This window comes from Oryctolagus cuniculus, chromosome 9 (assembly GCF_051225735.1).
Source record: "Oryctolagus cuniculus isolate XC-2025 breed Fujian yellow rabbit chromosome 9, ASM5122573v1, whole genome shotgun sequence".
In the NCBI taxonomy this organism is placed as follows: Eukaryota; Metazoa; Chordata; class Mammalia; order Lagomorpha; family Leporidae; genus Oryctolagus; species Oryctolagus cuniculus.
The window spans coordinates 101831478-101972559 of NC_142875.1; the positions used below are offsets into that span (position 1 = coordinate 101831478).

General features: G+C 46.8%; 5 protein-coding genes, 1 non-coding gene and 1 pseudogene across 9 annotated transcripts; 5 read left to right on the top strand and 2 right to left on the bottom strand.

The window, feature by feature from the left end:
* Nucleotides 1-7070: 7070 nt before the first annotated feature.
* Nucleotides 7071-18561, top strand: AICDA (activation induced cytidine deaminase). Its single transcript, XM_051851025.3, has 5 exons — nt 7071-7165; nt 13462-13609; nt 16197-16467; nt 16719-16834; nt 17827-18561. Exons 2-5 carry the CDS (start codon nt 13469-13471, stop codon nt 17878-17880), a joined length of 582 nt encoding a protein of 193 aa, XP_051706985.1. The 5' UTR covers nt 7071-7165; nt 13462-13468; the 3' UTR covers nt 17881-18561.
* A 19954-nt stretch (nt 18562-38515) lies between these two features.
* Nucleotides 38516-49561, bottom strand: APOBEC1 (apolipoprotein B mRNA editing enzyme catalytic subunit 1; the record flags this gene model as incomplete). The annotated part of the gene is given in 5 exon segments (NM_001082341.1): nt 38516-38835; nt 40079-40197; nt 42859-43256; nt 44746-44773; nt 49502-49561. Coding segments are annotated over 5 exon segments (711 nt in total). The 3' UTR covers nt 38516-38685.
* Nucleotides 49562-60858: 11297 nt separating this feature from the next.
* On the bottom strand, nt 60859-69616 carry GDF3 (growth differentiation factor 3). The gene is made up of 2 exons (XM_002712765.6): nt 69238-69616; nt 60859-61750 (listed from the first exon to the last, which is right to left on the bottom strand). The coding sequence occupies exons 1-2, from the start codon at nt 69503-69505 to the stop codon at nt 60921-60923; spliced, it is 1098 nt and encodes a 365-aa protein (XP_002712811.2). The 5' UTR covers nt 69506-69616; the 3' UTR covers nt 60859-60920.
* A 4400-nt stretch (nt 69617-74016) lies between these two features.
* Nucleotides 74017-75068, top strand: LOC100358890 (small ribosomal subunit protein uS2 pseudogene; annotated as a pseudogene). Its single transcript, XR_016212959.1, has one exon. The product of XR_016212959.1 is annotated as a small ribosomal subunit protein uS2 pseudogene (transcript).
* Nucleotides 75069-92698: 17630 nt separating this feature from the next.
* DPPA3 (developmental pluripotency associated 3) lies at nt 92699-96201 on the top strand. Its single transcript, XM_051851027.3, has 4 exons — nt 92699-92954; nt 94694-94905; nt 95115-95153; nt 95663-96201. Exons 1-4 carry the CDS (start codon nt 92873-92875, stop codon nt 95774-95776), a joined length of 447 nt encoding a protein of 148 aa, XP_051706987.3. The 5' UTR covers nt 92699-92872; the 3' UTR covers nt 95777-96201.
* Nucleotides 96202-119513: 23312 nt separating this feature from the next.
* On the top strand, nt 119514-119620 carry LOC149124689 (U6 spliceosomal RNA). The gene has a single exon (XR_016213802.1). It is a non-coding gene; the product is annotated as a U6 spliceosomal RNA (small nuclear RNA).
* Nucleotides 119621-127732: 8112 nt separating this feature from the next.
* NANOGNB (NANOG neighbor homeobox) lies at nt 127733-138776 on the top strand. 3 transcript variants are annotated; one of them, XM_089304502.1, is made up of 5 exons: nt 127754-127967; nt 132310-132537; nt 135768-136099; nt 136207-136283; nt 137763-138776. In XM_089304502.1, exons 1-5 carry the CDS (start codon nt 127895-127897, stop codon nt 137953-137955), a joined length of 903 nt encoding a protein of 300 aa, XP_089160628.1. In that variant the 5' UTR covers nt 127754-127894; the 3' UTR covers nt 137956-138776. The 3 variants fall into 3 exon arrangements, with proteins under 3 accessions (XP_089160629.1, XP_089160628.1, XP_089160630.1); XM_089304503.1 differs by lacking the exon at nt 132310-132537 and having other exon boundaries at nt 127733-127967; XM_089304504.1 differs by lacking the exon at nt 136207-136283 and having other exon boundaries at nt 127762-127967; nt 137763-137894.
* The last annotated feature ends 2306 nt before the right edge of the window (nt 138777-141082 follow it).

Sequence of the window (141082 nt, forward strand, 5' to 3'; positions counted from 1 at the left end):
TAGCTCCAAATATTTGGATGTCAGGATGGAAGATTCTGTCTCTCTCTCTGTAACTCTGCCTTTCAAATAATAATAAATGTCTTTTTAAAAATCAACATACAAAATCAGCTGCATTTCTTTTCACCAAAAATCTACCTAAAAAAGGCAAGAAAATAACTCCATCTTTTTTTTTTTTTTTTTTTTTTTTTTTTTTTTTTTTTTTGACAGGCAGAGTGGACAGTGAGAGAGAGAGACGGAGAGAAAGGCCTTCTTTTGCCATTGGTTCACCCTCCAATGGCCACCACGGCTGGCGCACTGCGGCTGGCAGGCGCACTGTGCTGATCCGAAGGCAGGAGCCAGGTGCTTCTCCTGGTCTCCCATGGGGTGCAGGGCCCAAGTACTTGGACCATCCTCCACTGCACTCCCTGGCCACAGCAGAGAGCTGGCTTGGAAGAAGGGCAACCGGGACAGAATCCGGTGCCCTGACCGGGACTAGAACCCAGTGTGCCAGCGCCGCAAGGTGGAGGATTAGCCTATTGAGCCGTGGCACTGGCATTCCATCTTTTTTTAAACAATGAAATATTTAAGAATAAATTTAACCAAGGAGGTGAAATATCTACGCTATCCTTGAAATCTGTAAAACATTCATGAAAGAAATTGAAGACACAAACAAATGGAAAGGGATCCCATGTTCATGGATTAGAAGACTAAATATTGTGAAAATGCCTATAATAGACAAAAGGACATAAAGAGTAAACACAATCCCTATCAAAACTCATTTTTCACAGAAATAAAAAAAATCTAAAATTTATATGGAACTACAAAAACTCTGAATAGACAGATCAACCTTGACAAAGAACAAAGTTGGAGGCATTATATTCCCTGATTGCAACTTATATTACAAAGCTATAATAATCAAAACAGTATGGTAGTGACATAAAAACAGACACTTGGACCAGTGAAATAGAATAGAAAATCTGAAAATAAATCCAAGCATATAACTTCAACTAATTTTTTTTTGTTTGAAGTCAGCTAATTTCTGATGAAGGTTTCAAGAACACACATGGGAGAAAGGATAGTTCCTTCAATAAATGGTATTGGGGAAATAGGATATTCATATATAAAAGATGCCTATCTTATACCATACACAAAAATCAAATCAAAGTAAAGACTTAAACTTAAGACCTGGAATCCTAAAAAACCTGGAAAAACACATGAGGGGAAAATTCTTTGACATTTGCCTTGGTAATGATTTTTTATTTTATTTTTTATTTTTATTTATTTATTTATTTTTGGACAGGCAGAGTTAGACAGTGAGGGAGAGAGAGACAGAGAGAAAGGTCTTCCTTTTCCGTTGGTTCACCCCCCAAATGGCCACTATGGCCTGTGCGCTGCACTGATCCGAAGCCAGGAGCCAGGTGCTTCCTCCTGGTCTCCCATGCGGGTGCAGGGCCCAAGCACCTGGGCCATCCTCCACTGCCTTCCTGGGCCACAGCAGAGAGCTGGACTGGAAGAGGAGCAACCAGGACAGAATCCAGTGCCCCAACCAGGACTAGAACCAAGAGTGCCCATACCACAGGTGGAGGATTAGCCAAGTGAGCTGCGGCGCCGGCCGGTAATGATTTTTTAAACATGAAACCAGGCAATAAAAGCAAAAATAGGAGCTGGCACAGTGGCACAGTGAGTAAAGCCACTGCCTATGACTCTGGCATCTGATCCAGCTCCCAGCTAATGAGCCTTGGAAAGCAGCAGAAGTTGGCCCAAGTACTTGGGCCCCTGTCACCCAGTGGGAGACCTGGAAGAAGCTCCTGGCTCTGGGCTTCGGCCAGGCCCAGCCCCAGCTGTTGCAACCATTTGGGAGTGAACCAGCAGAAGGAAGACCTCTCTATCTGACTCTGCCATCTTGGGCCATCTTCCACTGCTTTCCCAAGTGCATTAGCAGGGAGCTGAACAGGAAGTGTAGCAGCTGGGACTTGAACTGGTGCCCATATGGGATCCTGACATTGTAGGTTGCACCTTAACCCACTACACCACAATGACATCTCCAGGAAGAAACTGTTAAAATTATTTTATTTGAAAGGCAGAAAGAGAGACAAACAGAGAGAGAAATCTCCTATCAGTTGAATTGAACCCACGCAGTCAGATATGCGACAGCTTCAGGTAGATGGCGTCAGATTGAGTTGAATTAAACACCCAGCTGATGTCCACTGGAGAACTGCTTGGTGTATGGGGAAAACCCCCCAACACACACACATCTGGTGTCAGAAGTGCTTTTTTGAGTGATGGGTGAATGTAAGAGGTCAAATGGTTTTTCTTATTACACATTTTTGGTTTCACATTTTTACATTTTGACTTTTCTCTATCTCAAAACCTCACGCCTATTAGGATGGCCATTGTTAGAAAGACAAGAGAAAGGTAGCATTGGCTGGGAGGTGGACAAAAGGGACCCCTTGGACACTGAGGATGGGAGTGTCAATTGGTACAGCCATTGTGTGGAACACTGTGGTGTTCCTCAAAAGAATTAAAAACACAGGCACTGGTGTTGTGCAGTGGATAAAACCATTGCTTGCAACACCATCATCCCATATGGTTGCTGGTTTGAGTCCCTGCTGCTCCAGTTTCAATTCAGCTCCCTGCTAACGGCCTGGGAAGGCAACAGAAGATGGCCTGAGTGCTTGGGCCCCTGAACCCACATAGGAGATCTGGAAGAAACTCCTGGATCCTGGCTTTGGCCTGGCCCAGCCCTGGCTGTTGCAGCCATGTGGAGAGTGAACCAGTGGATGGAAGACCTCTATATCGCTCCCTCTCTCAGTATCTATGCCTTTCACATAAATAGAATAAATCTTTTTTAAAAATTAAAAAAAAAAAATTAAAAATACAACTACCTTGTGACCCTGCTATCCCTCCTCTGGGGGACACACAAAGAGAAGTACCTGAAAGAGAATCTGTACCCCCATGTTCATTGTAGCATCATTTACCACAGCCAAGACAGCACAATCTAAGTGCCTGTCAGTGGATGAAAGGGTAAAGAAATTGTGGGCCGGCGCCGCGGCTCACTAGGCTAATCCTCCGCCTTGCGGCGCCGGCACACCGGGTTCTAGTCCCGGTCGGGGTGCCGGATTCTGTCCTGGTTGTCCCTCTTCCAGGCCAGCTCTCTGCTCTCTGCTGTGGCCAGGGAGTGCAGTGGAGGATGGCCCAAGTCCTTGGGCCCTGCACCCGCATGGGAGACCAGGAGAAGCACCTGGCTCCTGCCATCGGATCAGCACAGTGCGCCGGCCGCAGCGCGCCAGCCGCGGTGGCCATTGGAGGGTGAACCAACGGCAAAAGGAAGGCTTTTCTCTCTGTCTCTCTCTCACTGTCCACTCTGCCTGTCAAAAAAAAAAAAAAAAAAAAAAAAGAAATTATGAGGAGCTGGCACTGTGGCATAGTGGGTAAAGCCACCGCTTGCAGTGCTGGTATCCCATATGGGTGCCAGTTCAAGTCCCAGCTGCTCCACTTCCGATCCAGCTCTCTGCTATGACCTGGAAAGGCAGTAGAGGATGGCCCAAGACCTTGGGCCCCTGCACCCTCGTGGCAGACCCGGAAGAAGCTCCTGGCTCCTGGCTTTGGATTGGCGCAGCTCCGGCCACTGTGGCCATTTGGGGAGTGAACCAATGGATGGAAGACTTCTCTCTCTCTGTCTCTGCCTCTCTGTAACTCTGCTTTTCAAAGAGATAATCTTTAAAAAAAGGAAATTAAAATAAAAGAAATTGTGAAATATGCATATATTTGTGTGTGTAAACATGTGTGTATATGTGAATATTACTCAACTTTCAGAAAAGGAGGGGCCCAGGGACCTTGGAGAACAGGCTGAGAGATCCAGAGTGGGGACGAAGACAATGGCTGAAGCCCAAGAGCAGGGATTGGGGGAAGTTGCCTTGGCTGCAAAGGAGATGGAATCAGAAGCTTAAACAGTTTGTGAAGATTAAAAATAGCCTTGCTTTGTTCATCTACTGAAGTGGCCCGAGGGAGAGTCACTCTCTTGCTCTTCCATTCCTGGTTTTAGTTCCCGTCCACCATGTGGGCAGGTCAGATGGCATCTCAGAGCTCTCAGGATCTGCATACACGTGCCTAATGAAATGGTTACTACAGCTAAGCTAATTAACATATCCACCTCCTCAGACAATGACCTTTTGTGCCTGTGTGTGAGAATGCCTGAAATCTATTCTGATAACAAGTTTCCAGGATACCATACAGTATTGTATTGCATTAGACAGCCACCTTGCTACACAACAGTTGTCTGTAAAGGGGCAGGTGTTTGGAGCACCAGTTAAGATGCCACTTGAGATACACACATCCTGTATCACAGTGCCTGGGTTCAAGTTCTGGCTTGTCTTCCAATTTCAACTTCCTTCTAAGGTGCACCCTCAGAGGCAGCAATGATGGCTCAAGTAGTTGGGTTCCTGCCACTCACATGGGAGACCTGGATTGAGTTCCAGGTTCCTGGCTTCTGCCTAGCCCAGCTCCAGCTGTGTTAAGCATTTGGGGAGTAAATCAGTGGATGGCAGCTCCCTCTCTGTCTCTTGTTTTTTCAAGTAAAATAAAATAAACGAATGCAAAACATGAGAACCTAAGCCATAATGATGTACAGGCAGGGAAATAGCATTCCAGGTGGAGGCACCTGCAAGCAGAACAAGAAAAGGAAATGAGGATGTCGGCTTAGACGAAGGAGATGGGAAGGCATGGAGAGTTTAGACGGAGGATTGACATGATCAAAAACACTTCAAATACTTGGAGTGCTGTGTGGGGAAGTGAAGACTGTAGTCGAAAGATGGACCCGGGAGCTGGCGCTGTGGTGCAGCGGGTTAACACCCTGGCCTGAAGTGCCGGCATCCAATATGGGCGCCAGTTCTAGTCCTGGTTGCTCCACTTCCAATCCAGCTCTCTGCTATGGCCTGGGAAGGCAGTAGAAGATGGCCCAGGTCCTTGGGCCCCTGTACCCACGTGAGGGACCCGGAAGAAGCTTCTGGCTCCTGGCTTCGGATTGGCGCAGTTCCAGCCGTTGCGGCCATCTGGGAAGTGAACCAGCAGATGGAAGACCTCTCTCTCTACCTCTCTCTGTAACTCTGTCTTTCAAATAAATAAGTAAATCTTGAAAGAAAGAAAGAAAGAAAGAAAGAAAGAAAGAAAGAAAGAAAGAAAGAAAGAAAGAAAGGAAGGAAGGAAGGAAAGGAAGGAAGGAAAGGAAGGAAGGAAAGGAAGGAAAGGAAGGAAAGGAAGGAAAGGAAGGAAAGGAAGGAAAGGAAGGAAAGGAAGGAAAGGAAGGAAAGGAAGGAAAGGAAGGAAAGGAAGGAAAGGAAGGAAAGGAAGGAAAGGAAGGAAAGGAAGGAAAGGAAGGAAAGGAAGGAAAGGAAGGAAAGGAAGGAAAGAAAGACCCAGGAAGGGCAGCTGGGAGGCAAAGTGCATAATCCAAGGTTGCTTGGACCTGGCAGTGGTGAGAAATGGTCTGTTGCTGGTTATAGTCTCAATAGAGTTAACAAGGGTTGGGCATGGAGTTTCAAAGAGAGACCATATGGGTGCTGGTTCCAGTCCCAGCTGTTCCACTTCCAATCCAGCTCCTTGCTAATGTGCCTGTGAAAGCAGCAGAAGATGGCCCAAGTGCTTGGGCCCCTGTACCTACGTGGGAGACACGGAAGAGGCTCCTGGCTCCTGGCTTTGGATCAGCCAGCCCTGACAGTTGCAACCATTTGAGGGAGTGAACCAGCAGATAGAAAACCTTTCTCTCTGTCTCTCCCTCTCTCTTATGTAATTCTACCTCTCAATCAAATAAATAAATACTTTAAAAAGAGAGAGAACATTCCAGGGTGAATCCCAGGTTTTTGGCATGAGCAACTAGGAAGATGACATTGCCACTCACTAAGACGAGAAGGATGGCACAAGGAGCTGGAAACATTTTTGGAGGGAGATCAGGGACTTGGCGGTAAACATATCTCAGATGCTCCGACATCCACACAGAGATGCCGAGAAGGAAGCTGGCTTGTCTAGAGTTCAAGGGAGAGGTCCAAGCTAGACCTATTGACTTCTAACTGCTACGCCACAAGGCCAGTCTTGGGGTGTGAGTATCTTAACCACTGTTTAAGCACTAAGCCAAATGTCTGCTCCCTCCAACTCCCTCAAAGACTTTATAGAAAAGACAGCTCCCGCAAATGTTACTCTTTGGTGTAAGCATATAGCAATTCTTGCAATGCAATTAGAAAGGAAAAAAGGGCTGGCGCTGTGGCGCAATGGGTAAAGCCCCTGCCTGCAGTGCCAGCATTCCATATGAGTCCCCGCTGCTCCACTTCCGATCCAGCTCTTCTCTATGGCCTGGGAAAGCAGTGGAAAATGGCCCAAGTATTTGGGCCCCTGCACCCACATGGGAGACCTGGAAGAAGCTCCTGGCTCCTGGCTTCGGATAGGCTCAGCTCTGGCCATTTGCAGCCATCTGGGGAGTGAACCAGCAGACAGAAGACCTCTCTCTCTCTCTCTCTCTCTCTCCCTCTATAACTCTGCCTTTCAAATAAGTAATAAATAAATCTTTTTTAAAAAAGGAAAAAAATCAGTAGTTTGGGATGCAAATTTTATGTGTCCTAAATCCTATATAACAGATTACTTGCTTGGCTACAAAGAAAGGCCTGTTCGTGTTGGTTTGTATTGAGGTCCAGAGATACTGTATAACTAAAGGAGACAACAGGGATGCTTTTAGCTCTCAGAACACAAGACTTAAATGCCATTTAAATGGATATCACTGTTACTGTTATGCCATAAAGATCAAACATGTATTATCTGTTTTCATGATTACAACTTAAGAAAAGTCTATTGCTACCGTCTCCTACTTTTTGTTACCTGTGATTCAGGGACTGGATTTTCAGAGATGCAGCTCTGAATGAACCTAAGCATGAAGCAGAAGTGCTACCAATCACCTAACCTGTGTGATCTGCTTGGACAGCCCCACCCACCTTCACGCACCCAAATGAGGAGGAAGGCTGTTGGGGTACCTGGTGGTGGTGATGCTGTCGGGGGAGGAGCCCTGAGGGAAGCTCAGATTTGAATGTCAGGGGCCCTGCACTGTCAGACAGAGGCAGCAAAGCAGCCTGGCTTGAGGCAACATTTCCTTGGCCTAAGACTTTCACAGCCCAGAAGCAACCCTGGATCCCGAAATAAACAGGTAAAGAGGCAAAGTCCTCCTGGCTGACTGCACTGTCTTTTCTCTCTGCAAATCTGAGCCAGGGACTGGTGGCTGTCCCTTTCTCTCCTACCACTTTCTGACTCACCGAATCTGCTGGGTCAGCAGGCAGATAATTTTTTTTTCTGAATCCGTGTCTGTCATTAAGTCCTGTTCAGAGTTTCCATTCTCTCAGCCTCATTCTGTCTGCTCCATACTTCTCTCGATATGTGTGATTATGCATAACATCCTGACGCGTTGTGAGATTTCTGCTGCAGTTAGAACTAGTTTATGGTGACAGCGCTAACATAACTCATCTTTAAGGACTCAAATCAAGAAAAGCTCATAGCAATCATGCATTAAAATCAGTAGTGGGAATTTTCATAATGATTTTCTAAATATTCAACAATAAAACCATTTGAAGACCAAACTTTCCTAGGAGAGGTTGCTGAAATAATTTAACCATGTAAGGAAATGTGTACTTTTCTAAAATGCCAACATTTCTAAATTAGTGGCTTGAAAGCCATTATGATGTTGTTTATTATAAAGAGGAAATTTCATTCCAGCAAGTTATTTAATGCTACAGCTCCATGTTGGGCAGTTACTGGCATTTTTTTCTATGTAACTGATCTTTCCACTTCTTCAGATGTGGCGTAATCGCTTCTTAAATGGGGATTTTGTATGATTTTCACGAAGTTTTCCAATGCAGTGTCTGACAGCATATTACTATAGAACTTACTCTATTGTTCCTGGTATGATTACCATCAATCCATGAAGAGCATTCCTAATCCAGGTGCCTTATCTCAATTTAGTCCTTTTACAAAGAATTTGCAGCACAGAGTTAAGATTTTAAGGGTAGATTAAATATTCTTAAGAAAACTTTTCTGGAAGACGATGTCTCGTGTCCCTCAGTTTACAGAGAGATCTTGAAAACTGATCCCAGGTCATTTTTCATAGTGTAGTTTTCCATGAAACTTCTGAAGACCTCCTCCTATAGATGGACTTCAAAATGCTTTGCACCAAAATAAACACAACTGTTAAGTTCATTTCCACGCACTTTTTGAAGTCCCCTGGCATAAAACCTGGGGAAGGGCCTGGTGGACACAGTTGTACGTAACAAAATGCAAAGCAAAGTCAGCGGTGGAAATTCAGAGAAAGACAAGTGGGCAAGGATGGGACTCAAGAGGAGGAAAGGGTGGTGCAGAGTTGAGGAAGACGGAGTCAGCAGGGCTCCTGAGAGGGCGAGGAGATGACCTTGTCTGGCTTATTTTTAACCCGGTGCCTATGGTCGGTGTAGCTGGGGACGCGGCTCATGTTCTGCCTCAGGAGGCACAGCTGTCCAGAGCAGCTGTCAACCTGCAGGCCAGAAATCGGCCCCAGCAAAACCTTTCCAGCTCACAGGGGACGACAGGAGAACAGGGCGCTGGAGACCGGTCCTGCCTACAGCTGGGAGCGCAGTGACGGAGCAGGAAAGTCCATTCCCGGGGCCGGAGCGGGATCCTGCAGCTGGTTGCACTCAAGTGGCACCTTGAGGCAGAAACAGGGCAGATCCACTGCGCCTTCACCTGGGAGTGGGCCTGAGAGTCACGTGACGCCCTTCCTCTCTGCACTTCCTGCCTCCTGACGGCCTCTGTGATACTCACCCCCTCACCCATCCCCCTGTCCCCGCCCCCCGCATCCACAGTGCCAGCTCCACAGACCAGGGCCATAGGCTAAATGTGTTTAAAACTGGGCCCCAAAGAGAGAGCTTTTTCCCTTTCTCTTCTGTATTAAAATTAAGCATCTATTATGTTGGGCTTATATGAGGTGCTTTAAAAATCTCACGGGAAATGGAATTTAAAGATAAGTTTATTCCATGCAAGATATTTTGATATCCATGAACAATTTTTTCATAGACTTGTCACATGCATGGATTTTAATTTTTTTGCACCAAAATAGATGTATCTTTTAATGTTATTTTCCATGAACTTTTTCAAGTTTCTTCTTATATGCTAAGAGTTATTTTATGCTAATTATATAATAGTGGTGGTGTTATAGTGAATATCACAATAAATTATTAGCATTTAAAAGTAAAATCAATTCTTATTGGAACTTTGTTAGTATTCCCTTTTGATACCTGTCAATTATCCATTTTAATTTAAAAATAATATGGTTGACTAATTTTTCTATTGTTTGATGTACATAAAATGACAGATCTAAATCCCAGCCTCAAGGTGCTTCCCAGTAAGTGTCATGTGTGCAAAGGGAGACGTTCAAGTTGAAAAAGCTATGATGGACTCTTGTCCTAAATTAGCTACTTGATAAGGTTGACATTTTGTTACCTAACTTTTATTTATTTTAGATTTTTTAGAAATATTTGTATATTTGAAAGGTATAATGCAAGAAAATGAGAGAATCTCTCATCTGCTGGTTTACCCTCCAAATGGCTGCGACAGCCAGGTCTGGGCCAGATTAATCCCAGCAACAAGGAGCTCCCTTACTCCCTCACGGGTGGCAGTGGCCTAAGCACTTAAGCCATCCTCTGCTGCCTTCCCAGGTGCATTAGCAGGGAGCTGGATTGGAAGTGGAGCAGTCAGGACCAGAACCAGCACTCTGATATGCCAGCATTGCAAGTGGTGGCTTAATTCAATGCACTGCAATGCTGGCCTCAGCAGTTAACTTTTAAGATTTATTTTATTTATTTTTTGAAAGTGTTTCAGAGATGAGAGAGAGACACAGAGAGATCTTCCATTTGCTGGTTCACTCCTCAGATGGCCACGATGGCCAGTTCTGGGCAAGGCCAAAGTCAGGAGCCAGGAACTTCATCTGGGTCTCCCATAAGGGTGGTGGGGACCTAAATACTTGGGCCATTTTCTGCTGCTTTTTCCAGGCCATTAGCAGGGAGCTGGATGGGAAGTGGAGCAGCCAGGACAAGAACCACAAACATACGGGATATCGGTGTTTCAGACAGCAGCTTTACCTGCTCTGCCACAATGCTGGCTCCCACCATAGTTAGCTTTTAAAGTCGGGGACGAGGCCGGCACTGTGGCATAGCGGGTAAAGCCACTGCCATATAGGCATGAGTTCAAGTCTCAGCTACTCCACTTCTGATCCAGTTCTTTGCTGTGGCCTGGAAAGCAATGGAAGATGGCCCAAGTCCTTGGGCCCCTGCACCCATGTAGGACACCTAGAAGAATCTCCTAGCCCCTGGCTTCAGATTATTGCAGCTCCAGCCATGGCGACCATCTGGGGAGTGAACCAGTGGATGGAAGACCCCTCTCTCTCTCTGCCTCTCCTTTTCTCTCTGAGTAACTCTGCCTTTCAAATAAATAAATAAATAAATCTTTTAAAATAAATAATGTCAGGGACAATCACTTTAATAAAATATCAATTCTTCAATTATAAGAGGTCTTCAAAAAGTTCATGGAAATGTCTAATGTGAAAAAATTGTGCATAGATTTAAATTTTTTTGCATCAAAATAAACATCTTTTAATTCCACAGTACCTTTAATTCACAGTATCCCCAAAGTGGAAACTATCCAAATGCCCATCACCAGGTGAAAGAGTAAGCAAAATGCTCACGTCTGCGCCACAGGACGCATTCTGCAGGAGAAGGGAATGAGCTGCGGATACCTGGGTGAATCCCGGTCATTACGCTAAGTGAAAGAAGTCAGACATGGAGGAGGACATGCTGCGTGCTTTATATAGCATTCCAGAACAGGAGAAGGAATTAATAGTGACAGAGAGCAAATCAGGGATTGCCTTGGCTGCTAAGAGGGATAAAGAATCCATGATGGGATGGGGGCAGTGCCCTGGAAATGGTCTGTGTCCTGTTTGCAGGAGCAGTGTGGGGTGTCTCCATCTGCCAGTATTCATACAATCGTATGTTTTAAATAGATGAAGTTTACTGTATGTAAATTAAACCTCAGTGTCTAAAAAAAACAAAAAGGTGAAAAAGGTTTCAATTCTCTTGCCAGAAAACGGTATTCAAATTCCTGACGAAGCCTTTACTTTACAAATCCTCTGCACTTCTCCCCCACACCAGTAGGTGGCAGCACTGTCTCCAGGAATTTGATAAATACATTTCTGGAACAGACTAGGGAGAAAACCCAGACACCACTCCAGCTTTAATACCAACCACACTGTACAGCTTGTGCTATTATGTTCACAGCTGTAACAGCAACTCGGGTTACCCAAGAATATTCCCACACATTCGATTCAATTTAGTGCTTAAGATACATAAGACACCACTAAGACCTTGAAAACAAAAAGAAACAGCAGACATTCCCTGCTTGTAAACCATGTGCCACAATACTTATCTTACTGAGCTCAACAAGTAGCAGAGTCCAGAGTCACACATGAAATGAGCATAATCCCAACCATGGAAATACATATCTACAGAAAAAAAATAGAGAAGACACAAAACGAATCTTTTTTTTAAGAGAGAGAAAGAGCAATTCTTTCATCTGTTGGTTCACTCCTAGGCCGGGTTGAAGCCATGAACTCCATCCAGGTCTCCCATGTGGGTGCAGGGGCCCAAGCACTTGGGACATCTTCCACTGCCCTCCCAGGAACATTAGGAAAGGCTAGATCAAAAGCAGAGTAGCCAGGACTTGAACTGCCTTCTAACATGGGATTCAAGTGACCTAACAGGTGACTGAGCTGTGCCAAATGCCTGTTCCCTTAAAAAAATTCTTTAATACTTTAAAATTGAAACTTTGTATTTTTCTGTAGTATTCAAATTTGACGATGATGATGCATTGCTCTTATACATTAAAAGTATATTTATGGGGGCTGGCACTGTGGCATAGCAAGTCCTGGCTGCTCCACTTCTGATCCAGCTCTCTGCTATGGCCTGGGAGGGCAATAGAAGATGGTCCAAGTCCTTGGGCCCCTGCACCCACTTGGGAGACCCAGACGAAGCTCCAGGCTATTGGCTCCTGATTTCGGATGAGCCCAGCTCCGGCCATTGTGACCATTTGGGGAATGAACCAGTGGATGAAAGATCTCTCTCTCTTTCTCTCTCTCTCTGCCTTTCTGTAACTCTGCCTTTCAAATAAATAAATAAATCTTAAAAAAAAAAATAGAAAGAAGGAAAGGAAAACCTAAAGACGCCAGGAAACTTGTTTGTACGCCTAGGTTTGATGCAGATGGCCACTGGGTAGAAATGTGAGTGGACAGACAGGTGTGGTGTGTGGAGTGGACTGAGGAGGACACCCAGCAGGGCCTCTTGTGTGACATCCCATCTGGAACGAGGGCCTTCCAGGAAGAGGGGACAGAGTGACCTTTCTAGGTTTTATGGCTTTTCTGGGAAAGAGAAGCTCCAGTTTCTGTGACACACCTTGGGGAAGAGGAATTCTAGTTTTACGACTCACTTGAGGGGAGAAAGTGGGACAGGTGGCCGCAGGAGGGCAGGAGAAGATTCTGCGGCCTTCCAGGCTCCCTTTGTTGAAAGCACTCAGTCCGCCAAAGTACTACACTGCACCCCAACAGAATCAACAGTTTAGATGATTCATGCAAGCTGAGAGAGAAGAAAGAATCAAGGGTGATTGCTGGCCTCTCGGCTGCTTCCCCAGCTATGAAGCTAGGCCAAGAGGCAGCTTAGGGCAGTGGGCAGTTCAGGGACACTGTTCTGACCAGGTAGGGTTTGAGGTACCTACAGGACACTTAGGTAGACACAAGAGGGAGCTTCTAAAAAGACAATCATGGGATGGAGGAACAAGGGTTTTTTGTATTTTTAAGATTTATTTTAGTTATTTGAAAAAAGTGTGACAGACAGACAGACAGAGAATCTTCCATCTGCAGCTTCACTCCCCAAATGGCTGCAATGGCCAGGGCTGGGCCAGGCCAAAGTCAGGAGCTTCATCTAGGTCTCCACACAGGGGGCAGGGGTCCAAGCACTTGGCCATCTTCCACTGCTTTCCCAGGCACATTAGCAGGGAGCTGGATTGCCAGTGGAGCAGCTGGGACTCGAACCAGTGTCCCTATGGGATGTGGGTTTCACAGGCTGTGGCTTAACCTGGTACGACACAATGTTCGCCCCTTGAAACAAGTTTGTAATTCCAAGTCACCAGCATTTAGAAGACGGCCATGGGTTCCTCCTGGGTCTCCCCCAGTGTTGGCCTCAAACATGAGCAAGAGGAAGAGCCTGTGGTGGGTTCCAAGCTCAGGAGGTCTCAGGCATCCAGCAAGGAAGCAAGGGTGTAGTCTGTGGTGTAATTAAAGTCACAGTCAGCTTAGAACAGCAACAGAGCTGAAGGGAAGCCCAGCGTGATGGGAGGATGGCCTGCCTGCATCTGTTCCCCCCTTCTCCCCCACAGCCTTTTGATGAAGCAGAAGAAGTTTCTTTATCACTTCAAGAATGTCCGCTGGGCTAAGGGCCGGCACGAGACCTACCTGTGCTACGTGGTCAAGCGGCGGGACAGTGCCACCTCCTTCTCACTGGACTTCGGCTACCTGCGCAACACGGTAGCTATGAACGTGTGCTTCCCCGGTGGTTAAAAGCTAACCTGTGGTCGCTTTAGGCCACTGGCTGCAGGTCTGACTTCCAGCCTCCTTTGCACGTGTGTCTCTACCAGCTTCCTCAACTCCTCTTTCTTTTCCTTTCCATTTCACATGTCCACGCACCCATGGTAGGCATAACCCAAAGAATAGTGTCCTCCCCAGCACGCTGGGCACCCTGGTGGCACGCAAAGCATTCATAGCCAAAACAAAAGCCCACACACTTTCCTCCCCTCCCCTCGGCATCTGAATGGCCTTTGAGACTAAGGTAAGAGCACGTGGGAGACCTGGAAGAAGCTCCTGGCTCCTGACTTCAGATTGGCATTTATGGAGTGAACTAGAGGATGGAAGATTTTCTCTCCATCTCTCCCTCTCTCTGTCTGTTAACTCTGCCTCTTAAATAAATAAATAACTGCTTTTTTAAAAAAAAAAAAAAAGAGTATTTCTATTTGGGGGGATGCAATCAACTTGTTCAAGCAACATTTTATTTTTCCTTTTTAAAATGGCACTTTTGTGTTCATTTTAAAGGTAGAGAGACAGAGACAGAGATCGTCCGTCCTCTGGTCCACTCCCCCAAACAGCTGAGGCTGGGCCAGGTTGAGGCCAGGAGCCTGGAATTTCATCTGGGTTTCCCGTGTGGGTGGCAAGGACCCAAGTACTTCGGCCATCACTTGCTGTCTCCAGGGTGCACGTTAGCAGGAAGCTGGATTGGAGGCAGAGCAGGGACTCAGCCTCAGACACTCAGATTGGGGTGTGGGCATCCCCAGCAGCACTCTCTCGTAACCGCTCATCCACAGCACTCACCCACCAAGCAAAATTTTAAAAGTGAGAATCAAATTTTGTCTTTAGGATTTTTGAAAATTAAGGGAGAAGCCGGTGCTGCGGCTCACTAGGCTAATCCTCTACCTAGCGGCGCCGGCACACCGGGTTCTAGTCCTGGTCGGGGCGCCGGATTCTGCCCCGGTTGCCCCTCTTCCAGGCCAGCTCTCTGCTATGGCCAGGGAGTGCAGTGGAGGATGGCCCAAGTGCTTGGGCCCTGCACCCGCATGGGAGACGAAGAGAAGTACCTGGCTCCTGGCTTCGGATCAGCGCGGTGCGCCGGCCACAGCGCGCCAGCCGTGGCGGCCATTGAAGGGTTAACCAGTGGCAAAGGAAGACCTTTCTCTCTGTCTCTCTCTCTCACTGTCCACTCTGTCTGTCAAAAAAAAAAAAAAAATTAAGGGAGAAGAATTTGGGAAAGACGAACTCTGACTTAACTCTGTTTTCCAAATGATATCTAGTCCCTCCTAGATCCCTGTGAATACATTCAACACAGAGAGCCCTAGAAAGCTCAGAAAAGCTGACTGATTCACTGTCTCAATCTTTTAGCCTGAGAGAATCACATTTCTAAGATACTCCATCAAAATCCAGATTGGCGGGCTTAAGCCTCTCTCTGTGGATATCTCCCCCATCACTGCAGGCTATGACCATTAGTGTTGGTGGAACCCCACCCCGTGGGAGAAATTCCAGAAAGCTCATGGGAAATGCAATTAAAAGTTCATTTTGCTACAAAACCCACTTGAAATCCACGTAAGCAAGGGATCTTCAAGACATTCATGAAAAGATACAACATGAAAAAAACTCTGCATGGATTTCAAAAGTTTCGCAGACTTTCTGCAGTGCCCTGGTATTTTCCTTTGCAATCATCGTTACTTTACACTCTCATCTCTTTCCTGTTTGGTGACACGCTGCCTTCTATTTATGGAAGAGTTTGGTTTTAGCAACACTTTCACTTACCTCTCAGTCAGTGCTCACCACAGCAGCACCTTCACTCGGGAGGAAGTAGAAGAAACCAGAGTGAGGTCACTTGGCTAAGCCCTGTGAGTAATGAAGCTGGGAAATGGAGCCGGGGTCTTCCCACCCCAGGACCAGGGACTGGGGCAGGACCGGCGAACCTGTCGGTTATAATTCACTACTGCAGCTAAGATCACGATCACAGAAACTATAACATGAAAAAGCTGCTTTGCACTTGCTTTTCGCCCTAGCAGTGTCTAGAATTTTCTTACAACACCACGTACCTGTGTTCCAGTCCCAGCTCCAGTCTCAGTTCTACCTTCCTTCTAGGACGCACCCTGGGAGACGTTAGGTGGTGGCTCAAGCCTTTGGGTTCCGGCACCCCCATGGGAGACCTAGATTGAGTTCCAGGCTCCTCCTGGCTTCCTCCTGGCCCAAGCATGCATTTGGGGAGTAAACCAGAGTTTGGGAGCCCTCTCTCGTCTCTCTCTCTGCCTTTCAATTAAATAAAACGAAACACAAAATTGTAAAGGGATCCTCACAAACACAAACGAATTCTCTACAGAGGTACTGCAGTGCTGTTTGCTCCAGACTCTTCCACCCCTCTCTCCGTCCCCGCACAGGCACACAGAGAGGCGCTAGAAAGGGTTCTCGCCCAGCACTTCCTAGCGCACTATTTTGAGCGAGGATCCTTAACGGCAAGCATTCCGAAAGACCACTGCGGGAGAGAAAGCCCATTGAGCTACCCGCAGGACAGCTCAGACCTCTGCTCTCTCCCCAGAACGGCTGCCACGTGGAATTGCTCTTCCTCCGCTACATCTCCGACTGGGACCTGGACCCCGGCCGCTGCTACCGCGTCACCTGGTTCACCTCCTGGAGCCCGTGCTACGACTGTGCCCGGCACGTGGCTGACTTCCTGAGAGGCAACCCCAACCTCACTCTGAGGATCTTCACCGCGCGCCTCTACTTCTGCGAGGACCGCAAGGCCGAGCCCGAGGGGCTGCGGCGGCTGCACCAAGCGGGCGTCCAGCTCGGCATCATGACCTTCAAAGGTGGCCAGGGTGCTGGGCGTGGCTGGCGTCGCCGATGGGAGGGGGGGCCCGCCGGGGTGAGGGCGGAGTGGGGTTGTGGTCACCTTTGGGGTCAAATTATTGACTGAAACCGAGGGTAAGAAATTGGTAGCTTGAAGACGAGGCCCTGGGGAAATGAGAAGGCAGGGCTAGAATTTTTCTGGTTTCCCCACTTTGGGGCCTGAGCTTATCCTCTACGTCCTCCCCCCACCCCTCGCCCGCCCTCTTTAAAGATTATTTTTACTGCTGGAATACTTTCGTGGAGAACCGTGAGAGAACGTTCAAGGCCTGGGAAGGCCTGCATGAAAATTCTGTCCGCCTGTCCAGACAGCTCCGGCGCATCCTTCTGGTAAGGGGTCCCCTTGCTGTCCCCTTAGGGTCTTCCTTTCTCTGCTATTTTTGGGTCACTCTCACTTATGCTCCAGTGAGAACTGAATTTCTCCTGGAATTCAGTTTCTCTGTTGTTCCCCAGTTCAGAGTCCTGTGTGAGGATTTCTTTCCTTCTCTCTCTTGCTCTTCCATGGCTTCACGTGTCTTCTGTCTGTCAGTCGCTGCTTGGATTCTGTTTCTTTCCTGGTCAGAATTCTTGCCTGGGCTGGGCATTTGGCACAGTGATTCAGGTGCCATTTGGGACGTCTGCATCTCCTAGCAGGTGACTGGGTTTGAGTCCTGACTCCAGCTTCCTGCTAATACACACCTGGGGAGACAGCAGGTGATGGCTCAAGTACTTGGGTCCCTGCCACCTATATGGCAGAGCTGGATTGGGCTCTAGGTTCTTGGCTTGGACTGGCCCAACCCCAGATGGAAGATTTGTTTGTCTCTGTTCCTCTCTGTGTGTGTTTTCATGCCCTTTGAATAAATAATAATAAATTTAAAATTCTCTGTTAAAGATTTATCTTATTTATTTGAAAGACAGAGTTACAGAATGAGGTAGAGACAGAGACAGAGAGGTCTTCATCTGCTGGTTCACTCCCCAAATGACCACAATGGCTGGAGCTGAGCCAATCTGAAGCTAGGAGCCAGGAGCTTCTTCTGGGGCCTTCAGAGGGGTGAAGGGGCCCAAGGACTTGGGCCATCTCCCACTGCTTTCCCAGGCCCATTAGCAGGGAGCTGGATTAGAAGTGGAGCAGCCAGGACTCAAACCAGCACCCGCATGGGATGCTAACACTGCAGGCGCCTACCCCAAATTTAAAACTTTTTAAAGCATTCTTTCCTCCCCCATCCCCTTTTCCTATTCCCTCCCAATTTGCTTACTTTCAAAATGTTATAAAGCCATCCATTCAGTTTAGAACCCCGCCCTGCCAACTCAATGTTAATGTTAACTTCTCTCTTTCTTTACAGCCCCTTTATGAGGTCGATGACCTACGAGATGCGTTTCGTACTTTGGGACTTTGATCACAACTTCCAGGAACGCCACACACAATGAAACCTCTCTTCTGAAGATGATGGCTAAAAGAAAAATCTTTCAAGTCTTCTCTGTTTTTCTACTTCAGCTCTCACCTTCTTAGAGCTTAGGAAAAAGACATTTCTATATGACTCTAAACATACCTGTTCTTGAAAATAGAGAAGGAACACAAGCCTACTAGGGTAATGCTACACCTGTTGCTGTTTGGAATGCAACATCTTCCCTTACTGGGAACAACAGAATAACAGAAGCTGGGAGCATCCTAAGGGGTCAATGTCCTTTGATTTTTAGGTGAGATGAAAGCAGAAAGTAGATCCTAACAAGTGTGGTGAGAGGACTACATGTGTTTATTTCAAAATCCTTTGCTGTATGATTCACGGGAGCTGTCAGTGGTATTAGTGATGTATTTTTCTACCCTTCCTCCGGGGTTCACTTTCAAGTAACACAAACTTTTCCATCAGGCTGTGATTAGGGAACCTCCTAATGAGAGAAGCTGGGTGACTCAACTCCAGACCACGTCTCCCAAGGATTAATATCCAAGCGTGTGCTATGTGTCTAAATAGTCTGCTGCATGCTTTCACGTTTGGAGGTTAGAGGATTTGGAGTGGGAGGAGGTGCATACAACATGTGGTCACTTCAGGTTATAGTAATAAAGCATCTTTAAAAATACATCTGGGGGCCGGCGCCGTGGCTCACTAGGCTAATCCTCCGCCTTGCGGCGCCGGAACACCAGGTTCTAGTCCTGGTCAGGGTGCTGGATTCTGTCTTGGTTGCCCCTCTTCCAGGCCAGCTCTCTGCTGTGGCCAGGGAGTGCAGTGGGGGATGGCCCAAGTCCTTGGGCCCTGCACCCCATGGGAGACCAGGATAAGTACCTGGCTCCTGCCATCGGATCAGTGCGGTGCGCTGGCCGCGGTGGCCATTGGAGGGTGAACTAACGGCAAAAGGAAGACCTTTCTTTCTGTCTCTCTCTCTCTCACTGTCCACTCTGCCTGTCAAAAAATAAATAAATAAATAAATAAATAAATAAAAAATAAAAAAAATACATCTGAGGACTGTGAAGAAGGCACTCTAATGTGGCCTTTATGCCTCGTACCAAATCCTCTGGAAACACAGACTTTTAAAAGAAGTCCGTAATTTAGAAACACCCATAAACTTCACACATACTACTTAATGAACACTTGGGAGGGAGTTACTTGAATATTGACAAGAGGAAAGTCTATTATCTCTGGCGGGTTTTTTAACCTTAGCAATTCCAACCAGCTCAAGGTTTTCTTCCACTTGTATAGGTATGATCCTTCTCCTGAATAGATAGCTGTGAGAGAGTGTAACGAAAGAGAATCACATTTAGGAGGGAAGGATGAGAGAGCACCACAAGGAAATCATACTTTAACCAGGAAAGTGTAGGCAGCCAACATGGATGGGCTTCATATTTGTCCCTAACAACTATGCTTGCTGGTGAGAAAAATATTCAAGATGATCATATCCCTGAGCAGTTGTTACCTAGCAACCTTGCAGTGCAGATACACACACACACACCCTGAAAATTTGTATACTAATTGTATTATTTTTATCTTACTGTATATAAATTTGTGAAAGTTAACTATTATAAATTGTTACTTCATGTATTACTATTCATGTTCTTACTTTGTATTATGCTATATCGTGTCTCATATTTTTGTTATACTAATTTTCTTTTTTGATATATTAAAATGAACTCTTGGAGTCTTATAATTTTATAATTTTAGAAAGTCTTTAATTTTAGAAAGGATGCTAATAACCAAGTTCACAATTGTAACATATTTTAACATTGTAACAGCATTTTATGAAGTCATTCTCCTTGTTTTTAACAAAATTTTACAAACAGCAAATTTGGTTCTTGCTCAAGGTGGGCATTTGGTGCAGTGGTTAAATCACCACTTGGGATGAGCACTTGGCTTGAGTCCCAGCTGCTCTGCTTCCAATCCAGCTTCCTGCCATGGTGTACCTTGGGGGGCAGGTCATGGCTCAAGTAACTGGGTCACTGCTACTCAAGTTGGAGACCCAAAATGAGACCCAGATTTAGTTCCAGGCCCCTGTTTTTAGCCTAATCCAGCCCTGGCTATTGCAGACATATGGGGAGTAGATGAGTAGATGGAAGATTTCTCTCTCTCTCTCTCTCTCTGTCTCTCTCTTCTCTCTCTCTCTCTCTCCCTCCATCTGTCCCTCTGTATCTCTTTCTGTCTCTCTGCCTTTCAAAATAAAATGAAATGAATAAAAAATATTTTAAAAAATTGATTCTGACTCACTTTCAAACAACTGGATCAATGATAAGCAATTTTCGAAGTTTTGAAGATAAAACATCAAATAAAATAATCCCAAAAGTGACCTATAAAAAGGTAAAATGAAAAGTCAGTGTGATGGAATAGACTCAGAGTCCAGAAATTAACCGCTATGCCTGTGGTCAATTCTCTGGGGAAAGAATCTTATCAACAACAATTATCACATGGAAAGAATGAAATTGGGCCTCAGCCATATAGCATGTGCAAAAGTTTCTCAAACTTTATCAGATAGATGACTGTAAGAGCTCCAGCTGCAGACCCTGGGAAGGAAACAGGCAGGAATCTTCATGACTTCAGCTTAGGCCGCAGTTCCTTACCCAACAGGGTGGCTAGCAACAAGGAACCAATCATAGCAAGTGTTGGAAAGGATATGGAGAAATTGCAACCCTAATACGTTTGCTAGTAGAAATGTAAAATGTAAAGTACAACCACCGGGAAAAACACTTTGGTATTTCCTCAGAAGTTCAACACACGTGTTTGCCTGCTGGTTAGGCCATATGGGAGTACCTGGGTCCGGCTCCCAGTTCTACACCATGCTAACACAGACCCCGAGAGGCAGCAGGTGAGGGCTCGAGTAATTGGGTCGCTGACCCTCCTGTGGGAGACCCAGATGGAGAGCTCTCTTTCTCTCTACCTCTCAAGTAAAGAAAAAGAAAAATGATTAAACACAAAATTACCATATGATTCAGTAATTACAGTCCCGAGTAGTTGAGGGCATTTCAAAAACTTTGAAGAAAATGCTCATCAATTTTTAAGTCCATTTCCCCACAATTTTTTAAAAAGACACTCAGATATCTAAGAGAACTGAAAAAACATATTCAGGGGCTGGCACTATGGCATAGTAGGCTAAGCGTCCACTGGCAGTGCCCGCATTCCATATGGGTGTCAGGTCATGTCCTGGCTGCTCCACTTCCGATCTAGCTCCCTGCTAATGGTGGGAGAAAGCAGCAGAGGATGCCTTAAGTCCTTGGGCCCCTGCACCTACGTGGGAGACCTGGAAGAAGCTCCAGGCTCCTGACTTTGGCCTGGCCCAGCCCCATTTGTTGCAGCCATTTGGGGAGTGAACCAGTGGATGGAAGATCTCTCTCTCTGTCTCTCCCTCCCTCTTTTGGTAACTCTGCTTCTCAAATAAATGAATAAATAAACCTGAAAGGAAGAAAACACATATTCAGTGCAGCCATCGTGCTGTGAAGGTGCCTGGGGTCTGAAAGAGACAGAGCCGGCCTGGGGAGACCACCTGGGAATACCAGGGCTGTACGGTTTTTTTTTTTTTTTAAGATTTATTTATTATTTATTTGAAAGCCAGAGTTACACAGAGAGAGAAGGAGAGGCAGAGAGAAAGAGGTCTTCCACTTGCTGGTTCATTCTCTGATTTGCTGCAACAGCCAGAGCTGCGCCGATCCGAAGCCAGGAGCCAGGAGCTTCTTCCGGGTCTCCACTGTGGGTGCGGAGTCCAAGGACTTAAGCCATCTTCTACTGCTTTCCCAAGGCATAGCAGAGAGCTGGATTGGAAGTGGAGCAGCCTGGACTCCAACCAACGTCCATATAGGATGCCAGCACTGCAGGCTGTGGCCTCAACCCACTGCACCACAGCACCGGCCCCAAGGCTGTAGGCTTTTAAAACAACAGAAACTGAAGGATTGGCAATGTGGCACAGCAGGTTAAGCCCCTGCCTGCCCTGCTGGCATCCCATATGGGCACCAGGTTCTAGTCCCGGTTGCTCCTCTCCAGTCCAGCTCTCTGCTGTGGCCCAGAAGGGCAGTGGAGGATGGCCCAAGTGCTTGGGCCCCTGCACCCACATGGGAGACCAGGAGGAAGCATCTGGCTCCTGGCTTCAGATCGGCTTAGCTCTGGCCGTAGCAGCCATTTTGGGGGTGAACCAACGGAAGGAAGACCTTTCTCTCTGTCTCTCTCTCACTGTCTATCTGTCAAATAAATTAAAAAAAAAAAAAAGGAAAAAAAACAACAAAACCTGCCAGGCTTGTCTTGCCAGGTCAGACTCTGGAATGCCCCTTATCGAATGCCTGGAACGTTTCTGATACATTCCAGCTGCACTTAGGTCAGCCGTGGGCTGCCTTAGGCTATTAAACTCCCCTGCCTGTGGAGTGGCGATCCATGTGTCTCATGGCTGCCCAAGACCAGGTTTCTGTCTAAAAGTTCCCCAGTAAATTATACTCCGTGTGATCTTGGATTTGTCCTCTTTCTTTGATCCCACAGCATCTTCTGTATTTGGCAGCTGGTTTTCATACACTGAACTGTTCCAGAATGGAAACAATTCACAGACAGAAGAGGTTGAAATTCAACTGGACTTTGGACAAAATGATAAAGAAACATTTTAAAGTTTCTTTTTTTTTTTTTTTTTTTGACAGGCAGAGTGGACAGTGAGAGAGAGAGACAAAGAGAAAGGTCTCCTTTTGCTGTTGGTTCATCCTCCAACGGCCGCCGCGGCCGGCGCGCTGCGGCCGGCGCACCGCACTGATCCCATGGCAGGAGCCAGGTGCTTCTCCTGGTCTCCCATGCAGGTGCAGGGCCCAAGTACTTGGGCCATCCTCCATTGCACTCCCGGGCCACAGCAGAGAGCTGGCCTAGAAGAGGGGCAACCGGGACAGAATCCGGCATCCAACCAGGACTAGAACCTGGTGTGCCGGCGCCGCAGGCGGAGGATTAGCCTATTGAGCCGAGGCTCCGGCTTAAAGTTTCTTTACATATGTGTAAGTATAATTTTTAAAAAGATATTATTTATTTATTTATTTGAGCAGTAGAGTTACAGAGAGAGGGAGAGATAGAGAGAAAGGTTTTCTATCTGCTTTCACTCCTCAAATGGCTGCAACGGCCAGAGCTGAGCTGGTCCAAAGCCAGGAGCCAGGAGCTTCCTCCAGGTCTCCCACGTGGGTGCAGGGACCCAAGTGCTTGGGTCATTTTCTGCTGCTTTCCCAGGCCATAGCAGAGAGCTGGATTGGAAGAGGAGCAGCCAGGACTAGAGCCAGTGCCCATATGGGATGCCAGCACTGCAGGTGGAGGATTAACCCACTACGCCACAGCACTGGCCCAGTAAGTATAATTTTTTAAAAAAGATGTATTTATTTACTTGTAGGAGTTACACAGAGAGAAGAGAGGCAGAGAGGGAGAGAGAGGTCTTCCATCCGCTGGTTCACTCCCCAATTGGCCGCAATGACTAGAGCTGCGCCGATCCGAAGCCAGGAGCCAAGAACTTCTTCCCGGTCTCCCACATGGGTGCAGGGGCCCAAGGACTTGGGCCATCTTCTACTGCTTTCCCAAGACATAGCAGAGAGCTGGATCAGAAGTGGAGCAGCCGGGATTCAAATCGGCACCCACATGGGATGCCGACACTGCAGGGGCGACTTTACCTGCTATGCCACAGTGCTCACTCCTCATATATTCATTTTATAGCCACATGTAAACAATGACTGGGAAAGTGTCAGAAACTGGGATGGGAAAATTAAAAGGTGTTTGGACTAGCGATTAAGGTGCCAGTTAGAATGCCCATTTCAGAGTGCCTGGGTTCAAGTCCCAACTCTGCTCCTGCTAATGCACACCCTGGGAGGTAGCAGGTGATAGCTCACGTAGTTAGGTCCTTGCAGTCCAGTTGGGAGACCTGGATTGAGTTCTGGGCTCCTGGTTTAGCCTGGTGCAACCTTGGCTGTGGCAGGCATTTGGGAAGTGAACCATTGGATGGAAGATCTCTCTGCCTGTCTCTATGACTCTGTCTGTGTTCCTCTCTCTCATTGAACATCTCTTTGTCTTTCAAATAGATAAATATAAATTTTAAGAACCTTTTTAAAGTTGTTGCTTTTGGTAGAAGTAAAACGTTACAGCACAAACTCTATGGAAGCATATCCCATTTTCTAGCCACTATGACTAGTAAGGTCCCACATCTCCCCCAGGGGAGAGGAGTCATTCCTTGCTGTATTACATAGCTTTTGAGTACCTTCTATTTATGGAACACTATTATAGGTGCTGTGGATAAAATGTTGGGAAAATTGAATTTTCCCATTAAAAAGCTCTTGGAAGAAGGAGAGACCGATAATACACAATTATAGAAAAAAAAATTTTTTTTTAAATTTTTGACAGGCAGAGTGGACAGTGAGAGAGAGAGACAGAGAGAGAAAGGTCTTCCTTTGCCGTTGGTTCACCCTCCAGTGGCCGCCGCTGCAGCCGGCGCACCGCGCTGATCCGATGGCAGGAGCCAGGAGCCAGGTGCTTTTCCTGGTCTCCCATGGGGTGCAGGGCCCAAGCACCTGGGCCATCCTCCACTGCACTCCCTGGCCATAGCAGAGAGCTGGCCTGGAAGAGGGGCAACCGGGACAGAATCCGGCGCCCTGACCGGGACTAGAACCCGGTGTGCCGGCGCCGCAAGGTGGAGGATTAGCCTATTGAGCCACGGCGCCGGCTACAATTATAGAAAATTTAACAATAATGTGGACACAGGGACTCAACTGGACGTATCTGCTGCCATCTTGGATGTAACATCTTGCCCTTTAGGTAACTCAGGGTCATCTCAAACTCTTGGAATTGGGTAAACAAAGTCACTAAGATAATTCCCTCCTCATCTGTTGTTCTCATCTATGCCCAGAATGTCTCTTATCTGATGCCTGCGGCAATTCCTAGGGGATGTTTGAATTCCTTAAGAAAGGTCAGGTGCAATCTGATTGGCCACAGGCCACCTTCTTCTTTCTCACCTGTCACATGGCATGAGGCCCCATCTTCTCATGCCTGCCACCTGAGACCACTTTCGCTTCTGTCTGTAAGTCCCCCCAATAAGTCACACTCTAGAAAACCTTGGATTTGTCTTTCTTCTTCGGTCTCTTAGCCTCCCGCCTTTGGTCGCTGGTTCTCACTCATAGGATTTTTCTGAAACACGTGGATGTAGGCAAGGGCCTTTTAAATCAACTTGTTCAGAGATGGCTTCCTGCACATAAAATGCATACGTCTTTAGTGATGAAGCTGTCTTAAATGTATTATAGATACCAAGATCAGGAAATAGAACATTACTGGCCTCCTAGAAGCCCCCCATGCTGTCTCCCAGTCCTCTGGATTAATTGTATTTTTCTATTTTTTAAACACTTTTCCTTTGATTTTTTTTTAAAAACTCCTTTTTGGGGGCCAGCACGGTGGTATAGCAGGTAAAGCCACCACCTGCAGTGCTGACATCCCATATGGGCGCTGATTCTAGTCCTGGCTGCTCCATTTCTGATCCAGCTCACTGCTGTGGCCTGGGAAAGCAGTGGGAGATGGCCCAAGTGCTTGGGCCCCTGCACCCACATAGGAGACCAGGAAGAAGCTCCTGGCTCCTGGCTTTGGATTGCCCAAGCCTTGGCCATTGCGGCCATCTGGGGAGTAAGCTAGCAAATGGAAGACTCTCTCTCTCTCTCTCTCTCTCTCTCTCTCCCTCTCTCTCTCCCTCTCCCTCTCCCTCTCTAACTCTGCATTCCAAATAAATAAATAAATCTTTTTAAAAAAATCTCTTTCTCTTAAAGAAACTAGTAGTATTCTTTCATGACATTTGAATGCGTGGGAGCATTATTTGTTCTATTTTGCCCATTATTGGTATATATTGTTCTGATTGATGGAGCATCTTACTTGGGGCTACAGGCCAAGCCCACTGAGTGCTTAACTCTGACGCTCTTTGGCACTGTATCATAACTTCTCTTGGTCGGGAGTCCACAAATGGTAAATATTGCTGATTCCATGAGAGTACGGCAGTTGCATCTAGTCTGTAGAAGACCAGGTCATTTGGCATTATACAGCCCATACATCAAAGGTGACTTTATCTGGTCTTACTGAGTGAAAAGGTGGTGAAATGTCCTCTAGAAGCTGCAGGTTATCACAGTCCATCGTCAAGGAACAGCATGAAGGTAGGTCCAGGACCTCAGACCATTGCCTGGACTAGCTTATGTCCCAGTCTAAGCCACCCTGAGGCCTGTGAGTTTTTCAAGGCTCTAAAAACTGTTTGAGACCTAAGAGCAAATAAATGCTTCCAAAATACTCAGCTCGCCATGCCAGATTCCTGCAAAATCAAAGTGAATGCACGTTTAATTAAATGCTGACAAAACATAACACACTAATAAGCTAGCTGTAACTCAACTCACATATAACTTAATGTTGCCTGTGGATATAGGCGATCAGTACGATGTGTAGGAAGGCTTTCTGTGTTTTATGGGTGTGTATGTGTGTGGGTTGTGATGCATGAGTGTATAATAGTGTTGGACATCTTACAAAACCTTTCTGACTGGGAAGACTGCCTCTCCTGGTTCTATCCAGTTTGTACAGATAGAAAAGTGTCAGCCAAGAGCGTGCATTGGATATGCAAACTAACCAGCCCAAAGCCAAATCTCCTTCCACTGCGGGGTCTGTACATCCCAGGAGGCAACATCCCCCTGTCTTAATTATTCCAGGACCTAGGTACTCACAAACCAGCACCCACTCCTAATAAAGGTGAAAAAGATTAAATACTTGAGGAACTACAAGCCTTCCTCTTGACTCCCTGGCTGTCTAACAATTGATGCAGTGGGAAGGGCCTGTGACCCTGGGTGCTTGCATTCCATAGTTGGGTATATGAGAGGTTGCCCAGGGTCCATTCCACATCGTCATCCAAGCTGAGGTGTGTATCTGCTTTATTGCTGGCACTGTAAACCATAACAACTCTTCCCATGCATGTACATTCTGGCCTATAGAGGCCATAACCACATTCAGCCACTGCCTACAAAATCTGGGAAAAGCATGAAGGCGTTTCCTATCTCTTTTTAAGATTTTATTTATTTATTTGAGAGGTAGAGTTACAGACACAGAGAGAGACAGAGAGAAAGGTCTTCCATCTACTAGTTAACTCCCCAAATGACTTCGATGGCTGGAGCTGGACCAATCTGAAGTTAGGAGCCAAGAGCTTCTTCTGGGTCTCCCACATGGGTTCAGGGGCTCAAGCGCTTGGGCTATCTTCTACTGCTTTCCCAGGCTATAAGAGAGAGTTGGATCAGAAGTGGAGCAGCTGGGACTCTAATTGGCGCCTATAAGGGATGTGGGGGCCACAGGTGGAGGCTTGTGATGCCACAGCTCCGGCCCCTGCATTTCCTATTGATTTCATAAAAACAGAATCCTGGCAGGAACAAAAGGCTACTTAGTCTTGGAAACTTGAGAAAACTTAAAAAAAAAAAAAAAGATCTACAAAGGTGCGGTAATTCAAAGAGAATGAATGGAGTGTCCTGGGATTAGTCATAGCTCAAGAGCTGTCAGCATCCCTTAGCCTGAGAGGTCGGCAGCAAAGAGAGTGCTTAACAGGGCCCGGGGGAGGGGGGCAAAAGGAGAAGGCCTCCTTGGGAGGGGACGTGCCTGAAGTCACATGCCATCAGGGAAATAAACACACAGTCTGGCTAGCGTGATGCGTAGCGAGCTGTTCTAACCTTTGGACCGTGAAATCTGCACATCACAAATAACCACCTTTGAGTATTAATCAAATGAAATCTGCCCCTTGGGTTTTAAAGCTGTCATGGTCCATGAAATTTGGTTTCCTTTTCCTTCCAATGTAACTCATTCAGAGGCTTCATGTACCCTTTTGTCATAGATGAGCTCTGAATAAGAAATTAAGCCAAGAGGGATAAAAGACACTGCAATCAGTGAACTATAGAAGTTTGCAAAGTCTTAAAAAGATGTGTGATGTTGAGGTCAGGAGACCTGGATGAAGCTCCTGGCTCCTGGCTTTTGATCAGTGCAGCTCCGGCCACTGAGGCCAATTGGGGAATGAACCAGTGGATGGAAGACCTCTCTTTCTTTCTCTCTCCCTCTCCTTCTCTCTCTCTGTAACTCTTTCAAATAAGCAAATAAATCTTAAAGAAAGAGAGAAACCTACAAATTAAAAAAAAAATCTGTGATGTTGAACCAGAGTCTTTTTTTTTTTTTAATTTATTTATTTGTTTGAAAGACAGAGTTACAGAGAGGCAGAGGCAGAGAAAGAGAGAGAGGTCTTCCATCCACTGGTTCATTCCCCAAATGGCCACAACGGCCGGAGTTGCGCCGATCCAAAACCAAGAGCCAGGAGCTTCTTCCAGGTCTTCCATGGGAGTGCAGGGGCCCAAGCACTTGGGCCATCTTCTACTACTATCCCAGGCCATACCAGAAAGCTGGATGGGAAGAGGAGCACCCAGGACTTGAACTGGTGCCCATATGGGATGCCGGCACTGCAGGTAGCCGCTTTACCCACTACACCACAGGACCAACCCTGAACCAGAGTCTTAGGAACACAAAATCAGTCAATAATAGAATAATAAAATTAGAAGGAAGCTGTGGTGGCCATTTACTTGCATTACAGCTAAAGTTTCAGTGACTAATCCTTATGTAATAGTTTCACATTGGTTCACACAAAGACAAGATTTCATAAATATTATCTATAAAGTAAATATGACAATAAATTATATAGCAATGAAAACTTGCTGTCAAAATTCCCTCTTGTGGGGCAGCCATTTGGTCTAGCAGTTAAGACACTGGTTAACACATTTGCTTTCCAGCTAGGGTTCCTGTGCTTCCATCTTCTTGCTAATGCAGACCCTGGAAGCCACAATAATGGCTCAAGTAATCGGGTTCCTGTCACCCATGTGGAAGACCTGGATTGAGTTTCTGGCTCCCAGCTTCACTCTCTACCCAGCCTTGGCTGTTGCATGCATTTGAGGAGTGAACTAGTGGATAAGAGATTTTTCTCTTTCTTACTGTCTATCTGTCATAACCTCTCTCTATCTCTCAAATAAATTAAAAAGAAAATTCATCCGGGACCAGTGCTGTGGCATAGCAGGTAAAGCCACCATTTGCAGTGCCAGCATCCCATATGGGTTGCTTCATTTCTGTTCACTTCCATTCCAGCTCCCTGCTAATGTGCCTTCGAATGCATCAGAGGGTGGTCCAAGTGCTTGGGTCCTTGCACCCACATGGGAGACCTGGAAGAAGCTCCTGGCTCCTGGCTTCAGCCTGGTCCAGCTCCAGCCATTGTGGCCATTTGGGGAGTGAACCAGTGGATGGAAGATCTCTGGGGGTGCCAGTGCTGTGGAGTAGCAGGTAAAGTCATCACCTGCAGTACTGGCATCCCACATGGGCGCTGGTTCAAGTCCCAGCTGTTCCACTTCTGATCCAGCTCTCTGTCATGGCCTGGGAAAGCAGCAGAAGATGTCCCAAGTACTTGGGCCCCTAGACCTGTGTGGGAGACCCAGAAGAAGCTCCTGGCTCCTGGTTTTGGACCGGTACAGCTCTAGCCATCGCAGCCATCTGGGGAGTAAACCAGTAGATGGAAGACCTCTCTCTCCCAGGATGACTTGGCTCTTCCTTCATTTGGATTTTTTGAAGCTACTATGGCAAAGTGTCTGGTGCACTCACTCAGGCTTTTCTGCGTATGGGTGAGTCTCAGTTATAAAACAGTAATTCCAGCTGATCTATTGTATGAAAGGCTGTTACATACACACTTCTAAGAATTTATGAACCTTAGTTTAAGAAACACTGCCTTGGGGCCGGCACCGCGGCTCAGTAGGCTAATCCTCCGCCTTGCGGCGCTGGCACACCGGGTTCTAGTCCCGGTCGGGGTGCCGGATTCTGTCCCAGCTGCCCCTCTTCTAGGCCAGCTCTCTGCTGTGGTCAGGGAGTGCAGTGGAGGATGGCCCAAGTACTTGGGCCCTGCACCCCATGGGAGACCAGGAGAAGCACCTGGCTCCTGCCTTCGGATCAGCGCGGTGCGCCGGCCGCAGCGTGGCGGCCACGGCGGCCATTGGAGGGTGAACCAATGGCAAAGGAGGACCTTTCTCTCTGTCTCTCTCTCTCACTGTCCACTCTGCCTGTCACAAAAAGAAAGAAAGAAAGAGAGAGAGAGAGAGAGAGAGAGAGAAAGAAAGACAGACAGACTGCCTTGGTCCATTTCAGAAGATGCCAGTTTTCAAGGCTGCTATTGTGGTGTAGTGGGTTAAGCTACCTCCTACTATGTCGGCATCCCATATGAATGCTGGTTCAACTCCCAGCTGCTCTGCTTCTAACCCAGCTCCCTGTTAATGCACCTGGAAAACAGTGGAAGATGGTCCAAGTACTTCAGTCCCTGCCACTCATGTGGGAGAGCTGGATGGAATTCCCCACTCCCGGCTTCAGCCTGGCTTAGCCCTGGCCAATGCAGCCATAAGGGGAGTGAACCAATCTCTGTCTCTCTGTCTCTCTCTGTGTAACTCTATCTTTCAAATAAATAAATCTTGGGGCCAGCGTTGTAGCATAGCAGGTAAAGCTGCTGCCTGCAGTCCCGGAATCCCATATGGATGCCAGTTCGAGTCCCGGCTGCTCCACTTCTGATCTAGCTCTCTGTTATGGCCTGGAAAGACAGTAGAAAATGGCCCAAGTGCTTGGACCTCTCACCCACACGGGAGACCTGCAGGAAATTCCTGGCTCCTGGCTTTGGATTGGTGCAGCACTGGCTATTACAGCCAATTGAGGAGTGAAGTAGTGGATGGAAGACCTCTCTCTCTCTGCCTTTCCTTCTCTCTCTGTGTAACTCTGACTTTCAAATAAATAAATAAATGTCTAAAATAAATAAATAATTAAAAAAAAAAACACAGCACTGTGCACTCAATGGCCATGGGTTGTCAGAGCTCGTCACCCCCATTAAAAATTAAATAAATAAATAAATAAATAAATCTTTTTTTTAAGGAGATACATTTCTCAACAAGTACAGGGTCTCAGAGAAGCTCTGATTACCATCAACACTGAAACCTGAACAACACCTTTCTTATTATATTCTATAAGCGTTATGTACTTCTGTGGGCAGCTCAAAAATCCATCATCCAACTCTGTGTACAGGTGTACGCATCTGGGTACTCACTGGCCCTGAGTTCTGGGAACAAGAACGTAATAATAATAATTAAGATCTGACTCAAGTGTGTTGGTTCCTCTCTCTCCAGTTACTTTGGTATTTGTGACTCTTTAGTAATTAGACAAGAAATAGGGTTGTTCAAATTCACAGAAATTTTTGTTGTGTCCCAGAAAACTCATTTTATACTTTAAAGTGAGGACTATATCTTTCATGGTGGAGGATCAGATGTTAAAAATATTAGATCAGAAAAGAAGTCTACATTAGGGTACTTATCCTAATTTCAATGAAAGGAGGCATCGGTTTGCATTGACTGGCAAAGCAGAGGTCTACAGCCTGTTTCCTCCAGGGGATATTTTTGAATTGTAAAATCTAGAGGGAAATGGGTCCGATACGTAAAGGAAGTCATAAGAAATGCTCTTTTTGCCAGAGGACTGCTTCCTCTCCGGTGGGAGGCAGTAAGGTCATATGACAAAAAGCTGAAACACTGGAGGCAGAGTAGCTGAACACATGATAGCTGTGTGGCTTGGTCAAATGGCTTGAACCTTTGTGCCCCAGTTTTCTCATTTATAAAGTGGGGGTAATAACAGTACATATTTGATGGTGCACTTGAGTTTACGAAGAGTTCACAAATGCGAAACACTAAGAACCTGGCCCATTATGAGACCATGTTTGTGTTTGCTGTTTTTATTATTTCTCCCATTCAACTCCCTACAAATCATCAAATATATACCAAATGTGCTAGGAAAAAAAATAAAAAAGCAAAACGAAAAAGTGGTTGTTCCTATTTGCTTACAAGTCTACTTCCGCTGTTCCTTGTAGGTGTTCCAAGCACTCGTGACATATTTGGAGGACGGCCACTTAATCTCTAATATTGTTGCTCCACAAAAAGTCAGGATTTGAGGCACAATGCTGAAACCATGAATAATAATAGCTATTATTTCTTGAGTGCTTATTATATTCTGAGTGGCTCTAAGTGCTTTACATGTATTATCCCATATGGTTCTCAGCACAACCCCATGATATAGATACTTTATTATCTCTGTTTCATAGAGGAGAGAACTGAAACACAAACAGGTGAGTAATCTTCCCAAGGTCACATGGAAGGGAGTGACAGAATTTGAGCAGTCTGCAGATCTTAGAATGTTCTCTTAACTACTAGATTGTGCTCAAAGACCGTATTATATTATCATAAATATTTATTTAATTGAGAGGCAGAGAGAGCACTCCCATCTGTTGGTTCACTCCCCAAATGCCCACACAATGGCCGAGACAAGGCCAGGACAAAGCTGGGAGCCAAGATCTCCACCCAGGTCCCCCACGTAGGTGGCAGGAACCCAATTACTTGGGTCATTACTGCTCTCTTCCAGGATCCGCACCAGCAAATCTAGCCTAGCGTTTGTGCTTGTTGGTGATGGAGTGGATTGTTGGTTTGTTGATTGGTTGGTCTATTTTGTTTATTCTTTTTCACATTTTGGTTTTTTTAACCCCTATTTTTTGGCCATTTTGTCTTTTTCTGGCAGTTTTAAGTTTTTATTTAAATAGAACTGTTGGACTTACTTGTATTATAGTTAGCATGTTTGCAGTTTTCCTGCCATGTTTTCAGTTTTATTTGACTAGTCTTGCTCCTTCGAATCATTAGTGTAACTAGTACAGCTGGTGTGGAACGTTAGTCACATTAGCAATTAGTCCCGTTGTGATTCGTTTGTTTTCTTAGGTGTGGTAGTCAGGGTAGTTGATGACTTAGCATTTGTTGATAGAGTAGGTGGTTTAGAGAAAGTACCTAGATCACCGACAGGGCCTTCCAGAACATTCTTCACAGGTTCTACTTCCTGCACACCACGGGCCAGGGCAGCTTCAGCCTGATGAAGCTCGCCCACCGCTTTGCGATGGGCCAGAACGTGGCTGTGAAGGTTCTCCCAGAAAGCAGCAGCATCCCTCCAGAGCCTAAGGCACAGGCAGACCACCCGGCTCCCGGAAGTGAGGCAACGCGGCCCCGCACACAGCCAGGCACGCCTTCCTGCTGGTGGGGCTGGCAGGGAGGGTGCTCTCCAGCGCCGCACGGTGGAGCAGGGAGGCCGAGGCCAGGTCCCTGTTCAGCCAGACTCTGTCGGCCGTCCGCTACTGCCATGCAAAAGGGGTGGCACACAGGGCCCTGAAGCTGGGCAACCTGCTGTTGGCCTTGCACATGAACGTCAAACTGGCTGACTTCAGGCTGAGCCGCCGGCTGGCTGAAGGCGGACTGGTGAGCGGGTTTTACGGGACCCCAGGGTACTGCGCGCCGATAGTCTTTTCTTCAGCCCAGCCCTGAAGGAGCTCCTGGGATAGCTGTTAACCGGGGACCCTGGGAGAGGCCCACGGCAGCGCAAGCAAGGTTCGGCCCCTGCCAAGAAGAAGCAAGGAGAATGAGGTCTCCTTTGTGCAACCCCTGGGTCCTCCCTTCCCACCTCCCAACCCATGCTACCTCAGGACCTCCAGGAGCCAGAGCCCAAGGCTCCTGGTGGACCCCTACACCCTTGACTCTCCTCTACTTGGCCAGCAGCAGGAGGAGAGTGGCCCTAGACCCTGCCCACCTCACCAAGCCAGTCCCTGTGGCCACTCCCTCTGCTCCCCCGCCCCCCCCCCCCCCAGTGCAAGGAACAGTGGGGACCACATGGAGTTGGAAGCTGTGGCAGCAAGTGAGCCTGAGGAGGCTGGGACCTCAGCCATTGCCCAGGAGAGAGCCAGGGCCTGCAGGGGCTGGCAGGAGGATCATCAGTGCCCAGGAGAGAGCCAGGGCCTGCAGGGGGCTGGCAGGAGGATCATCAGGTTCCTCCTGCAGGTGTGCTCCATGCTGCCAGCCCCAGGGACGGCCCCACCTGCTGCAGCAAAGTGGCTCCCCTGTAGCCTAACGTGGAGCAAGTCAACAGGAGGGGCCTTCAAGCTGAGCTGCCTTAAGGTTTTCATCTTCTTGAGGCCTTGGCAAATGCTTCCCATAAATAAAAATCATAACCACATGTATGAACTGAGTCCCGGGTGATGTTTGGGTCCCTGTGTGCACCTTGGCAAGGTTCAGTGGAGTGGACTGGCATGTGGATCGCCACAGGAAGACACCTGCTGTCCGACCTCACCTGTATGGGTTGACCTCATGGAAGTGGAGAGTAGTGTGACTGTTCCCAGAGGATGGGGTGGAGAAGAGGAGAGGGAGGGAGAGGCTCAAAGCGTACACAGTGTCACATGCACAGGAGTGATTGGGTCTGAGATCTCTGGCCCAGCAGGGAGGTCCTAGTCCATAGTGATGTACATTGCAGCAGAGCTGAGAGTGTCCATGTCCAATGTCCCCCCCCCCCATTGCCCATGAAGAACAAGACTCCCCCAAGAGACATGGACCCTGACAGCATGGTGTTCAGGATCGACAAGGTGTGGACTTAAACACGGCTGCAGGTAGGAGACGGGCAGAAAGTCCACGCTGCCGTGTGCCTGGCACGCCCAGTCTGAGGCCTGGGGTTCAGCAGAGGACAGAGGTGGACCATGTACTGGGGGTTCTCTGGGAGGTGCTCAGGTCAATTAGGGTACCTGGCAGCACCCTGCCCCTCTTAAGTTAACCTGTGCAAAGCACAAGTGAACTGGAAGGAGCGCTGGAGGCCACTTGGAGAGGAGAGGGCCCCTCAGGCTTCCCCCAGGGAAGCGGTGAAGATGGGTCCCCTTCCCCCACACCTGTTTATCTTCTCTTCCATGTTTCTGGGGTAGGGGGAGATGGTTCTTAGTGAGTGACCCTTTTTTTCAAATCTGACGGTAAAATAGAGGCTCCTCCAGGTTGGATCACAGCTCTTTGGCTGTTCTGCATTCTCCCAGCGCGGAATTGGGGCTGCACATGCTCTGTGTCATGTCATACTTGGAAAGCCTCTGGCAGATTACACGAAAGTGACTTCAGAGAATGATCAAGGTCACCCCCGTGAGTGACAAGTGATTCACGGTGATGGGATAAGGCTCTGAGCAGTGTGTGGGACAGAAAAGGCATAGAATTTTTAATGTGTTATCCATTTTAGGTTTTTTATATTGCTTTATAACTTTATTTCCTGCCTAGGTTGTATATTGCTTATCACATTTTTATGACATCTATCCCACTTTCGCAAATCACAAATCTATTTATCCATGCAGCATGTGTTTAGCCTAGCAGTTGGGATGCTGTTTGGGATGTCTGCATCTGTATCAAGAAACCTGGGTTCACTGCACTTGCTTCCTGCTGCTGCAGATCCTTGGAGGCAGTGACAATGGCTCAAGTGGTTGGGTTTCTGTTGCCCATGTGGGAGACTGCGATTGAGTTCCCAGCTCCCAGCTGTGGCCCCGGCCAAGGACTGTGGTGACTGGGAAGTGGACCAGCAGGTGGAAGCGCTCTCTCTCCTATCAGTCTCTCTCTGTCTCTGTCTCTCTGCCTCTCAAATTTTTACAAATTAAAAAAAGAAACCAAAGTTCTTTAAAAATCATTTATTATGATTATCAAAAGGTTTTTTTAAATTTTATAAGGTATACAAGTGTCATGTAGTTCATATTAGGAACATGGTGATACTTCCCACCCTACCCCCCCTCCCGCCCACACTCCAACGATTCTTCCTCATCCCTCTCCTATTCTCACTCTTTATCTTTACAAAGATCTACATTCAGTTAACTTTGTACTCATATTATTAACCCTGCACTAAGTAAAATGTTCAACAAATAGTATGAAGAAGAAAACACCATTCCTCAACAGTAGAGACAAGGGCTATAAATGCTCACTGGATCTTAAAATGTCCATTTCACTCCTATACATTACATTTTAGGTACTCTATTAGTTACCCCAGATCAGGAAAAACACATGATAGCTGTCTTTTTAGGACTGGCTTATTTCACTAAGCATGATGGTGTCCAGTTGCACACATTTTTTTGCAAAAGAAAGTATTCCTCTCTTTTTCTTTTTGACAGCTGAGTAGTTCTCCACAGTGTATATATACCGTAATGTCTTTATCCAGTCATCAGTTGATGGATATCTGGGTTAATTCCATACTTAGTTATAAACAAAAGGCTTCAAAACACAAATAAAATTACAGGAGGTAAATAATTGGGGTGTGGAGTATAGAGGAATATGTTTGAGGCAGAAGTCATATAAACATTTACTCTGGGCTTCCTCAAAACAAATGGCAATACTAAAAAGCGGTATAGAAATACCTGCATTTCTCATGTAATAAAAAAGGAAACAGATCATGGAGAAACAATCTCCTATCTTTGAAAGGACTGTTTCTCTAGTATAAATCGCTAAGAACAATTAATAAATGGTATCTTTCATAGCAGTTTAAAAATACATAGATGGGCAGACATTGTGGCTCAGCAGGTTAGGCAGCCACTTGAGATACCCACTTCCCAAATCAGAGTGCCTGGAACGGGAATCGAGTCCTGCCTCTCCTTCAAGCCAGCTTCTTGTTAGTGCACTTGGGAGGCAGCAGGTGATGGCTCTAGTACTTTGTCCCCTGCCACCCATGTGGGAGACCAAGGCTCCCTGCTTTGGCCCAGCCCTAGCTTGGAGAAGACATTTGAGAATGAACCAGTGGTTGGAAGATCTCTCTCTCTCTCTTTCTCCCTGTCATTTTGCCTTTCAAATAAATAAATACATACATAAATAAATAAACAAATAAATAAATAAATAAAACTTTTAAAAAAATATATGGATAGTCTTGTTATGGACAGTTATTAAGTTCCCAGCCCTTTTTTTATGTTCCAGAAAGAGACTGCTTGAACCCCAGGTCAACCCAGGAAGGAGGAGCCAAGAAAATGACTGGGCTGGGGCCAGTGTTGTGTTGCGGTGGGCTGAACCGATGTCTGCGATGCTGATCCAGTTCCTTGCTAATGCTCCTGAAAGAGCAGCACAAGATGGTCCAACTGCTTGGGCCCCTGCACCCACATGGGAGACCTGGATGGAGTTCCAAACTCCTAGCTTCAGCCTGGCTCAGCCTGGCTCAGTCCCAAGTAGCAATTGGGCAGTGAACCAGCAGATGAAAGATATCTCTCTCTCTCTCTCTCTCTCTCTCTCTCTCTCTCTCTGTGTCTCTCTCTCTTTCAAATAACAATAAATAAACTTAAATAATATATATATACAGGGCAGGTGCTGTGGCACTGAAGGTGCTCGGGATGCCTATATCCCATATCAGAGTACCCAGGACCCAGTCTAACCTCTGCTCCCAATCCTTCTTCCTGTTAATGCACCTGGGAGACAGCAAATGATGGCTCAAGTACTTGGGTTCCTGCCACAGCCATGTGGAAGACATGGCTGGAATTCCAGGTTCTTGGCTTTCGCCTGACCCAAGCCTGGGTGTTATGGACATCTGAGGAACCAGTAGATAGAAATTCTTTCTTTCTCTCTCTCTCTCTCTCCCTCCTTCCCTCCCTCCCCCACTCCGTTACTCTGCCTTTCAAATAAATAAATAGACTGTTTTTAAAAAATAAAAAAGTTAAGTTTAAAAAAACTGCAATGAGAGCAAGAAATAAATTTTTCTGTGTGTTAAACTACTAAAAATTTAGGCAGTTTTTATTGTTAAAACAGTAACACACCCTATAAGTTCTGATTAATAAATTATCTATTAAATCTTAGAATGTTTTGATTCAGAAACAAATAAACATAGATGCTATTTTTTGTTTTCCTCTGTGTCTGAGAAATTAGTCCATGTAATTATTTATCCTGAAAACACAAAGTCCCTACAGGGAAAACCAAAGATGAATTCCAGTGACTCTCACTCCCTGAGGCTGAGATCTTCGATATAGTGTCCACCGACATCAAATCATGGCTGGCCTGTGTGGCCACTGGAAAATCGCAGAAGAAATAGCCTATGGTTCCCAGACTAAATTCATGGCAATTTCCATCTTCACCTCTCCTGGGCCGTTTGCTTTATAGGAAGCCAGCTGCCGTCTCAGGAGGAGAGTCAAGCATCCCTGTGGAGAGGCCCACTAGCACCAATGTGCAGGCTATGTTGAGTATCCTACGTGGGAAGCATGGTCTGCGTCCTCCATCAAAGCTTCCAGCCACCATAGCCCTGGCATGCGGATTGCAGTCTCACAGAAGACTGAGCCAGACACACAGGTAAGTGCTCTTGAATTCCTGACTCACAGAAACTGTGAAAAGTCATAAGGATGTATTGCTGGGGCTGGTGTTGTGGCTAACAGGCTAAGCCACCACCTTTGATGTCAGCATTGCATGTCAGAGTGCGGTTCAAGTCCTGTCTGCTCCACTTCTGATCCTGCTCTTTGCTAATGCGCCTGGGAAGGCAATGGAAGATCGCCCACGTATTTGGGCCCCCGCCAGCCATGTTGGAGACCTGGATGGCTTTTCTGGCTCCTGGCTTTAGCCTGGCCCAGCCCCAGTCATGGTGACCATTTAGGAAGTCAACCAGCAGATGGATGGTCTCTTTCTCTCTCCCTCTGTCACTCTGCCTTTCAGATAAATAAAATAAATCCTTAAATACATATCTATATATATTTATTATTGTTTTAAGTTTTAAGGTGACCTGAAATATGGTCAAAGGTAACACAATTCATGGTATTGCTATTTGTGGAAATTTCTAGATTCTTAAGAGCACTCTTCGTTGGGTAGTTTGTTCTTGAAACAATGTGAACAGAAAGAATCATTCTATTTATCTCCAAGGCACAGAAGGTTGTAACAATCCTGTAGCTAAAAGGATGTATGGTGGAATCATTTTATAATGGCAATATTGAGGAGTAAGGCTGAAAAATGTAAGCTGCTTTTGATGTCTTCTTGAAATCTTTAAACAGGGTGGGAGACCCTGGAATAAAAAGGATTACATTTAATCTTTAGGTGAATATTTTAACTAATACCATTATTATCATAAACATTTTAAAATGCCAGTTGAGGCCGGCATTGGCACAACGGCTGAGATGTGTCCACATCCCATCCCAGAGTTCCTGGGCTTAAGTCCCAGCTCTGTTCTAACTGGGTCAGAAGCAGAGCAGCCGGGATTCACACTGGCACTCACAGGGCCGGCACCGTGGCGTAGCAGATGAGGCTGCCATCTGCAGTGCCGGCATCCCATTTGGGCACCAGTTCAAGTCCCTGCTGCTCCACTTCCGATACAGCTCCCTGCTGTGGCCTCGGAAAGTGGTGGAGGATGGCCCAGGTCCTTGGGTCCCTGCACCCATGTGGGGGACCTGGAGAAGCTCCTGGCTCCTGGCTTCAGATAGGCACAGCTTAAGCCGTTGCAGTCAATTGGGGAGTGAACCAGTGGATGAAAGATTTCACTTTCTCTGTCTCTCTCTCTCTCTGTATTTCTGACTTTCAAGTAAATAAACATATTTCTTTTAAAATTTTTAATAAAATAAAAATTTCAACTGAAAATTCATAAACCTGATTTCAAAGAATCCAAATGGAACATCTAAATTTGGCCAGTCCTGTGCCTCTTCCTGCAGTGCCAGCATCCCATATGGGCACCAGTTTGAGACCCGGCTGCTCCATTTCTGATCCAGCTACCTGCTGATGGCCTGGGAAAGCAGTAGAAGATAATGCTTGGCCCCTGCACCAACATGCGAGACCTGGAAGAAGCTCCTGGTTCCTGGCTTCAGACTGGCCTATCCCTAGCCATTGCAGCCATTTTGGGGAGTGAACCAGCAGATGAAAGACCTTTCTCTCTGTCTCTCCCTCTCTTTGTCTATACCTCTGCCTCTCAAATAAATAAATAAATCTTAAGAAAAAGAAAAAGATGACACACACAAATATGGAAAAGAAAACTATTTGAAATCCTGTAGGGTCAGTATGTATTACAACAATAATACTGAGAAGGTAGAATTAATATGGGGCCCAAATGTGTCTTAGACCAGTTTACTCTCCCCTTCTCCCACTTACTGGCCTGTTACTCTCATATTTTCTTAAGATGGGTCAGCCAGTTAAGTAACTAAATCTCAATATAAATGGCAGAGATGGCAAGGAGAGTATGTGTTAAAAATCTCAGGAAATAAGTCTGACAAGAGATGCTTCATTTTGCATCAGAATCTTTGTCTTCTAAAGGAACTTACTAGAATGATGCAGTAGAGTTCCAGTGCATACATCAGCATCCACCGAGGTGGGTACCTTGGCCATTGAGCTGCTTTCCCCGGCGGGTAGTTGACAAAATTCTCCCAGCAGTAACAATACTCTAAGGAAACACAAATCTTGGTTCATTCAACAAGAACAATGATAAATTATTCAAAGAGAGCCCAACTTAAAAGTACCAGGATATTGAGGCCAGCACTGTGGCATAGTAGGTTAAGCATCTGCCTGCAGTGCTGGCATCCCATGTGGGCGCCGGTTTGAGCCCCAACTACTCCACTTCTGATCCAGCTCCCTGCTAATGGCCTGGGAAAGCAATTGAAGATGGCCCAAGCCCTTGGGCCCCTGCACCTACGTGGGAGACCTAGAAGAAGCTCCTGGCTCCTGACTTCGGATTAGCCCAGCCCCAGCCCTTGCTCGGGCCATCTGGGGAGTCCCAGTTGCTCCTCTTCCAGTCCAGCTCTCTGCTGTAGCCTGGGAGGGCAGTGGAGGGAGACCAGGAAGGGACACTGGGCTCCTGGCTTTGGATCGGCACAGCGCTGGCTGTGTCGGCCATTTGGGGAGTGAACCAACGGAGGGAAGACCTTTCTCTCTGTTCTCTCTCTCTCACTAACTCTACCTGTCAAATAATTTTAAAAATCCTAAAAAAAATACCAGGGTATGTCAAAAGGTTCATGGAAAATGAAATTAAAAGATAAGCTTATTTTGAAATAATAAATAAAAATTTTTGAATTCTATGCACAAACATCACCTAGGATCTTAATGGAAAATGTCTTAGGAAAAAATATGCATAGATTCTATTTTTTTACATGAAAATAAACTTTTCTTTTGCGGGCGCTGCGGCTCAATAGGCTAATCCTCCGCCTAGCGGCGCCGGCACACCAGGTTCTAGTCCCGGTCGGGGTGCCGGATTCTGTCCCGGTTGCCCCTCTTCCAGGCCAGCTCTCTGCTGTGGCCAGGGAGTGCAGTGGAGGATGGCCCAGGTGCTTGGGCCCTGCACCCCATGGGAGACCAGGAGAAGCACCTGGCTCCTGCCATCGGATCAGCGCGGTGCGCCGGCCGCAGTGGCCATTGGAGGGTGAACCAATGGCAAAGGAAGATCTTTCTCTCTGTCTCTCTCTCTCACTGTCCACTCTGCCTATCAAAAAAAAAAAAAAAAAAAAAAGGAAACTTTTCTTTTAATTCCATTTTCCACAAACTTTTTTTTTTTAAGTTTTTTTTCCCCATCTACTTGAAAGGCAGAGCAACAGAGAGGCAGATGGACAGACAGATATCTTCCATCTCCTGGTTCACCCCACAAATGCCCACAATGGTCATGGTTGGACCAGGCCAAAGCCAGGAACCTGGAACTCCATGCAGGTCTCCCAAGGGAGTGAAAAGAACCCAAGTATTTGAGCCATTCTCTTCTGCCTCCCAGGATGCATTAGCAAGAAGCTAGCTAGATTGGAAGCAGAGAAGCCATACTTCTCTTGTGTTATATGTTTCTAGCCTATTTGCTGTTGAATATGGGCTAGACTCCCTAAAAAGATCAAAGAAGTCCCTGTGAAGAAAGCTGAGAGCCCTAGTGATAAGAATGGAAAAGAAGGAAGAAGGCACCAGCATTGTGGTACAGCAAGTTAAGACACCACCTGCAATGCCAGCATCGCATATGAGCCTTGGATCAAGTCCCAGCTGCTCCATTAATCCAACTCCCTCCTAATGCACACTGAGAAAGCAGCAGATGATGACCCATGTACTTGGGCCCCTGCCACCTAATGGGAGACTCAGATGGAGCTCCTGGCTCCTGGATTCAACTTAGCCTACACCTGGCTACTGTAGCCATTTGGAGAATGAACCTGTAGATAGATCTTTCTCTCTTTCTGTCTCTGTGTGTGTGTGTGTGTGTCCTCTTTCTCTGTCACTCTGCCTTCCAAAGAAATAGAAAGAATAAAATAAAATTTTTAAATATTTATTTATTTATTTGAAAGGCAGAGTTACACAGAGAGACAGACAGAGAGAGGTCTTCCATCTGCAGGTTAACTTGCCAATTGGCCACAATGGCCAGAGCTGCACTATTCAGAAGCCAGGAGACAGGAGCCAGGAGTTTCATCTGGGTCACTCATGCGGGTGCAGGGGCCAAAGGTCTTGGGCCATCTTCTACTGCTTCCCCAGGCCATAGCAGAGAGCTGGATCAGAAGTGGAGCAGCCAGGACTCAAACCGGCACCCATATGGGACACTGGCACTGCAGGTGGCAGCTTTACCCGATATACCACAGCATTGGCCCCACTTTTTTTTTTTAAAGTGAGGGTTTAATGGGTTACGTTGCCACCTTTGTTGTCGGCATCTCATATGGACACGGGTTTGAGTCCCAGCTGCTCTACTTCTAATCCAGCTCCCTGCTGATGTGCCGGGGAAGGCAGCGGAAATGGCCCAGATGCTTGGGCCCCATACCAAAGTGAGAGACCCAGAAGAAGCTCCTGGCTCCTGTCTTCAGCCTGGCCTAGCTCTGACTATTGCAGCCGTTTTGAGGGTGAAACACTGGATGGAAGATCTCTCTCTTTCTCACTCTCTTTCTCTGTGTCTTTGCCTTTGCCTCTCCATAACTCTGCCTTTTGAATGAATAAATAAATATTAAAAAAAAAAGAGTGGAGAAAGAGGTTGCATTTCTGGTACTTTCCTTGCCATGAATTCATTATTTTGGAGCTTTCATTTCTGAGATTTCCAGTCCAGAATAACCAGGCTTTTGATCTAGCAGCACGCAGACCATGAGCCCACTGTTGTCTTTACCTGAGACGCTCATAACCCGGACAGTTACGCCGCTGGTAACGAGGTCCTTGAGCCCTTGCCGGTTCCGGCGATCCATGTGCTGAAATAGCCGAGCTACAAAAATTACCAGAGTCACACCCGGGTGTTGACTCAAAAATTCTCTAATCGCCGTGGAACATTCCCAGCAGGGGCTCCAAGACAAGAACCAGGTGATGGAGCAGCAGGTGGATGGGCCAAGCCGCCCCTCTGAAGTCAGCTTTTCTAGGAAGTTGACTTCCACGTGATTGGTGGTGTTCTTGCCCGAGCTGCGCCAGGTCTTGGAGCTTGCCCCCCACTTGATTTCGTAGAGCAGGCAGGCCTCTTTACGCAGTTCTTGGGGGTCAAAGAAGACTTCAAATTCCCAGGGTTCAATTCTTCTCCTGGAACACAAGGAGCATCTCCGAGTGGTGATGCAATCTTTAGAGTGATCTCAGAAATCATTCCACGGTCCCCTCTGCTCTTAGGCAGAAGTGACACATGGCGACTTTCTTCCCATTCTGTGTCTCCAAGTTACCTAGGGAGGTCTACCTGAATTAGCAGCTTCTCTCACAAACTTAGTGAAAAGGTTTTCTTCCCAGGTCACGTTCTTTGGTGACTGCTCTCCAATACCATTGTGCTTCCGTCTTAAATCCAGGTCTAAGTGCTTCCTTCTTTCTCTTTTAAAGCCTTCTCCTTGTGTTCTAACCTTTCTCTCTCACCTTAGAGGTTCTGTGTCCTAATCCTTATCCTCACGACTCTGCAGTGGATTGCACTAGTTTTTCTCAAATGCTGAAGCTTAAAGTTGCTACAAGCTTCTGTAGTCAAGTCTGAGAAAAGCAAGGCAGGCAACTGGTCTAGCGCTTAGAATGTCAACATTCTGGGGACCAGTGTTGTGGCATAGTAGGTTAAGCCTCCACCTGTGATGCCGGCATCTTGTGTAAGTGCCGGTTTGAGACTCAGTTGCTCCACTTCTGATTCAGCTCCCTGCTAATGGCCTGGGAAAGCAGCAGAAGATGGCCCAGGAGCTTTGGCCCCTGTACCCATGTGGGAGGCCCAGCAGAAGCTCCTGGCTTCTGGCTGCCACCCACATATAAGACCTGGATTGAGTTCCTGGCTCCTGGCTCTGGCCAGACCCAACTCCAGCTATTGTGAGCATCTGAGGAGTGAACCAGCAGAAGGGAGCTCTCCCTGTTCCTCTGTCTCATAAATAAATAAATAAATAAATACACAAATAACTGAGAAAATGAGTAATTTAGTCTCCAGATTCTTCCATTTTAGAATCCTGTATACTAAGTGGTTGCATGAAAGCAGCTCAAATTGTTCTCAATGGCATCCTTATACTTAATGCTGCAAGTCTGAAAGCTGTGACTTAGGGGAAACTCAAGATGGTGCTGAGGAATTTTCTTTACAATATGGCGGAGGCATAAGCTTACTATATACCACGTGTCCCCACTCATGCTCATGAGGATCACATTCTATTATGACATAGATCAGCCCTGCCACCCATCACGGGATAACTTACTCCTTCACACGATTTCCCTGTGACAGGCAGCCTGGGAAATGGGCAGATAATATGAAATCAGAGAGACAAAATACTTCCCTGGACGTTTCACCAAAAGCTATGTAAATATGTGATTTAAAAAGAGAAGAGGAATAGTAAGACAATAATTGAGAAGCAAGGTAGAATGCAATTTAATGCTTAACCAAAAGATATAGAAGCAAATACATAGGAAACAATAAGAGAAAACAAAATTCGAAAAGACAAAAATAAGAAAGAATTAGAAGATAAAAAAAGAAAAATGGAGTAATACAAAAGGCTGCTGTCCTACAGCTCTTAAATACCCATTTATTCCAGATTGAATTAAGTGAGCACGAGAGTGTTATTCTTACCTCAACGTGTAATCCTTGTTTGAAGGACCTGTTGACAAAAACATGATTATGTCAAATAACACCCAAATACAAATTCATTTCCTAAGAAAAGTACTCCGGGGGGCTAGCATCATAGCATAACAGGTTAATCTGCTGTCTGCAATGCCAGCATCCCATATGGGTGCTGCTTCGAGTCCCAGCTGCTCCACTTCCAAACCAGCTCCCTGCTAATGGGCCTGAGAAAGCAGCACAAGATGGCCCAAGTCCTTGGGGCCCTGCACCCACATGGGAGACCCAGATGAAGTTCCTGGTTCCTAGCTTCAGCCTGGCCCAGCCTTGGCTATTGTGGCCATTTGGGGACTGAACCAGCAGATGGAAGACCTCTCTCTCTGCCTCTGCCTCTGCCTCTCTGTAACTTTGCCTTTCAAATAAATAAATCTTCTAAAAAAATAAAAATGAAAATGTGCTCTATGTCTACAAACCTCCCAATTACAACAGAAAATGGAATTAGAAGATTTTCTCATGGATTAATTGTGTTTGATCAGCTCATTGCAACAACAAAAAGCTATGCTAAAGCCTATTTGTTCAGGTGTCCCATTCCAAACCAGAAAATCCTTCTTAAGACTCCAACAAAAATGATTAAGTGCAGTGCAAAAGTCCCTTCTCAGGGATCCTGGGTATAACTTCTTTTTTCCTCCAATTTTTTAAAAACATTGGGCCAAGTTTATAAAAAATGAAAAGATATATTTATTTATTTGAAAGAATTACAAAGAAGGAGAGGCAGAGAGCCTCCATCTGCTAGTTCACTCTCCAGATGGCCACAGTGGCCAGGGGCAGGCCAGGCCAAAGCCAGGACTTAGAAGCCTCATCTTGGGGGCTGGTGCTGTGGCACAGCGGGTTAACGCCCTGGCCTGAAGTGCCAGCATCCCATATGGGCACCGGTTCAAGTCCTGGCTGCTCCACTTCCTATCTAGCTCCCTGCTGTGGCCTGGGAAAGCAGTAGAAGATGGCCCACGTGGGAGACCCGGAAGAAGATCCTGGCTCCTGGCTCTCTGTGTAACTCTGACTTTCAAATAAAATAAATGAATCTTTAGGGCCGGCGCCGCAGCTCACTAGGCTAATCCTCCGCCTTGCGGCGCCGGCACACCGGGTTCTAGTCCCGGTCGGGGCGCCGGATTCTGTCCCGGTTGCCCCTCTTCCAGTCCAGCTCTCTGCTGTGGCCCGGAGTGCAGTGGAGGATGGCCCAGGTGCTTGGGCCCTGCACCCCATGGGAGACCAGGAGAAGTACCTGGCTCCTGCCTGCCTTAGGATCAGCGCGGTGCACCGGCCGCAGCGCACCGGCCATGGCAGCCATTGGAGGGTGAACCAACGGCAAAAGAAAACCTTTCTCTCTGTCTCTCTCTCTCACTGTCCTCTCTGCCTGTCCAAAAAAAAAAAAAAAAAAAAAAGAATCTTTAAAAAAAAAAGCCTCATCTTGGTGTCCTACACAAGTTCTGGGGCTCAAGTTGTTGAGCCATCTTCTGCTGCTTTCCCAGGTGCATTAGCAGGGAGCTGGATCAGAAGCAGAGCAGCCAGGACTAAAACCAGTACCCATCTCAGACAGCACCCTAACCAACCACACCACAATACCAATCCCTCCCCTTGACCTCACTTTCTATTTATTTATTTTATTTATTTGACAGAGAGAGGGAGAAAGAGAGTAAGAGGGAACACATGCACTGGTTCACTCCCCAATTGCCTGAGGCAGCTGGGGCCGGGCCAGGCTAAAGCTGGGAGTCAGGACATCTCTCACAGGGGTGGTAGAGACCTAGCTGCTATCCCAAGATGCACATTAGCAGGAAGCGGGTAATCCACAGCTGAAGCCAAGACTTGAACCAAAGCATTCAAAATGGGTAAGGGTATCTCAGCCATGGCTTAACCAGTAGGCCAAACACTCATTCCTCCTGGCTATAGCTTCCATATGGCTTCATTCACACGTGTACTTCGTCATGGCAGTTATCATAGTGACACATAATGGTTATATATTATTTATATATGCTTGTTACAACACTGAGGGGTAAGTCATGTGAGATGCCCTTCCCCACCCTGCCACACTGCCTGCAACCCGTGAGCAGCATTCATTTATGAATAAAGGGTGGATGAGTTTCACCACTGCCCACTATAAACACTTTTCTGTCACCTCTATTTCTCTTAAATTAAAAAAAAATAATTTATTTTCATTTATATTTGAAAGAGAGACAGAGAGGCAGATGGAAATCACTGATTCACTCCCCAACTGCCCTCAACAGCCCAGGCTGGGCCAGGCTGAAACCAGGAAACTGAACTCCATCTGGGTCCCATCTGGGACCCAAGTACTTGAGCCATCACCTGCTGCGTCCAAGGTGATAGTAGTGGGAAGCTGGACCACAGGCATGGTAGCCACTTGTGATACGGGCTACAGGCATCTGAAGCAGCTATCTAACCACTGTACCGAATGCTCACTCCTAAAGTTCATTGTTTATTTGAAAGAGATTCCAATTCCAGTTCATTCCTCCAAGTGCCTGCAACAGCTAAGACCATGCCAGGCCAAGCCCAGGAGCCAGGAACACAATCCAGATCTCCCGTGTGGGTAGCACAGACCCAGCTACTTGGGGATGGAACTTAAGTATTCTGATGTGAAAGGCATGCATTTTAACCAGTGCTTTAACCACTAGGCTAAATGGCACTCTCTCTTCTCTATTTTTCTGGTTTAATTAACCTTTCTCTCTTTTTTGATTCTGCCTTAGGCTGTAGGATGGAACCCAACATCAGTAGTATCATTATTTACTTCACAACCCAATTAATCACTAAAAATATTTCATCACCTAACTCAGAAATAACAAAACTAATGGAATAAGCCAGCCCATATACTTACATGTGGGTATAAGATCAAAAAATTTGTGGGGCTGGCACTGTTGCCCAATGGGTTAAGCTGCTGCCTACAGTACCAGTGTCCTATATGGGCACCAGTTCAAGTCCTGGCCACTCCCAGTCCAGCTCCCTGCTAATGAATCTGGGAAAGCAGCAGAGGATGGCCCAAGTACTTGGGCCCCTGCACCTATGGGGAGACCTGGAAGAAGCTCCTGGCTCTTGGCTTTGGCCTGGCCCAGCTCCAGCTATTGTGTCCATTTGGGGAGTGAACCAGTGGATTCTGTCTATTTGTCTCTGTCTCTGTCTCTCTCTCCATCTCTGTAACTCTGCGTTTCAAATAAATAAATCTTTCTTTAAAAGAAAAAAGCAAGAAACATTATCCTAAGTGTAACATGAAGAATAAGTCTTTCTTAAAAAGAAAGCACAGGGGCCGGTGCTGTGGCATAGTGGGTAAAGCCACCTCCTGCAGTGCCAGCATCCCATATGGGCGCCACTTCGAGTCCCGGCTGCTCCATTTCCCATCCAGCTCTCTACAATGGCCTGAGAAAGCAGTAGAAGATGGCCCAAGTCCTTTGGCCCCTGCACCCATGTGAGAAACCTGGAAGAAGCTCCTGGCTTCAGATCAGCCTGGCTTCAGATCGGCACAACTCCCAAATTTAAAAAAAAAAAAAAAAAGTAAATAATTTTTAGAAAATCCAGATTCCTTTCCGTGACCTACAAGCCCAGCATGATCAATTCGTGTCCAGCTCCCTCCACGTTCCTTCAGCCACCTTATCTTCCTCCTGTCTCTCAGACCTGCCACGCTCACCCTGGCTTTAGGACTTGTACAATTTCTTCTTCTTGGACTGCTCTTCCTTGCGCCTCCTCATTCAGGCTTTAGCTCTGCATGTACACCCATAACGGGGCCTGTAACATCATAGGAATTCACGTGGACACTTGACTGGCGATGGCTGTCTCCTCCAACAAGCTGCCCTCAACTCCCACAGCCGGCCCCTGTAACCAGCGGTTTTTGCTATCAAACAGTGTAGGTGGACTTCTTTGTGCTTTTGTTTTCTTGAAAGAGCAACACAGAAAGAGAAAGAAGCAGAGAGATCCTCCAGCTTCTGCTTCGTTTCCCACATGCCCACAACATCTGGGGCTAAGTTAGGATCTAAAAGCCAGGAACTCCATCCAAATCCCACACTTGGGTGGCAGGAACCCGGGAAACTTGAGCCATCACCTGCTGTTCCCAGGTGCACAGTGGCAGGAAGCTGGAAAGGAAGCAGTAGAAGGACTGGAATCCAGGGCCGTGTGTGATGTGGGAGTCCCAAGCAGGGGCTTAACCACTGCACCACAATGATTGCCTTTCTCTGTGTCTTTAAAAGTCTTCCTTTTGCCCCAACACTCTTTGATATCCCTGTGATCTGTGGTAGTTTACTCATACATATCCTGGACTCCAGGCTCCTGCTATTCCCAAATCTGAAGCCAGGAGCTTCTTCTGGGTCTCCCACGAGGGTGCAGGGCTCCAAGGACTTGAGCCATCTTCTACTGCTTTCCCAGTTACATTAGCAGGAAGCTGGATCAGAAGTGGAGCAGCCGGGACTCAAACTGGCACCCATTTGGGACACCAGCACTGCAGGCAGCAGCTTCATCTGCTACAACATAATGCCAGCCCCTTTAACTGCTATTTAAACTGTTATATTTTTGTTTATTCTTTTCATTAAAAGCACTGATTTAATCAACATTGTTTGGGAGCATGGATTTTGTTTAATTATATTATAATTAATATTGATTAATGATAGGAAAGTTGGAAAATGCCCAAGGACCCAAGCAGAAGCAGAGCACACACACATGCAATTGTCATACTGTTCTAGAATACAGAGTTTGCCAGGCCCCAGATACATTTTACCTTTCTCGGAAGCCATGGTGTCTGACTCTGGACTCCTTCCTCTGGAGTTGTGGAGCTCATGGCACCTCCCTGCAAGGTGCCTGGACTTTGTATCTTTGGGTGTGCCCATCACCACCTGCTTCGTGAGGGTGTGGAATGAGGAAGACTCACACCTGAGTTTCGGGCAATAACTGGGTACCTAACCTGTACAAACAGGTAGCAGATTAGAAGGAAGTGTGGGGATTTGCATCTTCCGTGATAAGAAAGTTGATGATATCAATAATAATAACCCTGTAGAGTAGATCCCTGGGACTACCAAGTTCCAAACCCCTTTGACAATATTTCTTTTTTCCTTTAAGTTACAATGAAGGCAAGACTGACCCATCATTCTTTAATGGGAAGAAGTGAGGAAGAACAAAAGTAAGAGATAATTAACCTGTAAGTTCTCACCGTTACCTGGTGAGAACACTTCGTAGTACTCACTTCCTCTCATTCTGCTCTTTGCCCCCAAATCCCATGTTGGAAAGGGGAGGGGCATTATTAGATGCTAAATCAGAAGGACCTTGACCTATGAGTCAGGTTTTTGGTGCTCTCTCTTCCTCCTTGAAGCTCAGGTTAAGGATATGGCCAAGTCCACTTCTGCCTTTTTATCCCCCTTGAAAAAGTGAATGCTCTACTTCTCTCCTGTCATTGCCCTCTGTTGCCCAAACCCTGGGTCAAGTTCAAGTTACAAATTCCTGAGTCTCGGCACCCACTCCAGATCTGAGTTCACTGTCTTAAAGACCTAAGTCTCCCTCTAGGGTCTCAAATCTAGAGCCACAGAACTTTGAATCTCAAGGCCTCATAAACCATAAATGTAGACTTGACTTAGTTATGAAAGATAAGCAGGGGCCACCACAAGATAAAGCAGGTATGTGGACAGACAGAGGAGTGTTTTCAACAAAAAGCAAAAATCCAGCATCATAAACAAAGATCCTTCAGAGACCAAAGTTTTCCAAGTAAGCCAAGTACAGAATAGTGCTGGAATAAAGGTATTAGTTGTGGTGCCCCAATTTTTCCCAATCAATACACAACTCACAGTTACGGATGCAAAAGCAGAGGATTATTCATTCCAGCTGGCTGGTACCTACTATCCACACACCACAGAGAATGGATGGAAGGCCCCTTCCCTTATTTTCCTGTAGTTTTTATACTCTTTCACAAACAAGTGCATGCGTAGGCTTCTTCCTTATTCTCTATACGGCAGCTTTTACAAACCTAAGCATTTCATTGGTGCTGTTAAATGTAAAGGGCTTTGACATCACAAAGTGAGAAGTCTCAAAGGAGGAAGTGAAGAAAAAGAGAAAGCTGAGGTTTGCAATTGTGGTCTGCAATTCCGCAATCCCTGGAATTTTTTGCCATTTCTCGCTTCCGGGAACTCGGCCTGTTCCTCTTCTACCTGACTTGGAGCCTGTCGTGGCATTACAATGGGCAAGTAAGCAAGCCAGAATACAAAAGCAGAAACAGCAATGAGCAGGTTTGGGCTTTATAACCCCAGTCTTTACATTTCAGTTCCCACAAGTTATTTTCTATTATCTAAGGTATCCTATTTAATAAAGGAGAGAGGTGTTTTGTTTTGGGCTCATGGTTCTGGAGGTTCACAGTCCAAGACTGGACGGACTGTATTGGTTCGGCCTCTGGGGATGGTGTTCTCATGGGCAGAATCCTGAGGGCATTGCAAGAGGGAACATGTGTGTGCTTATGTCTATCTGATCTCTTATAAAGCTGTCAAGATCTAATCACCAGGGCTTCATCCTAATGAGCCAATCCAATCTAATCACTTCCCAAAGGTGCCCCCTCCAGACACTAAAACTGGATTCAGTTCCCACCCTCTTAGTACCATTAACATGAGACTCTGGGGATCAAGCCTTTAATACGTGAACCTTGGTATGGGGGGGGGGGGGGTACCTCCAACATCCAAACTAATATCCAAGCTATAACCATAAAGGTAGGTTAATGGCCCCCAAAATAGCCATGTCCTAATCTATGAAATCCATGTGAATGTTACCTGACATGACAAAAGGGCTTTAGTAGATTCAATGAAGCAACAGATCTTGAAATGAGAGGTTACTCTGGCTTATCCAGATGGGGACAGTCTACTCACAAAGTGCTTATGGGAGGGAGCTGAGAGGCTCAGAGCCAGAAGAAAATGTGAAGACGGTGTTACACAATGTGGTCGTTGGCTCAGAGGGGCCATAACTCAGGAAATGAGAACGGCCTTCTCAAAGCTGGCAGAGGTAAGGACACGGGCTATTCCCTAGGGAATCCAGAGGGAATGGTCCCCAGTGACACTTTGATTTTAGATCAGTGAGGCCCACTTTGTACTTATGACTTCCAAAACTGTAAGACCCATTGTTTCATACCATTCAGCTTGGTGTACTATGTTGCACAGTGATAGGAAGCTGAGAGAGCCATTCACAGGAGGTGCACTTGCGGTAGTTAAGGTGGTGTGTAACTCGGGGTTTTACTCCACTGGAATCCCTACTGAGCACTCTATCTTCTGTTTTGTTTAAGAAAACTTGGAGCAATGAAATCTATTGACTAGCAGGACATTGTAAAAGAGGTCAAAGATAATCGACTATAAAACTAACTAACTATAAACTAACTCAGTTTAGGTCAGTGTCCTGTGCCTGGAAATTTATGAGTTTTGAAAAATGTGTACATACAGGAGCTGGCATTATGGAGCAGTGGGTTAATCAGCTGCCTGCAATGCTATCATTCCATGCAAACACCAATTCAAGAGCCAAGTCCCAACTATTCCACTGCCAATCCAGCTCCCTGCTAATGCTCCTGGGAAAGCAGAAGATGGCCCAAGTGCTTGGGTCCCTGCCACCCACGTGGGAGACATAGATAGATTTCCTGGCTCCTTGCTTCAGCCTGTCCCAGCCCCAGCTGTTATGCACTTTGAGGAGTGAACCAGTGGATGGAAGATCTCTCTCTTGATCTCTCTTGATCTCTCTCTCTCTCTCTTTTGTAACTGCCTATTAAATAAATAAATCAGCCTTAAAAAAAAAAGACACTAAGATATTCTTCTATATTTTCTTCTAGTATTCATATAGTTTTAATTTTTAGCTTTTACATTAGATCTATTGTCTTTTTATTTTTATTTTATTTTATTTTATTTAAATATTTATAATATGTATTTGAAAGACAGAGGGAGAGAGAGAAAGACCTTCCATGCCCAAATGGCCATAACAGCTGGGGCTGGAACAGGCCGAAAACAGGGGCCAGGAAGTCCATCCAGGCCTCTCATATGGACTGCAGGGCCCAAGTACTTGGACCATCTTCTGATGCATTCCAAGTGCATTATCACAGAGCCGTATCAGAAGCAGCTGGGATTAGAACTGGTGCTCTAAATAGGCAGTGGCTTAGCGTGCTATACCACAATGCTGGCCCACTATGATCGACTTTAAATTAATTATCTGTATGATATTATATCAGGGTCAGGGTTCATTTATTTTCTATATGGATATCTATATTTTTGCCCACGTGATTATCTGTTTTTCAATAGCACCATTTGTTAAAAAGACTGTACCTTTCATTGAATTACCTTGGTGTCTCTTTTTTTTAATTAATTTTTTTTTTATTTCAGAGGCAGAGAGAGAGAGATCTTCTATTCATGGTTTCACTCCCCAAATTGCAACAACAGGACCAGGCTGAAGCTAAAAGCCAGTAACTCCAAAGGGTCTCCCACCCATGTGTCAAGTACCCAAGGACTTGAACCATCATCTGTTGCTTCTCAGGGTTTACATTAGCAGGAAGCTGATTGGAAGCAGAGTAGCAGGGCTCAATCCCAGGTACTAGGATCTGCATTCCAGCAGATGATCCTTTAAAAAAAAAAAAAAAGTTTATTTGAAAGGCAGAGTCATAGAGAGAAGGAGAAGCAGAGATTTTCCATTTGCTGGTTCATTCTCTCATTCCCCAAATGGCCAGAATGGCCAGGGTTGGGCCAGGCTGAAGCCAAGAGCCGGGAACTTATTCGAGATCTCCTCTCCCACATGGGTGCAGGGATCCAAGCACTTGGGCCATCTTCTGCTGCCTTCTCAGGCACATTAGCAGGGAGCTGGACTAGAAGGGAAGAAGCTAGGAGTGCGCCTATGTGGGATTACAGCATTGCAGGTGGTGGCTTAACCTACACCATAGCACTGGCTCCTCAAGCAGCTGCTTCTACCCATTGTACTACAATGCCCACCCCAGTATTTTTATTGAAAATCAATTGACCAGGGGCCAGCACCATGGAGCAGGTTAATCCTCTGCCTGCGGTGCTGGCATCCCATGTGAGTGCTGGTTCCAGTCCCAGCTGCCCCTCTTCCAATCCAGCTTTCTGCTGTGGCCCAGGAAGGCAGTGGAGGATGGCCCAAGTGCTTGGGCCCCTATACCCACATGGGAGACCAGGAAGAAGCACCTGGCTCCTGGCTTCGGGTCAGTGCAGCTTCAGCTGCTACGGCCATCTGGGGAGTGAACCAATGGAAGGAAGACCTTTCTCTCCCTCTCACTGTCTGTAACTCTACCTCTCAAATAAATAAATAATCTTTAAAAAAAAGAAAATCAATGACCATATACAATCACACAAAAATTTGTGCAAATTCATAATATCCCAAAAAGCAGAAACAACCCAAATGCCCACCCATGAATGAATGGGCAAATAAGTGGTGGTACATCCATACAGTGGAATACTATTCAGTCATAAGGAGGAATGGAGGGCTGGCGCTGTGGTGTAGTGGCATAAGCGTCCACATGCAGTGCCGGCATCCCATATGGACGCCGGTTCATGTCCTGGCTGCTCCTCTTGCAATCCAGCTCTCTGCTATGGCCTGGAAAGCAGTAGAAGATGGCTCAAGTTCTTGGGCCCCTGCACCCACGTGGGAGACCCAGAGGAAGGTCCCCGCCCCTGGCTTCAGATCGTTGCAGTTCCAGCCATTGTAGCCATCTGGGGAATGAATCAGCAGATGGAAGACTTCTCTCTCTCTCTCTCTCTCTCTCACTCTCGCTCTCGCTCTCTGCCTCTCTTTCTCTGTAACTCTGCCTTTCAAATAAATAAATCTTTAAAAAAAAAGTTTTCACAGTTCATTTTTTTTAAAGATTTTATTTATTTATTTGAGAGGTAGAGTTATAGACCTAGAGAGACAGAGACAGAGAGAAAGGTCTTCCATCTGTTGGTTCGCTCCCCAAATGGCCTCTATGGCCTTAGCCAGGCTAATCCAAAGCCAGGAGCCAGGAGCTTCCTCTGGGTCTCCCACACGGGTGCAGGGGTCCAAGGACTTGAGCCATCTTCTACTGCTTTTCCAGGCCGTAGCAGAGTTGGATGGGAAGAAGAGCAGCTGGCACTCAGACCTGCCACACCACAGCACCAGCCCCTCGGTTTTTTAAAAAAAGAAAAAAAAGTTGATGGAGTGGGGCCAGCATTGTGGCACTGTGAGTTGAGCTGCAGTTTGAGATACTGGCATCCCATGTTGGAGCACCTGTTCAAGTCCCAGCTGCTCTGCTTCCGACCCACTCCCTGCTAATGCACCTGGGAAAGCAGCGGAAGATGGCCCAAGTGCCATGCTCAAGTGAGACCCAGATGGAGTCCTGGCTCCTGGCTTCAGCCTGGCCCCAACCCTGGGCCTTTAAAGGGTAAGCCAGTGAATGGAAGCTCTCACAAATAAATAAAGTAGACCAATAATTATTGGGGAGAAAGAAGAATTGGGTTTTAGAGGAACCGCTGTAGCTGCAGTGCCAAGAATAGGTTATAGTCATAAGCTTGCCACAGATACAAGGGAAGGGAAACTGATCATGTGAGAAAGAAGTCCCTCAACTGGTCCTTTCCTTTACCTGTTTCTCTCTTGTAAGGAGCCTTGAGTATATTTTAATAGAACTGCTCTTTCCTATTTTCACCAGCAGAGGGCAGAAAAGCAACAGAATTAGCAGAGCCAAACCCTAAAACACATCTCAAGTCCTTCTCAAGTGCCCATATGGGATGCTGGCATCACAGGAGATGGCTGCATCTGCTATGCCACAGTGCAGGCCCCAGAATCTGTATCTTATCTGTCTGCCTACTTTTCAAAGTAATGGAGTTCAGGACAGACAATCCCAAAATATGTAAGCTCGGCATCGCAGGGAACAGCAGAGGCAGGAAGGTCACGCACTTCTCCCCAACCTTCTCCCCTGAGGAAGACCAGAAACCAGGTCTCTGACCATCCTCTGAAGAAAACCTTCACGGCAGAGGTAGTGCCCACGTCCGGAGAAAAGGAACATGCTTACCCGTGAAGACACAGAGAGGCCAAAAGAAGCTGAACAAACAGCCCTTGCTAAGTTCCCTCCAGTTTATTTCTCTTTAAACACCTCCTTCATCCATCATACTTCCACACAACTGTCCCCTCTGTCCATCAGCATAGAACAACACAAGCCTCCCGGCAATTTTAGAAATTACCCAATGGGTGGGCATTTCGCTTAGCAGTTCACACACCCCTTTCCCACGTGAGAGTGCCTGGGTTCAGTTCCCTTCTGACTCCAGCTCCCTGCTAATGCCTGGGACACAGTGGTGACAATGCAAATAAACTGGGTTCCTGCCACCCACATGGGAGACCTCAGCTGAGTTCTTAGATCCTGGTTTCAGCCTGGCCCAGCCCCGGCTGTTTCAGGCATACAAGGAGTGAACCAGTGGATGGGAGATCTTTCACTGCTGTCACTCTGCCTTTCAAATAAATAAACCGAATAAATAAAATTTAAAGAGAGTGGGAGGGTGGGTATGGTGGTAAGAGTCACTATATTCCTAAAGTTGTACTTTTGAAATTCGTACTCTTTAAATAAAAGGTTTCTTTGTGGGGGGAGGGGATTACAACAGTTAAGAAAAAGAGGGGGGGCCAGCGCCATGGCTCACTTGGTTAATCCTCCGCCTGCAGCGCCAGCATCCCATATGGGCGCCGGGTTCCAGTCCCGGTTGGGGTTCTAGTCCCAGTTGCTCCTCTTTGAGTCCAGCTCTCTGCTGTGACTCAGGAAGGCAGTGGAGGATGGCCCAAGTGCTTGGACCCCTGCACCCGCTTGGGAGACCAGGAGGAAGCACCTGACTCCTGGCTTCGGTTCAGCATAGCTCTGGCCATAGTGGCCATTTGGGGGGTGAACCAATGGAAGGAAGACCTTTCTCTTTCTCCTAACTCTAAAAAGTAAAAAATTAAGAAAAAGAGAGAGAGAATTCTGAGCCACTCTCTTTCTGTTTCTCAAATATGTAAATAAATAATTTTTTTTTTAATTAAAATTGGCCGGCACTGTGGCGTAGTGAGTAAAGCCGCTGCCTGCAGTCCTGGCATCCCATATGGGCACCAATTCAAGTCCTGGATGCTCCACTTCCGATCCAGCTCTCTGCTATGGCCTGAGAAAGTAGTGGGAGATGGCCCAAGTACTTGGGCCCCTGCACCCGTGTGGGAGACCCAAAAGAAGCTCCTGGCTCCTGGCTTTGGATCGGCACAGCTCCGGCTGTTGTGGCCAATAGGGGAGTAAACCAGTAGATGGAAGACCTCTCTCTCTCTCTCTCTTTCTCTCTCTCTCTCTCTGCCTCTCCTTCTCTCTGTGTAACTGTGACTTTCAAAAAAATAAAAAAAACTTTTTAAAATAATTAATTAATTTAATTAATTAAAATTAAAGGTTCCGATACTGTGGCACAGCAGGTTAAGCCTCTGCTTGCAACACGGGCGTCCCCCATTGGAGTGCCAGTTTGAGTCCTGGCTCCTCTGCTTGTTACCCAGCTTCCTGGTAATGCAGCTGGGATGGCCCTGGGTGATGGTTCAAGGACTCGGATCCCTGCCATTCGTAGGAGACCAGGATGGAGTCACTGACTCGTCACGTTGGCCTGGCCCAGAACTGGCACTTAGAGCCACTTTGGGAGTAAACCAGCAGATGGAGGATCTTCATTTCTCTGTCACTCTGCCTTTCAAATAAATATCTTTTTGTAAAAAATATTAAAGTTTAAACAAGTGGGGCATTGAAACTAGCAGTTAAGATGCGGTCATTGGGCCAGTGCCGTGGCTCACTAGGCTAATCCTCCACCTGCGGTGCGGGTACTCTGGGTTCTAGTCCCGGTCTGGGCGCCAGATTCTGTCCCGCCTGCCCCTCTTCCAGTCCAGCTCTCTGCTTGTTGAAATGAAAAAAAATATATATATATACACCCATATATATAGATAGATAGATAGATCTAGTAGATGCTGAATATCAATTGCTTTTTGCTTCTGTGCTGCGCTGCTTGCTCAATGACTTAATGCGGGATGTCCAGTGTAAGAAAGGGGGAGGGGTAATTATACCTCCATGACAGGCTTCACAAACTCCAGGAAGGCGGGAAGGTCCAATTCTTAGAAAACGAAACTTAGTAAATACTTCCTGAAATTGATGGTCTCCTACTTCCTTGTGTGGCCACTTCCTTCTGAGACGCGTAGTCCCGGACTGCTGAGGTGCACCAATAAAATGCTCAAATTTAGGTAACTGACATATAAAGAATAAAGAACGTGCGTAATGACGAATATACTTGTTTACTCAAGTACACAAAAACGCTGAGAAGGTGAGAGGCGGGGCTTCTCACCCCCGCACTGCACTATGTTGTATGTGTCGGTGGGAGCCCCAGCTCCTGGCAATAAAACAATAAATCCTCTTGCCCTTGCATCTGTGGCTGTCTTTTGTGGGTTAATTGGGAAAGGTCTCGGATCCCATAATTCAACATGCTGTGGCCTGGGAAGGCAGTGGAGGATGGCCCAAGTGCTTGGGCCCTGCACCTGCATGGGAGACCAGGAGGAAGCACCTGGCTCCTGGCTTTGGATCAGCGCAGCGCAGCGGCCGTAGCAGCTATTTGAGGGGTGAACCAATGGAAGGAAGAACTTTCTCTCTCTCTCTCTCTTTCACTGTCTAACTCTGCCTGTCCAAAAAAAAGATGCCGTCATCCATGTGAGAGTGCCTGGGTTCAATTCCCAGTCCTAGCGCCAGACTCCAGCCTCCTGCTGGTGCAGACCCTGGGAGACAGCATTGATGGCTGAAGTTGTTTGGTCCCTGCCACGTGACATCTGTACCGAATCCTGTCAACAGGCTTCGGCCCTGGCCAGGGGCTATTACAGACATTCGAGAAGTGAACTAGTGGATGGAAGTCTGTCTGTCTCTCTGGCTCTCAAATTAAAATAATAAAATAAAATAAATCTATTTATTGATTCAGAAGGTAGGGTGGCATATGCATACACATGGAGAACAAGATCTTCCATCCACTGTTTCACTCCGCAAATACCCACAACAGCCAAGGGTGGGCCAGGCAGAAGCCAAAAGCCAGGAGCCAGGAACTCCATCCTGGCTCCCACGTGGATGGCAGGGGCCCAAGTACTTAGGCCATCTTCTGCTTTTGAGGCGCGTTAGCAGAGAGCTGGATCAGAAGTGGAGAAGCGAGACTCAAATCAACACTCCAACATGGGATACAGGCATCCTGAGTCGTGCCTTACCCCACCATGCCTGCCCCACCGAAGTTTTTTAAATAAAAAATAAAAAGGAATCATGGTCCCAGAAAATAGAGGGCAGAGCTGGAACCGCAGTGGCCCCATCAAAGCAATGCTGTCTTTACCAAAACCACCAGCTGTCTTCTGTTCCTTTACTTTCTCAGCTCTTTCTTCAATGGACATAATCGGAAAGTGACTTGGAAAAGCACTGATGTAAGCTATTATTGTTGGCATCATCCAAGTTAGTGATTGTTCCACTAAAACTTGTTCTAGATGATTATGCAAAGTTAATCTCCCACTAATACCTGCCAGAAGGGTTTCTCACCCCGGTTTTTTTGTGTTCGGTGATATTTAGAGAAACCACAAGCTCTCGTGCCTTTTCTCCAGTCTCCTTATGAACTGCTCATATTCACTGCTTATTCTACCCTGAAGCCCTAGCTGGACAGAGATTTCACGCAAACATTTTTGTGTCCATGCTACATAATGACGACAGCACTCTGAATGTCTTCAGTGTTCAGCATAGTAAACGGGTAAATAAATTATACAACAGGCATGTGTGGATTACTATTCAGCCAGAGAAAAACATTGTATCCACACCTATCAACCTATGCAAACCCCCAAAAAATAAATAAATTGAGGGGCCGGAGCTGTGGCATAGTGGGCTAAGCCTCCGCCTGTGGTGTCCGTCTCCCATATAGGTACTAGTTCTAGTCCCAGCTGCTCCACTTCTGATCCAGCTCTCTGTTACGACTTGGGAAAGTGGTGGGAGATGGCCCAAGTGCTTAGGCCCCTGCACCTGCATGGGAGACCTAGAAGAACTCTTGGCTTCAGATTGGCCCAGCTCTGGCCGTTGCAGCTACTTGGGGAGTTAACCAGCTAATGGAAGATCTTTCTCTCTGTTCCCCACCCCCATAACTCTACTTCTCAAATAAATAAAAATCTTTAACATAATAAATAAATAAATAATTGAGATAAATAAAGAATAGAGAAGAAAAAAAGGGATAGATAAAAATATATTCCAATATTGCTTATATGAAGTTTACCATTTATGAAAAAATGCTTATACTATGTATGGATACAATGCATGCAGTAAAATGTTGAAGAAATGAATGGAAGAACATGTACCAAATTCAAGACAATCATTTCATTGGGAGGATGTGAAAAAAGATGGGAGAGTTATTCAGGGGTCCTCACATGTCTTTGCAATATAATCCAGTTATAACTGACATCAACAAAAGCTAAAATAAAAAAAAAGATCCGGTTAAAAATTGTAAAAGTTGGGGCCAGCACTGTCGATTAAGCCATTGCCTGCAATGCCAGCATCCCACAGGGGCGCTGGTTCCTGTCACAGCTATTCCACTTCAATTCCAGTTTTCTGTGAAGATGGCTTAAGTACTTGGGTCCCTGCACCCACAGGGAACACATGGATGGAGTTCCTGGCTTCTGGCTTTGGCCTGACCCAGCCCTGGCCATTGTAGCCATTTGGAGAGTGAATCAATGCTGAAAGATCTCTCTCTCTCACCCCCCTCCCTCCGTAATTCTCACTTTCAAATAAATAAATAAATCTTTTTTAAAAATTGTAAAAGTACCTTAGGATATGATAGGTGATTGATTTAAGGCAATGACAACTGGAAATAATTAGCTTTTATATTTAGCTCTCTCAACAGGAAAAGGTAGAAACTCCTCGTGGGTCTCCCCTGCAGGAAGCAGGAACCCAGCTACCAAAGTCATCCTCTGCTGCCCCCTAGAGTACACAGTAGCTACAAGCAGAGCCAGGACTGAAACCCAGACACTGTGGTAAGAGTTGCAAGGATTCCAGGCAGAGTCTTAACCACTGCTCCAGATGCCCACTCCAATGGTCATCAGGAATTATAAATTAAAAATTGACATTTCAGATCCAGGGAGCCAGCAACCAGTTTTATTAGGAGATTTGTCATCAAGGGCACTCCTCTGCCATCCTACCCACACCCACATTCATCAACCACCATGTCTTCATAATGCCGTAGGATGACGTTGTCATTGTTGTCCTGGTACAGCATGGAAATGGGAGACAGCTTGGTGGGGATACAGACAGCCTGGGGGACCTGCGGGTCGACGGCACGCATCAGTGCTTGCATGAAGGCGTAGCTGGAGCTGTTGAGAGAGGTGGTCAGTGAGAAAGGACACTCCCCATGGCAGTAATTTGCCATGAACCCCCTAGGCGCAATGATCCACTTATGCCAACCCAGGTCCCGGAAGTTGATGAATAGCTGGTGACGGTGGCAGAGGCTCCTGCAGGCAGGGCTGGCGGCAGGGCTGGCTGCCCTCCTCTTCCGGGAAGAAAGGTGGCACTGTGCAGGGTTGAGGGTCACCACCAGCAGAGAAGCATGAAGGGAGCGTCTCAGTCTGGCACAGGTGTCCTCAAGCTGAAAATGAACCCCAGAACCTCTGTCTTCTCTGACGAGTATCTCCAGGAATAAGCCCAGGTTCTTCTGTGGGTTGTTGTTCCAGTCCTGAGCCATATCCAGCAGGTTGAAATGAAGAGCACCTTGAGGCCGTGGTACTGACTGCAATGCCATCCTTCTACCCGGCTTAGGGAAGGACCGGCCGCTCACATGAGGCTCCCGAGCCACAGACAGAGACACTTCCAGGTCTGGTCCTAGGTTATAATAAGAATTGGGCCCCAAGTCCAGGCCCAGCCGGGCCATTGTTAGCTGTTCCTCTCTGCTGATGGCAGAGAGGTTAAAGTAAAGAAGCTTTTGTAGGCAAAAGTTGTCTTGGGAAAGTTTCTTGGAGTAAAGAAAGAAACCTAAAAGGGAAAAGAGACACATGAGAGTCACCATAATAGTTTTTAATTCATATCCACCTATATGCTGCAAACATGAAGTATCCATTTACAAATGTCAGCGTGGAGAATTATCAGGTGGGAACATCCTATCATTCGGGAGGACTGGGTTTTAGGCGTCCATGAACTTCAGTTATGAATACGGACAACAACTCCCAGCATCATCAGGACGGTCGGGACTCAGGACGATGCCCCGAAGCATGGTAACACTGGCCGGCTGAAGGACACAGGAAAGCCGCAGAAGCAAGCCCGTCCGGCCTCCCCCGGCCTCTCTTTTTTCTCTAAAGTGAGTCACAGAAACCGCAATTCCTCTTCCCCAAGGTGGGTCACAGAAACTAGACCGCCTCTCCCACAGCACAGCCACAAAGCCGCACAAGGTCACACCCCGGAACACCCACATTCCAGAGGGGTCCTGCCCGCAGCTGGGGTGGGAGGAAGGGGAGGAAGACTCCAGAGGGCACAGACACACCTTCTGGGGTTTCTCCCGCAGTCTGCCATGGGAGACCACACCTCTCATCCAGCCACATTTCTGCATACCTACCCCTTCTTCCTTGAACCTAAGCATAAAAATTGGCCATTTCCCCCAATCTCTCTCTGGGTCGTCACTTCTGAAGTTTCCCTGGTTGTAATATTTCAGCCTTTAACTGGTTTTCTTTCGAAATCCTAAATGTTTCATTTCAGGCATGAAAACTGTTACACTGACAAGGCATCCATCAGTTCAACACACTGCCCTGTTGAAGAGCCCAGGGCACAGACTATTTAAGAACAACCTACACCATCTGGTGTTGCCAGCCGAAGTCCAGTCATTCAATCAACTTTAACAAGAGTGCCCATCAGATAAAGAAAATTATATATATATATATATGATGGAATATTATGTAGGCTATAAAAAAAAGAAATTCTATTATTTGAATCAAAATGGGTGCAACTGGAAGACATCATGTTGAGTGGATAAGGTAGACACAGAAACAAATACTGCATGTTCTCTCGTATGTGGGAGTTACAGCTTTTTAAAAAAGTCAAAAAAAGGCTGGCACCGTGGCTCACTAGGCTAATCCTCCGCCTGCAGCACGGTACCCCAGGTTCTAGTCCTGGTTGGGGCGCCAGATTCTGTTCCGGTTGCTCCTCTTCCAGTCCAGCTCTCTGCTGTGGCCTGGGAAGGCAGTGGAGGATGGCCCAAGTGCTTGGGCCCTGCACCCGCATGGGAGACCAGGAGGAAGCACCTGGCTCCTGGCTTCGGATAGGCACAGCACGCTGGCTGTAGCTGCCATTGGGGGGTGAACCAATGGAAGGAAGACTTTTCTCTCTCTGTCTCTCTCTCTCTCTCTCACTAACTCTGCCTGTCAGAAAAAAAAAAATCAAAAAAATAAATAAATAAATGTCTGAGTGTATCAGCGTTGCTGGATACAGTGTTTTGTCAAACTTTGTTTTAAATCTTTATCAAACAAATTGTTAAGAATTATGTTCTACTGGGGCCTGTGCTCAGGCATAGTAGGTAAAGCCACAGCCTGCAGCATCAGCGTTCCGTATGGGTATTGGTTCAAGTCCCAGCTGCTCCACTTCCAATCTAGCTTCCTGCTAATGCACCTGGAAAGCAGCAGAAGATGGCCCAAGTATGTGGGGCCCCACACCCATGTGGGAGACCCAGAAGAAGCTCCTGGCTCCTGGCTTTGGCCTGACCAAGCCCTGGTTGTTATGGCCATTTGGGGAGTGAACCAGCAGGTTGAAGATCTGTCTCAACTCTGTCTTTCAAATAAGTAAGTAAATTTTTTAAAAAATTATATACTACTAATAATTTTAATGATTTGGGGATTATTTTAAAATCTACTTTATATGAATGAAGCTAAATATCTTTTCACTTGATTATTGTTTGCAGCTCTTGCCTATTTTCCTGCTGAACTACAGTCTTTTTACTTCTTATTTTTATTTAGTGGAGCCATTAAGCCTTTGACTGTAATGTAAATTTAAAATTTTACCAAAAAAAAAAAGTTAAAAAGTACCCATCATTCAGCCAAGACAGGACCTCCAGAAACACCTATGGTGTTACCCTGTGCTAATTCCTGACCCAAGACCCACAGTTGTCAAGCTCAACAATTTCCACTCTTGGATCTGAATGCTGTGTCTCCTGCCCCACCTCTCTGTTCTCAGAGCTTACTTCCCTGCCTGAAGAGGTAAGGTTTTACCCATTCCTCTAGAAAAAGCCCAGGGGGGAATGTTTACACTTTTACTTTCTCTTTTCTTTTTTCATTATCTGTTGTTTTCTTTCTTTCTTTCTTATTTATTTGTTTATTTATTTATTTATTTTTGGCATCTTCCATTTCTTTGTTTCTGCAGACATTTCGTTGGCCTAGTGCCGACATTTGGTTTGCCAGGGTCCCTGTAAGCAGGCATTTTCTAAAGTCATTCAGCTGGTGGAGACACTTCAACTGAAACCCAAGCTTTCTAGATAATCACATTGACCTCACCTCTTCATTCACAAGCCTCATTGGGGAGAAAAAAAAAAACAACAACAACAACAACTGGGGCTGATACTGTGGTTTAGTAGGTATAGGAGTGCTGGTTCAAGTCCTGGTCTAGCTTCTGATCTAGCCTTCTGCTATGGCTTGGGAAAGCAGCGGAAGATGGCCCAAGTGCTTGGGCCCCTGCACCCACGTGGGAGACCCCGGAAGAAGCTCCTGGCTCCTGATTGACCCTGCTCTTGCCGTTCAGCCATTTGGGGAGTGAACCAGCAGGTGGAAGACCTCTCTCTCTGTCTCTTCCTCTCTCTGTAACTATGCCTCTAAAGCATATTAGTAAATCTTTAAAAATAAAAAACGGACTTGTTTTTTCATTCCTGGTGTGCAGTGGTCATGGATGGTGGACAGTCACGGAGCCCACACGCTGTGAAAGCTCTTGGCTCTTGGTCAGACTGCCCAGAGGATGGACCAGAGCACAGCTTCACACAGGCATTTTGAAAATAAAGTTCCAGGCCGGTGCCACGGCTCAATCAGCTAATCCGCCTGAGGCACCAGCACCCCGGGTTCTAGTCCCGGTCAGGGCGCCGGATTCTGTCCCGGTTGCTCCTCTTCCAGTCCAGCTCTCTGCTGTGCCCAGGGAGTGCAGTGGAGGATGGCCCAAGTCTTCTGGTCCCTGCGCCCGCATGGAAGACCAGAAGCACCTGGTTCCTGACTTCGGATCAGCGCACCAGCCGCAGCGGCCATTGTGGGGTGAACCAACAAAAATGGAAGACCTTTCTCTCTGTCTCTCTCTCTCTGTCCACTCTGCCTGTCAAAAATAAATAAAGAAAATTAAAAAAAGAAAAGAAAAGAAAGTTCCAGAGAAACAAAAGCTGTTTCAGGAAGAGACTGGGACACCAGGGCACCCAAAGAGTAGAGTAGCTGATGCCCCTCTGTAAGGGCCACTAGGGCTCTCACAGTGGGGGGAGTGGCATCCGCCATGTAGTGGCTGCCATGGCTTCATTTCCCAAGAAACGCATCATGCCAGCCATCACTGGCTTCAGTCTCTTCCGGCTCTCTATGGACCAGTACCTGATGCAAACTGAGCTCTTCTCTAGGATCAATATTCATTGACTTGTTCTAACTGCCACCAATGAAGCAGTCTTTACCATAAAAAAAAAAAAAAAAAAAAAAAAAAAAAAAGCACCTATTGAGTCAGTTTCCTCTTTAAGCTTATTGCAGGATCATCAGTCTTTGTATGCTGTCTCTTCTGACCACACCCTCTTCTGCTATCATCCAGCTTTTCTCTTGTACCCTTCTGCTCCACTAAAACTGCTATCTCAAAGACTGGCCAGCTGCCAAATGCACGGATGTTTTCATCAGTCCATATCCTTCTCAATCTCTCCTGTCCATGGCTTTTGATTCTAATATACTCATTCATATCTCTCAATCACATTTTTCAGGCACGAAGAAACACTCAAAAGCCAGAAAGGACAAGAAGGACAGATTTGACAGCATGAAAATTAATAAGTTCTGAGGGCAGTGCTGTGGCACAACGGGTTAAAGCCCTGGCCTGAAGCGTCAGCATCCCATATGGGCGCTGGTTCTAGTCCCAGCTGCTCCTCTTCCCATCCAGGTCTCTGCTATGGCCTGGGAAAGCAGTAGAAGATGGCCCAAGTGCTTGGGCCCCTGCACCTACGTTGGAGACCTGGAAGAAGCTCCTGACTCCTAACTTTGGATTGGCACAGCTCTGGCCGTTGCAGTCATCTGGGGAGTGAACCAGCGGATGGAGGACCTCTCTCTGTCTCTACCTCTCTCTGTAACTCTGTCTTTCAAATAAATAAAATAAATCTTTTAAAATTTTTGATAAGTTCTGTATTCAAAGCACAATTAACAAAATTAAAAACACAAAGAAAAACTATAAAAACTTGTAATGTTGAAAGAGTTAAAAATCTGGATTATAAGGAGCTGTTACAAATGATTGAATCTTTATAGCTCATTTAGAAAAAGAACCCCAACAGAAAAATTGTCAGAATGTATAAAAAGGCATTATCTGGGCCGGCGCCGCGACTCACTAGGCTAATCCTCCGCCTTGCGGCGCCAGCACACTGGGTTCTAGTCCTGGTCGGGGCGCCGGATTCTGTCCCGGTTGCCCCTCTTCCAGGCCAGCTCTCTGCTGTGGCCAGGGAGTGCAGTGGAGGATGGCCCAAGTGCTTGGGCCCTGCACCCCATGGGAGACCAGGAGAAGTACCTGGCTCCTGGCTTCGGATCAGCGTGGTGCGCCGGCCGCAGCGGCCATTGGAGGGTCTCTCTCTCACTGTCCACTCTGCCTGTCAAAAAAAAATTTTTTTTAATGTAAATCTTGGGGCCACTGCAGTGTTGTAGTGGGTAAAGCTGCTGCCTGTAGTGCTGGCATCCCATATGGACACTGGTTTGAGTCCCAGCTGCTTGGGCCCCTGCACCCGTGTGGGAGACCTGGAAGAAGCTCCCGGCTCCTGACTTCGGATTGGCGAAGCTCCGGTCATTTGAACCAGCAGATGGAAGACCTCTCTCTGTCTCTCTCTGCCTCTGCCTCTCTTTCTCTGCCTTTCAAATAAATAAATATTAAAAAAAAAAAAAAAACATAAGTATTTAAAAAAGAAATACAAGTTAAAATAATGTAATAATATTTTGCTACCAGATTAGTAAAAAATATGCAGATAAAAAATAAAACAGATGGACATATACTGTAGCATTGATGGGTACATGGTCACATATTAACAGAATAAAATACTACATGGAAATGAGATTGATGAACTGAAATATAAAACCATAGATAATCTCATAAATGTAGTGTTGAGTGAAAAAAAGATGCAAAAAAAATACATTCTATATTTCTATTTGTAGAAAGTTACAAAGCTAACATGTAATTTGAGCTGTCAGAAGAAAGAGGGGCAGTGAAGGATTAACCAGAAGGCAGGCAGGAGCCTCTAGGGAGCAGCTCCTGATCTTGACCTGCTGAGAAAATTCATTGAGCTGTCTGTCAGGTTTCCCTACTTTTCTGAATGGATGTTAAACCTCAACAATTTCTCATGAACTTGGGAAGTGAGAATTCTCATATACTCATGGTGGGTATAAATCTTGGAAGACATTTGCTCCACATCCAAAGTGTAAATGTCTCTCCTAAGAATTTACCCTAGGGAAACACTAGAAAAAGTACAAACAGTAGTGTAAATGATGTATACACTCTTCATATTATCCCTATGCCTAACAATAGGACATCTACACAATTTTACACAAGTGTTAAAAGAGGATAGGTTGACTATTGTAAGAAACGTGCTGAGGCCGGCGCCGCGGCTCAATAGGCTAATCCTCCACCTAGCGGCGCCAGCACACCGGGTTCTAGTCCCGGTCGGGGCGCTGGATTCTGTCCCAGTTGCCGCCCCTCTTCCAGGCCAGCTCTCTGCTGTGGCCTGGGAATGCAGTAGAGGATGGCCCAAGCACCCATGGTGCTGCCTTCGGATCAGCGTGGTGCGCCGGCCGCAGCGGCCATTGGAGGGTGAACCAACAGCAAAGGAAGACCTTCCTCTCTGTCTCTCTCTCTCACTATCCACTCTGCCTGTCAAAAAAAAAAAAAAAAAAAAAAAAGAAAAGAAAAAGAAAGAAACGTGCTGGATATTGGATGAATGGATAGCATGATCCCATGTACAAAAATATTACAAGTTTAAGTCTCTATAAACAAAGAAAAGTCTGGAATATGAACCAGTTATCAATGGTGGTTTTCTCAACTGTGACAATGGTTAGATTATGTATTTTTCTCCATATCATTTGATAGGATTATGATCCTCAGAAAATCAGTTCTTTCCATAGGAGACTGGGGGAACATTCTCCAAACCGCATTCTTAGCTCTGTTCTTTACTCTCTCCAGGAAAAGTCCTTCCCACCATTCCCCCCACCCCCACAACTCCCTCCTCCAGGGATTTTTTCTGAACTCACATCTCCCAGCCCTGGGATCTGGATCATTATCCAGTACCCAACGCAATGCATGGAAGTCATCTGTTGGTCCATCTTCCTTTTTTAAAGGGCAGACTTTATTGCCCATCTCTGGATTCTCAAGGCCATACAGCTCCAGCCTTGCAGTAGGTATCCAATAAATGCTTCTGAATTCAAACTTCTCTCCCCCAGCTGTAAAACTAACCCAGGCTCTCGGTTCTGCATCTGAACCACCAGGGAGTCTATATAGAAATGCAGATTCTCAACACTCGTCCTAGACTTTGAATAAGAATTAGATGGGAGAGTGAGAGGCAGGAAAGAGGTTACTTTTAACAGAGGACCTGGGAGATTTGGTGGGTGGTCATTTTGGGAAAGCAGTGCATACACTGGGATCTTTATGTAAAAGCTCTGAAAATTACATCCATGCCGGGACTTCAAAGAGTCCAGGGAAAATGAATATTGGGAAAAAGCAATGCATGGACTTCAAAAATTATCTTTTAGTGCCATTTTTCTACAAACTTTCTGAAGCTCCCTTGTATTATTGATCTGTATTCAGCAATCAGGAAAAACGTTTTTCACCCAACAAGAGAAGTGAGGAGGTACGGTGAGGGGAACCGGGGCTCTGTGGGCAAACTGTTCAAAATTTCTAGTCCCCTGCTGAGCATCCCAAAGGCTCCAGGATCTGGGTATTGTGGGCTGAAGAGCGGGAGACGGAGCCCTAATTCAACCTGAAACTTTATCTAAACTGAAGCACAAAGCAATTGATTCAGGGGAAAAAAAATATTATTTGAATTATTTGATGAGGCACTAGCTGGATGACCTCGATTAGGTTATAAGTTACCGACCGCCCAAACCCTAATTTCCTGGTTGTTCAAACCCCGATAAGAATATTTACCCTCCTCTCGGGATTGCGGCTGGAATTACATGAGACAAAACGTGCAAGACACCAACACAAGAGCCTGCGTGAACGCACGTCCTTTCCTTTCCTTTCCTCACTGCGTGCACTTCCAGAGTTCTCTCTGGAGACAGTGCCAGTGTCCTTACCACGGTCCGCGAGAAGTCGAAGCATGTTCCCACGGACACCCAGCTCCTTGACGTAGCACAAGTCCTGGGCGACCCCGGCGGCTGCTTCTGCCTCTCGGTCCTGGACAATCTTCTTCAAGATGGAAGGCACGGGTTGGAACTTCTCGGGTGAAGGCATCTTGTCTAAGCCCAGAAACTGCAGAAACAAATTTTCTTGAAAGTGGAATGTCTGGCCCAAGGCCAGAGTTAGCAGGAAGCCGAGAGCCAAGACTGACAGGGAAGGAGGCATGGCCCCGGAGGTGAGAGCAGGCTGGCAGGTCGGGCTGCAGGGAGCGCTGTCTCCAGACTACCCAGCAATTCAGGTGCTGCTCATTTATCTGATGTAAGATAATCAAGTGTGAATTGCTCTCTTCCCAGCTCCTCCAAGGCAATTGGATGTGAAAAGACTGATTTTTTCCCCTCTCTTTTCTTACTCTACTCTTCCAGAAAAAAAGATCCACGCTGTGCTGGACATAAACTCTGCAACCATCTGAGGTTTGTCAACAGTAGACAGAATAGAAGGGAGACATGCATTTATTCATGTCATAAATGGTAAACATCTTTTATGGGCACTATGTTGAAACAGGTGCTAAGAACATAGTTATGAGTAATTCCTAATTTTGTAATTTATAGTCTATATTTCTACCAGACTGTAGCCACAGGGGAAGAGAACTCTTAGCAAAGAAGCTAATCTACACTCCCCATCTATTTTCAGTGCTAAAAGGAACTAAATTTCATTCACCTAACTTTGCCCTTGCTGAATAAAAAAGTGAAAAGTTTTACTGGGTCAATTCTAGTTCAATCGCTTATTAACTGTATGGCACTGGACATGTATCCTTAACCAATGTTTGTTTTCTTGACTAACGAACACTACTTTGTGTGGGCATGTGATGAAATGGTGCATTTGCGGTGCTCATCAGTGTCTCCCACGTGATAAGCCCACCGAAGTCAGAGGACACGGTGTCAAGGGGTAAGCAAACATGTTCCAGGAGGACAAGCAGATGTTTGTGACTGAAGAAATGGGAAACACAATGAGGATTCTTGAGAAGTGTGGTGGCATCTATCCGTTCCTGGTTTTGATTTCTGTTAGTTTTGTTTTGGTCCATCTGCTGGAAGATTTTCAAATACGACTGAAGAATTAGCTCGTCAGCAAAATAATTTTCAAGGTTTTTGAGAACAGAGATTTTTATCACTTTGCATTATTTTGTAACACCTATCTTTAAAAACTTGTTTTTCCTAAAGGGAAAACAAAATGTTGTAACTAATCTGTCAATACTTATCATCTTCAGGGTAAAATCTAAACACTTCAGTGAGCATTTAAGAGCTTTCTTAGTCTGGAATCCATTCTTAGCCACTTTGACTTCCTGTTCTCCATCATCCTCAATGTTGATGTGCTAATGATACTAGTTCATCTGTGGTTCTTCCAGGAGTTCACTTTTTTTTTTTTTTTAAGATTTATGTATTTATTTGAAAGGTAGAGTTAGTTACAGGGTGGGGAGGAGAGACAGAGAGACAGAGAAAAAGAGAGATATCTTCCATCTGCTGGTTCACTCCCCAAGTGGCCGCAACGGCCAGAGCTGGGTCAATCTGAAGGCAGGAGCCAGGAGCTTATTCTGTGTCTCCCACAAGAGTTTGGGGACCCAAAGACTTGGGCCATCCTCCACTGATTTCCCAGGCCATAGCAGAGAGCTGGATCAGAAGTGGAGCAACTGGTACTCAAACTGGCGCCCACATGGGATGCCAGCACTGCAGGTGGTGGCTTTACTCATTATGCTATGGCACTGGCCCCCTAAAAGTTCATTCTATCTCAGAGTCTTTGCACAGACCAACTTCAAGTCCCCTTGTACTAGAAACAATTCCTTGACTCAACAAAATAGGTTTAGCTACTTCCCTCACCACCACCCCCGCCAGCTTGAGTGGGCATCCATTGTACTGCTTATCACAGTGCACATTCTGTACAGTGCACACTCTGTCTGTACAGTGCACACTCTGTGTACCTCTGAGTGTGTTACTCTTTGGAGATCAAAACCATGTCTTTTCATCTACGTGTCTCCACTGTGTCTTTTCCTCAAAGTTCCTCTATTGCTGAGGAAAGCAGTACACATTCCACAAATATCTGTTCAATAAGAGAATGACTGACAGGACTGGCACTTCCTCTGAAGGTCTTACTCTTCTCGATAGCCAGGCTTTCTCCTTTCCCATTTGTCCTGTCTCCTCCTGCTTGCATCATAGCTAATACTTTCATCTACAGAGGCCAGCATTGCGGTGCAATGGGTTAAGCCACTGTTTGTGACACCCGCATCCCATGTCAGAATGCCAGTTTGAGTCTTCCATACTCTACTTTCAATCCAGCTTCCTGCTAATGCACCTGCGAAGGGAGTGGAATATGGCTCAAGTGCTTGGGTCCCTTCCACCCATGAGGGAGACCTGGATGGAGTTCTGGTCTTCCAGCTTTGTCCTGGCCCAGACCCAGGCGTTGCAACCATTTGGGATGGACAATCTGTTTCTGTTGTTCCCCCTCTCTGTCACTCTGTCTTTCAAATAAATGAATAATCTTTAAAAAACAAAATGAAATCACTGCTCAAGACACCTGTGTCTTACATCAGAGTGCCTGGTCCAAGTCCTGGCTCTGCTTCCTATCCAACTTCTGGCTAATGCACACCCTGGAAGGCAGCAGGTGATGGCTCAAGCACTCGAGTCTTTGCCACCCACATGGGAAACCCAGACTGAGTTCCAGGCTCCTGGCTTCAGCTGTGGGCATTTAGGTAATGAATCAGTGGATGAGCCATCTCTCTCTCTCTCTCTCTCTCTCTCTCTCTCTCTTTCTCTCTCTCTCTTTCTCTCCCTGCCATTCAAATAAAATGATAGGAACTAAAGTAAAAAATTTTTAAATTAATTTACAGTCTGTTTTCAGCAATAAACATAAATTAAAATTTTGATTTTCTTCTTTTGACCTTCCTGACTTAAAGTCAGAAATCACACTATAGGCCGGCGCCGTGGCTCAATAGGCTAATCCTCCACCTTGCGGCGCCGGCACACCGGGTTCTAGTCCCGGTCGGGGCGCCGGATTCTGTCCCGGTTGCCCCTCTTCCAGGCCAGCTCTCTGCTATGGCCAGGGAGTGCAGTGGAGGATGGCCCAGGTGCTTGGGCCCTGCACCCCATGGGAGACCAGGAAAAGCACCTGGCTCCTGGCTCCTGCCAGGATCAGCGCGGTGCGCCGGCTGCAGCGGCGGCCATTGGAGGGTGAACCAACGGCAAAAAGGAAGACCTTTCTCTCTCTGTCTCTCTCTCTCACTGTCCACTCTGCCTGTCAAAAAAAAAAAAAAAAAAAAAAAAAAAAAGAAATCACACTATAGGGTTTAAATTCTCAGCCCATCACTGGTGAGTTATGTGATTGCGGGCAAGTCACTGATCTGTGGAGGGAGAATCAGATGTGCTCTGCTGAGGTGATCTGATGCGATGCGTACGCAGTGCTCAGGACAGTGTGTTCCAAAGTGCAAGCATGCAATGAAAGCCAGCTGCTATTATTATCATTATTATTTATTAAAAGAGAATCTGACCAAGGGAAAGAGAGAAATATTTGAGAATGCATGGTTGCCCACCACAGCAGAAAAAGCACCAAACTGCTAGTCAGGAGATGCGAGTTCATCACAGCTCCTCCCAGGGCTGTGTAACCTCAGGCCATTCACATCCAGGCACAGGAACTTTGTTACTAGAAGGATTTGAATGGCCTAAGATAGCAAAAAGTGCTAATTTTCCTTACTTGTAAAATCACAGGGTTGGAGCCAGCATTGTGGGGCAACAGGTTAAGCCACCACTTGCAATGCCAACATCCTCTATCAGGATGCCGGTTCAAGTCCCAGCTGCCCCACTTCCAATCCAGCTCCCTGCTAATGCATCTGGGAAAGCAGAAAGCACTTGGGTCCCTGCGTGTTCCACCCATGTGGGAGACCTGGATGGAGTTCCAGGCTTCTTGTTTTTAGCCTAGCCTAGCACCTGCCATGGCAGCCATTTTGGGAATGAACCAGCAGAAGGAAGATTCTCTCTCTCTCTCTCTCTCTGTCATCCTGTCAAATATATAAATCTTCTAAAAAAAAAAAATCGCAGAGTTGACTCTGATTGCCTTTTTTTTTTTTTTTTTTTTTTTTTTTTGACAGGCAGAGTGGACAGTGAGAGAGAGAGACAGAGAGAAAGGTCTTCCTTTGCCGTTGGTTCACCTTCCAATGGCCGCCGCGGCTGGAGCGCTGTGGCCAGCGCACCGCGCTGATCCGATGGCAGGAGCCAGGTACTTATCCTGGTCTCCCATGGGGTGCAGGGCCCAAGCACTTGGGCCATCCTCCACTACCTTCCCAGGCCACAGCAGAGAGCTGCCCTGGAAGAGGGGCAACCGGGACAGAATCTGGCGCCCCGACCGGGACTAGAACCCGGTGTGCCACTGCCCCAAGGCGGAGGATTAGCCTAGTGAGCCGCGGCGCCGGCCTCTGATTGCCTTTTAAGGGTTCTAAAAACAGAAGCATCACAATCCTGGACTTCCAGCACAAATTAGAAGCAAACTTGAAGCAATATGGCTAGATAGTATAGAACAGTTCCAGAGTCATAGACTTAGACTAAAATCTTACTCTATCACTTGCTGGCTATAGGGTTCTGAACAAATTGTTTCTCTGGTCTTTGGTTTTCTAATCTGTGAAATGAGAAAAATGCTAGTCTGACAGAATTATTGTCATCATAAACATGAAAAATACTTCACTAGTAAAAAATAAATGCAAATTCCTTTCCGCGCTACCCGGCCAGGGGTCCATACGGCGTTGTTTTTGATTCCCGGCGTAACTTAAGGGGAAGCTGTCACAATGTCCGGAGCCCTTGATGTCCTGCAAATGAAGGAGGAGGACGTCCTCAAGTTCCTTGCAGCAGGAACCCACCTAGGTGGCACCAACCTTGACTTCCAGATGGAACAGTACATCTACAAAAGGAAGAGTGAGGGCATCTACATCATCAATCTGAAGAGGACCTGGGAGAAGCTGCTGTTGGCGGCTCGTGCTATTGTGGCCATTGAAAACCCTGCTGATGTCAGTGTGATATCCTCCAGGAACACTGGCCAGAGAGCTGTGCTGAAGTTTGCTGCTGCCACTGGAGCTACTCCCATTGCTGGCCGCTTCACACCTGGAACCTTCACTAACCAGATCCAGGCAGCCTTCCGGGAGCCACGGCTTCTGGTGGTTACCGACCCTCGGGCTGACCACCAGCCTCTCACGGAGGCATCTTACGTGAACCTGCCTACCATTGCTCTGTGCAACACAGACTCGCCTCTGCGCTACGTGGACATCGCCATCCCGTGCAACAACAAGGGAGCCCATTCAGTGGGTCTGATGTGGTGGATGCTGGCCCGGGAGGTTCTGCGCATGCGTGGTACCATCTCCCGTGAACACCCCTGGGAGGTCATGCCTGATCTCTACTTCTACAGAGATCTTGAAGAGATTGAAAAAGAAGAGCAGGCCGCCGCTGAAAAAGCTGTGACCAAGGAGGAGTTTCAGGGTGAATGGACGGCCCCAGCGCCCGAGTTCACTGCTACTCAGCCTGAGGTTGCTGACTGGTCCGAAGGCGTGCAGGTGCCCTCTGTGCCTATTCAGCAGTTCCCCACTGAGGACTGGAGTGCTCAGCCCGCCACTGAAGACTGGTCTGCAGCGCCCACTGCTCAGGCCACCGAGTGGGTGGGAACAACCACTGAGTGGTCTTAGGCTGCTTGTCACGGGCTCTCACGCAAACATGGAAATGAGGTTGACGGAAAATAAACATCAGTTTCTACAAAAAAAAAAAATAAATGCAAATTAAAAATGAAATGTTTATTGAATTATCAATATTTTAAAAGAGTAGCTTGGATAGATGAGGAAGCAAAGAAATGAACAGAGCACTGGGTTATACATTAGTACAATTATCTAAAGGAGAAGTTTGCAATATATATTAGAATTTTGAGACTATTCATGTCTTTCTTATATAAGGCATCTAGAATAGTCAGATTTATGAGATAGGAAGTAGACTATTGTTTGCCAGACGTCTTGGGACAAGAGAATGAGGAGGCACTAGAATATGCCACCAAAAATTAATTTTCAGAAAAAATCTGACATTTAAGAAATTGAGGGGACTAGCATTGAGGCTTAGAGGGCTAAGCCTCTGCCTGTGGCGCCAGCTCACATATGGGCACCAGCTCTAGTCCCAGCCACCCGTCTTCCAATCCAGCTCTCTGCTATGGCCTGGGAAAGCAACAGAAGATGGCCCACATGGGAGACCTGGAAGAAGCTCCTGGTTCCTGCCTTTGGATCAGCGCAGCTCTGGTAGTTGTGGCCATTTGGAGAGTGAATCAGTGATTGGGAGACCGTTCTCTCTGTCTCTTCATCTCTCTGTCTGTAATTCTGCCTCTCAGATAAAAAATAAATAAAAATAATTTTTAAAAAATAAATTGGGTTGCCGGCGCTGTGGCTCAACAGGCTAATCCTCTGCCTTGCGGCGCCGGCACACCGGGTTCTAGTCCCGGTCGGGGCGCTGGATTCTGTCCCAGTTGCCCCTCTTCCAGGCCAGCTCTCTGCTATGGCCAGGGAGTGCAGTGGAGGATGGCCCAGGTCCTTGGGCCCTGCACCCGCATGGGAGACCAGGAGAAGCACCTGGCTCCTGGCTTCGGATCAGCGCCATATGCCGGTCGCAGCACGCCGGCCGCGGCGGCCATTGGAGGTGAATCAACGGCAAAAGGAAGACCTTTCTCTCTGTCTGTCTCTCTCACTGTCCACTCTGCCTGTCAAAAATCAAAAATAAATAAATAAATAAATTGGGGCAGACATCTAAAGAAATGGTTGGAAGTTTTTAATTCCTTAGATGTATCTGACTATAAAGTATTGTACTTTTTAAAAATGTATTTTATGTATTTGAAAGACAGAGTTAAAGAGATGGGTAGAGCAGGGTGGGAGGGGGAGATAAGGAGAGATGGCCACAATGACTGGAGCTAAGCCGAAATGAAGCCAGGAGCCAGGGGCTTCTTCCAGGTCTCCCACACGGGTGCAGGGGCCCAAGGACCTGGGCCATCTTCCACTGCTTTCCCAGGCCATAGCAGAGAGCTGGATCGGAAGTGAAGCAGCTGGGACTCAAACTGGTGCACATATGGGATGCCGGCACTGCAGGCGACAGCTTGGCATGCTACACCACAGTGCTGGCCACAGAGTATTGTATTGTTAGAAATGTATTTGAGGGGCTGGCATTGTAGTATAACAGGTTAAGCTGTCTCCTGCAACGCCGGCATCCCATACGGGCACCAGCTTGAGTCCTGGCTGCTCCACTTCTGATCCAGCTCCCTGCTAATGCTCCTGGGAAAGCAGCAGAAGATGGTCCAAATGCTTGGTTCCCTGCGCCCACATGAGAGACCCTGATGGAGTTCTGGGCTGCTGGCTGGACTTTGTCCAGCCCCAGCTGTTGCAGCCATCTGGGGAATGAACCAGAGGATGGAAGGTCTCCCTCTCTATCTCTCCCTCTCTCTCTGTAACTCTATCTTTCAAATAAATAAAATAAATCCTTTTAAAAAATTAATTTGAGAGACAGAGAGACACACCAAGTGCCCATAAAAACCAGAACTGGGACAAGCTAAAGCAGAAGCTGGGAACTCAATCCAGATCTTCCATGTGGGACCCAACATGCATAGCTTTTTCATAATACCCACAGTGAGTTAGGCTGCTGCCTGCAGTGCCGGCATCCCATATGGGCACTGATTTGAGCCCTGGCTGCTCTACTTCTCATCCAGCCCCCTGCTGATGCACCTGGGAAAGTGGTGGAAGATGACTCAAGTCCCTGAGCCCCTGAACACATGTGGGAGACCCAGTAGAAGCTCCTGGCTCCTGGTATCAGCCTGGCACAGCCCTGGCTATTGAAACCATTTAGGGGGTGAACTAGTGGGGTAGAGGATCTCTCTCTCTCTCTCTCTCTCTCTCTCTTTCTATGTAAGTCTACCTTTCAAATAAAATAAATAAGTTCTTTTAAAAAAATGCCACGTTCTGAACTTTTTGAAGTCCCCTTGTAAATGTAGTGGAGAAACACAATTAATGTGGGATGCAAAGTATGGCGGAAGAAGCACGCTCCCTCATGCCTGGGTTACTCAGTGTTCATAGGTCCTGTTTCTCCCAGTCTCTCTCTCTTCCACAGCAACCGCTTCCACTGACGGTATACTTATGAGGACCCAAGTCAAGCATTATGCAAAAGGGGGTTCAGCAGATGCCTGGAGCCAGTATATATTTGCTCAGAGAGATACAGGGGCAAGTGCACCCGGACGCAGCTGTCACCGCCACTTAGCCTGTGCAACAGCTATAGGTAGGGAGTTAAGAAGGCTAAAGAGCAAAGGACTGTCAACACCCAAGCCCTGTGCACCACCCAAATTCCGTCATATTCCATGGGGATTCAACAGGACTGAAGACTCAGCACACCTCCCTTTCCATCACACCTTCCCGGAGACCACCACCAGCACGGCAGCCCCACCCCAAATCCTGTCTTGTCTGGATCTTCAGACAGGCCACACCCTGAGTACCACCCTATCCTACAAGAGGATGCCTGCCACCTGGGTTGTGCCAAGTATCTCTCTTGAGGTTGTCTACACTCATGTTTGAGTGTGAACTATCCTTCTACCTTTCGATAAATCCTGCTCTTCTGTTCACCTCCACCTACGTCTCCTGGTTCTATTCTTATACTCTAGAAGACGAGATCATGGACTAAGTCTAGCTGGGGGTCCAAAAGACGAGAACGTGGCTAAGTCCAAGTCTAGCTGGGGGTCCAGAAGACAAGATCGTGGACTAAGTCTAGCTGGAACGTGGACTAAGTCTAGCTAGGGGTCTCTCTTAGCCCAGCCAGACCTCTTGACCCCCACAACATAATTGTGCTTATCTTTTCATGGTGAAGATGGATTTTTAGAAATCCAGACTAGGGGCTGGTGTTGTGGTGTTAACAGGTAAAGCCACTGCCTGCAACGCCAGCATCCCATATGGGTGCCAGTTCGAGTCCCATCTGCCCCACACCAATCCAGCTCCAATTCTGCTTCAAAATAAATATTTTTAATTAACTAATTAATTAATCTAGACTATAGGGGGTCGGCATTGCTTGTGGCTTAGCAGGCTAAGCCGCTACCTGTGACACTGGCGTCACACACAAGTGCCAGTTCCCATTTTGCTCCACTTTGAGCTCCCTGTTAATACACCTGGGAAAGCAGCAGATGATGGCCCAAGTACTTGGACCCCTGCCACCCATGTCAAAGACCCAAGGGAGTTCCTAGCTCCTGGCTTTAGCCTGGCCTAGCCCAGCCCCAGACATGTGGCCATTTGGAAAATGAACCAGCAGATCTCTCTCTTTCTCTCTCTCTCTGCCTTTCGAATAAATAATAAATATATATTTTAATGTCTCTGAACAGTTTCTCTGGAGAACAGATTTGTGAACCTATTTTATTTCTCTAAAGGCTAAGGTAGTAGAATAATGCTAAAATGTCTACTAAATTGTCCATCTTATCTGAAAGACTATCTTTCATGCCAGTTTTCAGAGAAAACATACTATTCCCTTTCCTTAAATCTGTAGTCCACAAGGATGGAAGGTCATTGTCATTGCCTTGAACGAGGATGTTGATAAGTATTGTACTCTTAGGTAAGGAATTCAGAGAGCTGTTATTGTGTCAGAGAGTCAGAAGTGACAAAAACAGTGTTGACTTATTTTTGAGATTTAAGAAATCATGTTTTGGGACCGGCACTGTGGTATAGCAGGAAAAGCTGCCGCCTGCAGTGCTGGCATCCCATATGGGCGCCGGTTCAAATCCCGGCTGCTCACTTCCAATCCAGCTCCCTGCTAATAAACCTGGGAAAGCAGCAGAGGATGGCCCAAGTACTTGGGCCCCTGTACCCATGGTGAGACCTGGAAGAAGCTCCTGGCTCCTGGCTTCAGCCTGGCCCGGATCCAGCTATTGTGGCCATTTGGGGAGTAAACCAGTGGATGGAAGATTTTGCCCTCTCTGTCTCTGTCTCTATTCTCTCTCTGTAACTCTGCCTTTCAAATAAGTAAATAAATCTTTTTTAAAAAAGAAAAAGCAAAAAGCTATGGCCTGGGAAAGCAGTGGAAGATGGCCCAAGTGCTTGGGATCCTCCACCTGTGTGGGGAACCCAGAAGAAGCTCCTAGCTCCTGGCTTTGGATCAGTGCAGCTCTGGCCATTGCGGTCATCTGAGGAGTGAACCAGCAGATGGAAGATCTCTCTCTCTGCCTCTGCCTCTCTGTAACTCTGCCTTTCAAGTAAATAAATAAAGCTTTAAGAAAAAAAATCATGTTCATCACTGGTTTCAAAACTAGTGACAGAATTTTCAAATTTTAGGAGGAAAACAACTTTGAAAATAAACAGTTACTTTAAAAATTGTGGAAAAGTGCACTTAAAAGTAAGCTTATTTTGGTGCAAAAAAAATTTGAAAGCTTAACAATTGAGAAGAGAGAAAAGTATAATATGTATTTTCCACAAACTTTTTTTTTAAGGTCTTCCCTCTGTTAGTTCACCCCCAAAATGGCTGCTACGGCCAGCCGGAGCTAAGCAAATCCAAAGCCAGGAGCCAGGTGCTTCCTCCTGGTCTCCCATGCTCAAATGATTTTATTTAACTAACAGAGATTCTTTTGAAGATTTGTTTATTTGAAAGGTTGAGTGACAGAGAGTGCTCTTCTAACTACTGATTCACCCTCCACATGTCCACAGTAGCTGGGGTTAGGCCACGCCAATGCTAGGAGACAGGAACTCCTCTGGCTTTTCCATGTGCGTGGCTGGGATCCAAGCCACCATCCTGGCATCCCAGGATGTGCATTAGCAGGAAGGTGGATTGGAAGCAGAGTCGGGACTGTGATCCAGGCACTGCAGCATAGAATGCAGGCATCCCAACTGTGTCTTAACTGCTGTACCAAGTGCCCACATGTTTCTTGTTCTTCAAACTTTGTTGTCACTCATTAATGACTAATAAAGTAAATTTTATGGGACTCCATCATGCCATCAGAATGAGAGGAAAAATAACCCAGCAGGATAGAAAACCTTAGAGTACATTTATATATCTGGTAATCATTCTTTCCTGAAACTTTGAAACTTTTCAGCCAATGATATTTGCTGATCCACATTACTGGGTGGATTTCTTAGTGCAAAATGCTAGTGGCATTTTGCGGGATTGGGAGTGGAGGGGAGGGAAGTAAATACTCTGTAATAGAAAACAAAATATGAAGTAACTTTTCAGAAAACAGAACTATTGAATCCTTTTTCCACTCAGAGTATAGTTGATTATGCACAGTCAGGATTCATTTTACAAAATGTTCATTAAACTGGTATTGCAGTGCAGGAGGGGAGAGCGAATCATCACAGTAGGAGACATGTCGGAAAAACTAGACCTCTGGGGCGGGTGCCAGATGCAGTGGGTTAAGCCACCTCTTGGGATGCCTGAGTCCCATATCAGAGCACCTGGTTCCAGTCCCAGCTACTCAGCCTCCTTTTTTTTTAATAAATTTTTTAATTAATTAATTTATTTGACAGGTAGAGCTATAGACAGTGAGAAAGAGACAGAAAGGTCTTCGCTGGTTCACTCCCCAAATGGTCACAACGGCTGGAGCTGTGATGATCCGGAGCCAGAGCCTCTTCCTGGTCTCCCATGCGGTCGCAGGGGCCCAAGCACTTGGGCCATCCTCCACTGCTTTCCCAGGCCACAGCACAGAGCTGGACTGGAAGAGGAGCAACCAGGACCAGAACCTGGCGCCCATCTGGGATGCCAGTGCCGCAGGCGGGAGGATTAACCTAGTGCGCCACGGCGCCAGCCCTGCTACTCAGCTTCTGATCCAGCTTCCTGGTAAGGCATCTGGGGGATGGTGGAAGATGGCCCAAGTACTTGGGTTCCTGCCACCCATATGGGAGACTGGAATGGAGTTCCTGGCTCCTGGCTTCAGGCTTACCTAGCCCTGAGTGTTGTGGACGTTTAAGAGAGTGAACTAGTAGATGGAAGACCTCACTCTTCTCTTGTCTTTCTCTCTGTTGCTCTGCTTTACAAATAAATAAATACATAAATCTTAAAAAAAAAAAAAAAAAGGCAAAGCTGGGGCCAGTGCTGTGGCATAGTAGATTAATCCTCCACTGGCGATGCCAGCAGAAGAGGACCCAAGTGCTTGGGCCCCTGCACCTGCATGGGCAACCTAGAAGAAGCTCCTGGCTCCTGGCTTCGTTTCAGCGCAGCTCCGGCCATTGTGGCTTCCTGGGGAGTGAACCAGAGGATGGAAGACCTTTCTCTCTGTCTCTCCCTCTCTCTGTCTGGAACTCTATCTCTTAAATAAATAAATCTTAAAAAAAAAAAAAGAGAGAGAGAGAGAGATGGGCCGGCACCATGGCGCACTAGGTTAATCCCCCGCCTGCAGTGCTGGCATCCCTTATGGGCACCAGTCCTAGTCCCAGTTGCTGATCTTCCAGTCCAGCTCTCTGCTTTGGCCTGAGAAAGAAGTAGAGGATGGTCCAAGTGCTTGGGCCCCTACACCGGAATGGGAGACCAGGAAGAAGCACCTGGCTCCTGGCTTCAGATCCGCACAGCTCTGGCCATTGCAGCCATTTGGGGAGTGAACCAACAGAAGGAAGGAAGACCTTTCTCTCTGTCTCTCTCTCACTGTAACTCTACCTGTCAAATAAATAAATAAAATCTTAAAAAAAGAGAGAAAAGAAAGGACCAAAGTTCTTGGGTGTGCAAAACATTAAAACAACAACAACAACAAAAAAGACAAAGTTATACCTCTGAAGAAACAATAATTGGGAAATTCAACATTTTTCTAATTCTATCTATGACATCATTTCAAACTATTCATTACCATAATCTTTCTCTTTAGAGGAGATCATTATTAACAGAAGTGCATTCATGGAAAGAATCCTTCCCACAACCACTGCAAGAGCCCACAGCAGTCCCAGTCAAACCCACTCAGCCACTTGCAGAAACATGTCATCTGGAGAGAAGAATTCATCGCCCAAAATTCCCCTTTCTCCCAACACACTGAGCTACCAAATTCTCTGCATTCCTTGAGCCTTAAAATTCCAAGTAGCTAGTGTAGCTCTTTAACAACAGAAGCCATTCTTCCTCTTTAAAAATTTTTTTTTATTTATTTGTTTTCTTTTATTCAAAAGGTAAACAGACAGACACACATAGAGACACCCACTGGTTCATTCTCCAAGTGCCTGCAGCAGCCCAGGCTGGGCCAGAGCAAAGCCAGGAGCTAAGAACTACATTCTGGTCTCCCATGTGGGTGACAGGGACCCACATAATTGAGCCATCATGTGCTGCCTCCCAGGGTGTGCATTCCTAAGAAGCTGGATCAGGAGCAGAGGTGGGACTTGAACACAAGCCCAAGGAGGGCTCTTAACTGCCTTGCCCTGAGGACACTGTCCTGTAGCTCAAGGAGTTTACATTAAGGAAGAAGACTGATAAGCAAATGAGCAACCTTGAAGATAAGGTGAATGCAGGATTCTTAGGCAGCAAGTGAAAGGCATCTTACCAAAAATGCAAAATCAGGGCTGCTTCCTGGAACAAGTAACATTCAACTGAAGACCTGAAGAATGGCCAAGAGCAGCAACTCTACAGATGGCTTGGATCTGAGGGGCGCGCCACCCCCCCCCATTGACTTCGTGCCGGTTACTTAACCTCTGTGCCTCAGTTTCCTCCTCTGTAAAGCAAACGTAAAAGTATGGTCCCACAGGGTTGTCAGAATTAAGTGACATAATAAAGGTAGCATGTTCAGCTTGAAACACCCTCAGTAAAAGAAAGCTAACTGTGTCTTCGGAGCTGGGGAAGGGAAGAGGTAGGAGGCAGAGATGTTGAGCTCAGGTAGGGCACAGAGGTGCACAGGACCTGCAGTGAGGTTGAGAGAAGTGAAAGAAGTGAACACAGGGAGTGTAGTGGCGCAGCTGCTTGGGATGACGAATCACAGTGGTGACCCGAGGCCTGGCTACTCCAGGCTTCTAATCCAGCTTCCGGCTAACGCACTTCAGAAGGCCTAAGTACTTGGATCCCAGCTACCTATGTGGGAGATCGGGACAGAGCTCCAGGCTCCTGGCTTTGGCCTGGCCCAGCCCTGGCTCTTGCAGTCATTTTGGGAGTGAACCAGTCCCAATGTCTCTGCCTCTTAGATAAAATTAAAATAAATAAATAAGTAGAGGGGCTGATGATAAAAGGCATTGTAAGCCAGAGGGAAATCAGGACTTGATGCATTCCCGGAGGCCCTTTGCAGAGTTTGAAGCAAGCCTGGTATCATCCTGCCCCTCACGTGGCCAGGACCTGGGAGCTAGCGCAGAGTGGACTTTGTGCATTCTTTTTAAAAAAGGCGCTCTCTCTGGTTAGCTGAATTAGACACATGTTCTCTTATAGCACCCTCTGCCAGGGTCCAGACTGACCTGAGCCCCAACTTACTCTATTGCTTTTATTATTGAATTTTTATGAGTTATTTATTTATTTGAAAGGCAGAGTTATAGAAAGAGAAAAGGAGACACACACACAGACACACACACACACACACATACACACAGAATCTTCCATCTGCTAGTTCACCTCCCAAATGGCCACAACAGCAGGACTGGGCCAGGCTGAAGACAGGAGCCAGGAGCTTCTTCCAGGTCTCCCACCTGGGAATGTGGGACCAGAGTTGGGCCATCTCTGCTGCTTTCCCAGGTGTGTTAGCAGGGAGCTGGATTGGAAGTGGGAGCAGCCAGGTTTAGAAGTGGAGCAGCCAGGTTTAGAACCGGAACCGGAGCCATGGCGCCAGCCTCCCTCTCTATTGCCTTTATGCAAGACACACATGGCCCTACATGTGAGCAAACGGATTGCAGGGGGAAAAATAACCCAGTGTTGTCAGCCAGGAGACTGTTTTGTGGTTCAGACTGGAAATATGGTGGCTGTGGCAGTGGTCCTGTGTGTATGCAGGGCACTAACTGAAATTGGAGACTGAACATTTGAATCTGAAGAGAAACACTCTTGTAGGGCAGTTAGCCCTTTGGGCAGAGATAGATAGGTCCAGTCATAGAGGTAGAAAACCTGGGAAGTGGAGTGAGTTTGGGGCATGACAATGATGAGCCAGGTGAGTCTGAATTAGCTCTTTGATAGTGGAGACGGTCCCAGGGACTTGGAAATGAGATGGGGGCCTGATTGCATGAGATGAGATTGTCCAGGAAACTCCAAGCAGGGGGTCGTTATCTGCTATGAGTCATGGAAACTTAGAAAGAGGTAAGGAGAGTTATCTATGTGCTCTCCAGAGAAAACATACTCATAACCCTGCTTGCCTTTTCAGGAGGATCATTAGCTTCAAAGGTTTTAGGGCATCTGGTGCAAGTGTGAGGAAAATAATGGTTCCAGGACAAAGTTCACAGAAAGAACAAAATATAAGAGAAAAGCGATTTGGAGGGGCAGTTGTTTGCAGCAGCCAAGATGTAAGTAACACTCAACTGAAGACCTGAAGAATGGCCAAGAGCAGCAACTCTACAGATGGACGGCTTGGATCTGAGGGGCGCGCCATTTCCCCCCCACATTGACTTTGTGCCAGTTACTTAACCTCTGTGCCTCAGTTTCCTCAATGTAAGGCAGACGTAAAAGTATGGTCCCACATGGTTGTTGTTTCTTTTTCTTTTTTTCATCTTATTTTTGTAAAAATTTCTTTCATCCTAGTAAAATATATGTAATAAAACTTCCAGGGTCCAGCACTGTGACATAGCTGGTAAAGCCGCCACCTGCGGTGGAAGAAAACAGTGGAAGATGGCCAAGTCCTTGGGCCCCTGCACCTGTGCGGGAGACCCTGAAGAAGCTCCTGGCTCCTGGCTTTGGATGGGTCCAGCTTTGGCCATTGCAGCCACCTGGGGAGTGAACCAGCGGATGGAGGACCTCTCTCTCTCTGTGTCTCTCTCTCTCTCTCTTTCTCTCTCTCTGTAACTCTGACTTCCAAATAAATCTTAAAAAAAAAAAAAGAAGAAAGAAAAGAAAGAAGCACATAAAGGTTTTTATGAGGGTACTTCAACAATTCATGGAAAACAGAATTAAAAGGTAAGTTTATTTTGGTGCAAGAAGACCTTAAAATTCATGCATAGTTTTTCCATAAAACATGTTTTCCATGAACTTTTCTGAAGGTCCTTTGTATGAGGACTGCTGCAGGGTGTGCACTGTGGCGTAGCAGGTTGTATGAGGACTGCTGCAGGGTGTGCGCTGTGGCATAGCAGGTTGTAGGAGGACTGCTGCAGGGTGTGCACTGTGGCATAGCAGGTTGTAGGAGGACTGCTGCAGGGTGTGCACTGTGGCAAAGCAGGTTGTAGGAGGACTGCTGCAGGGTGTGCACTGTGGCATAGCAGGTTGTATGAGGACTGCTGCAGGGTGTGCACTGTGGCATAGCAGGTTGTATGAGGACTGCTGCAGGGTGTGCACTGTGGCAAAGCAGGTTGTAGGAGGACTGCTGCAGGGGTGTGCGCTGTGGCAAAGCAGGTTGGGCTTTAGCCTGGGGTGCCTTTCGTGGCAGGGTGCTTGGAATGGAGTCCCACTTCTGCTTCCAATCCAGCTTCCTGCTAATGCACCTGGGATGTAGCAGATGAGGGTCCAAGTACTTAGTCTCTGCCCCACAAGTGGAAGACCCAGACGCATTTCCTGGCTCCTGACTTCAGGCTGGCACAACCTTGGCTGTTGCTGGCATTTCAGGTTTTAACCTGTGTTCCACAGTGCTGGCCCCAATACTATATTTCTACATTTGCATTCCATGAGACCTGGTACTTTTCTTTGGGGCTAATAAATAAAAAGAAATAAACCCTAACTGAAGTTAGAAAAGCATTCAAGGAGGGCTAACACCATGGCACAGCAGGTTCAGCTGTAGCCTATAGCACTGGTGTCCCATATGGGCACCAACTTGTGTCCTTGCTGCTTCTCTTTCAATCCAGCTCTATGCTTTTGGCCTGGGAAAGCAGCAGAAGATGGCCCAAATGCGTGGGCTCCTGTTCCCACGTGGGAGATCCAAAAGAAGCTCCTGGCTTTGGATCAGTCCAGCTCCAGCTTTTGTGGCCATTTGGGGAGAGAACCAGTGGATGGAAGACCTCTCTCTGTCTCTCCCTCTCTGTCTGTAACTCTGCCTCTCAAATAAATAAATAAAATCTTAAGACACACACACACACACACACACACACATACACACACATAGAGGGGCTGGCATTGTGACACAGCAGGTTAATGCCCTGGCCTGAAGCACCAGCATCCCATATGGGTGCCACTTCAGGACCGGGCTGCTCCACTTCCTATTCAGCTCTCTGCTATGGCCTTGGAAAGCAGAAGATGGCCCAAGTCCTTGGAGCCCTGTACCCACGTGGGAGACCCGGAAGAAGCTCCTGGCTCCTGGCTTTGGATCAGCGTAACTTTTTTTTTTTTTTTAAGATTTTATTTATTTATTTGAAAGTCAGAGTTACACAGAGAGAGGAGAGGCAGAGAGAGAGAGAGAGGTCTTCCGTCAGATGGTTCACTCCCCAGATGGCCGCAACGGCCAGAGTTGCGCCGATCCGAAGCCAGGAGCCAGGAGCTTCTTCCAGGTCTCCCACGTGGGTACAGGCTTCCAAGGACTTGGGCCATCTTCTACTGCTTTCCCAGGTCATAGCAGAGAGCTGGATGGGAAGAGGAGCAGCTGGGACTAGAACCAGCACCCATATGGGATGCCAGCACTTCAAGCCAGGGGCCAGGGCGTTAACCCGCTGTGCCACAACGCCGGCCCCTCTCTGTGTAACTCTGACTTCAAATAAATAAATAAATCTTTTTAAAAAATTGCAAATTTGGGGAAACCAACCACCCATACTTCCTCATCCCATCAGAACCACTAACCCTGTCCAGCACTCTCCTCCTTAGCAGGCTGTCATACTTTAAGGTTGTCAACAAATGTCTTCCACTAAACTACTAAATAATTGATAATAGAGAGAGAGGATCCTGCCTCCAGGAGTACTGATTTCCCATTGAATTTCAAGAACCAAGGCAGGACCACCAAAGGCGGTGGAGAAAGCTGCAGCAAGCAAAGGTGCAAAGGTAGTGTCTGCTCAAGGGACATCTGGCTACCTGACTGCACCCTGCCCCCGCGGCTTTGACTGCAGGAATCCAGCTGGCTGGAGACCTTCTGCTCAAACAGCACAATGTCAAGAGTGAGAGTGAGGGCAAAGGCTGTCCAGACGCAGGGTACCTTGGAGGGATCCAGGCCACCAGTGCCACCACCCCACCAGCCTGGGTCAGCAAACAGCAGAGGCAGCACAAACAGTTCCCTTTGCTGTATGTCTGGGGAAGAATTCCAAAGCAACAGCCTGGGGCTGGTGTTCTGGTCAGCGAGTTAAGCTGCCCCTTGGGACTCCAGCTCTTCATATGCGGGTGCCAAGTGATGTCCAGGGTGCTCCACTTTCCCGCTAATGGTTCTGAGAAAGCAGCGGAAGATGGCACAATGGCCTAGACCCTACAACCTATGTAGATCAAGTTGGAGTTCCAAGCTCTTGACTTCCCACTGTCTGTTGCAGGCATTTGGGGAGTGAACCAACAGATGGAATATCTGAGTGTATCTGTGTTTTCCTCTCTCTGTTGCTCTGCCTTTCGCATAATAAAAACCAAAACCACAGCAGCCTCCTCTCCTCCTGTCAGGCTTTACACTACCTGAGCATATATTTGGGATCCACGATTTCTTGCAGTCTCAACCAGAATGCATGCTCCTTGAGGGTAAATCTCATTTTGCCTGTGACTCGTCTCAATATCTGAGCTCTCAAGGTTCCTGCAGACAAAAGGTGGAGTCAGCTGATAAGAGAGAAAGTAGAATCAGTATCAATTTACCTTCCTGAGACAGATTAGAATATGAAAAGTACTTTCATGGTTTAACAAGCCTGGAAGGTCTATTTAGCTAGAAAGCCAACTTCACAGATTGCTGAGAATTTTTAAGATGATCTCTGAATTCAACTGAAGTTTGTAATGTATTGCAGTATAAGTGTATTTTGTTTCTTCTACTTCTGGCATTTATTGATAGCAAAAACCTGATGTAATTCCTGTGTAGGCTTTGTCCCGGCCCGCACAGATTTTTTTTTTTTTTTTTTTTAAGATTTTTTTGAAAGGCTGAATGGCAAAGAGAGACAGAGACGCAGAGAGATCTTATGCTGGCTCACTTCCCAAATGCCTGCCAACAGCCAGGGTTGGCCAGACTGAAACCAAGTGCCAGGAGCTCCATCCAAGTCTCCCACATGGGTGGCGGGGATCCAAGTTCCTGGGCCATCATCATCTGCTGCTTCCCAGGTGCTTTTCAGGAGCCTGGGTCGAATACAGAGGAACCAAGGTTCCAGACAAGCTCTTTGATGTGAGATGAAGGAGTCTTATGCAGAGGCTTAAGCCACTGTGCCTTGATGCCTGTTCCCAGTCCACCCCAGTGGATTTGGACTGTGACTCCAAAAATGACTCAGGACTCCAAGTGTCCTGAGAGCATTTTCACCCTCAATCCTTTTTCTCTTTGCCCACTTGCTTTGCCACTGGAGGAACCCATGCTGTTCCCTCTTCTGGATTGAGGAAGTTCACTTATTATATTCCTCTACAAGGACTACCAAGTCCCCAAACCCTTGTTATTAACACAGTTATCTGGTTTATCTGTGTCTGTCTAGGACTTTTCTTCCTTGGGCAACTTGGAATTTTGAGAGTCAAGGTTGAGCTAAACTGTGGTGGCAGGTCCATGGAGGTCTAGCTTGAAGCTTTTCTCAGATCTAGGGAAACATTTTTTCTGCTCAGGGTCCTTTGGGTATTTATGACATCATTCACAGGCTATTCAAAATGATCAACTTAAAAATTAGCCGCTATGATTTGCTGATTGCAAGTCCTGCCTGTGGTTGCCTTGGCAGGGAGGGTAAGACCAAATGATTTCGAGGGCTTACATTGCCTGAGGGCTTGATTGCCCCACCCTTGTCTGGTGGAAAGTTGCCCTTAAGGGCTCCAAAATTGCTGCAGGTTTATCTGAAAAAATCTTCAGCCCAATTTGAGCAGATTTCCAATAAATGGAAGGTGGAGCTGGCCTAGACATTCATTCCTACCCCCTTTTAGCCTACCAAATAAACCCATCTTCCAGCCCATTTTAAAGTGAATGAACCATTCATTGACTGAAAGAAATACTGAAAGGTGGGTCAGTATGGAGATTGAGAGTGAAAAGATTCTAATTCTATCCCTTCAAAAATCACACCCTCCACAATTATGTTGGAAAATGTAAGAATCTGTCTTCTAGTTACACCTCTTAGGCTTCCTAAAAACACTCTGGATTTGTGAGCTGGGCCTAACATGTTCTGTTCTAGGGCAAAAAAGATTAGTGGGAATCTTCCCCTTTTTTAGAAAAAGTTTAACTTGAATTTGCAGTTTCTTAAAGTTTTTTTCTTGGGGCTGGCACTGTGGCGCAGTAGGTTAATCCTCTGCCTGTGGCGCTGGCATCCCATATGGGCGCTGGTTCTAGTCCCGGTTGCTCCTCTTCCAGTCCAGTTCTCTGCTGTGGCCTGGGAAAGCAATGGAGGATGGCCCAGGTGCTTGGGCCCCTGCACCTGCATGGCAGACCAGGAAGAGGCTCCTGGCTTCGGCTAGCCATTGTGGCCATTTGGGGAGTGAAACAACGGAAGACCTTTCTCTATATCTCTCTCTCAAATAAATAAAATCAAATCTTTAAAAAAAAAAAAAGTTTTTTTCTTTTTTTTTAAATTTTGCTCAACATTCCAGCTTCTTCCAGCTGTCCCACTTTGTCTTCCATTGAGGGGAATGAAAACACGAAGGAACAAGTAGAAACCATCCAGGCAGTAAACAGTAAATCACGTAGCATCCAAGAAATTGATATTAGCTAGACACACTGGAATTTCATGGAAAAGAAAAAGATTTTGCTGCAAAAAAATTTTTTTGAAATCCATGTTATTTCCTAACACACAACTTGCATGAACTTTTAGAAGACCCCTTATAGGAATGGATTTCAAAAACTTTTTTGTACCAACATGTAGTTATCTTTTAATTTCTATGAACTTTCTGAAATTCTCTGCTGTGTCGCTCCAGTGTTCTGTGGAATGGACACTCTGGCAGAGGTTTATAGTTGTGATGTTAATTGACTTATAACAAACTGAGTTGTTTGATAAATTGGTTTCTCCTTTTTTTTTGACAGGCAGAGTGGACAGTGAGAGAGAGAGATAGAGAGAAAGGTCTTCCTTTTGCCGTTGGTTCACCCTCCAATGGCCACCACGGCTGGCGCGCTGCGGCCAGCGCACCACGCTGATCCAAAGGCAGGAGCCAGGTGCTTCTCCTGGTCTCCCATGGGGTGCAGGGCCCAAGCACTTGGGCCATCCTCCACTGCACTCCTGGGCCACAGCAGAGGGCTGGCCTGGAAGAGGGGCAACCGGGACAGAATCCGGTGCCCCGACCGGGACTAGAACCCGGTGTGCCGGCGCCGCTAGGTGGAGGATTAGCCTATTGAGCCGTGGCGCCGGCCGGTTTCTCCTTTTCTTGCATATAATAAATAACACTATTCCTTTGAAACATTAACAGCTCTTGGTATCTGTAAAGAAGCCCCTCATTGGAAAGAACTCAGGCTCTGGAATGAGTCGGGACAGTTTCCTTGCTGCTCTCTCCTAACTTCTTACTCCTCTTCCTAGGAACTGCTATCTCCCAGTGCCTTAAAAAATTTTTATTTATTTGAAAGGCAGAGTTACAGAGAGAAAGGGAGAGGAATATCTTCCATCACTCCCCAAATGACCACAATGGCTGGGTTTCACCCAGGCCAAAGTCAGAAGCTTGGAGCCTCTTCTGGTCTCCCATGTGGACCATCCTTTGCTGCTTTCCCAAGAGCATTAGCTGGGAGCTGGATAGGAAGTAAAGCAGCCCATGTGGGATACCAGCATTGTAGACAGGCGACTTAACCCTTTACGAAACAAAGCTGGCCGCTATTTCTTAAAAATAACATAATATTTATTTCAAAATTATTGAAGGATTCCTCATCTCTGAAGAAATTAGTGATAATTTCCTTGAGATGTTCTATTATAATCTTTCAAGTTGTTGCATTTTGTTTGGCTTTTTGTCCCATCTCATATAAAGAAAAAACATGCTGGGGTGAGGGTCATGGCATAGTGGGTAAAGCCACAACCTGCTATGCCAGCATCCCATACGGGTGCCGGTTTGAGTCCCAGCTGCTCTATTTCTGACCCATCTCCTGGATAATGCGCTTGGAAAGGCAGCGAAGGATGACTCAAGTCCTTGGGCCCCTGCACGCACGTGGGAGACTGGGAGGAAGCTCGGGGGTCCTGGGTTACCTACGCCCTCCTGTACCTGAGGGAAGTTCTAGCAAGAACAGCCGTGCGGAATCGCAGTCTTAAAAAGTTGATCTGCCGTAAAGCAGAGCTGCTTCCGCTTTCTCACGCCTCAGGAGCTTCACCTGGAGGGCTTGTCGGAAAGCTGAGTGCAGACTTTGATGTAATGGGCCTGGGGTGGGGCTTGAGAATTTGCTTCGCAAGCCGGTAAACCAGGTGGTGTCGACTCTGCCTGCTTGTCTGGAGACCGTGTGAGAACCATCTCAATAAATTGTTGTGACATGATGTGTGCCTACGATCTCCATCTCCAACAAAAACAGTTCTTATAGCATCAATTTTTGTCTTTTACCAAAAACCAAGCGAGATCGTCTCGGTATTTTTTCAGTCTTCAGCTAAAGGAGTAATGGGGAAAGGGTGCACACTGCGAGGGAAGTTGAGAGGGGCTGCTGGGGACTCGCCCTGCCTGCTGCAGGCCATCAGTGCTTAATGCTGGCGCGCTTTGCTAGAACTCAAAACAAGAGCTTTTTTGGTGTGAAGGTGGTAGCAATTTATAAAGCTAATTTCACTTGTTCAGAAATGTTAGTAGATTAAATGTATAGCCTAGGAAACAAATTACAGGTCAAAAATTAACGTCTAGAAGAATCTAGCCATTGAAGTGTGTATAACAGATACTTGTTTGCTTCCCTCTGCCTTCCCTTTGCTGCAGATAAGGGATACCGCTCCAGAGTTTAAGATGAGTCGGGCAAGGAAAACTTGAAAACTTTCTCAGTTCACTTAATTGGGATTTAATCAGCAATTGGGGGAAAACTGCCACTCTCCTCACTGCTCTACCATATTTAAACCCAGTTCCCAAACCTGTAGTGATCTCCAGTAGTAGAGTTTGAGGAGGAAAAAAAAAAAAACCTGATATTTAAGGCAACTTTTGGGAGACACAAGCACAGAGAGAGAGGTCTTATAAATTTTCCAGCAGATTTCAGAGGATATGATTATTTTAATGCAGAGCAGATGGAGAGTTATCCTGTTGGTCCAGGCTACACCCACTCACCTTTAATCATTTGATCCTTTAATCATTGCATCATTAACATTAAAATAGCCTGGAAGATTGGCTTATCAAGAGTTTAAAAGGAAACCAGACCTTACTTTTTTTTAGGTGGCTCACTTCACCTCTCTGTCGGAGGCTGCGCTTTCTGTCTCTCTAGTTCTCTTCGGGCTACCTTGGAGTAACTAGAGCGCCCAGCACTCCTTTACCTGAGAGCCAAACACCGAGGAGCTGTCGCCAGACTGCTATGGGCTCACCAGAAAAGCCTGACCCAACCTTGTCTGCAGAATCTTTTTGGATTTCCATGGGAAAAAATTCTCAGGATTCAGGTAGGCTACGTGTGCCTTTCTTGGGTGCAGGGGGTTTGGGAAGTTGAAGCCTGCCTTCATTTCTCATTTAATCTGTCTTTTCAAGAGTTAAGTCTCAAACGAGAGGGGGGTCAGGACACTTGGTAATTCCAGTGGGAGAACTGTGGAAGAGAAAGCGGGGTGGGGCGGCCAGCAGTGAGACTGCATTATTTTTTCACTATGCTTAGTAATATTAGTCTGACTTTAAGTTCGGTTTTTGGTAGAGGCAATCAGGAGCCTCAGTGGGTCACTGTTTCCCCTAACAAGAACATATTCGGGTACTTTAAAAAGCTCATGGAAAATATGTATGGTGAAACAGTGCGTGAATTTCAAAATGTTTTTGCATGAAGATTAACTGACCTTTTAATTCCATTTTTCCATGCACTCTGAAGTACTGTCCTGTGTCAGGGACAAGAAAGAGGCACATAGAAGAAACTTAGACTTCAACTTAGAAGTTTTTCATACTCTTTCACCAATATACTCAGGATTTGGCTTTACAGCCAAATCTACAGGATTTTTAATAAACCAGAAAATGGTTTTTAAGGGGAAATGGAAGGATGGAGTGGATTTATCAGAACCAGTGGTTGTTCTCTACAATCTAAGTAGTAGAAGGCAGCCTGGAGAGCTGTTTTATTTTTCTTTTGAGTGGGAATACTGCCGGTTGGGTCTCATCTTGGGATCTTCCTGTAGCAGACCACATTTTTCATTTCTTGGTAGCAACCATTCTCAGACTTGGCCAGGGAGGTGCATCCACCTCTCCTGAAATCTTACGCTAATGGCTACCTGGGTGGTAGGCTGGTTGGTGGTAGTTGCCCTAGAGCCAATACCCCCACCCACCCACAGAGCAGTTAGGAAGTAGGACCTTCGATACGTGAGCCCCATGCTGTCTGCAGCCCTTGAATTTTTTTTTCCCTTAATATTTTGTTATTTTTGAGATAACATTTTTAATTTACTTTGTACTCAAGGGTTTAATGTTCCAATGAAGAGTTCAACAAATAAAAAAAAAAAGACCATAGAACGGCAGTAGAGGCAAGGGCTTTTTAAGTACAAATCCCATGTCTCTTGAGATAAGAATCCTGGTTGGTATATTCGAGTAGGGAAAAAATTGAAGAGATTACTTAAACAATATCCTCACTCTTTTGAGTGGGCTTCGGTACTTGAAGTTTCTGAAAGGAGAGATTCCATGTGCACAAGACCCAAGGAGTTGAATCCATCTCAACCTCCATAATATTTTCACATATGAAGATGGTAGCCGCCTTGTTGTATGAGATTGAGTATGGATAGGTTATAAATAGTTCAGATGAGAAGAGGCAGGAATGGCTGGTTGATTTCCCAAAATGCTGGGTGGGAGTAGAGATCTGATAGCATGTAGGAGCTGGGTAACTGTTAGGTCTAACTGGAGAGATAACAGCCATGTTAACTTTGCTATTTAGCTTAAGGCTAAGGATTCTAGGAGAAACTGCTGAATATGAGTCTCTTTGCTTGCTAGTGATCAGAGGATTATTGCCATGTTCCCTGTGCCGGCTCTCAGATTGATTTAGTTTCTTAATTGGCTTTGAAGACCAGTGACTAGATATTTTTCCTGTGCTCCTCTGCTGGAGACCCCTCCCATGTAGGTCATTATTCATATGCAGACAAGGAGACCTAGTCTGAGGGTGGAGCACTTCTGGATGATGCCGGACATTAACTTTCTGTTTCCACAATCTCATTCTCTGTCCCAGAAATGTTAACAAAGAACCTCAGCAAATTGACGCTCAACCCTTCTGCCACAAAAACTTCCCCTGCACCGGAAGTGCCACCTCGACAGTCTGACAGAGTTGTCAAGATGGTATTCCAGAGGCCCCAGAGGAGGAGAGGCGTAAGGACAATATTATCTGAGCGGAGAGAGCGACTGGCCAAACTGAGATTCCTCCTAACGTACCAGTATTCACAGGTGGGTTCCTGTGGTGTGCATGGGGCTGCTGGGTAGCCAGCATCTGTGCCCTCCCAGGGGTACAGGTGCAGGGAGTGGTGAACAGCAGCCGCTGGTCCTGGACGGAACCTGGTGCTGTTTACAGTCCTCACTTGCTCCGGGTAGATGTGGAAATGAGTCTTTTTCTTGCTAGTTTTTAATCGTCCTTATTTTTTTTTTCCCCCGTGAAGGTTAAAAAACAAAGCAGAGATGATCCTAACGAAGTTAAGGTAAATAGTTTTTTTTTTTTTTTGCTAAAAGTGTGGGTGGGTATCTGGTTTCCTTTTGTTTGAGGGAAGAAAAAAGGGGGAGTTGAATTTCCTGAACTGGCGGGAACCCTGGAAAACAGTCATGTTTGTTCTTGTTTAAGGCTTATTTACTTGAAAGGCGGAGTTACAGAGAGCACAGGGGAGATAGCTCTTCTTCTGCTGGTTCAGTCCCCAAATGGCTGCAACTGCTCATGCTGGGCCAGGCCAAAGCCAGGAGCCTGGAACTCCATCTGGGTGTCCCATGTGGGTGACAGGGACCCGAGTGCTCGGGCGGTCATCCATTTCTTTCCCAGGCTCATTGGCATGCCACTGCATCAGAAGTGGAGCAGCCTGGATTTGAGCCGGCACCCATGGGGGCTGCTGTTGTCACAGGTGGTAGCTTAACTTGCACCAGAAAGTTGGCCCCTGTTACATTTCTTTGAGGTTCAGTATCCCAATTAATCTGTTTATTTTTTATTTTTATTTTTTAGAGTGAATCAAGAAGTGAGCCATTCAGATGTTGCTGCAGTTACTGCCTAGCTCATGGATGGGATCCATCGGAGAATGCTAGAATAGGAATGGATTACGACAAAGAGTCAATTTAAGCATAATCTCTATTTTACTGTTCTTGCTAGTAATTTTATACAGTAGAACACTATGCTAAGAAACTTGTATACCAATAATTTTGATGACCTGTGATATTAGTTGTAATTCTTTCTCTTCCTACCTTGGTACCAGTGATTTATATGGAATCTGTAGTTTGAATGTAGTTGAATGACTTTCAATATCATTTAGTTTTTTTGTCTTTCTGGTTTGACTCAGAGAAACCAATAAGTTCCATGTATTCCCATGTTTCAGAAGACTAAAGGCAGTGAGATGAAACTCAGCACCAAGAGCTGTGCAAAGTGACTTGTGGGAAGGAATGTAAAGAAAACATTGGATGTTTTGTCTAGAGCATAATTAGGACAGATAATTAGATGTTCTGGTTTTCAAATGTTTGAATTGCAATAAAAGGAAATTTCGTGCTGTTTCAATTTTCAGTAGTAGATAAACGTGTACATAGAAGAACTAATTAAAATTGACCTATTTGGGTTTTTAAAAAATCTTGCTCATGATTCTTGCTGTGTACAAGCAATGACTTTTTAAAAAACATTTGAGAGAGTTAGAGAAAGGAGAGACAGAGAGAGGTCTTCCATCAGCTGGTTCACTCCCCAAATGATGTAGCAATGAGCTGGGCTGATCTAAAGCCAGGAGCCAGAAGCTTCTTTCAGGTCTCTCACATGGGTGCAGGGGCCCAAGGACTTGGGCCATCTTCTGCTTTCCCATGCCACAGCAGAGAGCTGGATAGGAAGAGGAGCAGCCGGGAATTGAACTGGTGCCCTTATGGGATGCTGGTGCCGCAGGCAGAGGCTTAGCCCACTAAGCCAATGAACCAGACCCCAGGCAATAATTCATCACATTCCTAGAATGTAAATATTTGCATTCTAATACTTAGTGGTATTGTCCCACCAGAAGGGAACTTTGTTGTGCATTTAGGTGAGGTTTGAAAGCAAAAACACGGGTACTTGTATATATTAGCTTCCTGAAAGATGTCAAAAATAGGAGATGGAAGGAAAATGAAACTTAAGAGGTCACTGATAAGTGGTGTGCAGGAGGCTTCTTGTCACACAAAGCAGACACCACCTGGATGTTCACTAATACAATTTTTTTCCAAGATTTATTTATTTCGTTGAGTTACAGAGAGAGTGAGATCTTCAATCCACTGGTTTACTCCTGAAATGGCTGCAATGGCCGGAGCTGAACCCACCTGAAGCCAGGAGCCAGGAGCTTCTTCCAGGTCTCCCATGGGGCCCAAGCACTTTGCCATCCTCCACGACTTTCCCAGGCCATTAGCAGGGAGCTGGATCAGGAGTGGAGCAGCCAGGACTTGAACCAGTGCCCATATGGGATAACAGCACTGCACAGCCCCCTAAGTCAATTTCCGACACTATTTACCTAGACATAGTGTCAAGCCTGTGGATTGAGGACTTAGTCCCACAGGATGAACTCAATTTGAGGTACCTGCTGCAAGCCCCATGTTGTGGCCCGTGCTTCTGCCAGCTTTCTGTCGGGATTCCCATGACCTCTTTGGGGTTCAGCCTGTAGGGCAGCTCACTAACCTTGGGGGTGGGCATTTTATTGTAAAGAATATCACAAAGGATACATATGGGGGACCGTGATATGGCACAGCCACTTAGATCATCACTTAGGGTGCTGGCATCCCATATGAGTGCCATTTGGAGTCGCAGCTGCTCCACATCTGACTGAGCTGTCTGTTAATGCTTTTGAGAAAGCAGAAGATAACTCAAGTACTTAGGCCCCTCCTACGCATGTGAAAAGACACTGATGGAGTTCCTGGCTTCAGCCTGGCCCAGGCCCAGCTCTTGTGGATATTTGGGTTGTGAACCAGTGGATGGAAGAGCTCTTTCTCTGTATGCCTTTCAAGTCTTTTTTTTAAGGAAAGGATGCAAATGAACAGCCAGGTGGAAGAGATGCACAGGGCAGGGTGTGGGAGAAGGCAGAACATCCGTCCAGACATACCAAGAATTTGCCGGAGCTGTACAGTGGTACCCCTTTACCTGTGGCTTCTCTAACCCCGCAGGGATCTGATCTGATCATCATGGTCAGAAATTACTACTTGAAAAATTTCTGAAGTAATTCACCTTGCCATTGAATATTGCTACATTGTTAACTTCATGCAGTGCCTGATTTATATATATATAAAACTTTATCATAGGTATGTATATACAGGAAGAAAACTATGCATGAAGATATTTCAAAAAGTTCATGGAAAATGTAATTAAAATATTTTGGTGCAAAAACCCTTTGAGATCCATGCAGGTTTTTTTTGTGATGCATTTTCCATGAACTTTTGGAAGATCCAGTGATTCATCAAGTGCCTAAGCCTCTTTTTTTTTTTTTCCCCTTCAAGATTGACTTACTTGCTTGGAAGGCAGAGTAACTGCTGGTTTCACTCTCTAAATGCCAGCAACAGAGGGAGAGAGGCCAGGTGGGTGGCAGGAACCCAGAGACTTGGTATTAGCCACTGCCTCCCAGGGGTGTCATTAGGAAGCTGGATCAGAAGTGCAAAGGGTCAGCGTTGTGGCGCAGTGGATTGGGCCCCTGCCCAGGATGCCAGTATCCCACATGAATGCTGTTTGAGTCCCTGATGGGACTGGGAAAGCAGAGGAAGATAGCCTAAGTGCTTGAGCCCTTGTACTCACATAGGAGACCGGGATAGAGTTCCAGGATACTGGAAGGTCTCTAACTCTGCCTTTCAAAATTTTTTAGGAAGATATTTGAGAGGCAGATCTTCTACCCACCTGGTCGCTCCCCAAATGGCTGCAACAGCTGAGCTGGCCAGGAGCCTCCCATATGGGTGCAGGGGCCCGTCTTCCCCTGCTTTCCCAGGCCATCAGCAGAGAGCTGGGCCAGAAGTGGAGCAGGCAGGGCTCATGAGATGCTGGCAACACAGGAGAAAGCTTAACCTATTATGCTATAGCTGCCTCCCCCCAAGTAAATCTTTTTTAAAAGAAAGTGCAGAGTAGCTCTCCAACTTAGGATGCAAGTATCTAAACAGTGGCTGAACAAAGCCCCAGACCTGACATTCTTAGTGAGATAGAAAAGATACAACTTGTCCTCTGCCCTCCAGCTACCATAAGTTCAGAGTGATAAAATAAGCTGGCTCAGCAGCAGCTGGAGACCTGGGGTAATGAAACAATGCCGTTAAGATAAGAGGTGAACAATTACTTGTTTGGTGTGGGGATAGATGGGATGTGGACTATTTGGTGACCATTACCCAAAATACACATCTAGGACACTGCTTGCAAAGTTGTTCAACAATGGAGTCGCTACAGTCCCAGGGGGTGTGGACATTAAATTCTGTTCACATTACACTTTTGTTTTTTGTTAAAGTCATTCCTAGTTCCAAAGCCATTTTTCTTTCTTTTTTTTTAAGGTTTATTTATTTATTTGAAAGAGTTACACAGAGGAGAGGCAAAGAGAGAGGTCTTCCAACCGATGATTCACTCCCCAGTTGGCTGCAAAGGCCGGCGCTGCACCAATCCGAAGCCAGGAGCTTCTAATGTGTCTCCCACGCGGGTGCAGGAGCCCAAGGGCTTGGGCCATCTTCCTCTGCTTTCCCAGGCCATTACAGAGAGCTGGATGGGAAGAGGAGCAGCCGGGAATTGAACCAGTGCCCATATGGAATGCCGGCGCTTCAGGGCAGGGCATTAACCTACTGTACTGCACCGCAGGCCCTGCCATTTTTATTTTTCTTTGTGAACTTGAGAATCATTTTAAAAAAGTCAACTTATTTTTATAGCAGTCATGTTAAATTTATACATTCATATGATTTACTATTCAAGTATATAGATGCATCAACAACATAAATTCTATATTTTTAAAATATTTATTTGAGGGGATGGCGCTGTGGCATAGCAGGTAAAGCTGCTGCCTACAGTGCCAGCATCCCATATGGGTGCCGGTTCAAGTCCCGGCTGCTCTACTTCCAATCCAGCTCTGTTACAGCCTCGGAAAGCAGTAGAAGATGGCCCAAGTCCTTGGGCCCCTGCACGTGGGTCTCCCCACGTGGGAGACCTGGAAGAAGCTCCTGGCTCCTGGCTTCGAATTGGTACAACTCTGGCCATTGCAGCCATTTGGGGAGTGAACCTCTCTGCCTCTCTGTAACTCTGCCTTTCAAATAAATAAATCTTTTTTTTTAAAAAAAAGATAATTTATTTGAAATAGTAAAAGAGAGAGGGGGTGATAGGCCTTCCGTCCCCTAGTTCACTCCCCAAGTGACCACAACAGACAGGGCTGAACCACCCTGAAGCTAGGAGCCTGGAATTCCATCAGGGTCTTCCATGTGGGTGGCAGGGGCTCAAGCACTTGGGCCATCTTCTGCAGCTTTTCCCCAGCCCATCGGCAGGGAGCTGGATATGGAGTGGGACAACTGGCACTTGGATTGGCACCCATATGGGATGCTGGCATTGCAGGTGGTGGTTTTACCCTGCTACGCCACAGTGCCAGCCCCCTGTGTTTTACATTCCACTTCTTGTCCTTTAGATGTTTTCACATTAATACTTTGCATTTGTTGAAACCGAGGCATTGTTCTAAGTATTTTAAATGCTTTAACTCGCTTCACCCTTCAAATAAACTTAAGAAGTGATTTGCCTTTAAAAAATTTTTTTACTTGAAAGCAACAGAAAGAGGGAGAGAGAGAGATCTTCCATCTGCTGGTTCATTTCCCAAATAACCTCAACAGAGAGGTCTGGACCAGGCAGAAGTCAGGAACTAGGAATTCCATCCTGGTCTCCTGCGTGGTTGGCAGGGGCACAAGTACTTGGACCATTATATGCTTCCTTCCCAAGTGCACTAGGAAGCTGGATCTGAAGTAGAGTAGCAGGAATTGAACTGGTGCTCTGGGGTGTTGGCATTGAAGGTGGGAGCTTAACATGTTGCACAACACTGACCCCAAGTGGCCACTTGTTATCTTCATTTCACAGCAAAATGCAACAGGAATTAACTTACTCAGGTTACATAATAAATGGCTTATCCAACAGAGTAGGTAAGTCAGTTTTTTTATTTTTTTATTTTTTTTTACAGGCAGAGTGGACAGTGAGAGGGAGAGACAGAGAGAAAGGTCTTCCTTTGCCGTTGGTTCACCCTCCAATGGCCGCCGCAGCCAGCGCGCTGCAGCCGGCGCACCGCGCTGATCCGATGGCAGGAGCCAGAAGCCAGGTGCTTTTTCCTGGTCTCCCATGGGGTGCAGGGCCCAAGCACCTGGGCCATCCTCCACTGCACTCCCTGGCCACAGCAGAGAGCTGGCCTGGAAGAGGGGCAACCGGGACAGAATCCAGCACCCCAACTGGGACTAGAACCCGGTGTGCCGGCGCCGCTAGGCAGAGGATTAGCCTAGTGAGCCGCGGCGCCGGCCCCCTTTTTTTTTTTTTTTTTTTTTTTTAAAGATTTTATTTATTTAAGAGGTAGAGTTACAGAGAGGGAGAGACCTAGAGAAAGGTCTTCCCTCAGCTAAGCTGATCCGGAGCCAGGAGCTTCTCCCGGATCTCCCATGCGGGTGCAGGGCCCAAGCACTTGGGCCATCTTCCACTGCTTTCCCAGGCCATAGCAGAGAGCTCGATTGGAAAAGGAGCAGCCGGGACTTGAAGCAGCACTCACATGGGATGCTGGCACTGCAGGCAGGGGATTAACCTACTGCACCACAACATGGGTCCCAAGTCACTACTTTTTTTTTTTTTTTTTTTTTTTGATAGGCAGAGTGGACAGTGAGAGAGAGAGAGACAGAGAGAAAGGTCTTCCTTTTGCCATTGGTTCACCCTCCAATGGCGGCCGCGGCCAGCACACCGTGCTGATCCGATGGCAGGAGCCAGGTACTTATCCTGGTCTCCCATGCAGGTGCAGGGCCCACATACTTTGGGCCATCCTCCACTGCATTCCCTGGCCACAGCAGAGAGCTGGCCTGGAAGAGGGGCAACCAGGACAGAATCCGGCGCCCTGACCGGGACTAGAACCTGGTGTGCCGGCGCCGCAAGGCGGAGGATTAGCCTAGTGAGCCACGGCGCTGGCCCTAAGTCACTACCATCAATAGGTATTGTCCTCTAATTTCTTTCTTCAGCATGTTGAAATATTTCCATTACACTTTATGAAATTTATTTCTTATTTTTATGTTCACCTTCATAGCATTTTTCATTTTATTTTCATCCTTTCTTCCCCCAAACTACAAAGTTGTAAGATTAGGCTAATAAACTGTGTACATCTCACCTAGATATACCAATTATTGCTATAAGCCACATTTAAAAATTTTCTAAAGATTATTTTATTTATTTGAAAGAGAGAGGCCGGCGCCGCGGCTCACTAGGCTAATCCTTCGCCTTGCCGCGCCGGCACACCGGGTTCTAGTCCCGGTCGGGGCGCTGGATTCTGTCCCAGTTGCTCCTCTTCCAGTCCAGCTCTCTGCTGTGGCCTGGGAAGGCAGTGGAGGATGGCCCAGGTGCTTGGGCCCTGCACCCCATGGGAGACCGGGAGGAAGCATCTGGCTCCTGGCTTCAGATTGGCGCAGCGCGCCGGCCGCAACGCACCAGCTGTAGCAGTCACTGAGGGGTGAACCAACGGAAGGAAGACCTTTGTCTCTCTCTCTCACTAACTCTGCCTGTCAAAAAAAAAAAAAAAAAAAAAAAAGGAAGAAAGAGATCCTCCATCTGCTGGTTCACTCCCCAAATGGAAATTTGTAGGAAGCTGGGTAGGAAGAAGAGCCAGGATTCAAACTCAGGGTTTCAGATACGGGAAGTGGCATCCCAAGAGGTGATTTAGCCACTGCACCAAATGCCCAGCCCTTCTGCTTTTCCTCGAACCGTGGAGTGGCATGTCCATCACTGCCAAAACCGTTAGATAAAAGGCTGATGGGGAGCTTGATGATGGATGCAGCTGACTAACAACACCTGTTTAAATGGAGGCCCTCAGGGACCGTCACTGTGGCATATAGGTAAAGCCGAAACTTGCAATGCCAGCATCCCCTATGGGCACCTAGGAGTCCCGGCTGCTCCCTTTCCAATCCAGCTCCCTGCTAGTGCATCTGGGAAAGCAGCAGAACATGTCCTTGGGCCCCTGCACACATGTGCAAGACCCAGATGAAGCTCCTGGCTCCTGGCTTCAAACTGGCCCAGCTTCGTCCATTACAGCCATTTGGGGAACAAACCAGCAGATGGAAGAGTCGCTGTCTCTCCCCCTCTCTGTAACTCTTTTTCAAATAAATAAAAAATGAATTTTTTAAAAGACCGATGAACAGGGAAAGCACACAAATTCATTTTTTCTTTTGTATAAATTAAAATTTTTATTCATTATTTATTTCCATTTTATTTGAAAGGCAGAGAGAAACGGACAGAGAAAGATCCTCCACCTACTGGTTCATTCCCCAGATGCTCACCACAGCCAGGGTTAGGCCAATGAGTCAGGAACTCAATCTGGATCTCACATGGGGGTAGCAGAGACTCAATTATTTGAGGCCTCACCTGCTGTAGCGGGAAGTTGGGTGGAAACAGAGCCAGGACTCAAACTGAGCAACTCTGATGTGGGATGGGGGCATTTAACTGTGGATGGGTAGTTATGCAGAAGCAGAGGCCCAAGGAGTGTGATCTAAAGGTAATAAACTAAACAGGGGGGAACTTAGAAAACCCCATTCATATGCTTCCGGGTCTCTAGGTCTTCATTCCTTTGGGAATATAGAAGTCCCCTCTAAAATGCAAGTCTTAGGACTTATTTTAGAGGAAGGTTGGAAAATTGTTTTATGACCTGGCCTCTTCAGGGGGAACAGTTGAGAGAAGGTCAGAGAGAAAAATGTGTGCATCATGTGTCCCTTTCCCCAGATCTTTTTTTTTTTTTTTTTTTTTAAGATTTAGTTATTTATTTGAAAGGCAAAATCACAAAGAGATTTTCCATCCACTGGTTCACTCCCCAGATCACCACAACAGCCAAGGCTGGGCCAGGCTGAAGCCAGGAGCCAGTGAAGGAGTTAAACTCAGTCATGTAGGCCGGCGCTGCGGCTCACTAGGCTAATCCTCCGCCTAGTGGCGCCAGCACACCGGGTTCTAGTCCCGGTCCGGGCGCCGGATTCTGTCCCGGTTGCCCCTCTTCCAGGCCAGCTCTCTGCTGTGGGGAGTGCAGTGGAGGATGGCCCAGGTGCTTGGGCCCTGCACCCCATGGGAGACCAGGAGAAGCACCTGGCTCCTGGCTCCTGCCATCGGATCAGCGCGGTGCGCTGGCCGCAGCGCGCCGGCCGCGGCGGCCATTGGAGGGTGAACCAACAGCAAAGGAAGACCTTTCTCTCTGTTTCTCTCTCTCACTGTCCACTCTGCCTGTCAAAAAAAACAAACAAACAAACAAACAAACAAACAAACAAAAAAAAACTCAGTCATGTTGAAAATTAACATCTTATAATAACAAGCCTCCCCTTACCTTTGAGTTTTCTTCAAATCCCAGGGACTGCTTCAAAAGACCGGATGGCCGAGCCAACAAGGTAAAGACCAGGTGGCCAGGCCTATGGGATGCTTGTGTAAAATAATACCAAGAACCCTGACCCTATGCTGAACTCACTGGCTAAGTACTTGCCAGGAAGAACGGACCCTAAGGTAAACTTAAAAGAGAAAGAGAAAAAACAAAAACAAACTGCGTACTTGCTTGAATATTAGCCAATCGTAGGACAAGTATGAATTTAAAACACGAGCCTACCACATACTATATAGCCGAACTTGTATATTCAAATGTATAAAAACCCTAACGACCTCACTGTAGGGGCTGCCGATCCAGCCCAGCTGCGCCTGGTGCGGATATCGGACCAAACTCGAGTTTGAAATAAAACTTGCGTTTGCATCAGCCTCGGCTCCTGGTGGTCTTAATTGGTGGGAATTGGACGTTTTGAGTACAACACCAGGAGCTTCTTCCAGGTCTCCCTGGAAAGGGAGTGCAGGAGTGGGTGCAGGGATCCAAGGACTTGTGCCATCCTTTGCTGTTTTCCTGGGCACACCAGCAGGGAGCTGGTTCGGAAGTGGAGCAGCCAGGACTTGAGCCAGTTGCCCAGATGGGATGGGCAGGCCATGTGCTACAGGCCATGGCTTTAACCTGCTGTGACACTGGACTGGTCCATCCTCATTTTTTTTTTTAATTATTTTATTTATTTGAAAAACAGTTATAGAGGGGTAGAGGCAGAGACAGGTCTTCCATCTGCTGGTTTTCTCCCCAGATGGCTGCAATAGCCAGAGCTAAGCTTCTTCCAGGTCTCCTATGGAGCCATTAGGCCATCCTCCACTGTCTTCCCAGCAGAAGCAGCTGGGTCTCGAACAGATGCCTATATGGGATGCTGGCACTACAGACCTGGATTTTTTTTTTTTAAGATTTATTTATTCATTTGAAAGTCAGAGTTACACAGAGAGAGGAGAAGAAGAGAGAGAGGTCTTCCTTCTGCTGGTTCATTTTCCAATTGGCCGCAATGGCCGGAACTGTGCCGATCCAAAGCCAGGAGCCAGGAGCTTCTTCCAGGTTCCCACGTGGGTGCAGGGGCCCAAGGACTTGGGCCATTTCCTACTGCTTTCCCAGGCCATAGCAGAGAGCTGGATGGGAAGTGGAGCAGCCGGGTCTCGAACTGGTGCTGCAGGCCAGGGCATTAACCCACTGCACCACAGTGCCAGCCCCAGACCTGGCTTTTTAAAATTTACTTTAGTATTTTGTATGGAACAGTCCAAATGTTAATGCTTATGAGTCACTTCAAAATTAATTTTTTTAAGATTTATTTATTTATTTGAACGTCAGAGTTACACAGAGAGGAGAGGCAGAGAGGGAGAGAAATCTTCCATCTGCTGGTTCACTCCCCAGTTGGCCACAACAGCCAGAGCTGTGCTGATCCGAAACCAGGAGCCAGGAGCTTCTTCTGGGTCTCCCACGTGCATACAGGGGCCCAAGAGCTTGAGCCATCTTCCACTGCTTTCCCAGGCCTTAGCAGAGAGCTGGATTGGAAGCAGAGCAGCCAGGACTCAAACCAGCACCCATATGGGATGCTGACACTGCAGGCATAACTTTGTTTTATACAAATCTTTCTTTTTTAAATGTTTTTTCCAAAGATTCATTTATTTATTTGAAAGGCAGGGTTATATAACGAGAGGCAGAGAGAAAGAAAGAGGTCTTCACCCGCCGATTCGCTCCCCAGATGGCCACATGGGCTATAGCTGGGTCAATCCAAAGCCAAAGAGCCTGAGTCTCTTCCAGGTCTCCCATGTGTGTACAGGGGCCCAAGCACCCAGGCCATAGCAGAAAGCTGAATCAGAAGAAGAGCAGCCAGGACTCGAACTAGCACTCATATGGGATGCCAGCACCTCAGGCGGCAGCTTTACCCACTATGCCACAGCGCCAGCCCCTCTTTTATAAATTATGTATTCATTTGAAAGGCAGAGCAACAGAGAATGAGGCAGAGACAGAGAGATAAATCTTCCATCCACTGGCTCTTTTCCCAAATGGTTACAATAACCTTTTCTGGGCCATGCCAAAGCCAGAAGCCAGGAACTCCATCATAGTCTACCATATGGGTGGCAGTGGCCCAAGTACTTGGGTCATCTTCTGCTGCTTTTCCAGGTGCATTAGCAGGAAGTTGGATCAGAAGTGGAGGAGCATGGACTTAAACTAAGCTACATACTGATGTAGTATGAAGGTGCCCTAAGCAGAAGGTGTTTTTTTTTTTTTTTTTTGACAGGCAGAGTGGACAGTGAGAGAGAGAGAGACAGAGAGAAAGGTCTTCCTTTGCTGTTGGTTCACCCTCCAATGGCCGCCGTAACCGGCGCGCTGCCGCCGGCGCACCGTGCTGATCCGAAGGCAGGAGCCAGGTGCTTCTCCTGGTCTCCCATGGGGTGCAGGGCCCAAGCACTTGGGCCATCCTCCACTGCACTCCCTGTGCACAGCTGAGAGCTGGCCTGGAAGAGGGGCAACCGGGACAAAATCCGGTGCCCTGACCAGGACTAGAACCCGGTGTGCCGGCGCTGCAAGGCGGAGGATTAGCCTAGTGAGCCGCGGCGCCGGCCGATGCTGTAGTGTTTTTATCTCCCTATGTTGTCCTAAGCAGCCTGATGCGATGTAGGAGTCTTCAGTGCCTGGAGTTGTCAGCATCCCTGGTCCTGTAAGGAGCTCCAAGGGAATAACGACAGTCAAAGGCCTGCAGACCCCAGAGTTCAAAGCGGGGCCGGGCCTGTGCTGCCAGCATTCCAGATGGGCACTGGTTCCAGTCTCAGCTGCTCTACTTCTGATCCAGCTCCCTGCTAATGCACCTGGGAAAGCAGTGGAAGACGACTGAAGTGCTTGGGTCCCTGCCACCTGCAAGGGAGACCAGGATTGAGCTCCAGGCTTCTGGTCTAATCCCCAGTTTTGTTTTGTTTTGTTTTTTGACAGGCAGAGTGGAGAGTGAGAGAGACAGAGAGAAAGGTCTTCCTTTGCCGTTGGTCACCCTCCAATGGCCACTGCGGCCGGCGCACTGCGGCCGGCATACCGCGCTGATCCGATGGCAGGAGCCAGGTACTTATCCTGGTCTCCCATGGGGTGCAGGGCCCAAGCACTTGGGCCATCCTCCACTGCACTCCCTGTCCACAGCAGAGAGCTGGCCTGGAAGAGGGGCAGCCACGGCGCCGGCTAATTCCCAGCTGTTTCAGGCATTTGGGGCATTACCCAGCTGATGGAAGATCTTAGTCTCTGGCTCTTTTTCTCTGTCTCTCTGCCATTGAGAGAGTTTTTTTTTTTTTTCTTTTGAAAATCATCATCATTATTTATTATTATTTTAAGATTTATTTTATTTGGCCGGCGCCATGGCTCGCTAGGCTAATCCTCCACCTGCGGTGCTGGCACCCCAGGTTCTAGTCCCGGTTAGGGCGCCAGATTCTGTCCCAGTTGCTCCTCTTCCAGTCCAGCTCTCTGCTGTGGCCCAGGAAGGCAGAGGAGGATGGCCCAAGTGCTTGGGCGCTGCACCGCATGGGAGACCAGGAGGAAGCACCTGGCTCCTGGCTTCGGATCAGCACAGTGCCTGCTGTAGCGGCCATTTGGGGGGTGAACCAATGGAAAGAAGACATTTCTCTCTGTCTCTCTCTCTCACTGTCTAACTCTACCTGTCAAAAAAAAAAAAAAGATTTATTTTATTCACTTATTTGAAAGGCAGAATTATAACAAGAGAGAAGGAGAGACAGAGATCTTACATCTGTTGGTTCACTCCACAAATGGCTGCAACAGCCAGAGTTGGGCCAGGCAGAAGCCAGGAGCCTGGAGCTTCTTCCAGCTCTCCCACATGGGTGCAGGGGCCCAAGTACTTGAGCCATCTTCCACTGCTTTCCTAGGTGCACTAGCAGGGAGCTGGAATAGCTGGGACTCGAACCGGCACCCATATGGGATGCCAACACCACTGACTATGGCTTAACCTGCTGTACCAAAGGACTGGCCTATTATTATTATTATTATTATTGTTGTTGTTATTTTACCAGAAGTCTTTTCTCTGTCTTCAATTTTCAGGACGAAAAAAAAAAAAAGTCTTCCTCGGTCTAGATAGCACACAAGCTCGCTGACCACCTTGCTTTTAGAAAGTACCTGCTCCTTAGTGTTGATCACCACCAGATCAGCCCCTTCATGGAGCAGTTCCTCCAACTCTCAACCCCAGATTGCTTCCTGGTAACAAAGTAACAGCCAGGCTGAAATGACTTCCAAAGTGCTGGGCAGCAGCTCCAGTCCTCGGGAAAGGCTCACAAGGGTTCAATTAAGTTCAACCAGTGATCTCCTTGAATTCATTTACTAATCCCTAGATTATTTCACTCTAAACAGGAACTGGCAGATTTCCTGGAAAGGACCTGGCCCTGTGGTCTATGTCACAACTATTCGGCTCTGCTATTGCAACATGAAAGTAGTCATTGGTGTACACAAACAAATGAGTATGGCTGTGTTCCCAAAGTGATTTATGAAAGCAAGTAGCTGGTTGGATTTCATCCATGGGTCTTAGTTTCCCAACCTCTGCTTTAAACCCACAAAAATTATTTTACATACAAGTACTCCAATTCAAGTCACCATCATCAAGTCATACTTGAACATGAATCATCTTTACAGCTTTGGCAAAAGTAATCTTGACAGTGACTGGGATTTGGCATAGTGGTTAAGATGCCAATTGGGACACCCGCATCCCCCATCTAAGTGCCTGGGTTTGAGTCCTCCCTCAGCCTCCAATTCAGCTTCCTCTGTTGTGCACCCTGGGAGGCAGCAGGTGATGGCTCAAGTATTTGGGTCCCTGCCACCCATATGGAAGACCTGGATTGAGCTCCAGGTTCCTGGTTTCAGGGACCAGCGCTGTGGTGTAGTAGGTAAAGATGCCGCCTGCAATGCCGGCATCCCATATGGGTGATGGTTTGCCTCTCAGCTACTCCACTTCTGATCTAGCTTTCTGCTGTGGCCTTGTAAAGCAGTGGAAGATGGCCCAAGTCTTTGGGTCCCTGCACCCACAAGGGAGACCAGGAAGAAGCACCTGGCTTCAGATCAACCCAACTCTGACCGTTGTAACCATTTTGGGGGTGTACCAGTGGATAGAAGACCTCTCTCTCTGCCTCTGATTCTCTGTAACTCTGCCTTTCAGAAAACTGTTTAAAAAATAAATAAATATTGATAATTTTCTATTTATCTTTATTGATCATAGATGTTAATATTCTTCAGAGTTTAGTATCTTACTCCAAAGAATGAACCTAGCATAAAACAGACCTGGATTGCAACCTCATTTTTTTTTTCTTTTTAAAGATTTACTTATTTGAAAATCAGAGTTATACAGGGAGGGAAAGACAGAGATCTTCCATCTGCTGGTTCATTCTCCATGATGGCCACATGGGCCAGGGCTGGGCAAGGCTGAAGCCACGAGCTTCTTCCATTTTTCCCATGTGGGTGGCGGGGTCCCAGATATTTAGACCATCTTCTGTTACTTTTCCTAGGCCATTAGCAAGGTGCCAAATTAGAAGTGGAGCAGCAGAGATTTGAATCAGTGCTCATATGGGATGCCAACGTTGCAGGGGCGGCTTTGCCCCCTGCGCCACAATGTCTGTCCCTCACTTTCTACACTGTAGTCTTGGGAAAGTGATCCTTACATACTTTCCCTCTGTAAATGGAAATGTTTCTCACCAAAATCTGAGGGGTTGAGGTGACATAATATATGCAAAACACTGATGAGCAGTAAGTGCTGAAAACTCAGTCTCTTAGCAGCACTGGTCCTTGCCACTGTTAGCACCAAGGGTTTGTACATACACCCTCTTCCAAATCTGGAATAGGTAGACCCTTGTGGAAATCTTTTTATTCATAGTTTGGTGCATAGTATACCAAAACAAACACATTTTAAAATAATTTATTTATTTATATATTTTTGATTTGATAGGCAGGGAGACAGTGAAAGTGATGGAGACAGAAACAGATCTTCCAGTCACGGGTTCATTCTCCAAATGCCTGTGCCAGCCAGAGGGCTGGACCAGGCCAGCCCAAAGCCAGTAGACCAGAATTCCATCTACATCAGCCGTGTGGGTGGCAGGGACCCAAGTACTCGAACCATTGTCTACTGCTTCCCAGGCACATCAGCAGGAAGTTGGATCAGAAGTGGAGTCAGGGCGGGTGCTGTGGTATAGCGGGTAAAGCTGCCGCCTGTAGTGCCGGCATCCTATGTGGGCGCCAGTTCGAGTCCTGGTTGCTTCACTTCCTATCCAGTTCTCTGCTATGGCCTGGGAAAGCAGTAGAAGATGACCCAAGTCCCTGGGCCCCTGCACCTGCATGGGAGACCCAGAGGAGGCTCCTGGCTCTTGGCTTTGGATCAGTGCAGCTCCAGCCATTGCAACCAGTTGGAGAGTGAACCAGCGAATGGAGGACCTCTCTCTCTCTATGCCTCTCCTTCTCTCTGTGTGTAACTCTGACTTTCAAAAAAAAAAAAAAAAAAAAGTGGAGTCAGAACTTGAACCTAGACATTCCAATATGGGATGTAGATGTCCCAAGCAGCGTCTTAGCCATGTGCTTAGTGCCTGCCCAAAAACAATTGTTTAAAAATATTTTTATTTATTTGAAAGGCAGAATGTTGGAGAAAGATATCTTATCTGCTGGTTCACTATCCAGATGACTACAATACCTGGGGCTGGACCAGGCCAGAGCCAGGAGTCAGAAACTTTACCCAGATCTTCCACATGGGTGTTGGCAGGGGCCAAAGCATTTGGGTCATCTTTTACCGCTTTCTCAGGTGCAGAAGCAGGGAGCTGGATCAGAAGCGGAACAGCAGGGACTCAAACCGGTGCTCTGATACGTGGTGCTGTCATTGCAAGCTGCAGCTTAGCCCCTGCACCACGTCGCCAGCCCCATACATTCTAAAATACATTAGTATGTGTGATACCAGAAGGACTGTTTTGTTGTAATTTGACATGTATGGAAAATTAAGTTATTCACTTTTTTTTAAACTAAAGTTTCAGAGTCATCCCTTTCTTTAATGGATTCTAAATATTCCTGAGGACACAGCTGTGCCGCTCCTTAAGTGGATTTGATGATGACGTTCAGTCTTTCCCCTGGGACTCATATTCTTATTGGAAGAAAAAGTATGAGGCAGAAGCAGTTTACGTCCAACAAATATCTCCTTAGAATGTTTAAAAACATAATTTATCAGTACACTTAAAAAATTTGTTGGATGTTTAAAAACATAATTTATCAGTACACTTAAAAATATTTGTTTTAAAACCTTAATTAAAATTAAGAATTAAGTATTCAGATAAAATTAACTTTGCTGCTACTCCTGAACTGATTTGGTGATATTTGATCAGGCTATTTGAAAAGAGTAAATGTTTATCAATGTTGTTTTCTTTAGTACAGTAGGAAAATTGTTATTAAAAATATATTCAGGGCCGGCGCCACGGCTCAATAGGCTAATCCTCCGCCTGCAGTGCCAGCACACTGGGTTCTAGTCTCGGTCGGGGCACTGGATTCTGTCCCGGTTGCCCCTCTTCCAGTCTAGCTCTCTGCTGTGGCCCGGGAAGGCAGTGGAGGATGGCCCAAGGGCTTGGGCCCTGCACCTGCATGGGAGACCAGGAGAAGCACCTGGCTCCTGGCTTCGGATCAGCGCGGCGGCCATTGGAAGGTGAACCAACGGCAAAAAAAGGAAGACCTCTCTCTCTCTCTCTATCCACTCTGTCAAAAAAAAAAAAAAAAAAAAAAAAGAGAGAGAGAGAGACAGAGAGAGAAGTCTTCCATCTGCTCATTCACTCTCCAAATGGCCACAGTGGCTGGAACTGGGCCCATCTGGGCCAGGACCCAGGAGCTTCTTCTGGCTCTCTGATGTGAGCTCAGGGACCCAATCACTTGGGCCACCCTCCGCTGCTCTCCCAGGCATGTTAGCAGGGAGCTGGATGGGAAGTGGACACCTGGGTCACAAACTGGTGCCCATGTGGGGCACCAGTGCTGCTGCAGGCGGCAGCTTAACTCACTATTCCACAACGCCGGCCCCAGGAACATGGACTTAAATTTAAATCCCTTGATTGAGACTCTTTGAAGGATATAAAGCAAGGAAATAGCAAGATTCGATTTACATTAAAAAGTATTTTTAGAGAGACAGGGTGATACTATCCACTGGTTCACTCACCAAATGCCTTCAAATTGTGGATGGGTTGAGCTTGGAGCTGGAAACACAATCCAGGTCTCCTACATGGGTGGCAGGAACCAGAACTAATTGAATCATCAGCATTGCCCACCCACCCCCCAAACCCCTCTTCCCCAGCCAAGGTTTGCATTAGCAGGAAGCTGAACTAAGAAGCCAGAGCCAGACGTCAAAACCAGGAAATCCAACATGGCGCTTCAGTGTGCTAACTGCATCTCAACTGCTAGGCCAACACTTGGCCTAGAATTTACATTTTTTTTATTTTCAATTTTTTATTTGTTTATTTTTACTCATTCAAAAGGCAGAGAGCAATCTTTCATCTGCTGGTTCACTTCTCAAATGCCTACAGCAGCCAGGGCTGGGCCAGACCAAAGCCAGGAGCCTAGAACTCAATCTGGGTCTCTCCCAAGAGAGGCAGGCTCCAAGTAGTGGAGCCATCACCTGCTGCCTCCCAGGGTGCACACTAGTGAGAAGCTGGAGCAGAATCAGAGACCCTGGGACTCAGACCAGGCACTTGGACGTGTAATGAGGGCATTCCAAGTGACAACCTGTCATGCCAAACACCCCGCCCCTGGACTGGCAAATCCGTATGGCAGCTGTTCGGAGAATGGATTGAAGCTCTAAGAGCAGAAGCAGAGAAATCAGGAAAGAAAGACTGCAGGACTCGTGCAAGAATTGAGGCTGATGCCAGTTTGCCTCTCTGCGTCCCTGACTCTGCCCAGGGCCACTGTCTTGTTTCCCTACTGCTGATGCTGCCATCTTTTCAGAGAAGTACTGATTAAAAACAAACAGAGGGCAGCATCTTCTTTCCATTGAATCGGATGAGTCATTTCTGCCAGAGAAGAGGCAAATGTCTGACGGTACGTAACCCCCATAGCTCATGTTTTATAACTGCACAGCCTATACACATGGAAGGTGATAAATACACTGCAGACTGGAAGTCTGAATACACAAATGGACCACAGCCAGACCGTATGCAAAGGACCCACACCTGCAACAACCAACCCAAGACACCAAACCACAGCCAATAGCAAACATTCCAGGAAGCCCAACCATGACTGCTGCAGCAATTGATTGAAACAGCCAGGAATTTGTTTGTTTACTTAATGTCATGATAGCCAGTGTCTGCAGGCCTGCTGCTCTTAAATGGTCAAGGTCTTAGAAATACAGTTTAACAGAGACAAGCTTGTGACATTTGGAGTTTTCAAATTCTTGGCTACCGTCCTCATTGGCAGAATGTTAGCTGAAATTAACAAGGAAAGGGCGTCTACCATAGGTTAATGTGAGTTTATACCTCAAAATGGATGATAAGGGATGGGCATTGTGCCACAGCAGGTTAATTCTCTTCCCCGGATACCCACATCCCATCTCGGAGTGCAGGTTTGAATCCCAGCTACTCCCGCGCCCTGCTAATGCTCCTGGGAAGCAGCAGATGGTGGCTCAAGCACTTGAGTCCCTGCCACCCATGAGAGACTATGATGGAGTTTCTGATACCTGGCTTCAGCCGGGCACTGCCACTGCTGTTGCAGCCATTTGGAGAGTAAACCAGTGGATGGAAAACCTCTCTGCCTGTTTCTTCCTTCTGTCTCTGCACTTTGTCTTTCAAATAAATAAATAAATCTTTTTTAAAAAAGAAATCCGATGGGGCCAGTGCTGTGACATAGCAGGTAAAGCTGCCACCTGCAGTGCCGGCATCCCATATGGGCGCTGGTTCAAGACCCGGCTGCTCCACTTCCAATCTGCCTCTCTGCTATGGCCTGGGAAAGCAGCAGAAGATGGCCCAAGTCTTTGGGCCCCTGCACCCACGTGGGAAACCTGGAAGAAGCTCCTGGTTCCTGGCTTCGAATTGGCACAGCTCCAACCATTTCGGCCACCTGGGGAATGAACCAGCAGATGAAAGACTTCTCTCTCTCTCTCTCTGCCTCTGCCTCTCTGTAACTCTGCATTTCAAACAAATAAATAAATCTTTAAACAAAACAAAAAAAGAAATCTGATTTCAAATGATGAAACATTTTCTTTCCCCTCTCCAATCAGAAGACATTAAGTGGGAAAGGCAAAATTGTTTCTCAGGGACTTCAAATTCCCAAATGGAGAAGGCAATGCTTTCACCAGCGGTAATAAGAACTTTTAAGGCAATAATAGGACAGATACGGCTCCCATTACTCTGTCATCCAGAACAAAATAGAACACGAAGCTACACAGGCAAGTACATTCCAGAACTGGAGTTCCCTGCTCAGTGGATTTTTAAGTCTAGGCATTGAGCAGTATCCCTCTACCACCTCTTACCAACTCTGTTTCTCTTTGTGTTGTTACAAACATCACAGAAGACCAAGGGTTAAGCTGTAGAGAAGCTAAACTCTTGTATTCATGAGGCTGATTCCCTGGATTCTAGAATCCTCCTTTTACCACAATGTGTCAACTTGCCATTGACTCTGGGCAGGATCAGAAATTTCAGAGAACTGAGTGCAATCAAGGAATTTTAGCAATAGACTGAGGAAGGATGAAGGCTTCTGTTATTTAAGAAATGAGTCATTTTCTTGGTTTGAGGTTGAATCAAAGGAAAAATATGAGAAATACTAGACCCGAAGCTAAAGGAAGCGGTGGGTGCCGGGTGCAGCAGTTATAACTCCATTTGCGATGCTCACGTCCCAGATCAGTGCCTGCGCTGGAGTCTCTGCTCCACTTTGAATTGCAGCTTCCTAGCAGTGCTCTCCCTGGGAGGCAGCAGGTGACGGCCGTGTCAGTTTAAAAGCCTTATTTTTTGTCTAACAGATAAAAGAATAATATATTAGAGATCAGGTTATAGTTGAATGGAAAAAGAGTCATACCTGGTATAAGACACCATTTATAGCTTCGATTGATTGCTATTAAATCAGTTAGGACAGAGCGAGCTCAGAAGTCAAGAAGCAGAGTAGCAAGCTTGCAGGGAACTTAGATTCAGAAAGCAACTTAGAAATGTGTTCTCAGGGGCCAGCGCTGTGGTACAGTGGGTTAAACGCTGGCCTGAAGTGCTGGTATCCCATATGGGTACCGGTTCGAGTCCTGGCTGCTCCTCTTCCCATCCAACTCTCTGCTATGGCCTGGGAAAGCAGTAGAAGATGGCCCAAGTCCTTGGGCCCCTGCACCCAAGTGGGAGACCCAGAAGAAGCTCCTGGCTCCTGGCTCCTGGCTTTGGATTGGCAAAGCTCCGGCCGTTGCGGCCAATTGGGAAGTGAACCAGCAGATGAAAAAACCTCTCTCTCTCTCGCTCTCTTGCTCTCGCTCTCTGTAACTCTGTCTTTCAAATAAATAAAATAAATCTTCTTTTTTTTTAAATGTGTGGGAAAGATTTCGGTGGAAAACACAGCTTCCCTCTTCTTGAACTGGGCAGCGGCACTAAGGGGTGATAGGAGACAGAGCTGACCTGAGCTGGGGGATGAAGCATGGGACAGCCAGCCTTTATTGGGTGAGGTGAGGAGGTGTGTATGTCACAGGGGGTTATACAGGTAGTGTCTTGAGAAACTAATAAGGATTCTAAGGAAATTACAGGTTGGGGCGGGGGTCACTAACTAAAGAAAATTCAGCACAAGGAGTCATCTCCGGTCAGCTCGCCTCCATCAATAAGAGACGCTGGACTCTTAGGGAGGAATTCTCGGCCGGACTCGAGACTCAGGACGTGGAGGCCAGCAGAATTTGCTTGAATAATGGATGACTGTGCCAGGTCCAGGATCCACTGACTTCGGACCTTCCAATAGCAAGGACTCCACAAGGTGACGGCCAGAGAATTTGTGGGAGAAAAACAGAAAAGGAAATGTCTTGGCCAGATAGCAAAGAAAAAAAAAAAGGTGGGCTCCAAGCGAGCTCCAGATGTCAGAGAAGCAAAGAACCAGCTTCACAAGGACGCTGAGATGGGCGAAAGGCTGTGATGAAAGCGCAGCGGAGACTGGAAAGGAAATGCTGTCATACAGCCCAGCGGCCCTCCTGAAGCCTGGAAAATTCCAAATCCAGGAAACACAACGTTTGAGGACCAGCACCGTGGGGGCAGAGCACCCCTCTCCGCGTCTCAGCCGCTCTAGTGCAGCAGCGCTAGGTCAGCAGGGTGACTGCCCAGGGTGACTCAGCTGGCCAAGCGCAGAAGAAATCAGATCAAGAGGAAGTGACGGCTCTCGCTGGGCACAGAGCTGACATTTTTTTTTCTTTTTAAAAATATTTATTTATTTTTACTTATTTGAAAGGCAGACAGAAACACACACACACACACACACATTTTCACTCCCCAGATGAATCCAACAGCCAGGGTTGGGCCAGGCCAAAGCCAGGAAATCCACCCCAGCCTGCACATGGGAGGCAGGGCAATCACTCTCCACGGTGTGCATCTACTAGCAGGAAGCCGGACTGAAGGCAGAAGAGCGGGTTAACTCCCTGGTCTGAAGCACCGGCATCCCATATGGGCACTGGTTCGAGACCCAGCTGCTCCATTTCCCATCCAGCTCTCTGCTATGGCCTGGGAAAGCAGTAGAAGATGGCCCAAGTCCTTGGGCCCTGCACCCACTTGGGAGACCTCGAAGAAGCTCCTGGCTCTTGGCTCCGGCCATTGCGGCCAATTGGAGAATGAACCAGTGGATGGAAGACCTCTCTCTCTATCTCTCTCTCTCTGCCTCTCCTTCTCTCTCTGTGTAACTCTGACTTTCAAATAAATAAATAAATCTTAAAAAAAAATTCTGTTGCTTTAGACCTCCAGTTTTTGGCTGATAAAATCATAATAATTTATTTCACCAAAAACATAGCATTCCCCATAAAGGTTGACAGTTTGGGTCAAGAAAGGGGAAACTACTCCTTCAGGACATCCGTAAAGTGTACCTGGGGAAAGGATCGCCCCTGAACATGAGCTGGGAACTCACCGAAGGCATCGGCACTGAAGCAGGCATGGGGGAGAGCGGCGGACGCCTCGAGAGCCAAGCCGTCCTTGACTTGCAGCCCCCACTCGGCTCCCTCTGTCACAGCCGCTAGACGAATGCCAGAGTTAGGATCTTTACTCCCCAAGGGCCTGGCAAACAGGATCCCAAGGACCGCAGAACAGCACCATCTGGCTATAAACAAAACTGGCTAAAAAAGAAAAAATAGGGCCGGCACTGTGGGGTAGTAGGCTAAGCCTCTGCCTGCGGTGCCCGGCATCCCATATGGTCACAGTTTGAGTCCTGGCTGCTCCACTTTCAATCCAGCTCCATGCTGATGCACCTGGGAAAGCAGTGGAGGATGGCCCAGTGCTTGGGCCCCTGCACTCAAGTGGGAGACTGAGAAGAAGCTCCTGGCTCCTGGCTTTGGCCTGGCCCAGCCCTGGCTGTTGCAGATATTTGGGGAGTGAATCAGCAGATGGAAGTTCTCTCTCTGTCTCTCCCTCCCCCACCCCCCCTGTAATTCTGACTTCAAATAAATTAATAAATCTTAAAATAAAATAAAATAAAAAGCGATGTGGAACTAGGCCCAGCAACATTCTCTCCGTCAAAACACATGCTTCTTGAGTCTCCTTCGCCCCCTGCCATGCCCAGCTGGGGTTATGTAAGTGGACAGGCCGAGCGTTCAGGGAGCAGCGGTTATGCATTATTTAGCAGATTCTGCTTAGGACTGACCTTCAGCTCCCCCCGGGGAGCCACAGGCAGCTTGTCTGCACTTTGAAAGCCTCGGAGTTCTAACCTCGGGGACAACTGCCTCTCAGAGTTGTGATGGAACGCATGGATCACTGGGACTATGCTGATGCAGACCTTTGAAAATGTTTATTTACTAAAGAAGTAGAGAGAGACACAGGGAGCAAGCTCCCGACTGCTGGCTCAATCCCCAAATGCCTGCAGCAGCCAAGACTGGGTCAGCTGAATCCAGGAGCCAGGAACTGGATCAAGGTCTCCGCTGTGGGTGGCAGGAACTCAACCACATGAGCCACCACCTGCTCTTCCCAGGGTGTGCATTCCCATGAGGCTGGAGTCAGGAGCCCAGGCAGGTGTCACGCGCGGGCAGGCCAATATGGGACACGGGCACCTGAACCCCTCTCTAACTGTGGGGGTTAAACACCTGTCCCTGCTGTGAATTTTTAGTGTTTCTTTTCTTTTCTTTTTTTTTTTTTTTTTTACAGGCACAGTGGACAGTGAGAGAGAGAGGCAGAGAGAAAGGTCTTCCTTTTGCCATTGGTTCACCCTCCAATGGCCGCCGCAGCTGGCATGCTGCGGCTGGCGCACCGCACTGATCTGATGGCAGGAGCCAGGTACTTATCCTGGTCTCCCATGGGGTGCAGGGCCCAAGTACTTGGGCCATCCTCCACTGCACTCCGGGCCACAGCAGAGAGCTGGCCTGGAAGAGGGGCAACCAGGACAGAATCCGGCGCCCCGACCGGGACTAGAACCCGGTGTGCCGGTGCTGCAAGGCGGAGGATTAGCCCAGTGAGCCGCAGCGCCGGCTTTGAATTTTTAGTGTTTCAAGAATTTAGGTTTGGGGGCTAGTACTATGGCGTAGCGGGTAAAGCCACCGCCTGCACTGCCAGCATCCCACATGGGCACTGGTTCAAGACCCAGCTGCTCCACCTCCAATCCAGCTCTCTCCTGTGGCCTGGGAAAGCAGTAGAAGATGGCCCAAGTCCTTGGGCCCCTGTACCTAAGTGGGAATAAGCTCCTGCCTCCTGGCTTCAGATCAGCTCAGCTCCAGCTGTTGCAGCCGTTTAGGGAGTGAACCAGTGGATGGAAGACCTCTCTGTCTCTCTGCCTCTACCTCTGTAACTCTGCCTTTCAAATAAATTAATCTTAAAAAAAAAAAAAAGAATTTAAACTTGGCCACAGGTATTGTCTGACTGCAGGTATTTAGCAATTAAGACACTGCTTAGGATGCCCAGGTCCCAAATCAGAGTTCCTGGGTTCAATTCCTGGGTCTAGGTTCTGATTCCAGCTTTCTGCGTGAGTGATTAGGTTCCTGCCGCCCACGAGGGAGACCAGAATAGATAGAGTTCCTGGCTCCAGCTCTGGCTTTGGACCCTGGCTCAGGATTGTTTCAGGATTTGGGGGAGTAATCCAGCAGATGGGAACTCTCCCTCCCCTTCTCTCTCCCTCTCTCTTAAACAATAAATATTTTGCTTTGTTTTGTTTTTAAGATTTATTTGTGTGCTCACTTTGGCAGTACATATACTAAAATTGGAACGATACAGAGAAGATTAGCATGGCCCCTGCGCAAGGATGACATCCAAATTCGTGAAGCGTTCCATATTTTTGGGATTAAACATGACAATAGGTCTGATCTGATTTCATCATCATTTTAAAAAAATCATCTATTATTTTTCACTTTATGTTTCTGTGTGGGAGCAAACTGTTGAAATCCTTACTTAATGTATACTAAGCTGATCTTCTGTATATTAAGATAATCGAAAATGAATCTTGATGTGAATGGAAGGGGAGAGGGAGTGGGAAAGGGGAGGGTAGTGGGTGGGAGGGACGGTATGTGGGGGAAGCCATTGTAATCCATAAATCGTACTTTGGAAATTTATATTCATTAAATAAAAGTTAAAAAAATTTAAAAAAAAGATTTATTTGTTTATTTGAGAGGCATATTTACAGAGAGAGAGAGAGGGAGAGGTCTTCCATCCACTGGCTCATCCCCCAAATGGCCACAACGACTAAGGCTGGGCCAGGCCAAAGTCAGGAGCCAGGCGCTTCCTCAGGGTCTTCTGTGGGTACAAGGGCTCAAGGGCTTGGGCCATCCTCTGCTGCTCTCCCAGGCGCATTAGCAGGGAGCTGGATCAGAAGTGGAGCAGGGGCGGGTGCCGTGGTGTAGTGGGTAAAGCCACTGCCTGCAATGCCAGCATGTCAGTTCGGGTCCTAGCTGCTCCACTTCCAATCCAGCTCTCTGCTATGGCCTGGGAAAGCAGTAGAATCTGACCCAAGTCCTTGGGCCCCTGCGCCCACGTGGAAGACCCGGAGGAAGCTGCTGGCTCCTGGCTTCAGATCAGCACGTTTCAGGCTGCTGTAGCCATTTGTGGAGTGGATCAGCAGATGAAAGTCCTCTCTCTCTTTCTCTCTCTCTCTCTCTCTCTCTGCCTCTGCCTCTCTGTAACTCTGACTTTCAAATAAATAAATCTTAAAAAAAAAAAAAAAGTGGAGCAACCAGGACTCCAACCAGTGCCCATATGGGACGCCAGCACCGCAGGCAGCAGCTTTAAACCACTGAGCCACAGCACTGGCCCCACCAATTTTTTTTTTCTTTTTTGACAGGCAGAGTTAGTGAGAGAGACAGAGAGAAAGGTCTTCCTTCCTTTGGTTCACCCCCAAATGGATACTACGGCCAGCGCACTGCGCCGATCCAAAGCCAGGAGCCAGGTGCTTCCTCCCGGTCTCCAATGCGGGTGCAGGACCCAGGCACTTGGGCCATCCTCCACTGCCCTCCCGGGCCACAGCAGAGAGCTGGCCTGGAAGAGGAGCAACCAGGACAGAATCCGGCACCTAGACTGGGACTAGAACCCAGAGTGCCGGCGCCGCAGGTGGAGGATTAGCCTAGTGAGCCGCGGCACCGGCCCCCACAAATGTTTTTAAAAATTAAAAAATTCCCAGGAAACCACAACATAGTGATACGATCTGAGTTACGTATACATTTTTAATTGACTCCTATCACAAAAGGCAAAAAATGAGTTGGCACATTGTCAATACAACAGCAGCTGCAGACTTAAAATATAAACAAACGCCGAGCCACAAAGGAACAGAAATTTACTGCCTCACAGTCCTGGTCGCTGGGAGTCCAGTGTGCTGACATCTGACGAGAGCATTCGTGGTAAAACGGCAGGAAAGAGGAGGGAGGTATTTCCTGCCAGAACTTTTTGCTCCTTGCTGTTCTTATTCTTGGCAGCAGAGGGCACTCTTGGCACACTACAACCAGCTGGAGGCTCGCACCAGGTGCATGTTGATCAGCTAGAAATTGTACTGACAGTGGACAGGGGGAATGCAAGGGGTCCTGCATTTTTTAAGTCAGCAGAGTTCTTGACTGTAACCTGATGAGAATTTGAATTGTGGTAAGAGCACTCCTGAGCTCTCAAAGGCTAGGTAAACAGAGAAAGCTTAGGTGAGCCTGTGACATCTGTGTCCTACCCAAGAGAAGTGCCAGCCTCTGTTTTCTTTTTATAAAGCACCTTGTCACCTCATTCATGCTGACAGAATCCTGGTATGTAATCTGATTACACTACTGATGAAAGTTAGACACAAAGTGACAGCCACTGATGGTAGTCAGAGTTGTCTGGCCCCTGTTGCTGGAAACACAGTGAGCTAACTTATTTAATTTATTTGAGAGGCAGGGAGAAAAACAAGGAGAGGTCCCATCCACTGGTCCACTCCCCAGATGCCCACAACAGCCCATGGCTGGGGCCAAAGTCGGAAGTCAGGAATTCCATCCAGGTCTCTCACACGGATGGCAGGGATCCGACCACCTCAGCCATCACCTGCTGCTGCCTGAGGTCTGGATTAAGCAGGAATGTGGAATCTGGAGCTGGAGCCAGGAACTGAACCTAGAAACACCGATGTGGGATATGAACATCCTAACTGGTGCTGTAACCGCTAGAGTAAACATCCACATGCGTGATTACCGAGATAATTTGATTTCCAATTTATATAAAAGCACAGGGAACAGAAGAGCAAGTTAACTGATATTAGGAGAAAGTAATCAGAAAAGTTTTTTAAAATAAGACATCTAGAGATCTGATCTCCTAAGCATGTCAATGCCATTAAAAAAAAAAAAAAGACTGTTATAGATTAAAAGAAATTTAAAAAGTGAGGCAAATCAATTCAACGCCTAGTTAAAGAATGCATACCAGGTTGGTTGGCAGAGCTGCTAGACCAGCGACTCTAAGCAAAACCAAGCTCTAATGGGTGCAAGTCAGCAACCTCTTCAAGATCGAGTAGTAGTGGTCTGATTTCTCATTTTTTTCAGACTCTTAAAAGCCTAATATTTATTGTTAGGAACAGTAACTGGAATAATTATTAAAAACCAAGTGGACTCTTACAGCTCCCATGAGCTGACAGCAAGCTCTTGAGAAAAAGCAGACAGTGGGCCTCAGCCAACAGGACTGTCCTGGACACTGTTCAGAGCCGCTGGGCTAACCCAGACCCCCAGCTGGGGCGGGGAGGCCTGTGGCCAGGAACAAATTAACAGCCACATATCGATCTGCTTTGAGTCCACTTCTCAGATACATGACTTCTTATTTCTGTTAATGGCATTTCTGGGAAGATCACTCCTAATCATCATGTCCTAAATTTAATAAAAACAGGACACTTTTCTGACTATTAAAAAAAAAAAAAAAAAAAAACAGCAGCAGTCGGTAATAAGCAGTACTTGCCAGGGAAGCCGTCTGTATTTAGTTCATGCCGAGAGCACGTGCACCTGCCGACTTCCCAAGTCACCGAGAGTGGGCACAAGCTGGTGACCTCTGTCGAGGCTCCTGATGAAGAAGGAAACAAACTCTGACAGGTGCCCAAAAGCAGCATGTCTGAGCGAGTTTGTCTTCAAAGAATACGGGGTATGAAACAGTCTGCTTTTGCCATGAAAACGCGTCTGAAACATGAAAACATATTTCATGTCTGGTCATAGGAAATAAGTAAGATCAGATAGTTTATGTATAACAAGATATACAGACCAGTTCATAAATGTTTATTTTGTTATTTTGTTTGCAAGACAGAAAGTCGGAGGGAATCAGAGAGAGAGAGAAAGCTCAGATCCACTGGTTCACTCCCCAAAGGTCTGCAGTGGCAGGGCAGCTGGGAACGCCATCCAGGTCTCCCACGTGCAGGCAGGAACCCAACTACTTTTTAATTTTTTTTAAGATGTGTTTATTGTATTAGAAAGGCAGAGTCACAGAGTGGCAGAGCCAGAGAGAGAAGTCTTCCATCCACTGGTTTACTCCCCAGATGGCCACAATGGCCAGAGCTGTGCTGATCCAAAGCCAGGAGCCAGGAGCCTCTTCCCAAGGACTTGGGTCAGATTCTACTGCTTTCCCAGGCCTTTGCAGAGAGCTGGATTGGAAGTGGAGCAGCTAGGACTGGAACTGGCACCCATATGGGATGCCAGCACTGCAGGCAGTGGCTTTACCCACTATGCCACAGTGCCGGCCCTGGGGCCTAACTACTTCACCACTTGCTGGTTCCCAGGGTCTGCCTTAATTGGAAGCTAGAATCAGAAGCCAGAGCCAGGAATCCAATCCAAGCACTCCCATGTGGGATTTGTGTGTCTCAGCTGGCATCTTAACCACTACGCAAAACTCCTACCCCCATAAACAATTTTTTGACCAAATGTGTTTTTGTGTGTGTACGAAAAGTCATATAGTTAAAAGTTTTAACATTTTGTATACTAAACAGAAATATATATATATATTCTAGATGCTAAATCTAAGGGAATAAATAAAAATTGCATTGAACTAAAACAACTTCTGTGGGGCTGGCATTGTGGCAGAGGGGATTAAACCATCCAATCACTCTCCTGTGACACCAGCATTCCATATGTGTGTAGGTTCAAGTACCGGTTCCCCACTTACTTAGCCTCCTACACCACAGCACCGACTCCTCAAATAAATAAATCTTTAATAAATGAACAAATATATAAAATTATGCTTTGTAGATTGTAATTGAGAGTATATTGTCGGGGGCGGCACTGTGGCACAGCAGGTTAATGCCCTGGCCTGAAGCGCCGGCATCCCACATGGGTGCCTGTTCTAGTCCCGGCTGCTCCTCTTCTGATCCAGCTCTCTGCAATGGCCTGGGGAAGCAGTGGAAGATGGCCCAAGTCCTTGGGCCCCTGCACCCGCATGGGAGACCTGGAAGAAGCTCCTGGCTCCTGGCTTCGGATCAGTGCAGCTCTGGCTGTTGAGGCCATCTGGGGAGTGATCCAGCAGATGGATCGAGAGAGAGAGAGAGAGAAAGAGAGAGAGAGAGAGAATGAGAATGGTCTTCTGTTTAGCTTTTGCCAATATTTTAAACCACGTTGTGAGAGGGAAACCAGAGGTGGGGTCCGGGGGGGAGGCCACTTTGAGCTCTGGGCTTGCAATGAAGTCCTCGGTGACCTCACAGTTGGCAGTGATGGGGGCGGGGGTTGTACCCCAGGTCGTTCTTTAGTAAAAGGTTAAGCAGAATATTATTCAAAGTGGGGACTCTGCCACTGTCCAAGAAGTGTTTCAAGCCAAGACACTGAGGGGAGTCGGGGGAGGTGATTAGGGATCAGGTGAGAGGATCAGCTGTGCCTGGCCGGGGACTCCAGAGGACAAGGTCAGTTGCAAGACAGCTGGCAGATGCCCTTGTCTCCGGGGCATGTAGCTCAGAACTGGTCCCAGCTGAGAGCTCTCCAAGAGATGCCTGTGTAGCCTGGCCTCGGGATGGGGCACACTGTGCAGCTCAAGAGAGTGGCCCCGTGGGAACAGAGGAGGAACAGAGACAACCAGCCTGGCTTCCAGCCCAGGAATCCGCAGCCTTCCCAAATTTCACAACAGAGAGAGCAATGAGGGGCAGGCATTTGATGGAGCAGTTAGGATGCCACTCAGGACGTCCATATCCAATATCAGGTACCTCGGTTCGAGTCTTGGCTCTGCTCCTGATCCCAGCTTCCTGCTAAGACATACCCTGGAAGACAGCAGGCAATAGCTCAAGTACTTGGCTGCTTGCCACCCACATGGCAAGCATGGGCGGCCTGGATTCTGCAGTTCCTGGCTCCCCTGGCTTTTGCAGGCCTTTGGGGAATGACCCAGTGGTTAGAGGTCCTGTTTGTATCTTTCTCTCCACCTGAGGGGGGAACAGGCCAGAGCACACTACACGCACACGTGGAGGTGATTTTTCTTCAACAAAGGTGCTGATCGGATGTGTCAAATTCGAGCCTGCAGAATTACAGCTGAATATGCATCAGTTAAATCCCTGGAAATCATATTGGGTTGCTTCCAACCCGCCCCCGCAGGAGAAAGTAATCGCTCACACTCATTGGAGCCACACAGGAAGCCAAGTGTTGGAACTGCATGAATTTTGGCAGTACCGTATCTTGTGCTTCAGCATATCATATAACACAGCTCCCCAGCAAATTCTAAAATAGTGACTTTGTGCTTCTCTCTTGTATTGACAGGGCAGAGTGTAAAGGATATAATTTAGAAGACTGAAGTCGTTATAGCCAAAGCTTGGTAGATCTTGTCTTCATGTGTGAAATAAAACCTCTGGAGTGGGCCAAAAAGATCTGGAGTTTATTTTCAAAGGTGTTGGGTGAGGCAAAAGCAATGTAAATATCCTAGGGCAAATGAATTCTGCGAGATTTTTACGAATTTGTTGTATTGGATGCTGGATTACATTATAAAATGTAGGCCATTGAGGCCGGCGCTATGGCGTAGCAGGTAAAGCCACCACCTGCAGTGCCGGCATCCCAGCTGCTCCACTTCCAATCCAGCTCTCTGCTATGGCCTGGGAAAGCAGTGGAGGATGGCCCAAGTGCTTGGGCCCCTGCACCCATGTGGAAGACCCAGAGGAAGCTCCTGGTTCCTGGTTTCAGCTGGGCCCAGCTCCGGCTGTTGTGGCCAACTGGGGAGTGATGGAAGTCTCTCTCTCTCTCTCTCTCTCTGCTTCTCTGTAACTCTGCCTTTCAAATAAATAAATAAATCTTAAAAAAAAAAATGAAGGCCATCAAAAATTGTTCCATCTAAAATTTGGTGCTAAGTGTTTTTTTAAGACTTTTTTTTATTTGAAAGATAGAGCATCAGAGGGGTGGGAGAGAGAGAGAGAGAGAAGGCAGAGGAATAAAAACAGAGAGGAAAAAGAGAGATTTTCCATCCACTGGCTCATTCCCCAAATGCCCACAACAGCCAGGGCTTAGCCAAACCAAAGACAGGAACCAGGAACTCAATCCAGGTCCCCCACATGGGTGCAGGGGCCCAAGTACTTGAGCCATCATCCACTGACTTCACAGGCACATTAGCAGGAATCTGAAATGGAAGTGGAGAATCCAGAGCTCTACATGGGACGCCAGCAGCTGCTTCCTAATTCCGTGTTTAATAAAAGGTTAGTAAGAGTATTGATGAAAGGGAGGAAATTGACTATAAAAATCAACAAAGTGTTTGAAGCTGAGTCATTAGGAGGTGATTATGGAAGGATGGCAGGACCAGCAAAGTTTAAAACTGTCTTATTATTTTTTTTTTTTGAGGTCTAAACTTCATTTATTTCTTTTTTTTTTTTTTTTAAACTGTCTTATGAGACCTGGTTCACTCCCCAAATGTCCGCAGTGGCCAGAGCTGGGCTGGTCCAAAACCAGGAGCCAGGAGCTTCTTCTGGGTCTCCCATGTGGGTGGCAGGGGCCCAAGGAATCGGGGTCATCCGCCTTCCCAGGCACATTAGCAGGAAGTTGGATTGGAAGTGGGACAGCAGTGACTGGAATAAGCACCCATCTGGGATGCTGGCGTTGCAGGTGGCAGCTTTAACCACTATGCCACAATGCCAGCCCTGATTTGACTTTTAATAGTAAAGGAACGGGGCCGACGCTGTGGCAAAGCAGGTAAAGCCACCGTCTGCTGTGCTGGCATCCCATATGGGCAATGGTTCAAGTCCCAGCTGCTCCACTTTCAATCCAGCTCTCTGCTATGGCCTGGGAAAGCAATAGAAGATGGCACAAGTCTTTGGACCCCTGTACCTGAGAGGGAAACCTGGAAGAAGCTCCTGGCTCTTGGCTTTGGATTGGTACAGCTCCAGCCAGTGCAGCTAATTGGGGAGTGAACCAGCGGATGGAAGACCTTTCTCTCTCTCTCTCTGCCTCTCCTCTCTCTCTGTGTAATTCTGACTTTCAAATAAATAAATAAATCTTTAAAAAAACCTCTATCTTAAAAAAAAAGAAAATCTAATTTAAAGAACTCTCCAATTTGAAGTGTCTTTTAAAAGTATATATACCCTTAAAAACTATACGTAATTTTATTCTTGACTGACATGTAACTATTATGAAGCACAGTGTGATATTTTAATATATGTATACGATATGTGGCTTGAGCCACAGCCTCTTAGGGTACTTTTTAGCAGGAAACCAGAATCAGGAGCAGAGCCAGGACTCAAACCCAAGCTCTCCAAAATGGGGTGCAGGCATTCCAAGGAGAGTCTTAACTGCTATACCAATGCCCACCCCCACATTTTAAAGATAAGAAATTTGCAAGATTTTCTGAAAGACTGGGATTGCCCCAAGGTTTGTGACTGCTCTTGCTAGAGGGATGGGGTTGGCATTACTGACATGAAAAGTCCTGAGAGCGAATCAGGACTCAGTGAGACTTCAGTAACCTGTTAGACATCTGAGCAGATGCGTGAATGGGGTGTGGAATAAGCCAATCTGGAAGTCATACCAATTTAAAGCCTTGCGATTGGATTATCTAGGGTGGAACTGGATGGGAGGAGATAAAAGGTTAGCCTGGAGTCATCAAAAAACGCCAGAGGTCAGGAGAGGCCGGGAAGGAGGAAGGAGCTGAGAAAACTTTGACAGTGCCGCCATCCACAGGGGAGGAGCGGGGGTCATGGCGTCCATGAGAAACAATTTTTTCAAGATGGAGAGAGCTCCTGAAGCTCGCAAAGCCCCTGGGAATGCAGGTAAGTGGCGTGAGGACTGGGAATTCCGTGTTCAACTTTGGCGTGTGTTAAGGTGACTGATCTGTGACTTGGACCAGAGTGTGGAGGTTAATGTGGAGCAAATTCAAGAGTGTATGAGGGGAGAAAAATCCCAACAGGCAAACAGCAGCCGCAGAGAAGTCGCTTTGTTGTTGTTGCTTTGAATTATGCACTTGAGAAGCAGAGAGACAAAGGGAGAGAGAGCTCCTGTCCACTATTTCACTCCCCAAATGCCCACAACAGCCAAGGCTGGGACTGGCTACAGCCAGGAACCAGGAATTCAGTCCCCGTAGCCCACAAAGATGGCAGGGACCCAAGTACTTGAACTTTTATCTGCTGCACTCATGAATATGCATTAGCAGGAAGCCTGAATGAAAGGTGGAATCAAGACTTAAAAGACTTATCTTTAAAAAAAAAAAAGGGGGGGGGGCCGGCGCTGTGGCACAGTGGATTAACGCCCTGGCCTGAATTGCCGGCACCCCATGTGGGCACAGGTTCGAGTCCTGGCTGTTTCTCTTCCAACCCAGCTCTCTGCTATGGCCTGGGAAGGCAGTGGAAGATGGCCCGAGTCCTTGGGCTCCTGCACCCTCGTGGGAGACCTAGAAGAGGCTCCTGGCTCCTAGCTTTGTATTGGTGCAGCTCCGGCCATTGTGGCCAGTTGGGGAGTGAACCAGCAGATGGAAGACCTCTCTCTCTCTCTCTCTCTCTCTCTCTCTCTGCCTTTCCTCTCTCTGTGTAACTCTGACTTTCAAATAAACAAATAAATCTTAAAAAAAAAAAAAAAAAAAAGAGGACTCAACCTGAATCCCACCCTTTGAGAGGGGATGTGACCTCTTAACTGCCCGACAAACACCCGCAGCATTTGGGGAGCGAACTCTGAAGAAAATGAGGAGAGGGGTGGGCAGCAGGGGAGGAACTCATGAAAAGGAGTGTTTTTTGTTTTTTTTTGTGTGTTTTTTTTTTAATCTATTTGAAAGGCAGAGTTACAGAGAGAGAGAGGGAAAGGCAGAGAGAGAATCTTCCATCCGCTGGTTCACACCCCAAATGGCTGCAATGGCCGGGGCTGAATCAGGCGGAGGCCAGGAGCCAGGAACTTCTTCCAGGTCTCCACATGAGTGGCAGGGGTCATCCTCCACTGCTTTCCCAGGTCCTTAACAGGGAGCAGCCGGGACTGGAACCGGTGCCTGACTGGGATTCGGGCACTGCAGGCAGCAGCTTTACCCACTATCCAGAGTCAGTCCTGGTTTTTTGTTTTTTTTTTTAGCATGGTAATAACTGCAGATGTTTGTACTGCTGATGAGTAAAATAGCGAGCAGGAAACCTCTGATGTAACTAACGACTTGGATCCCAGAAATTTGAAGCTGATACATTTTAAAAATAAGTGTATTTGAATCTATTTATCTACTTTTCAAGATTTATTTTATTTATTTGAAAATCAGAGTTAGAAAGGGAGAGAGAACTTCCATTTGCTAGTTCACGCCCCAGATGGCTGAAACAGCCAGCGCTGGGCCAGGCAGAAGTCAGGAGCCAGGAGCTTCCTCTGGGTCTTCCACGTAGTGCAGGGACCCAAGCAATTGGGTCATCTTCAGCTGCTTTTCCAGGTGTTCGATTGGAAGGGGAGCACCTGAGAGTCAAACTGGTGCTCCAATATAGAATTCCAGCATCACAGGCACTGGCTTAACCTGCTGCGCCACAAAGCTGGTCCCCAGTGTGTTTGAACTTAAACATTTTTTAAAAAGATTTATTTATTTATTTGAAAGTCAGAGTTACACATAGAGAGGAGAGGCAGAGAGAGAGAATCTTCCATCCGCTGGTTCACTCCCCCAAGTGGCCGCAACAGCTGGAGCTGCGCCAATCCGAAGCCAGGAGCCAGGAGCTTCTTCTGGGTCTCCCACATGGGTGCAGGGGCCCAAGGACTTGGGCCATCTTCTCCTGCCTTCCAAGGCCATAGCAGAGAGCTGGATCGTAAGTGGAGCAGCCAGGACTTGAACCTATGCCCATATGGGATGCCGACTTAACGGAGGTAATGCTAAATCTTTCTTAAGATTTTAATTAAAATTCGTATCAATTAAGTAAACAAGATTGCCAGTGATCCGATTAAAGCTTCCTTCCATCAGTTAAGGGAGGCTTTTCTCTTTCTCTTACTTTCAAGAGTTGACATCTTTAAAAAAAAAAAAAAGATTTATTTATTTGAATGGGAGAGTTACAGAGAGGCAGAGAGAGAGAGAGAGAGAGAGGTCTTCCACCTGCTGGTTCACTCCCTAATTGGCGGCAAAGTTTGGAGCTGCACCGATCTGAAGTCAGGAGCCAGGAGCTTCTTCCAGGTCTCCCACGCAGGTGCAGGAGACCAAGGACTTGGGCCATCTTCTGCTGCTTTCTAGGCCATAGCAGAGAGCTGGATCGGAAGAGGAGCATCCAGGACTCAAACCGGCACCCATGTGGGATGCCGGCACTGCAGGCGGCAGCTTTACCTGCTACACCACAGTGCCAGCCCCAAGTTGGCATCTTTTAGGTACACTTGCAATTACTGTGGGATTCGAGCAGCTAAGAACTGACTATATTTTGTATTTCTTATTCTCACAGAGTTTTTTTGTTAATTACTAGATTGATGCAGTGATATTCTCCTTCCATATTTGTAATCGAAGCACCTTTGAAAAACAGTGTTTCCATAAGGCCAGCATTGTGGCATAACAGGAAAAGCTTCAGCTTGTGATGCTAGCATCCCATGTGGGTGCCAGTTCAAATCCTGGCTTCTCCAGTTCTTCTCCCTGCTATTGCACCTAGGAAAGCAGCAGAGGACTGCCCACATGCTTGGGCCCCTGCACCCACTCAGGAGACCCAGATGAAGCTCCTGGCTCCTGGCTTTGGACTGGCTCAGCCCTGGCCATTGTGGCCATCTTGGGAGTGAACCAATCAATAGAAGATCTCTTTCTCTCTAGCTCTGACTTTCAAATCAATCAATCAATCTTTTAAAAAAAGATGTGGTCATTTGGGGAGTGAACCGGTAGATGGAAGACCTTTCTATCTCTCCCTCTCTCTCTAACTCTGCCTTTCAAATAAATAAATAAATCTTCAAAAGGAGAGAGGGAGAGAGATTTAATTGAAAGGCAGAGGAACAGAGAAATCTTCCATCTGCTGGCTCATTCCCCAAATGCTTACTACAGCCAGGAATGGGCCAGGCCCAAAGCAAGACCCAGGAACTCCACCCAGGTCTTCCATGTAGGTTGCAGGGGCCTAAGTACTTGGGCCATCTTCTGGGGCATCTCAGGCACGTTTGTACGAAGCTGGATTGGAAGAAGAAGCAGGACTCTATCGCAGGCACTCCTACGTGGCTTGTGGCCATCCTAAGCCACAGTTTAACCATGGTGCCCTCCCCTGAGAATGTTTTAATCTCTAAAAATCTCAGCGTTTGGAGGAGAAGACTCAGGGACGATGTTGGGGCACGGCAGGTTTTGATTTCAGTATCTCCTACCAGAGCGCTGGTTTGAATCCCAGCTGCTCTACTTCCCATCCACCTCCCTATTAATGAACCTGGGAAAGCAGTGAAAGATGTCCAAGTACTTGGGCCCCTGCCACCCACCTAGGAGACCCTGAGGGAGTTCTGGGCTCCTGACTTGGGCCTGTCCCAGCCCCGGCCATTGTGGACACTTTGGGAGTGAATAGGTAGATGGAAGATCTTTCTCTCTGTCTCTCCTTGTCTCTCTGTATCACTCTGCCTTTCAAATAAATAAATCTTTATAAAAAAGAACACTCAGAGCAAAGCATCATGACCAATATCAATAAGGCCTGGAAGCTGATAACTTCACAAAATTAAAATGTTGGAGTTAAGTGACAATTTATTAGAAATCAAATAATAAGCAAATTTATTGCCTCCTTTACTCTATTCCTAATCATTCTTATATCCATAACCATTCCTTACTATCCTTTGGGGTTTTATCACAAATTCTTTTGAAACTCAGGGCTTCATCCAAATGCCAAATCAGGAGCCAGCATTGTGACACCTACCAGGATGAGCCTCTGCTTGCATTGCCAGCATCCCATGACAGAATGCTGGAGTCCCAGCTGCTCCACTTCCCATCCAACTTCCTACCAATACGCCTGGGAAAGCAGCAGAAGGTGGCCCAAGTTCTTGGGCTCCTGCCACTCATGTAGAAGACCTGGATTGGTCCAGACCTGTCCATCTGGGGAGTGAACCTGATTTGAAGATCTCTCTCTGTCACTCTGCCAGTCAAATAAATAAATAAATTGCTTAAGAAAATTGAAGTTTAAATATTAAAAATGTCAAATCATAGAAATTTAACACTAAATGAGTCTTTAATTTTAGGTCACACAGGCACATCTGGTGCATGGAATAACTGGATTGGCCTGAACCAATATGTGAATACACCTTTGGAAGATGTCATTGGTAAAATGAGCTTTGAAGAAACCATGAGTTGCATCCTGCGATTTTTAGCCCAAGATGCCCAGTATATGGACTCTCTGCAGCAACCCCAGGGTACAGAGGCCCATGGAAAAGGCTTTCTTGAAAACTCAAATCCTACCCAGCGTTCAGGTATGCTGTGGAGTCAACCAGCACGAGCATTCTCACCATTCATCTAACAGTAAATGTACTGCCATTGCACAAGCGTCAAGCAGTATGGAAAATACAGCATAAAAGCCACAATTTCTCTCTCTCTCTCTCTCTCTTTTTTTTTTTTTTGACAGGAAGAGTGGACAGTGAGAGAGAGAGAGAGACAGAGAGAAAGGTCTTCCTTTTGCCATTGGTTCACCCTCCAATGGCCGCCGCGGCTGGCGCGCTGCGCTGATCCAAAGGCAGGAGCCAGGTGCTTCTCCTGGTCTCCCATGGGGTGCAGGGCCCAAGCACTTGGGCCATCCTCCACTGCACTCCCGGGCCACAGCAGAGAGCCGGCCTGGAAGAGGGGCAACCAGGACAGAATCCGGCATCCCGACCGGGACTAGAACCCGGTGTGCCAGCACCGCTAGGTGGAGGATTAGCCTAGTGAGCCGCGGCGCCGGCCGCATAGTCTTAATTACTATAACTTTCTATTATATCCCTAATTATATTCCTTTCCCAGTATGTCTTGGTTAATTTTTTTAAAGGTTTATTTATTTGTTTATTTGAAAAGTAAGGTTACAGCTCTGGCTCTTTTCCTCCTCTCGTCTCTCTTCTCTCTCTAGCCTCCTCTTCTCTCTCACTCCCCTCTCTCCTCTTTCTCTCTTACTCTCCTTTTCCTTCTTTGCCCCTTCCCTCCGGTCTGCTGCGTTTGCCCCAATAAACCCTTTTCCTTAAAAAAAAGAAGAAAAAAAAAAAAGAAAAGTAAGGTTACAGAGAGAGAGAGAGAGAGATCTTCCATCAGCTGTTTCACTGCCCAAATGGTTTAAATAGCCAGGGGTAGGCCAGGCTGAAGCCAGGAGCCAGGAGCTTCTTCTGGGTCTCCCATGTGGGTGTAGGGGCCCTAGCACTTAGGCCGTCTTCTGCTACTTTCCCAGGCACATTAGCAGGCAGCTGGGTCAGAGGTGGAGCAGCTGAGACTCTAGTCGGCGCTCATATAGGAAGCCAGCATCACAGACAGTGGCTTAACCCACTAAATCACAGCATTGGCCCTATGTCTTGGTTATTTTTAAATTAATAATTTGGTTTCGTAATAGTATAAAAAGAGGAACCACATAATAGTTTAAACCAGAGTTTTCTTGAGCAGTGAAAGGAAATAACTGTGGAAATTATAACTGGAAATTAGTACATCTCTTTGCAATGTTAATGAGTCCAAAAAGGAATTATGTTGAAATGACTTAGTAATACGCAACATATTTACAGTGAAGTCTGTAATAAAATGAAAGATCATGCATTTTCACCAGGTAAAAGAGAGTATTCTTGATAATTATGCCAGACTTTCATGGGAAGACTGAAAACAATTAATTAAAGGGCTAGTCATACCTCCTTTTTTTTTTTTTTTTTTAATTAAAAAAAAAGAGTTACAGAGAGAGGGAGGGAAAGACATAGAGAAGTCTTCCGTCTACTGGCTCACTCCCCCAATTGGGGCATCAGTGGGGACTGGGCCAGGCTGAAGTCAGGAGCCTGGAGCTTTTTCCAGGTCTCCTACGTGGGTGCAGGGGCCCAAGCTCTGTGGCCATCTTCTGCTGCTTTCTCATGCTTGTTAGCAGGGAGTTTGATCAGAAGTAGAGCAGCTAGGACTCAGATCAGGGTTCATATGGGATGCTGACTTTCCAGGCCGCAGCTTAACGTGCTGTGCCACAATGCCAGCCCATAAAATAAATATTTAAAAAAATATATTTTTACGAGGCCTGCGCTATGGTGTAGCGAGTTAAACCACTGCCTGTGATGCCAGTATCCTGTACGGGAGCAGGTTCAAGTCCTGGCTGCTCCACTTCTGATCTGTCTCCCTGCTAATGGACTGGAAAAGCAGCAGAGGATGGCCCAACTGCTTGGACACCTGCCACCAACCTGGGACCCAGATAAAGTTCTTGATTCCTGGCTATGGACTGGCCCAGTGCCAGGGGTTACAGCATTTGGAGAGTGAACCAGCAGATGGAAGATCTTTCTCTCTGCCTCTCCCTCTCTCTCTCTCTGTAACTCTACCTTTCAAATAAATAAAATGAATCTTTAGAATATATATATATATATATATATGTTTGTTTTGCTCAAGTTTCCACATAAATGGCTGCAAAGGCATTTACAATATTTCTTTTTACAGTAACACAAATTTAAATTCTTTCATCATAGCTAGTATTTATGTGTGTGTTCTCACTTGGTCAATGCTCTCAGATGATTTACTAATTTTATTCTAAGAACCAACTTTTGTTTTTGGTGATTTCATCTTAGTCTAGATTTTATTGTAAATTGGTTAAATATTATGTAACTTTCTTAAAGTTTTATTATTGGTTGATCTGAAAGACAGAGTGACAGAGGAAGAGAGAGACAGAGATGTGATCCACTGGTTCTCTTCCCAAATGCCTATAACAGCCAGGTCTGGGCCAGGCAGAAGCCAGAACTTTTAACTCCATCAGGGTCTCCCACATGGTTGGCAGGGACCCAAGTACTTTGGCCATCACTTGCTGCCTTCCCGGGTGCATTAGCAGGAAGCTGGATTGGAAGCTGCCTTCCAGTATGGGATGTGGGCGTTGCAAGTGGCTCCTTAACTTGCTATGCACAACACACACTCTGGTATTTATTTTTGACTAGTTAATGTTACAATGAGATGTATTCATCTCAATAGATAGCTCTTTTCCTTTCTCAGTATATATTTAAACCCAAAAATAAATTGTTTTTGATCTGTCCCTTTCATGAAAATCTTCATTGATTTCAATAACTTTTTCTTTCTCCCCTGGTTTTCCTCTCTGCTTTCCACCAGTGTACAATAGGGCTATCTTATGAAAGTCAAATGTTTTCTTCCACTGAAGAATGTTTGCTATGATCTGAAAGTCAAATTTGGGCTGGCATTATGGCACTGCCTGTAGCACCTGCATCCCATAGGGTTGCTGGTTTGAGTTCCCACTGCTCCACTTCCAATCGAGCTCCCTGCTAATGTGCCTGGGAAAGCAGCAGAAGATGGCCCAAGTCCCTGGGCCCCTGCACCTGTGTGGGAGACCCAGAAAAAGCTCCTAGCTCCTAGCAACAGCCCTGGCTGTTGGGGAGTGAACCAGCAGATAGAAGACCTATCTCTCTCTCTCTCTGTGTAACTCTTTCAAGTAAATAAAATAAGTCTTTTTTTTTTTTTTTTTTAAGAAACTCAAATTTAGGTTCTATTTTATTTTATCCCACAGGTCCTGTAATGCAAAAGCAACCAGCTGCGTCTTGGGATCAAAATCCAGAGCAATCAAACAGGAATCACCGTGAAGAAGAAAGTCAGAGAGCGCAGAGCGGGCAAGACGGAGGAGCAGGAAAAGAAGGAGAGGAAGAAGCGGAGCGAGCGGAAAAGGAGCAAGAGGAGCTGGAGAAAGATGAGAAAAGGGAAAATAAGGCTCCGGGTCCAACATCAAGATTCGTCAGCAAATCGCTCATGACCAGTCTCTGGGAGAGGTTTAAAGTAAACAAGCACCCTACAGTACAAGACGTCCTGTCCCTGTCGTTCCAGTTTAACATGACGGATAAGCAGGTATGACCGCTTCCCCTTCTTCACAGTCACCCGGGGACTCTCACTCTTAGAGACCAAGGACTTATTCCTCACCACATCTTTTTTTTTTTTTTTTTTTTTTTTTGCAGATAATTAAATGGTTTTGTGAAAAGAGAAAGAAATACAAAGAAATGACCAAGCAGAAGCATATCAAAAAACTTAAGAGGTAAAAAAGTGTTCTGCATATAAAACATTTTTGTAAGTTGTAAGGAAATAAAAGGAATATATTGGCTTTTGGAGATAGTTGCTATTTCCATATTTATTATATATCTCATAGACTTTTATGTTCCAGCCAGTGGCACAAAACCATTTACTGCCTAATTTTCCACTCTATTCAAAACAGAAAAAAAATTTACATACATTTGAATGCCACAGTTTAACATGTAGGTGTATTACAAAACGTACAAGTACAGATATTAGATTCTTATTTTTTCTCTTCTTCTTGTTTTTACTTTTTCCAGACACTAGATTTTATTAATTGCAATACAGAATTAATAATTTTTTGTACCTTAGATGCTACATAAATTTGATGATAGTCTTTTCTCTCTAGTTGCTAGCAGAACCTCATATGATATTGAAAAGAAATAAGATAAAGGGGCCATCATTGTGGCTTAATGGGTTAAGCCACTGCCTGCAATACCAGCATACCTATGGGAGTTAGTTCAAGTCCCAGCTGCTCCACTTCTGATCCAGCTCCCTGCTAATGGCCTGGGAAAGCAGCAGAAGATGGCCCAAGTGCTTGGTCCCCTGCACCCATGTGGGAGACCTGGATATGGCTCCTGGCTCCTGCTTGGGCCTGGCCCAGCCCTGGCCATTGGGGCCATCTAGGGAATGAACCAGCAAATGGAAGATCTTTCTCTCTCTCTCTCTCTCTCTCTGTAACTCCGCCTTCCAAATAAATATATCTTTTTTTTTTAATTAAGGACAAAAGCAGCTTTTTAAAGTTTTTTATTTATTTTTTCATTCTGTTTGAAAGGTGAAGAGACAGAGACAGGCAGAGACCTTCTATCCGCGGATTCACTCCCCAACTGGCTACAATGACCAGGGCTGTGCCAGGCCAAAACCAGCAGCCAAGAACTAAAAAATCTGGGTCTCCCATGTGAGTGGCAGGGCCCCAAGCACTTGAGCCATCACCAGCAGCCTTCAGGTTGCTCATTAGCAGGAAGCTGGATCAGAAGCAGAGTAGCCAGGACTTGATCCAGACACTCCAATATGGGATGCAGGCATTCCAAGTGGTGACTTAATTGCTGTGCTAACATCCGCTCCAATAGCAGCATTTAAAAATGTAATCATTTATTTGAGAAGCAGAGGGACCAAGAGAGAGAGAAAGCCTGTCTTTTCATTGGCTCACTCCCCAAATGCCCATAGGTCAAAGCTAAGAAACAAGAACTCAATCCAGATCTCCCACGGTTTGCAGGAACCCAATCACTTGAGCCATCACTTCTGCCTACCAGGGTCTGCATTAGCAGGAACCTAGAGTCAGGAGCTGGGAATTGAACCTTTGCACTCCAATGTGACATCTGAATTGCTGGGTTAAATGCCTGCCCCTTATCAACATTTTTAATGGTACTAGACCATAAAAACATTTTTATATCATTTATGTACAGATTTTTACGTATTATCTCCCTTGATTACTGTCTTGCAGAAAACCAGTGTCAATGCGAAGCAAGCAGAACAATGAACATCAGTCCCAGTCCCTGAGGAGCACTCTACCAAGAAGACAGCAATGTCAAGGAATGTGGCAAAACCCGGGAACAGAGATCCAAGCATTTCCCCCCGTTGCACCTTGGGATGAGAGTCATGCAAATCACAACTCAGTTGAGTACTGGAGGGAGTAACGGCTTTACCTACAAAGAGAAGAGACTGCAGCAGTCAATGGCCAACAAGTTGCTGCCAGCAGCCAACTCAGGAACATTAACTATATGCACTCCTCTGGTGTTGCAACAGAGAGAGCTGTCCTATCCCTGCTGAGGAAAGTATAGCAGGTTGCCCAGTGGGGTTGCCCAGGTGCCACGTGAAAGACATGAAACACAAACTGATAGCACAGGGTGACCATGGGAAATAGTCTAGGTTCTATGAACTTGCATTTCTTTCGCAGTGTTCATATACTGTTATTGGTACAATGATTATATTCTGTATCTAAATGCCGGCGTGATAGTAATTCTAATGCTCTTGCACCTTTTCCACTTCCATAATTCCCTAACCTCTTTGACAATTTTAAATGGGTTTTAGGAAGATCATCCTAATGGATGATGATTTCAATGGAAATTGTTCCAGATTGAGTGTATATTAATATGTTAACTATAAGGACTATGTTCTGAAACATTTGATATGACTCCATTCTTGTGTACAAATGGAATTCCTAGAGATAAACAAAAAAATTAACAATTGTTAATTCTGGGGCCGGTGTTGGGGAGAAGTGAGTTAAGCTGCTACCTATGATGCTGTCGTCCCATTTGGTGGAGCGCTGGCTTGAGTCCCTGCTACGACACTTCGACCCAGCTTCTGCTAATGTGCCCAGGAAGACAACAGAAGAGGGCCCAAGTACTTGGGTCCCTGCCATCCACGGGGGAGACCTGATGATGGAGTTCCTGGCTCCTGGGTTCAGCCTGCTCAATCACTCGTGTGTTCTCTCTCTCTCTCTCTGCTTCTCAAATAAATAAATAAATAAATTATTTAAAATAAAAAAAAAAAACTTTTGGGGTGGTGCTGTAGATCAATGGGTAAACTGTGGCCTGAAGTGCTGGCATCCCGTATGGGTGCTGGTTGCAGTCGCGGCTGCTCCACTTCTGATCGAGTTCCCTGCTAATGCTCCTGGGAAAACAGTGGAAGATGACCCACATGCTTGGGTCCCTGCACCCACGTGGGATACCTGGAAGAAGCTCCAGGCTCCTGGCTTTGGCCTGGCACAGCCCTGGCTGTTGTAGCTACTTGGGGAGTGAACCAGCGGATAGAAAATCTCTTGTCTCTGTAACTCTGCCTTTCAAATAAATACATAAATATTAAAAAAGAAACCAAAAGCATAAAAACCAACCCTTAGTGCCAATGTGTGGTGTAGCAGATTAAGCTGCTGCTTGTAATGCCAGCATCCTGTGTGAGCACTGTTCAAGTCCCAGCTGCTCCACTTCTGATCCTGCTCCCTGTTAATGTGCTTGGGAAAGCACGGGAAGATGACCCAAGTGCTTGGGTCCTACCACCTGTGTGGGAGACCTAGATGGGGTCCCAGGCTTTTGCCCTGGACTTTGCAGCCATTTGGGGAGTGAACTAGTGGTTGAAAAATCTCTGAGGGCTGGCTCTGTGGCATAGCAGGTAAAGCCACTTCGTGCAGTGCTGGCATCCCATATGGGTGCCGGTTCGAGACTGACTGCTCCACTTCCGATCCAACTCTCTGCTATGGTCTGGGAAAGCAGTGGAAGATGGCCCAAGTCCTTGGGCCCCTGCACCCACACGGGAGACCTGGAAGAAACTCTTGGCTCCTGGCTTCGGATCAGCTTAGCTCTGGCCATTACGGCCATTTGGGGAGTGAACCAGAGGATGGAAGACCTCTCTCTGCCTCTGCCTCTTTGTAGCTCTGCCTTTCAAATAAATAAATCTTAAAAAAAAAAAAAATCTCTGTAATATCTCTCTGCAATTATGCCTTTCAAATAAATAAATCTTTTAAGACAAGATAGTTTAAATTCTGTGGAGTGTAGAACTAGATTAAGGGTGTTCCAAGGAATATCTAAATATTTTATTTTTAGCATACTCTATATGAAGTTTTGTTTTTTTTTTTGTTTTGTTTTTTTTGTTTTTTTTTTGTTTTTTTTTTTTGTTTTTTTTTTGTTTTTTTTTGTTTTTTTGACAGGCAGAGTGGACAGTGAGAGAGAGAGACAGAGAGAGAAAGGTCTTCCTTTTGCCGTTGGTTCACCCTCCAATGGCCGCCGCTGCAGCCGGCGCACCGCGCTGATCCTGGCAGGAGCCAGGAGCCAGGTGCTTTTCCTGGTCTCCCATGGGGTGCAGGGCCCAAGCACCTGGGCCATCCTCCACTGCACTCCCTGGCCATAGCAGAGAGCTGGCCTGGAAGAGGGGCAACCGGGACAGAATCCGGCGCCCCAACCGGGACTAGAACCCGGTGTGCCGGCGCCGCAAGGTGGAGGATTAGCCTATTGAGCCACGGCGCCGGCCGTGAAGTTTTGTTTTTAAGATTTATGTGTTGGGGCCGGTGCTGTGACAAAGCAGGTTAAAGCCCTGGCCTGAGGCGCCAGCATCCCGTATGGATGCCGGTTCTAGTCCCAGCTGCTCCTCTTCCAATCCAGCTCTCTGCTATGGCCTGGGAAAGAGTCCTTAGGACCCTGCACCCACGTGCGAGACCTGGAAGAAGCTCCTAGCTCCTGGCTCCTGGCTTCGGATCGGTGCATCTCCGGCCATTGCAGCCTTCTGAGGAGTGAACCAGCAGATGGAAGACCTCTCTCTCTGTCTATGCCTCTCTCTGTAACTCTGTCTTTCAAATAAATCAAATCTTTAAAAAATATATTTTTTTTTGTTTATTTGAAAGGCAAAGTGACAGAGCAGGAGAGACAGAAAGAGATCTTCTACCTACTGGTTCACTCCCCAAATGGCCGCAGCAGCTAGGACTGGGTCAGGCCAAAGCCAAGAGCAGGGATCTCCATCCAGGTCTTCCACATGAGTGGCAAGGGCCCAAGTACTTGAACCATCTTCACTGTTTTCCCAGGTGCATTAGCAAGGAGCTGGATTGGAAGTGGAGCAGCCAGAATTTGAACCTGTACCCGCATCACAGGCAGCAGCTTAACCCGCTGTGCCACAAGACCTGTCCCTATTTGAAGTTTTTATAGCGTGTGTTTACTGATTTTATTTATTTATCTTTTAAAGTCAATTTTAAAAATTGCTGACCCCAGGAACGTTCAGAGCACAATGGGAAATCCACTGCAGAATCCAATGGCTTTAGTACATTCTGCAATTTGTTGA

Excerpts from the sequence above, each read along its gene's own strand:
- AICDA (XM_051851025.3), top strand. The coding sequence starts at position 13,469 with ATGAAGCAGAAGAAGTTTCTTTATCACTTCAAGAATGTCCGCTGGGCT. Across the intron at positions 13,610-16,196 it reads TCGGCTACCTGCGCAACACG|AACGGCTGCCACGTGGAATT; the intron begins GTAGCTATGAAC and ends CTCTCTCCCCAG. Across the intron at positions 16,835-17,826 it reads AGCTCCGGCGCATCCTTCTG|CCCCTTTATGAGGTCGATGA; the intron begins GTAAGGGGTCCC and ends CTTTCTTTACAG.
- NANOGNB (XM_089304502.1), top strand. The coding sequence starts at position 127,895 with ATGGCGTCCATGAGAAACAATTTTTTCAAGATGGAGAGAGCTCCTGAA. Across the intron at positions 136,100-136,206 it reads TTAACATGACGGATAAGCAG|ATAATTAAATGGTTTTGTGA; the intron begins GTATGACCGCTT and ends TTTTTTTTGCAG. Across the intron at positions 136,284-137,762 it reads CATATCAAAAAACTTAAGAG|AAAACCAGTGTCAATGCGAA; the intron begins GTAAAAAAGTGT and ends ACTGTCTTGCAG.
- DPPA3 (XM_051851027.3), top strand. The coding sequence starts at position 92,873 with ATGGGCTCACCAGAAAAGCCTGACCCAACCTTGTCTGCAGAATCTTTT. Across the intron at positions 94,906-95,114 it reads TAACGTACCAGTATTCACAG|GTTAAAAAACAAAGCAGAGA; the intron begins GTGGGTTCCTGT and ends TCCCCCGTGAAG. Across the intron at positions 95,154-95,662 it reads ATGATCCTAACGAAGTTAAG|AGTGAATCAAGAAGTGAGCC; the intron begins GTAAATAGTTTT and ends TTTATTTTTTAG.
- GDF3 (XM_002712765.6), bottom strand. The coding sequence starts at position 69,505 with ATGCCTCCTTCCCTGTCAGTCTTGGCTCTCGGCTTCCTGCTAACTCTG. Across the intron at positions 61,751-69,237 it reads TCGACTTCTCGCGGACCGTG|GTTTCTTTCTTTACTCCAAG; the intron begins GTAAGGACACTG and ends TTTCCCTTTTAG.